This window comes from Apteryx mantelli, chromosome 29 (genome assembly GCF_036417845.1).
Source record: "Apteryx mantelli isolate bAptMan1 chromosome 29, bAptMan1.hap1, whole genome shotgun sequence".
Classification (NCBI taxonomy): domain Eukaryota; kingdom Metazoa; phylum Chordata; class Aves; order Apterygiformes; family Apterygidae; genus Apteryx; species Apteryx mantelli.
This window is the reverse complement of record NC_090006.1, coordinates 5,609,247-5,753,425: the sequence shown is the minus strand read 5'-3', so window position 1 is coordinate 5,753,425 and position 144,179 is coordinate 5,609,247. Positions and strand designations below refer to the sequence as shown.

Below are 144,179 nucleotides of genomic sequence, written 5' to 3'. Positions count from 1 at the left end.
TCCCTAGTAATAACCTTTGCCTGCCTCGTTACTTTTTTACATGCATAATAGCACCGTGTACTGTAGGATTAAAATAAGCATGGATAAAAATGGTGCACAGTTGTCTAGGATATTTTATAATGGTTCCTTCACCTGTTGAAAAAAAATGAACAGTAGTTTGTTCAGCATGCTACATATTCCTCAAGGAGTATTGGGAAAAAAAGCACTTTTTTCAAGACTACCATCCACTTTCTATACGTATCTATAATCTCTGTAAAATACTGTGTTGTGGGGTTTTAATGAGGCTGCTGTTGGCAAAGATCTTTTTCCAAGTGTGTTAGATGGCAGAGAGTACTCAAAGGAGAAAAATAATCTGTGAAAGAAGAAATGCCAGGAAAAATCACTGCGCCTTCTTGTAAGTTAAATTTTAATTGAATTTATACGCAGCAAAACTGTTTTGCACTCTTTCCCTCAGAATAAGGTTGGGAAAATGTACAGGGGCTTCATGACTCTGTGTGACAGCCCCATATATTAGTTTGATCATAGCACATTCTTTAAACATCAACTGTTGCTTTCTAGAAAAGTTTGTAAATCAAGACTAAACTTAATGTATTTTTTTTCCCTTGAATTTTAATATTATTGGTGTTTTCATAACACCAGGATCTCTGTTGCTTATTGCCTACTCTGTCCTAGTTCCCTGAATCTGGCCTCTGTAGATCGCCGTGATAGGCAGAAGGTTATGATAATGAGTAGCGAATAATTGCTAGAAGCGGACAAACTTCCAAGAAGCAAAACCAAATGTTTCCAGGTAATGAGAGGGGAAATACACGTATATATTTGAAATGGGGATAAAGAAACTGAGGGTCCCACTTTCAAAGGTGCTCATCATCCACAAATGGGATGACTCTTAAAAGACCTCAGCTTCTAATTAGCATCCTAAAAAAGTCAGATTTTTTAAAAAAGCTGTGTGCATCCCAACAACTCTCATTACTCACAAGAATGATAATAATTGTTCATATATTTTTTGGTGATGTGTCTCATGGGGAAGAGACTTGGATGCTGTGCTTTGGAAGGCATGTAATATGTACTTCATGGGTTGTTAGTGAAAGTTGTGTTATCATATGGGGGAAAAACAGGTGTGGCTTTAAGGTGTGTTTATACCTTCCTAGTTGTGAGTTGCTTCAGGAGCTGCAAATGTAGATTTGACAACACGATAGGTTAAAATAAAAGCAGTTACAGCAGCCTGGTTTTGATTGCTTGAAAGAGGAAAAAAAAGAAGACATCTGTTTGTGGGGATGGCAATGCGGGGGGAAAAGTGTAAAACATTTTTTGTTTTTATTTTGTTTTAATGGAGTGTGACCACTCTGGATGCATCAAAGAGTAAATAGAAAAGACTGAGCATTTGCCGTTCTTCTTGAAAGAAGTTTGCTTTGGGGGAAAGGGTAAAATCAAAGCACAGCTAGTCAGGAAAGATAATGCCTGACTGATCAAGGAAATAGAGAAAACAGGAGGAGGGAAGTAGTGGTATGATGGTGAGAATAAAAATGTCATATTTGCTTTTCTCTTTCTAGGATGTCTCTGTCTGCATTAGGAAAATATTATATACGTATATAAATCATATAAAATATAAACATATATAAAACATAAGGAAAGAATGTGTGAGGAAGCTGTGACTACTCTAAATGTCATAGGTTTGAGAATTGATTTGATCTTCAAATTTCTAGGTCAATAACTTCAGTACAAAATCCTCTTCCTCCTCCTCCTCCCTCTGTTGGAGCTGTATAGTTTATGTACTCTGTTTATCTTTATGTGCTGTTTTATAGAATCACAATTTATCATTTATATTTTATTTACAAGTGGTCAGTTGCTTTTTATATTTGTACTTGATTGCAACCAGTATGATATGAAATTAAATTCATGTTTTTACTTCTCCTTTCAATAATGGGTCTTCTCAGATCTCACTTTTCTAGCAATAGACCACAATTTTTATGCAAATATTCTTCAGAAATAATAAAAACAATAGTGAAGATAGAAGAGGAAACAACCCTGAAATAGGAACAATGGAGAAATGTTTCTAAATAGAATTCTATTTGATCAAAGATTGTCAGGGGTTACTTGGAACTCATTCAAACAGCAGAAAAGCTGAAAAGGTTTGTTTAGTTTTAAAGGTCTTCATTCTATCTTGTGAAAAGTCTTCATTCTATCTTGTGAACATGTGAACATACAACATGAGACTAAAGGGCTTAATTTCATCTCCACAAATTACTTTTTTTTAATCTCTCAGATTTTTTTAAAAGCTGCTATGAAAATCTGTCAGTCAATTTCACAAAAACTTGTTTTGTTTTTCTGATTTTTGGCTGTCCAGCTTTCTCCCTAGGAAAAGCATAGACAGTCCAGACTGTGTAACAAAAGACACCAGATAGCTGGGAGAGAATAAAGACTCCTTGTCTGCCTGATGAGACAATGATTTAGCCTGAGGTATTTTTAGGTCAAGATTTCCGTATGCTTTTCTGAATTTATCTTCAAACAATCCACCTTAGTTCATTCGACTTGAACAGAAATAAGCTATATGTTGCTTGTTCTTAATGTCTTTTGTGACATTTTCTCATGTCACTTGGATGACTAATTCATTAGTTCCTCATGTAGCTTGCTTAATTGTTTACACTGCAGAGTCACGTGTGTTCACTCTTACGCTAAAGATCAAGTTTGACAAATTAGGCAGGTCTGTCTTGGCTTAGAAATGGCAGAACTCTTTCCAGGCAGCAATGTTCTGCATGACTTTGGCTCCAGTATTAAACTCAGCTGGTAGCGTGAAAGCAGGTAATTTCAAAATCATTCTAAGAGGATAAATTTCCAGAGAGATTTTCTGTCTTGGGAAAGATAAAAGCAAGAATAAAGGGCTTTACAAGACACACTTGCAAAACAAGCAAGAAAATCAAAATATTTCCATTAGAATCTGAAAGATTATTTTAATTCTCACGTACTTTAGTAATTCCCATGCATTTTACATTCCTTATATCACTAGTTCTTACATTCACTATCCAAACAGGAATGAGATACTGCCACAGGTTAATGTAACACTGGATTAAACCCTATTTTTCAATAGGATGCTAGCATTTCAATTTCTTAATGACCCTTTGAGAATTTTACTGTGTGTACATTGTGTTAGGGAATCAAGAAAAGGAGAATGCTGTCTTGATTAAAAGTGTATTCATTCACATGTTAATCTTTTTTTTCAAATCAGCATTTTCATTTTTATGATACACTATGATTAAGAAACACTTATTTCTTCTGTTTTTTCCAAAACCTTAATATGTTTAATTCAGTGATCATTCTATTTAGCTACATGATAGACAACATACCAAAAGATGCAGGGCATTATTTCCTTAAATTGCTTGCTGCTTTGTTTTCTTTGCCAGCATTAGTTCAGCTGATGCGTTATTTAGGTTTTGAATTTTGTACTGAAAATATTTGCAGTGACGTTGTGTACTGTATCTCTCCATTTACTTGGCTCAAGCAATCTCAACATACTATCGGAAATGTTACCTAAAGCCTGCCAGGCACCCTGTATCACAGTTAAAGGCCTCCCTTCTGTAGATTGGTAAACTTAGAAAATGTCTGGTACTTGCCCAAAGTAATACAGAAAATCCCTAGTGTGAGTACAAGACTAGGAACTCTGGCAATGTGTGTGTCCACACTTTCCCTGACAGTTTACTGTTGCCAGCCTGTCTAATTGCATTTAATTCGTGAGTGATGCTAAAGCAGGCAGTTTGGATTACTTTCTTTTATTTGCTCGTGATGATCACCTGGTAAGATCTGAAAGACTGATGCCATTTGTTGCGTGTAGCACCAAGGCAGAGCTCTCTTCACCGTCTTCAAGCAATGACAAGAAGGACCTTTGAAGGAGCTTTACTAGAGCGGCAGATCTGTCTGAACTAGCTGCAGTGCAACTCCAGTTATAGAAGTTTTAAGCCAGATGTGCTTTTGCTCTGTGTTTAGAATAAACCTTGTTATCTTCTGTTCTCTCCAGCTGACTCCCAAGGCCAGACTTTCAGTAAGGGTAGCCCTCTAGAAGAGCCTACAGGAGGAAAAGACTTTGTTTATCTGTTAAACCTTTTGGGAATGAAGTGCCACATGTCTAAAAGAGATTTTAGTGCTGTATTTATGTGTGTGCTGTTTTCCACTGCTGCCCACTAGGGAACCTGATCTAGGAAGAAAATCAGTACTCAAGCTTGACAGGATATTGGGAAGAGGTTCATTCAGTTTTTAAAAAGAATCTCTGGGCTGAGCTAGGTTTCTAATTTTATCTTTATCTTTTCTTATGAAAAGGAACTGTAAAAAACCTCCAGCAATGTGAGCTAAAAGCAGATGAAAAAACAAACACAGCTTTTTGGGGGGGACTCTGGCTGCACTTTTCAAAAGGCTCGGACAATCTAGGTAGTCTGTGAACTTTCTTCTCACAGTGGCCTATGTGAGATGCTTCAAATAAAGGCAAAATACATGATACCAACATAGTTCACTTCTGCTAACTGTGCAGTTCTATATGGCAGGGAAAGATTTCCTCCATTTACCTCACTCTCAGCACCAGTTTGGGTAAGTCTCCTTACTGGAAAAAAACCTTGAAGGCCTTTTCAGTAGATTAAGTAGTGGGTAGGAGCATATTTTAATCTTTTAATGCCCATAAATATAAGGAGGAAAAATATTCCAAGTTCTGAATTAGTACTTTTGAAAGCATGTGAAAATATAGCTAATGTAGAATGACACAAGCTTTTCAAATGCAGCCCACAGTGTGTGTATATCATAAAGCTACAAAACTCAATGCCAGTGTTACCAACACTGAAAAACAGGAAAGAATGAGAAAAGGAAAGAAGAGCTAGAAATGAAGCCTTAGGACCAACTAAATCTCTATAATTTGTATTTTTACAAGAGTCTTCATAGTCTTTTTTAGAATGGAATAGAAGTTTTTCTACCCTGCCTTACAATTTATGCTTTACCGTCTCACATGAAAGTGTTTCAACTAATATGATTCATTCTTTTGAGCTGGACCTTGAATGTAAGTCTCTGGATTCTGTCCCTATCCATTTATAAATGTCTCGGGTTTCCTTGAACTTAGTTAGGTATGATGACTTCTTTTGTCCTTATTTTGTAAAAATTCATTTATCATTTGTTGCCTGGAATTGCTTTTACAATTTTGAACCGTAGCAGTTGCTCTGTCTCTCTCCAGTTAGCTATTGCCTTTTGTTATGCCTTTCTTAAAATGGTTACTTGATTCAGCAAAATTTGGGGAGGGGAGTATTTCAGCACTTTGTAACCAAAATGGTACTTTGCAGCTGCTTCTGTGTGTGGTGGTGTACTTTCAACTTGGTGTCTTTCACATGGCAATAGGAAATTTATGCTAGAGCCTAAGATAGCATCTTGGGATCTGTATGTGTGTGCGCTCTGGGCTGCTTCTGGTTTATTTTTTTGTCCAACCACAGAACTGTTTAGTGGAGCTACAGTGTTGGAATAGCATAGACTTAAACTTCTGACCAGGTCTGCAAGGCTATCCATACGTTGCTTTGAAACAGAGAAAACTCAGTTTCTGACTGGGTGCAGGAAGACTGTTAGCTGAAGAAATGTGTTCAGGAGTTGGGAAGTGATTCAGCAGAGCTGCCTAATGAATTCAAAAGTTAATTTGTAGCTGCCGGCTGCTGAAATAAAAGTTACAATGCACTAGATTCAGGGAAGAAGGGAGCTGAGTGACACCATGCAGCGCAAACACTCAGAGGACTTTGAATAAGCATGATCAGTGTGGCCAGCAGAGGAAGCTAGACAGCCTCTAGAAGAAGTGGTAATGGACAATAACAGATTTAGGTGATTCTGCTTGGGCGTTTTCTGTGTGTCTATCCCATGTGTTTCAGCCTCTTTTCTGCTTTGGCTAAGAATTTGTAACTCCAATCTTACAACCTCCAGCACTGGTAGGTGGGAGTCTTTAAGAGCTGGAAATGGATGAAAGGAGAAATCTGCTTAGTTCTCATTATTTTTCTTTTTTTCATTTTATCCTACTGTTGATTTAAGCACCTACACTGGAAACTTGCCCTGACCCCATAGTCTGTAGCCAATACTCAGTGCTTGAATGCCAGTGTACGTCATGGTTTATAGAAACTCTGTCTTCAGTGAGCATTTTCAATGAAAAGAAAGATTTTATGTGGTTTCAACAGTTGGGGAATCAGATGTGGTTGTACATAAGGTCTTCAGTGCTTTTTATCTACTCAGTAGTCAGTCACTCCTTCATTAGCTCCTTTTTGCTTTTACCTTAGGATATAGAAAGGGGTAGTGAGTAGCAGACAAATCATGCATCTTATTCAGCAAAAAAGGATTTAAGTTTGCCCAAGCCCAGGAGAAAAAATTATTATTCCCACCCTTAAAATCACATTGCAGTCCTCACTGACACTATAATTACACTTAGCACTTTTACAGCCTTCACAATCTCTTAATAATCATTGCATTGCACCAGTGAGGTAGCTAAGTTATTAACCACAAGCTCAAGGTCACTCATTCAGTCAATAATGAAACCAGAACAAGCAATCAGCAATCCTTACATCAGAGAAGGGTTTTAAGAGTCGTTTGATGGCCTTGGTACTAACCCTGGGTTTTTTCCTCAGCTCAGTCTTTGACCTGCTGGGTGACCTCAGGTGACCTATTTTGTGTGCAGCCACTGTTTCTCCTGTTTGCCTGGTCCATTTAAGAACAGTTACAGCGGGGACCATGCAACGTTTTTTCCACTGTGCCATCCCCAAATGGCTTTAATCTGGGCTGCATTACACAATGTTCTTGTTCTGGTTTTGTTTTGATTAGAGAAAAAAACCAACCAACCAAAAAAAAAAAAAAAAACCCAAAAACCCCACAGCCTTCAAACCCTTATAAGAAAGTAAGAAAATCAAGAGGCATTTGAGGCTGGGGGAAGTCAGGAAGCTTCCTGGCTTCTTGCTGTGCAAAGAGCTACATTGGTAGCTTTGGGCCCTGAGCTTAAATCACTGTCCCACTCCCCCCACACCATTTATTGCCTCATATTGTCCTCCACCAGTTGCGTTCTTCCTTAAGTGTACAGTAAGTAATTTGGATATATATTTCTGCATTTGCCTACATGCGGTCTCTTTGGTTTTAGGCTACAATGTAGGATTAAATGCCATTTTATGTTAGGGAAGTGGTGTGCTTCTGGGATTACTGAGGACTATGCCAGATGCTGACTCTTGTTTGTTTCCTTTTCCTCCCATTCCTTTCTTCCCCCCCTTCTAATAGCCCTCATGGCTGATGACCACTTTCTTTGTGGAACAGTTAAGTCACATTGTAGAGTGGTCGTGATAGCTGTTGGTGAACACTCCCTCTGTATATGGGTGCTAGCTCAAGTCTTGCAAATCAGTGAAGTCTTCTGACATAGAAGATTTTCTGGAGGGTGGGTTTTAATGAAATAGTGTTTTTATGTTATGTTTTAGGAGCTGTCTAGACATATTTGCATGAGGCTTTTATAAATCATCTTCTGATTAATAACAATTAGAGATAAGCTAGCCTATAACTGGTTTATTACAGCGTTTCTTCTGACTTCCTTTAAAGCAGCTTAGTACCAATTCTTGCAGAACCTTTGGTCTGTTTGAATGCAGGAGTTCATATATCTATAAAATAGAATTTAAATGGTATCATAGTCCCCGGTTTTGTCCTCTGCATAAGGTATTATTTTTTACATTCAAAACCCCAAACATTTTCTAATGTTTTACAGTACGATTCCTAGTACTTGAAGTCAACAAGGCAGCTTGGTGACATAGGGAACAATGGTTGTAACAACACCCAATATATTTGTTCATGCTGTACTGATGGTAGAGGCGCTCCTAGCCCTGCTGCTTTCCCTAGTCTTTTGGAAAATGTCGAATAATCAAATGGGCCATTTCTGTTCAATTGCTATAATTTATTGTCCCACTGAATCCAGATTTTCCGAATGCTGATGAAAAAAATACCTATCATACCAGCTCATGTCATTCTATTTTATGACCTTATTAAGCCTCATACTTTCTTAGCATGCAGTGACAATTACTGAGGTCTAGGACAGAACTTCTCTGCATCGACTGTGGCATGTGCACTTTCTCCTGTCATCTGTACAGGCTGAATGATTTAGGCCAAATGAGCAGTCCTGAGAGATATTTTTATACTCCTGACAGGATTATATAACAAGAGAAAGACCATTAACGAATACAAAGGAATAAGCAGAAGGGAGAAAGCAGGTGAAGAATGGGAAAGTAAATCTTTAGATCTGTCACTTCATAATAAAATACCTTCATGTTAAGATTTAATGAGCTGGTTATCCCACTAAAGGAGGAGGAAAATGCTGTCATCCTGCATTTCCCAGGGATTTTTGGCACAATACATATCTGCTTACCAAGGCCGGACTAGGAATACACACACACACAGAACAGTCTTTCTCATTAGTGTGGTGTTTCTGCCTCTAAAATCAACCTAGTACAGAAATGTTTGTGTCTGCAGGCAGAACAAAACTTGTGCTCTCTCTGCAGTGGTATAGTGAGAGTAAAAGACAAAGTTTTATTTTTATATACTCCCAGAAAGCTAATATTGCTTTCTCTATCATGAGAATTTCTTAGCTGTTGCATTCATTTCCGTACTAGAGCTACCCTTCTCATTAATTCTCTGGAAGAATTATCCTAGTAGCAGCATGCATAATTAAGAAGCAAGACTTGCCCTCATTCACAGGGAAGTTTGCTTTAATACTAGATTATTCAAAGTGCTTTAATATTTCTGCTATAAGGAGCTGAACTTTTTAAAGGACCTGCTTTAAAACTTATTTTGAACTCTGCATTCGTCAAGAAGCTTTTCTGTACTTACTAAATTTGGAATTTTTGAAGTGCTAATGTTTTATTCATATGTAAAAAAAGTTTATAGTGTGTTTGCCTATTATACATAAATGTAAGCCACACTGTTGAGGCAGCTGTCATGTGGTCATAGCCTATAAATACAGCCAGAACACACTGTTTTAGCCATATTATTTTTTTCAGCCTTTTCAGCTTCTTCTGTAAGTAAAATATGGCTTATTGCTTTATGATGTGCCTGGTAAAACTTTGTTGGTAAAGGTGTGTAGTGTAGATTGGGCAGAAAATGAACTTTTAAATGTAAAACCCAATTAAACTTCAGCAGTGAGTGGAAACTTGATAATTACAGTTACAGTTCCAAACCTTGTCCTACTAGTCACCATATGAGAAAGGTGGTCCTTGCTCTGAAGAGTTAAAGTACTAAGAGATACACACACACGCGCACGCACACACACGTACACTTACTTTTTGGAGGGTAGAGGAGATGGAAGTATTGCTGTATTCATCTTATTCAGCTGAGGCTCAAAAATATCAAATGACTCAATGTCACACAGAAAACATGGTGTAGCATTACGTCCGGCTGTCCTGAGTTCAATGTGCTAGCACTGTTCTTCTCTTACTCTCTCTTTTTCAGTAGGTTTTACTTCCTTGAGCACAGGTATTCTACTCTCTGGGCTAGCCCGATAATACCTTTACACCCAGGAATTATTGGTGGATGCAAAGTGTCAAATCCTGTAAAATACTGTATTCAGTAAAGACAAATTCTGTAAAGTGTTGTATTCCGTAAAGATATCTCTCAGAAATTCTCCACAAAAAACCAACAGAGAGTGCAGAGTTCAGCAGGCCCAGGGCATGTCATCTGAACTGCTGCTAGGTCCCTCCTCTCTGATCTTTAAGTTGCTGCATGGGATGCTTTAAAGGGAGGTGAGGAGATGGTAGAGAAAGTTTTGTTTTCTTTATATTATGCATCACATATTTTGAAGCTAAGGATAGGAATGAAACTGATTGCAGCTGGGGGTTCATGCCTGACCATTTCGTACTTTTTCCTTTGAGAGGACAGAGTAGCTTGATCAAGCGCTAATGAGCATGTTCAGTTTTTTTCGGTGTGGCTTTTGCTCTTAGAGTAAGATTTGTGGATGTGATAGTGGTGGGGCTTGCATCATTTTTAAAACCTATCTTATATCCTAACACTCATGAGAGATTCTCCCATAGTGGAGAAAAAAAAAAGCAGCCAAGCTACTTCAGGGCAGATGATTTCAATGACATTGTCATAGCCACCTTAAATATGAAGTTCATTGTAGCAATTCCTAGCCAGCAGGTTGCTTTTTTTATAAAAGAAGTCCCATAGAATCTTTTATTTTGGGGTGAAGCAAAGTGACAGGACTTCACAGCCCTCTGACAGCTTGCCTGGATTTCTGGAAGGCTGGAGCTTTCAAGTACATTAAGTTCCTGATGGTTTTAATTAAAACAGATAAAAGTCTGTAGTAACACTTTCCTTCCTTTCTGTAGAGGGGAAGAACCTAGCAATACAAATGCTTCAGCTATGGGAATTGCTAGGTTGTCAAATTGCTGGGTGTCAAACATAGTTAATCTCTGCAAAATCGAGCAGAACCTCATAAACTGGGCTTGGTTAGTTTCTTTGCTAACAAAGCTTTCCGTAGGAGTTAGGGTTGGCCACTGTTTGAGGTTTGAATCTGATAGTGGCTGCTGTTATTTGTTAAATAAAGCTGAAAGGATAAAAAATAAACCAAAATAAAGGCAAATAGCCTTGAAACTGAGGTAGATATTAGAGGGAATATTAACTATATAAAATCAAATCAGTATCTTACAGCTAAAACAGTGGGGAAAAAAAACAAAAAAAAGCACAAACCTTTTTAGCATAAGACAGATTGGGATTTATTGAGTTTAGTTTAAATTAGTCTGTGGTGTTTGTAACCAGGAGTAGTTCTCCCCAGTGCTGCCTCCTGTCACAACAGAAGGGTTTGAAGATTTGAGTAAGCAACCAAATGGCCGTAAAAGAAAACAGAAAACAAACACATGCAGAGAGAGAATCTATTTCTCTCCTTATCTTTTCTCTATCCACCAACCAAAGCCACCCCTCCTACCACAAATTCTGTATTTGCTCCATTAACAGCTATTGGGAACATACTGTAACAGAATCTTCTGGTCTGTACAACAGGACCATGGGGAAGTTTAATGTCACTGAACGAGTCAGTGGCCTGTGCAAGTGACCATCCATGACTGTAGCTGTGAAAGCAGCTCACTGCTTCATTGTTCCTTGTAGACTCTGAGATTCTTCCTTCTAAATTCTGTGAGGATAGAGAACAGGACTGGAAACAGGAAAATTGTATGCATTGAATATTCAGTTAAAACACTTCAGCTGCCCTGTAGATGAGTTATCCTTCCTTAGATGAGCATATGCTTATTTTACTAGATACTTGCTTTTCAGCCAGCCTTAAGTCTGTAGGAGGATAGGGGAAATTGTTATAAGCTATAGGAAATTATGCATTTTTACAATGATATTAAACTTCATAATGCTACAAAAATTCAATTTCTGTTGAACCTAGAAAATTATTTTTGAACCTAGAAAATTATTTTGGGGCGGAAGATTTATAACCATTAACAAAATATTTCACTCAGCAGGAATTAAAAAAAATACATTTTTCCATAGTTGTAGGTGAATTTTTGGGACTGAACAGCTACTTTCTTTGTTTGACTTTCAGGATCTCATTTAAATGCTGTCAGTTTTTCAATTATTGCTGGTATGTTCAGGATGAAGAAGAAAAGCCTTTTAAAGTGATACTTGGTTAAATGCAGTCTTTTGGAATCGTTTACAAAATTGTTTGAAAATTGAATCCATGTTGCCTAGTAATTTCTGATATGCTTGACAATAGGTGAGTTTTGGTCTTTCCCTTGTGTTGAAAATATTAACTTAGTTTTTTTCATTTTCAGAATGGCTTCCCTTCCCTTAACTTCTTTCAGTGTTTTGTCAGTAGCAGAAATGTGAGAACTAGGCTGGTAAAATTAGACTCTTCCGCTATGTGACTGTCTCTCTCTGCAGAAGGGAATAGCTTTTTTCTGTTCTGATTTTCTTAGTAAACAAATGGATGCAGTGAAAGAAGGAAAGCAGGGTTAAGAGATTGTTCTTAATAAACTGTGATAGCATGTGTGCTTGGAGAAACAGTTCTTATAAGACCAGGTTTTAGACCAATCCGATGGTTCTGGCTAGGTTCTGCAGTCTTCTTGAGATGAATATTCTGTCTAAATTCATCCGTTATGTAGCTTTAGAAAAAGGAACCTCTCTACTATCAATACTAGCTACACAAATTCCTCTCTTCCTTTTTGCCTCTGCCATCTGAACTTGAGAGCTCCGTGTTTCTGACTGAATGTTCTCGAAGCATGTCTCTCCACAGGGCATTATAAAATTCAGTCTAAGTCACACTCTTTGTTTTCAGAGACCAGAAGGGATGTACTAGTCAGAACAGAAGGCTGTTGGTTGTTTGCATTCCAGTCTAGACCCCCCCCCCCTTCAGTTTTAGGTTTTCATCTCCCAGCAGTGTCCGAGTGTGACCCTGCCTTCGCTATCTTCATAGACAGGTCAGTGCTTTATTATACTTGAGCTTGTGTGTTGACATTCTACCTATGTTCAAAAGGGGTATCTACTAGCAACGTATGTTTTAATCGGTCTTAATTCTCAAAAAATCCCTAAGTATGTACAAGATGAGGGGACAAGAGTAATTACAAATTTAATTGCATCAGCAAAGATTACCTCCTGACTCTGGTGGGGGGAAGATACTGATTCTAGTACTGGCTTAGATAGTGACTATTTAAAAGAAGAAAAAATAGCCTCCAAATGATAACAGATTTAAGCAGTAATATTAAGGTTCTTTCTTAATCTCAGGGTTCATCAAGAAGGTGTGGCAGGGGAGGAAGGAGCTTAGTGAAGGGTTGGGGGGGGGGTGAGATCCGCAGTTATGCGGTGAGCTAAGTAGTCATTTGCACTAATGTGAAGGTGTATTTTTATTTTGTATCCTAGTAAGGAATAAGGGCTCTGCCAAGCTCAATGCTCCCTTGTGCCATGTACTGTAGCTTTTGCCCTAAGGCACCTACAGACAAGACAGACAAAACGTAGGAGGAGAAAGTGGAGCAGAGACGCTTGTCTGAAGTTGTGCAGCTGAGTGCAGAGTTGGGAAGAGAAGCTGTATTGGAATACCAGTCTAGTCTCCCAGTCACTTTAGTAATAGCTGTTTTAGACTGCTTTGCAGTGTTATAAATAAAGGGTAGTAGGTAAATAAATAGGCTTTATTTTTACAGGAATAGGAAAGGGGGAAGGCATCTAAGCCACAACCTTTTCTCAATTCTCAAATGGTCATTCTTTGACAAGTTATAGTATGGGGGATGTATAGTTGGATGCAATGTGAATTTAAAATGATCAAACATGCATCCCAGCTGTTAGAGTGTTGACATCTGTGTATATCAGAAGAGATAGGGTGAGGAATTTAAAGAATTTTTCATTGAAGGGTTCCACTGATACCGGTTTGGATAGAAAGAGGGGAACCTTTCTTATACAGTAGTCTGTGTAGTACCAAAAATAGATTATAGAAGGGGAGCTGGGGCTTTTTAGAAAGTGATAATCTGCTTCCCAAACAGTCAAGCTTTGTGAGAGAAGGAAAGCAAATTTTATTTTTCCTAAAAAGAGTACTGAATTATCATCAAGAGAGCCATATCCTATTAGAGCAATTTTGCAGACTGAGAGTAAACAGGCAAATTCATTTTATTATTGCAAAACACCCTTGTGTTTTGGGGTTCTGCCTCTGCTTCCAATGTGATGACAGTCTTGCCTTATGAATAGCTAGCTAGACTAGGATTTAAGAAGCTAGAACTGAATGGTTGGCACTCGAGTTCCCTTTGTGAAACAATGGGGCTGTGATTGGGGAACATGTGGCTTTCAATCCTTTTCCTGTTTTTGTACCTCCTTCCTCCATCACCTTTCAGAAAAAGTACCTCTCAGGTCATCCTGATGTTCTGTTTATTAAATAGTACAGGGCCTTCTTTTCATGAATTTTTAAAAATTAATAACTATTTTCAGCTTCATTGAACCAAGCATGTCTGCTGTTGATCTTGTGGGTGCTAGTGCACGTTTCAAGCCCATCACAGAATGCAAATAGAACAAGCAGAGCTTATACTTGAAAAATCTGCGTATTTATTTAGCAACTGAAATGGGAAAAGGTGGTGGATGCTGTGAGCTCTCTCGAGTATCTGAGCGTGGTGCAGTAGACATGGGCTAATGAGCTAGACATGTGCAAGGGAATGTGGCATGTAAATAATGAGAATGTCACCCTAGTTCTTTGTTCAGCAGAGCCCATCATTCTGTTTTGAAATAATTTGACAGCAACCTCTACTTGCAGTATAATTTCTAAGTAGCTGTTCATTAAATCACAATACATTAAATTTCTTACAATATCATACATTATTTCTCTGCAAACATAACTAATCATGAGTAATTCTACAATGAATTCCAAGGGCAGTTATGACAGTCCTATTTATTATAAAGGGTGGCCATTACTTTATATGGCATATGATATCATTGTTGACAGTAACTTAAATGTATGTAATAAAACGTTGGAAGGATATCTTGATTTTTTTACAGCTTTTCATAGCATCTTCTGCTATGTATGTATTAATGATACATTTTATAACATCTCGCTTGGGATGAATGCCATATCCAGATACTCATTTTGTCAGGCTAACATCTTTGTGAATGATGCTTAATTGTATGTTAATGTGACAGTCATACCTGAAGCGTAGATCAAATCCATCTGGAAAAGGGCTGTCCATCTACTGGGTCTAGCAGATACCTGAAGTTTTTTTTGTCCTTTTACACTTTATATAAACATGTTGTCTGTCTAGGATGACTATGATTGGGATTTAAGGGGGTATGTATCACCATTCCTGACAAAGTGAGGTACGGCTGGGAGTAGCTAAATTCTAGAAGCAAAAGAAAGGCCATACTGGCTTAAACCAAGGGTCCATCATTCCCAGGTTCTTATCCCCAACACTGGTATGCATAAGAGGAGGATAAACATAGATGATGCTTGTATTCATTTCCCACCTTCCTTGTCAGATTACCATGTATAAGTAATAGTTGCTTTGTAAACAGTGGCTTTCTGATTACACCTCTGGGCACTATATTTGCTGACAGGGTATTTCTGTTCTTTGAAGTGGGATATACCTTTATGAGCTCATCTATATAGCAAGGATAATCAAGACAATGAATTCTTATCCAGTGGGTCTCAGTAAAAGTTCCTAAGGATTACATTTACCTGATAAATGGAACAGAACTCATAGCTTTGTTGCCAGTGATACAGGATTCAAGATATTGAATTTAGCAAAGAAACTCTGGATTTTGTAGAGAATTGTCTATATATAATACATATGTAGAGAAGTTTTGCATCTTCCATGTCACAGAAAGAAGATGAATATGTGTTTTTTTACAGTGATAAGGACAAAAGTGTCCTAGTCCAGAAGTAGGCATCGTAGACATGTTCACACAAATAAGGTATTTAAGTGGAACATCTTAATGTAAACTAAAGCTAACTTAAAATTTGAGATTTATTTTGTTGTAGTTCAGACCAATATGAAAGCAGGGTGGTGTTCTAGAATTGTTTTAATGTTGTCAGTAAGGGTAAACTTGAGTTCTGGTTCTATTCCTGTAGGCTTTGCAGTTTTTCTAGAAAAAGCTGCCCAGCACACAGTTTTCCAGTAGCAAAAATTCCTGTACAAGGCTCACTGCAAAACCAGTGAAGCATTACAAAGCACTTGGATCAGAACATCTTGTTTTATCACATAAATTTATGTGCCACTCATAATCTAAGATGTCAGTAAAAGACTCTTTATTCATAAATAACTGATATGCAGTAATTTATGTCTGTACATTTATCTTCAAAAGGCTATAGCCATACAATTTTTGCAAACTCTACATAAAACATCCAAACTGTCCATTATTATTTTTTTCAGTACAATATAACACAGCTGTTTGGCATTACCAAATATATATGTATATATATTTATATATGTACATGTGCTGAAAAAAGAAGCCAGTGCAGCCTTTTCCAAGGAGTCTTTCCCAAGTATTTTACTGTACAACATTCAGAATTTACATTGATAGAACAAGGCACAGAAAGTGTGGTATGAAGCCAAGGCCATGCTTTTTATTTAATGTTCTTCTGTCTCTCTTCCTTGCTTCTTCAGCTTCATACTAAAGAAAGCATTCAAACCTCTGCTCTTTTTTCAGTTCTAAACACACTGAAACCACGAGGAGAAGTGGGGGGAGGGAAGAATGCTTAGTCCACTGAGCAAGAACCAAAATTTCAGAACCTGTTCATTGCAAAAATAAAGGAGTAGAAAAGTCTTAGAAATAGGTCTCAGTAGAGGAATACTTTTATAGTAGTGCTGTGTATAGACTGTTTTTTGTTGTTTTTTTTTTTAATCAGCATTTCAATGGAAAAGTATTTGATTAGGTTAAAGTTTCCCCCTCCCCTTTTCAGCATAAAGGCTGGTTAAAAGCTTTGAAAGTTGAAAATGCAATGGAAAATTTTCAGGTAGGTCTACTCATGCATAACATTGATTTAGGACTCAACAGACTGACCAGCACCACATTTTACCTCATCCAAATTATCAAAGGTGTATACTTAACATTTTTGTACCCAGATATAAAATGAGATCAGCAAAGTTACAATGGGAATGAATTTGATTAAGAAATGGGAAGAGGCAGCTGCATCTCCCAAGTGTCAAATTATATGATGTCAAAGTTTGCCGTTCCCAAATGTATGCTAGAAGTATATTTATGCCACTTCCCCAATGAGGCATCTGTATACTGCTTACTGAGGCATCAGGGAACTTCATGAGTTTCAGTAATGGTATCTGTTTTTCAGTTGGAAAGTGGGGAGAATACAGAAGGCTATAGTTTAATGTGAATATTCCCTTCCCTCCACCCCAACTTCAGTGTACTAGGGGAAAATTGAAGGAATTTTGAAAAGATATCATCACCATAAAGTTAATATTCCAAATTTCAATATAGGAGATATCAGGTCTTAAATTTTTTGACTGCAAAAACAAAGCTTTAACCAGTTCTAAGTGAGGATTTGTTAGGCAACAATCTTGTTCTCTGTAGCAAATATACTTGCTGTTACATCCATGTCTTCCCCATCCCTCCATATCAGAAAAAACTTAAACCAGGCTTGGTGCACAGCACCCTTAACTTCATTTTGTGCTACACATTTCCTTTTGGGATTAGACAATAGGATATATATACAGAGACCAGATAACACATAGGGGCTGACATCATCTTAAATCTGTGGAAGGACATTCTTAACCAAGGTCATCACACCAGGGGGCAGACAAACTAAGCAGCTGCTGACGAAACCACAGTTCTACAGTAGGTGAGTGTCTACTCTCATTAGGTTACAGCACACTACATTACAGATCAGGTATGGGTCATCTAATCTCCCTATCCCTAAACTAAATCTTCACAAGTGACTTCAGCTCTAGTTACCCTGTAACAGCAAGGCAAGGAGGCTTCCCACTGAATCCGGGCTCACCTGGATTCCCTTGTAAAGCACAAACCAGTTATTCAACATGACTGAACAACTTATTTAAAAGCAGCTTCTGCAATAGCTTGAAAATTACAATACAACCCTACCCACCCCAGCCCCAGACAAGAAACACTATTAGAATCTGTACTATTCACCTCCAATACAAAAAATATAGTGGCAAATTCCTAGACATATATTTTATTTTTGGACAGAACAGTGAACATGGATACTGACAGCTTTTTTATTTTACTTGTGCCAATGAGCAGAACATCAGTCCTGTTTTCTGCATTACAGATACTGCTACTATTAAATGATTCTCTAAGGGATTCTTTAATCTTAGAGTGATTTATTTTTTGTTCATGTTGGAAAGGAGATTTTTGAGACCATTAATATTAGTATTGGTAATGTGAAGAGCTAGATTGTTCATTTTTAGGAAATGATTCATGATCTTTTGCCAATGTATGGAGTTTGATTTGTCACTGCACGTATTAAGTGTGTTATATACCTAGTGTTTTAGCTTACTGTATTTGTCCAGGAATCCCTTAAGTTTTAACTAATTTTAACTAGATAATCATTATCTATCAAAGAAAAGGGTACACGTGCCATTTGACATGCTGCTGCAGAAAAACAGATAACCTCTCCTATAGCAGGAATAATGTCAGGGGAGTAATTTTGTTAAAAGCATACACCAGGAATGGACAATCCACAGAAAACTCTCTTCAGCAGGTTTAACGTGAAAAAGGTTCTCAATGAATAATGTAACCACCTCTACTACTGTGTAAAAAGTGTATATAATTCAAATTAGTAAAACAAAAGCTAGAAAGACAAATTTTCAGATCATTCACAGTTGTTGAGGACTTTGAAATATCTTCCTTTTTTCATTCAGTTAATTACCATCCAAGACATAATGCAGTTCTTTGCTTAAAAGTAAGTCTGTGTTTTGTAGGCAGAAACAGACTGAAAACTCAAATCACTAACAGAAATCCACAACTGTTTCTTACTTGTTTTAGCTTCACTGTATACCTAAGCTATTATTTTCATAGTGGGAAATATTATCTGGAATTGAACAATTACTGAATGTTTAAAACTCCCATATAGCACTGTCTTTCAAGGGAAAAATTATGAATGGACCTCTTGTATGATGCCAATACCTTGTAGGCCTAAAAAGATCCTTTTTTTTCTCTCTCAACTTGCACAGCAAACTGTGCACAGGCCATAGAGGAGGAGACCAGCTGTTGCCAGAGATAAAAATAATAATAAAAACAATAATAATAATAGCTGTCTTTTAAGAAAATTGTGTCGGTACCTTTTCATCTATTACAAAAAGCCCAATAAAATATTTGTGAGGGTATATCTTGGCTTTATGGGACTTGCACTGGTAAATGAAGTTTGCATTTAAATCTACAGAGCAGGCATCCTTTCCGTGTGGCTTAAAGGATTTTAATGTAAACTACTAAGATTGCAAAAGCAATGTTGTAAAAACTGTAAATTAACTTTATGATGCTGCTGTCTGGTGAAGCTGTGAAGTGCACCATTTTGGTGACAAAATCGTAAGTCATTTTTAAAACATACCTATTAGTCTTAAATGACTCACAGCAGCAGAAATATCCAGAAAAAATGCTTTGGAAGATGAAAATATATTCAAGCAGATTCTTAGGTGATGTAAAATCAACCTGGCTATTTCACTGTCAGACTCAGGGCAGCTAGATGGAATCTTAAGTGTGCAACGTAGGATTTCTCTTCCTTTTACTTTTTTGTTTGCAAAGAGATTTTTCTTTATTTTTCAAAAGTCATAATTTATAAAATAGAGGAAGGGAATCAATTTTGAATTTTTGGCATCTACTCCTGGTTCAGAAGCTGACTAACATCTGTGTTTTGGATCAAATCATGTATGTCCAGATTTTCAAAAAAAAAATCTACATAACATAGATGCTGAAAATGTGCTTCTGGAATTTTAAGAGTGCTAATCATTTTCAACATATCTATTTATATAGTATTTGCATAAAATTCTGAATTATCATTCTGAGAGAATATTATATTGCAAAGCATCCTTACTGCAGACTTTGTGGAAAAAAAGCTGTCTAAAATCAGCTGCATCCTGCTGTGGAAAAGAGGAGGAACCATTTAACAACTTTACTTAAATTATATGGCTCTTTGTTAATGGTAGCACAAAATCCATTTGTGGCTGCCTCGTTTACATGAAACACTTCCAAAAAAATCCTTTTTAAATCCTCCATCTCTAAAACTGGGACAGTACATAAGAGGGGAGGAGAACTGACATTAGCCTCTATGAGTAAAAGTGTTAAGTATTATTACCATCCCATGATGCTAACATAAAACAGGGCATCAGAAAACAAGCATATCTGTACCAGATATATCAGGTAATCAACAGATGCAAATTTCCCATGAGTAGGGGAAAAGAGAATAGAAGAAATTTGTAGCCTATTTTTCCACTCAAAAATCTAACTTAAGTTCTTTTTGTCCCATTACTTCCTCCCTTCTGTCACGAAGAACGTATTTTTCCTTTTTGTGGTAACATTTTATGATTCTGAAATCTTCTTTGTCACTTTTCAGTCTTATCTTTAAGCTGCACAGTTTTTCCTCACAGGTTTTATTTTCTGGATGTTCAAGCAGCTAAATCCACTCTTGATGGTGCATTAGTTTGAGTAATTTAATTAGCAGAGTAAAGTCAGTTCCTGCATTCTCAGGGGTCCTACACTCTCACGGGCATTTTTCATGTCTATATGCTATATATGATATAGAAAGATCCTCATCCTTTGCGATGCTTGGTACTGAATTTGGAACTGTGACAAACTGAGAAACTGGAGGAATTGAGTGATTTAGCCTGCATATTTGTTGCTGCAAAGCAGACAGGTCACTGGTCACTCAATTTCCAAAAAGATAGATAACTAGAGAGGATACAGAGAATAACAAGGATGTTCAGAGAGACAGAACAGACTAGGGTTCTTCAGCCTAAAAAAACAGGGTGTGAGGGGAAATGACATGCAAGAGAAGTCTAAAATAATGAATGATGTGGAAAAGGTGACTTGGTAACAGTTAATTACTCAGTATTCCTTATTGCTATAGAGCTAGGGAAACCCAGTGAAATTGTGAGGCAGTAGATTTTAAACAAAAGGAAAGCTGGGGGGAAAGGGAGGGCTGGTTAAACAAAGGCAAAAGAAAATTGTAGGCTTGTTTCCCCTGGATATTGTATCAATGGGTTCAAAAGGGATTAGTCAAATTCTTGAAGGATAGTAGCATCAGTGGTTATTAAACACAACCGTACGGATGCAACCCCCTGCTGAGGAAGTCCTTTACTGCAGGGCTTATTTCATATACTGTTTCCCTAAGCTTTCAATACTGGTCACTATTAGAGATATACTATACAAGGCTAAAAGTTTCATCTGACCTCGTTTGACAGTTCTTACAAGACTCAGATGTACAGCTAGACAAGCTCTAAGGCTAGAAATCTGGTTAGCGTTTCAAGCCCCTTTCTAATGGTGGAAAGGTAAGTAAGTATTATGATGTGGCAGTTCCAGTCCACAAGGGCATCAAAACAGTAATAGGTTAGAAAAAGTCCTAAGTAAGTAAGTTCGTTCTTGATTCAGAGTCACAAAAAAGTATGGACAAAGAAGCTGCTTTGGCAAAACTGAACAAAAACAGGAAACAAAACCTGAAGGGAAAACTACAACACACTATTGAGCAATGTAACACAAAAATCTTACCTCAGGCCCAACACTGAACAATTTCCTTTTGGCAGAAAGAATCAGTCATTGTAAGAAACTAACTTTGACAGCTATGCCTTTTCAATACCTTAACTCAGAGACCAGACTTCAGTGGGTTTTGGATCTAACCTGGATTTTGGTATACATCCCATATCCCTTCAGTCTGAAGGCCCTTTCGGATGCACTTTTGAGGAGGTCGGTCTAGACAGCTTCTGGTTTCTCTCTAGGCTTTACAGAGCATTTGGTAGGCAGAGCTGGGTGTCACTGTACAAAGAGTTTTTTCAAAGCTACTAGACTCTTAGAAGTAAACACTGTGCCTTTCCTGAGAAAAAGCTTTAAGATGTGAACTCTACATAGCAGCAGTTTTCAACCCTATATGCTATGTTTAGCTCAAGTATATTTGGAAAACAAGAGGAGAAAACATGTATAGGTCTTCACAATGACATGAACATGTTACAGAACCTGTATGGTAGTATTTAGATATTTTTATTGTGGTAACTAACTTAAGCTAGTTTGAAAAAGCGACAACCAAATTAAAACTGCATCCGAGTAGAAGCTAAGAACAAATTAACTGCTGGATAGTCACTGTAGCAGGTTTCCCAGACAACGGCAGCTCACTAAAACTGCACAGTGCTCTGCTGTGGATGCCATTGCCTATTTTTCATTTTTTAATTCATGACATTTTGTCCAATGCAGAACAGGTTTTGGATGAGGAGGAGTGGAAGTCACTAGAAATAAAATGCAAACAAAAAGAACCACGTGCTGCTGATAAAAATGACCGCTTGCTGCTGAATAAGCTGGTATTTTTGTCTTGGTCCTAAATACACTTGCAGCCATTATGATTTCCCATTGCAAACAGGAAATCTCATATCAGGTGGCATGAAATACTAAATGCAAAAAATGTTTGGGGGAGTCTAAGTATTTATAAGTAAGCCTAAGAATCTATTCTAGACTGCTAAGCTGGAAAAGCAATGAACGTTGCAATTTCAGATCAGTGAGAACAAGCAAAGTCTGACATCAAGAGTTGTTAATTTTACTTTCAGAACTGGAATCTTGGGTGGAAAAAATAGTTTCAAATAATTACGGATGTGCACACTGAGTATAGGTACCCTATGGATTGTCATGCTCCTCTCAGCCAAATCTGGGGGTAAAAAAAAAATGAATTCTGGTTTTCAGTTTCTTGCATTTTCATAAAGCTCTTAAAATCCTATTCACGTTCCTGCTCTATACTGGTTTTGTTCACATCACCAAAGCTCTGATAGCCTAGGGCCAGAGCTAACAAGCACCTTGGCTAATTTAAAGAATATATTATACGAGTTAAAATACTGGTTAAATCTGGCTTAGTACCAATCTCACTAGGACACTCACAGTGACAGCTTTTTTTTGGTTCAGTTGAAGTAATAAATTATTCTAGTATGAGATGGATGAAAAATAAGAATTCTCTAGCTAAATTCTGGTTTTGGTGGTAAATACAAAAATTTTGTAACTAAACCAAGTGCAACACAGCTAGCTTTATTATATTCTATTGAAACTGTGAAAATTCTGCTAAACTGGCAAATTCTAGAACGAACCCTAGCCAATTTTTGGGAGTACTATGTGGGGTTTATTGTTTCAATCTGAAACCAAACCAAAATTAAGCTGTGCTGATTGAATTCACCTTCACTTTTTAATTTAGTCCCAAAATATGGAGTAATACAAAAAAGTGCAACTTGCTAAAATTGGGCTTGCAATTTCCTGTGTTTCATTTGGTTGTTTAAACCCCCTTACCCCCTGCCCTACCCTGGCCCAACCAATATTTTGACTAAGTCTGCAAACTGAGAACTTCAGAAAATTTCACATGTTGCACACATCCTCACGGGCACGCATGCACACGCGCGCACACACACGCACACACTTTCATAGAGGAAGATTTTGTTGTGTTACTTAGCAGAATAGCCAGGAAAACTGCAAAAAAGGTACATTCATTATGTGATTGAATTTTAAGGTGAATTGTTTGGATTATATAGTTAGGAGATCTTCTACTTCCTCAAATGTCTGAATAGGATAATGCCTGATTTTCAGTTGTCCTGCAGCTAGATTACAGCAAATACAAAGTGACTCCATGATGGTATCAAAGGGTGTTTTAAATCCACTCTTGAAGCGTGGTAAGTTAGAGAGATGCAGGACAAAAGGGACTCAAGGCCCCACCAAGACAAACCTTTAACTAGAAGTAACCTCTCATAGCTTTATATATTCAATATCATATTCACTGATTATCAGTAGGCATTTTTTCTTCTGATTGGCATTATTTCTTCCTAAATATATATTACATCATAGTGTTTACCTTTCATAGCTCTATTTATCTCATCCCTTCCTGCCCCTGGGAATGGTAGGTGTGTAGCTTTGCTTTTGACACTGAAACATATTTTAAAATTTAAAATGAGAGAGCGCTGTGGAACAGGGAGAAGCTTAAATTTTCCTTATTACTGAGATGATTTGTAATGGGACTTCTTCTGCTCCTCCAAATGAAAACTGCATTGTGGAAATTAATGTCTGTTTCCTTATACAAAATGTGCACAAACCCTTATTTCCTCCCTGCCAAAGAGATTCTCTAGTGTAAAAGTCAAAGCTGGCCATCGGTTCTTGAATGGAGAAGAGATGACTAAAGTCCATTTTGTCTACTGTAGTTGAAGTCAGGCTCCTCAATCTCAGTTTCTGTTACGTCTGAGATTTTGGAGTGCGTCCTTCCTATTTCTTCCAGAGCACACGCTAGGGAGTCAAGGTCACTATCATGCTGATGTCGGGCTTCCCAGAGGTCCAAAATGACAGCAGATGGACTGCTCTGTGTAGCAAAATAAGAGAGATTCCTAAAAGGAGGAGAGAAAAGATGACATAAAAGGATTAGAAAAATGTACACTGTGACTACCATGAATGTGAACCTGACACTACAGATGTGTTTAAAAAGGAAAAAAAGCCCTACAGCAAGACCTAAATTAGGTAAGTGGAGGCAGCCATCTAAAGGAGACACACTGCTGAATCTGTTCTTCAAATGTCACATGCTCAATTTAGCAGAGGTAGGATGAACAAGGATTCGTATGTTCTGAGGTACATAAATGCTGGCCAGCACCACCATTCTATACAATTCAGATGATCAGTCAGTTCTAGAAAGCATTATCAGTAAACTTATCGTGTATTTGTCAGGAAGAGAAATTATATAATTTTAATTGATGTTTGTGATTATATTGAAGATATGATGCATCTTTTCATTTGTAAATTTAGGTTTTATTAAAATGTAGATGCCTGTGGCTTTTAGAATCTTGGAGGAATAATATTTGCAAAGAATTTGGTGAATCAGAATGTTTTTCTTAAACACACATTACCTTAAATCACCTTCTGTAGTTGGACATAATAATCCAAATAAATCTATTGCCTTCATGTACATAAGCATAAATATTATATACAGCATTTACTTAGTTAATCCTGAGATGCCAAATCCTGATTTGATACTCCCAAAATCATGACCCCATTACCATTCATAGACAGAGGAACAAGTTGTCAAGCACATCATGTGTTTAAATGAGTAAAACAGATAAATGTCAGCTATGTATTTTTTTGACTGCTCTGAATAGGCTTAGCTCATAATTGTCATGCTGTCTCCTCAGAGGAGGTACATAAAAATGACAGCGTGGTCACTAATGCATTGCCCCTTACTTGTTCTCTAGTGAATTCCAGACAGTAAAGTATCGTGCCCTGTCTTAACTCAAGTCTTCCCTCATCTAAACAGAAACACTACCTAAATGCTGGTAGTTAACTTACCATGAAAAATCAAGGGAGATTTGTAACAGGCTTAAAAATCTCAAACCTAAAAACCTAACCATACTGTAAGTAAAATCCCAGTGCAAAAGTTTGAAAACAGAGGCATTTTCAAAGAAGGGGCAGTTCACGCAGAACTGAGCCTTACTGTGTCATGGGAAGATGAAAGCATGTCTAGAAAACGTAAGTGTAAGCTAGATGTGGTAGGTGGGAAGCAAGGGTGGGGAAAATACTATCATGATGACACTAATGGATTATGCTCTACATGAGCTACATGGAAATCTGTAAAGTCTTCTACTGTGTGGTTTTACAGCTACGTTTAGGGTCATTTAAACTGTTCAACAACTTTCTGTTTATACCTATGAATTCTGGTTTTATAATTAATAGATACTGCAAAGACCCTACCAGGTCTTTGCACAGAAACAAAAGTTAAAGGGATGTCACAAAAACTTGGTCTTAGTCAAAGTAATCTTCTTAGTACACTGCCTCTCAGTTTCCTCTGAGAGTAGAAATTTTTCTCAGGCTTACTTTACACACGAGGAATGGAAGCAAAGAGAGATTTAAGTGCCTAACAACAGGCAGTAAAAGCCTGTCACTGAACCAAAATTTTATGACTTTCTCTCTGCTGCCAGACTATAAATTACTCTCTTTTTTGGTTCAGATTTGGCTTATCGAGATTCCCATGAAAAGCAGTAGGTCAAGCATGTTTGCTTGATTTAAGTATCCCTCTACCCCACTGGAAACATGCTGGTGGAGTTCATGAGAATCAGAAAGTATTTCTGTGAGTAAACTGCCTTTGCCAAATTAATTTAGCATAGTGGAAAAAGCAAAATGAGCAAATTAGTTTTTACAGTGTCTTTCATTTTTAATAATGGTAATATTACTGTTGATAGTAGAGCAAGACTTTAAATATGCCTTTTCCTTTAAAAAAAAAATTAAGAAATGTGTAATTCTTTTTGAAATAGAAAACATGAGGATAAAAGCCATGAAAACAAGCCATATGATTTTTCTGAGAGAACATGCAACCTTAGAAGTCCTTTAATTCACTGTTTTCCTAATACAGTTTAGTACCAAAATCTTTCTATAGCCACATACTTTACCAAGACCCCACTCTTGTGGATGTACAAGGAAAAGGTCCAGGCTATAATAAAGAAACTGAATTTAGACGTTAACGTCAGGTAGGATTGGACACACAGGTTTATTCAGAGGAGAAAGCCATTCCTATTTTCTGTAGTTAGTCATGTATAAAAGAGTGTATGAACTGTAGTTTACCCTTGAGAGTAAGTACGGTAATTACTATTCACACATCTTTAATACCAGCAAACAAAAAAATACTGTAATAGCAGCAAATTATTCCCATTGCATATGTAAATGTTCACCTTTCAAAATTGCCTTCCATTACCTGTTGATGCTGTTTTTTTGTGCTAACATCTGCCAGTCTTTGCCTTTGGCACTAGGTGTGTCAAATGTTGCACATATTCTTTGTCTGATAGAGTAGGGGATTTTGAAGGCTTTTGGGCCCATCTGTGCAGGGAAGTTGCTGTCATCATGTGCAAAGAAAGTGATGGTTTCCCTTTCATTCTATGCAGGGAAAAAAAAAAGGCAGTTAGTAGGGCATCAGGCTTTCTGTCCATCTTGGGTATGTAGGTGTCTCTCTTCAGCATGGTAACAGTGACATCAGAATCTTGTGACACACTCCTGTGAGGTAAGGAACAGATACCAATCCATTTTAGAGGAGGGGAACTGAGACAAGGAGATTTTTGTACAGCCTCTTGAGAATGAAAACAGCTGTGAACGCACAGGGTTCTGTATTCTTTCTGCCTTCTTGTATGCAGTTGCCTTGCAAAGAGTCCACACAACAACCTACCTACCTGCAGCAAGGCTGTCTACATATGTCTATTGGTGTATCGAGTCTACTTTTGGAGGATGAAAGAATCAAACCTGAGTCTGAGATTCTAGCTATAGTTTGTAGAACTGGTAACAGAAAAGAAAGAGCTAAGAAGTTTTTTAGATTTTGAACTCTTAGAAGATCAGGAGCATCTATGTATAAAAACACTTTAAAATAGTGTCCTTTTCCTTCCACAAGTTTCCTATTTTCATTTTTTGGGAGGTTACAGATGAAGTCCAATAGAGCAGTGATTGGTAGGTTAAAGCCATGAAAGGACATGGGTGCATAAATCTTTAATTGCTTTAGCCTAAAATATAGACACTTAAACCTCCCATTCATTTCTTTAAAAAGCACCTAAATTCTGTAAACACCTCTGTTCTGCCACACTAAAAATCCCTTTGGAATCCAACTCTATTTTGTAGCTCTGGTCCATTCTTTTTCTATGAAATTGTACTAGTCTTGTGTTAGAGAGTCCCATTCCCATGTATTATTCGTTTCAGTGCAAAGCAGCATAAATATTAAATAACAATGATGCTATAGTCTTTTCATAGAACATTTATGACACATCCCAAAAGTCATCCATGCAAAGTAATAGCAATGTTGTAGATAGATCACACTGTCTGACTGTTTAAATTAAATATGCAGAACAATAGTAGATTTTCATACCCTGCACATGAGAGATAAGCTACTGCTATCTGGTTAGTTCAGGGAATTGTAAAGTAATGAATAGTTCAAGTTATATATTTATTTATTTTACAGTCAAATTATCCTCACCCTTCCATCACTTTTTGAGATAGGGATGAGAAAGTCTTCCATATTAGGGAATGTTTGAAGACAGAATCATAACATGCTCTGGGGGCTTGTGGACAGATAGGTCCCTTAATAAAAATAAACAAATAGCAGCAATATTGTATTCAGATACAGAGAATGACAGAAGCTTTTAAAGAAATTACAGTGAAGAACTGAAAAAAAACTTGGCCATATTCTGAGCATGCTTTTATACTGAATGACTGTGGTTTTCTTATTTAGTTCCCCTGTTCTCTGCACAGTGCATTTAGTTATGGATCTTTGCAAATGGGTATATATCTTTAATCCAGAAGTATCTGGATACTTTTGAAACCTTAATAAAGGAAGATGCCCAATAATCTAAAAAAGGTAGCTGAAGTTTTCATTGCTGTGGCACACATCACCAGCTTGCTTGACTACAACAGTTATTTATTTCTGTGTGAGTAAAGCTACAGTCTTGGAAGCCATTCTGTATATTCAGAAATACTCTAATAAGTGAATAGCTGGTGCCCAAATAGCGTACAGGCACTCAATCTATTCTCAACCCTCAGCTCTCCGCAAACTATTCAAAAGCTTTTTGCAAGAAAACTATTACCACTGACTCAACTATAAGTTGTTTTTTTATGTTGTGGAATCTCTGTAAATACATACTTTGATTTCTGCTGGAAATTGAATCTGTAAGGCCTTGTATACTTGCTACAGATTTGAACAAGGCATAAGAAACTAACAGAGGCAGAGGACAAAAATGGGGAGGGGGGTCATGTCTCTTGTACTACAGCTTGACAATACAAAACAGAGAGCAAACCCTACCTCCAGAATGGATGTCTGGATCTGTAGAATTTGCTCATGACCTTTGACTTGTCGGACGCAGATCTTGCAGGACAGCTGCGTAGTTGCCGGAGTATAGCGCTCCAGTGAAAAGGCACAGTGCAGTGGCTGCTGGTTACTGCACCACACACGAGAGAACGGGACTTCCTGTGAACGAAATGTATCCCACAAGAATGGGGAAGCAGGAGAGAGAAAGAGAAAAAGAAGCTGTGTCAAAGAAAGGGAAGCTGTTGCAAAAAAATCCATGATTTTTGTCTGCAATTGCTTTTGTACTAACATCCCTGCAAATACAAAGTAGCACAAAACTAATTAATGGCAGTTCAATTGATAACACCAGGCTGTTAAAATTACTGCAAGCTTAAATTTCATAAAGTGACAAATGATGCAGGAGGCTCATCTAAAATGAAACTTCAGAAAAATGTACTTCACTTATTCCTTTGCCTAAGCAGAGATCAGAATTCTTATTCTTATCTGTGTCTCTTTGCCATCACCTTGTATTACAGAACCAAAGAAAAGAACAACCGTCCATCAAATAGAACGTGATAGCATATTTTCTAATGTTTTGCTCCATCCAGTTTTAAAAACAGCCACCTCCCTGGTTAGAGTTCTGTGCAGCCCACGACACTTCACTGGTCAGGTTTTACTTCTTAGTTTCATCCTACTGTATTCTGTGACTGCTTTCAGCGAGTTCTCTACTTCAGCCATGGACAGTTCATGGGCTGAATACCCTCATCAAATGCTGTATAGAGAACTGCAGCAAGCAGTTAATCATCAGAGATTTCTGGCATCTCTGGTCGCTCGGAGTTCCTAAAAATGTATGGAAATAGCCAAGAGAATTACACAGGGGGCAGCTAACTTCTGTTTTAGGATTATTTTCTAAATACCAAAGTTTTATTACTGGTCTCTTCTCTTTACGCTTTCAAACAGTGTATTTATTACATTTCCAAGCTAACAAAAGATATAACCCCACTATGATGTTCTGCATTGTAGCCTTGAAGGCATGTAAATACTGAAAGTAATTAAACCAAAGACACTCTCCATTAATTTCAAAATATTGGAAAATATGGTAAAATTGGCAACCTGGAGAATAAAGCAAAGGGGAAAAAGGGCTGATACTAATATTTCATTCTTTTGTATCTCAGCATTCGTCCATGTGACTGTAGGACAGCATTAAACAGCATCAATGAGCAATTATCCTAAAATGAGAGGACTAGTTTAAAATGAAGATTTTTACATTAGTTTTTTTGGAAGCAATTGTATAAATTTTCAGATTACTCTGTTCCTTTTTCCCCACACAATTTGTAAATTTTAGCTGAGTGTATTTAAGAGAAGTGATTTGAATGGCATGTGAAGCTGATCCTTCAAAGAAAACACAGAAATCACTATAATCAAATTTAATCTGGGCATATATTTTACTTGCATTTTTCATAGCCTTATAAAAGATTAATAAATGACACATACACATGCATATAATACTGTGTTGTGTATAGGCAGTTATAACTAAGTGACCTACCAACTAATCGCTTGTCCTAATTAGCTGTTTAAATATCAGTAAATCATGCATTTAACTCTTATAAGCAATTTACATATGGAAGTCTAGTGAGACCTTCAGTCTTTACCCCACAGAAAACATGCTCTTCTTCATTCTTGCCTTCCTCTAAGCAATTTCTGGGTCTTTTTCTTGTGTGGGTTTTTTTTGGGTGTGTGTGTGGGGTTGTTTATTTTGTTTTGTTTTGTGGGGTTTTTTTGCAATGTAGGAGGTAGCAAATTTGCCACAAGATCACAACCTATGTTCCTGAAGAAATTAGGTACACAGTGGCAATCTGAGAATATAGGCTTAGAAATCTTCAGAGCAGCCTCACTCTAGTCTATGCTGTAAAAGGCAATAAAGACTAAAATAAGGAGAATTGTTTTACTCATGGCTGAAATCTAGCTAACTTTGCATCTTCTCAAGAGTGTCTCATACAATCCATAATGATGCAGTAAGTAATAATTATAAGCTCTGTGTTTAAATCCTCAGTTGGTAGCAGTACAAGCTACCAACAGTGATAAAACATGGGAAAGTATTAGAAGTAGAGCAACTATAATTAGATTTTTCCAGAGTAATCATCTTTGCTTTCATTCAAGGTGGAAGAATCATTCAGCTGAAAAGAATTACATGAAATGTAATATAGGGGGGGACAAAGTATGGTGGACAATGAGTGTTTAAAGTATTCCAGAAATGCTTTCAGTTTGATTCTCCCATTATAATTAAGTTCCTAACAGAGAGAACGTAAATCATTTTGTAGGTGCAGACAGACCGAGGGGGAAATACAAAGCCAGCAGAAGTTGTGCTGCAGTTCCTATTAAAATAATTATTATAGTTTTCAGTTAAGTCATTCAAATTATAATCAATTATAAAAGGCAAATACATATTTGTTTTCAGTATTAGCATCCTGTCAGACCATTCTGTCAGCAGAGAGAGAAATTTTGCATGTGCTTCATTTTAGCCCTGAGCAGCTGCAGAGAGCATGGGTAATCTGCCCGCTATGAGCAGTATCTTCAGCAGGTTCCATTCTGTGCTTTTCTTAAGGCAGACACAGCGCTCCCCATTACTTAAGCATTCTTCTGTGGGTTATGGCTCCCTCATCAGACTTTTTATTTTCTGTTTTTATCTTGTGGCAATAAATTTAATAGCTACTTTGGACTGTGCCACTTGCATTAGCTTCAGCAAAGCGAGGTCCTTACAACACGTAAAGATTAATACAGAGAAATTTGCATGGCTATCAGGACTTGTTTTAACAGCACCCTGCAGTTCAATTTTGACTGGAAACTCTAGACTATTACTTGCCAACAGAGAACAAAAATACCTGAGTTTAATATGCCATAAACAATATATTTATTCATAGATGCGTACATAGCATCAGGAAAAGTGCTGAACCAGGCACAAAATATTTTGGGGCCTCTGAGTCACTCTCAGCACTTTGCATGCACCAGGGACTCGCATCCAGCAAAGGAGATAATGCCCCAGAGAAATAACAACTTTGCAGAAATAAGCAGGCAGAAATAATCCTCCCCAAATTCTTACCTACAAAGAAACAAGGAGGCTAGAATAGCAGAAACTCTTACTTAGGTTATCAGTAAGATGATTTGCAGGCAGCACAGTAAGTATTGTTTTCTGCAGGCTGTTTTTCTAATTTAACACAGTGTTATTTAGGTTCTTAGGTTCTATTCCTTCTTATATAATTGCAACCCTTTTTTTGCAAGTCTTTTCAAACAACATGAACTACAGGCATTTCTACTGTGGATCCAATATAAAGGAGTGAAAGCGTTTACTTCTCTGAACAGCTGCATATTCTATTACTCTAGTTATTTAAAAGAGTTTCTTTGCTGCTGGAAAAGTCTAGAGAATTTTTCAGCAATGTAATGTGTTGCTTCTGAAGCAGTCATCATGGTGAGGGAAATTCAATTAAACTTTTGAGATTATTTTTCTCCTGAATATTGGCTATTTAACCAATAAACATTGTTTACGATGGGCCAGTGGAAGGTGTTCTGTCTGCCTTTTAAAGCAGTCAGAAGAGATCTACACAAGATACTGCTAAAGGCATTTACTTCACATCTATTGAATGTTTATTAGAAAACAGTTACCGGAAAACAAAATCTTTCTAATGGTGCTTTGAGGTTGAATTTGAGTTTATCATACAGTTTTATTCTCTAGGATTAGACAATCAAGAGAGAATTAATTAACCAAAGCACAGAGCTTTTTTTTATAACTTGGGGTAAGGCAACACCTAATTTATTGTATTAAGAGAAAACCTGCATGATTTTTATTACTGCTCAGGAATCTGCCAGCTTTAACTGTGTTTAACATAGTAGTGGGGCATCCTAATACTGATTGGTTTATCTTTTAAGCTATAAAATAAGTGAACAGAAGAAAACAAAACACTTAAAAGCAAGTTGTTCTTTATATAAGGTTGAGAGCGATGCTGTTTCTTTCTTTCATTCCTTAAATTGTGGCATAAATTACCTCATATTCTCATATTTAGATTACCGTTTATAACTTTCAAGACCCATTATACTAATATTTTGGAAAATACAGCTATACATTTAAAACAGGTTTTTTGCCATATTCCATGACACACAACTGTCTTCACTATCAACATGCTTCTGCAAAAAGGGAGATTATAGCCTAATTAAGTCTATATTTTAAAAGACCAGCCCTCTTTATCTGCCAGTACACTGCTTATAATTTCCAGTAACCAATACACTTAGAAAGTCTTCCTTTTTTTTGATTTATACTTTCCTATGCTCAAAAGCCTCTTTAATTAATGCACTACAGGAAAAATAATTTCTTCTTAATCAGTTCTAATTCTAAGTATATACAGGCCATAGTTTGAACTCATGACATGTACATGCTTACATACATCCTTGCATTTTCAACTATATATTCATAGTATATCAAAATCAGAATGACAAGGATATCAAAAACATCTTAATGAGAGTAAATGAGATAAATTTTAACAAGAATATAGGCCCTCTGTTAGAGGTAATTACAATGAGGAAAAATACATGCTTGCTTTTTTGTAAGATGAAAAAATTAAAGCATTCTGCTATATAATGAAATGTTTCATTCTGTATTTGCCAAAATTATAAGACAACGCATTTTTGTTGCATACTTAGAGATTAAAACCACACCTTTCAAAAATAAAAAGGACTTATTTGTCTGTCCTTTCACTAGGATAAGCTTAAATAAGCTTATGAGTTAATAAGTGAATAAGTGAAAATTCTCACTGCTTCTGAATTAAAATGTAAACGAAACTACCAAGTACCTGACATGCAGTAAATGGTTTAATTCTCCAGAGGAAAGGAGGGATATCAAGGACAGATATCTGAAGACTGAAGGTATTCCCTTTGAAATGCAGAAGTTTTGGTTCCTCCAGTAATTGTCCTCCTTGGAGCTTTTCATCTGAAACCACTTCCTGCAATGGCAGATGAGAAAAACATTTTTTAATTGATAGAAAAAACCACCAAATTTAATGAAAGTTACCAGGTTATTCTGCAGCAGACCAGGAGGCAACGGTGGGGTACTTCTCATATGGGACAGGTGATGGGCACTGGCATTTATAGTTTAGCACTGGAGTTAAAAGCATGGTATAGGCTTTGTCAGCTCTCTTTGTCTCCCTGCTCTGATGATGGTACTTAGGACACATTTGTTTTTGCCTACCTCAGTATCAATAAGAATTTCAGAGCAGGCATGTAATGCTTCAGAAGGAAACTTTCGTAAGGGTTTTGCAATACAATAGTGGCTGTCTTCACATTGGATTTTCAAGTCAAAGCCAGCCAGTTTTCTTTTAACTGAAAATTACTCATGTGTGATTGTTACTATTTTATTGCATCTCACAGGATCACTATTAGAAAGGTGAAGTTTACCAGCAGTTCACTATGCAGACCTATCACTAACACCAGCATGGAGAGGGAAGCAAGACTGTGTCAGCCCATTTCCAGGTAAAGCTATTTCCTTTCAAAGAGGAAAATAAAAACTGTGGTTAAGCTGTGACATCACTTCAGGTTAGTCCCTTATCTTTCCAAGAATACTACTACTGTTCTTGGTATGTTAATTAGGCTTTTGAGTAACTCCTACAGGCTGTTTCTACTAGTCATAATACACTTGACGTACAAAGTACTGTAAGATATTTAGTTAACAGACTAAAAGGAATATAAACAACATAAGACATAATTGGTGAATAGTCCACTTAGTTCTTCAGATTAAACAGACAACAGTTTGGTGAGAAGGTATGCTCAGAACTTTAAAGAGCACTGAAACAAACACACTAAGTGTACACATCACACAAAAAGCTTTCATTTCTCCACTCTTGGAGATTTTCAGAATTACTGGACAAGATGCTGAGCAATCTTGCAAGGGCTAGCTTGGAAGTCAGCCCTGCTTTGAGCAGGAGTTTGGACTACAGATCAGGTATCAGTTCCAACATAAATTTTTCTAAGAGTGTGTGAGTTTAAGATGTCGTAGTAAAAAAAAAAAAAAAAAACACACAACCTGCCTGTACTTAAGCAATGTTTCTCATGGTTACATTATAAAGATGAGCAAAGAAGAAAAGCTTGCAGAAGCATTTTAAAATTAGCTAGCAGAAGTCTTTGAAGTCTTTCAAAATTACCTTTTTTGTCCACATAAATTATATAAAATCTGTGTTTATCAAAGGGGTTCAGTGCTCATCAGTAGCCCAAAATTATTCCTAGAAGAGCTACCAGAACTGTTGTGATTTTCTGAAAAAATAATAAATGCTCAAGCTTCCTGAAACTATAATCATGGATGTTTACTATAAAGCTATTTATAGGTGTTCAGTTTGTTTCAAGTCCTGATGGTTGGGTTTATATGAAAGAACAGGGAAGCTTTGTCTTAAAAAAGAATAAGAATCGACACTTCAGCTTTTGAATTTCAACTGCAAAGGAAGTATCTGGATTTTGTAATTATTTTTAAAATTCCCTGAAGGCATTGGATATTTTTATAAATGTACTGTAGATGTATAAAATACTGCTCCACCTTTAATCATGCATATAGTCTTTAGTTCCACAAGCATCAAAAGGATTATGGCAAAATATAAAATATAAAAGGCTTGGTTGTTGCATAGTTTTCCTATCTTTTGAGAGCCATGAGTTTCGTGTACACTTGGAATTGCCTAAAGGGCAAAAGCAGCTGTTAGGAAAGTAATATCTGTTTTCACATATGGACAAAGTGAGGCATTGAGGAGCTTCACATCTCATACAGGACTGCACTGTAAAGGAATGATGGCGTCAAAACAAAACCTGGTAGGCCCAACTCTTGATACTGTTTCCAAAGGTCTGTATTTTCCATGGTCACTACTCAATATAAATATTTACACTAGCATTGAACTGATGCAACATATTTATGAAGAAAGGAGAATTTCATCAATATACAGTTGTCTCATTATGTACAAAGATTCCATTCTAATTTCTGCAAGTGGGGAGCACTGGTAATTATTCTTTTAACAATTTTCTACAGAAAAAAAAACAAGTAACTTGGAAATCTTACTTATTTTAATTCTCATTAAGAAAAAATAATCCAGCCTCCTTCATTGTTTTGCTGAATGTCACAATAATTTGCAAAACAAGACTCTACAATTAAATCAGGCTGCACTGGGTGAGGGTTTTTATGTTGTTGGGTTTTTTTTTTTTTTTTAATATACTGAAGGTAAAATTCAGTATGAATGAATCATTGAAAGAGATTGCACCATGCTGTATGAAGTAGTATGAAAAAAATAAATGGTTGCTCTGAATAAGATGAATCTCATTTCCCTGTTGTGAACCTCTTTCATAGCTGCATTGCAGAATAGAGTTTTCGGGAGGTTTTTTCCCTCTATATTTAAATGTTCCTAGGACTTCTGTACAACTTGTATAAACCTGCTGCGCAATACTGCATGAATACACAGAGGATGTATTCATAACCAATGCAGAGTCACACAATTTCACTAAAGGCAACAGGCAATAAAGGTTTATATTAACTGAATGTATGACTCAAAGCTACTTGTATGTGTTTGTGGCATATACATACACAAATATCTGAAGATGGAATTTGGGGCCCAGAAAAGTACTAATAGCCACAAATTGTGCAAGTGTTACAAAGGGTAATTGCAAAGCTATTTTAAGTCTTTAACAACCCTTTCAGTGGCTTTGCTTTTATTAGAAGCACATGGATATTAGTGTGTGCTTCATTAAGATTCATGTTTCTATTCTGCAAGATAGGAAAAGGAAGCAAAAATTCATCTGTCACAACTGTCTTCATCTCAGTTCCCAAAAGAAAAGTATTTCATTAAAGCTTCTGGTTTACCAAGGCTGCAAAAGCCAGTGAATTTTGTTGTTTTGTCTTGATATATCATGTAGAAAAGTCATGCTAATTTTGATTAATTGCCACTTGAGGGTTGTTTTGTTTTGTTAAAGGGGAAAGAAATGCGCAATTATAATTTAATTCTTGTAGAAAGAGATTGAGAGAGAATCTTTCTTCTTTCTCAGATTATACAAAGGAGAGGAAATCCTGAACTGACTAATGACAGTGTATGGGTAATGACCGTGATAAATATATACATCAAATGATAATGACTTACATTTTCTGCTTCTGTTGGAGTAGCACTCAGCTGCAGATGCAGGCAAGCTCTGCCTGCGCTCATGCAGCCAAGGCACTGAGCCCAACCTAACATTTTTTTGCATCTCTTCTGTAGTTGTATGCTGTATTAACCACGGCTATGTGATTTCTGGTCAATCTAGAATGTGGGCAGAGTGGGTTTGCATCTGGCTGGCAAAAAATGAGTAGACAGTTTGGCTGTTCTAAACCTCTTGCATTGTAAATCCACAGGAGAAAAAACAGTGCAGAGAAATTAAAGGATTTGCATAAAGTCATGCAGCAGTGACAGAATGAATTACAGTATTCTCATTCTTTTGAGTTCCGGACTCTTGCCTTAACCCAGGGACTATCCCCAGGAAAAAGGAACCTCAGTATTCTGTGGAAAAATAACTAAAAACAAATAAAGTGAAACCATTTACCTGAAATGCACAAGGTGTGTTATCCATACAATATACTCTCAGATTGTAATCCAGAGAATTGCAAGACATGCATCCAAAAACCGCTACTTTCAGCTGTCGAACGGCACAGTCAGAGATGGGCTCTCCAATAAGAGCATAAGTTCCAAAGCTGTTTAAGAGAATGTGACAGGCATAAGGATCCAACAGGCAGTAGCAAGAAGTAGTTTCCTCTTCCACAGACATCACTTCCTGCAAAATGAAACTCAGGTTAAAAAAATATCAGTAGGCTTTGAGAATAGGAGTCACAACACTATTTTTATTTATTTTTTATTCAAGTGGAGTATAAACTACATCTGAGTGCCAGTCTGCACATTCTTTACTTGTGCTGACCTCAGGGAAGGGAGACTACCTATATGAGTAAATAGTCACTATTTAGCCCCGAGACATAAATAGGGCTTATGACAATATATTGTGCAGAATTCAATGTGTACAGCATATAATAATGAGGCATAAAAAAAATTTAGCATTTTTTCAAGTGTTCTTGGCTTTCTAGCTGATTTTTTCCCAATGTCAAGTTAAGAAATTACCTTGAAGATTAAAGTCAATAAACAAACCTTGAGCAATAGTAGGTATTTGACATGCTTTCACAACAACCATTACAATTATGTTTACCCTCATCAAAAAAACACCTACCCCACTGTTTTGTCTTTCATGCCCAGTTCTGCATTATAACATCATTAGATGAAGTATTTGAGCAGTCTGCAGTCTGATGTTACACTCCTCCTCATTAGTCCCAGGGTGTCTGTAACCAACACTGATGGAGCTGACTATTGAGTGCATCTAAGGTAGGAGAACTAAACTGAATTTGAAATGGATTAAAGGAGGGCAACGAACAACATAGCGGCTTAGAGGAGGAAAAGGACAGAGTGAGTTATGATAACCAGGAATGTTTTAACTACTGTTTGTTTCCTCACAATGCAAGGAACCAAATAGTTCCATCAGCAGCAGTGGAATAAAGCTTGACTGGCTGTGGATTTGGGTGTGGACTCTATGGTTTTAAAAATGTGTACAATGAACACATTTTTTAATGTTGGGAAATTCAAAACCTCTCTGTTGAATAAAGGCTCTGTTTAGGTGCTAGCCTTCTCTTCAGGAGTGTTATTAGTAGGATCTCTCCCCAAAAGAGGCAAGAAGTTTAACATGTTTGAGGCTGCTGCCTGCATGCCGATTTTGGTTGAAAATAGCCAGTGGGCTTAAAAAACATGGAAGAGGGCAAGATGGACAGACACAAATACTCAAATGTACGTCATGAATGCACAAAGCTTCATTTCCCCAGTAAATCAGGATAAGAAAATGTATTTTGAACTAAGGGAAATATTTTAGGTAATATACACTAACTTCAAAGGTGACTAGCACAGGACAATCACTGAATGCTCATTGAAATGATGGGTGAAGAGACAAGATTTTTAAATCAGCAGGACCTTTCTAGGTTAAAAAAAAAAGTTAAATTTGAAGCGTATATTTTTACCAATTCCATAAATTAATTTATATTGTGATAAAATCTTGCTTAGATATAATACTCTGTCCTGAGTTTCTTCAGGAGCTAAGACCTATAAAAACTTGATGTTTTCAAAAATAAATGGATCCTGGCTGCATTATTAAGTGCTATCTGATAAAATGAGTACCTTCTCATGTAACAGGGGCCAGATCATAAAAAGTCCCTTTTTTGCACATTTTAGTATAGCACTTGAAGATAGTTTAATTGCTTCTTGACAAAATGCACAGTCCTTTTTTTTTTTAAGGAAAAAGAGCACTTTAAAAATCCTGGTTCTAGCCCTTATGTCATCTTTGACCAGCTCCTGACTGAATAAGGGTGATCATGCTTCCATCGGTTAGTACAGCATTCTGAACGGGAGCAGAAGTCTAAACTTACCTCCCATTTTCCTTGTTGTGTCCTTTTTTTCAAGTGAATATTCCAGTGCTCTGAATTTAATTCTGCGCAGTGTGGTATAGTCAAGGCAAATGGAGTGCTGACAGACACATCCAAGGGACCACAACTTACTTCTGGACCTAGAAGAACATCTGTGCCATCTGGCTGTAGGCTTTGTGTGAAAAGAAGAAGATGATAAAAATCTTTCAGGATTTTTCTTTAATAGGGAGTGAAAATGTACTTACAATACCTGCATTACACAAACATTTAAAGTATTTTTGTCAAAAAAAAGCTCTGTTTCATTCATCTGTTAAAGAAAAAATAAGCAACCCAACTTCTGTGCTAATTTCCATATGGAATCAGTGGCTGGAGGTGAAGCAGACCTATTAGGCTACATCTACTCAAATCCTTGGCTGGTCAGTTTAGGCTTTTGATCTTCAAAATACATTTCAATTTGTTTAAACCAAATGCAACACTAGAATTACTCTATGAAAGTAAGTGTTACTTTAAGGACCAGCTGGTTATACTACCACCTACTTCTGCCTGCAAAGAATTTCATCAACAATATTTTTATGGTAGTAAAGCATAGTTTAAAAACAGTCTCTCATAAATTTCCTCAGATTGAGTGTGATCTTCCTGGTTTGAAACCACATTCACATTCTGCCAGATGAACAAGACGATAGGTAATTTACAGCAGATGTTAGGGATAGAATCTTTTTGCCTAAATACGTGAGCTCCATTATAGTCAATGGAGATCCAGTCAACACAACTGAGGAATTCTAAGGATTCATCTAATCTGAATGTAATCATCTGTGTTTGGTTAGATTAACTGCTTTTTAAATTATAAATATGAAGTCTCTGACATGAATTCTTTCTGCCTCCTTCCTCATTCAAACCTGAATTTAACTCTGTCCCCCATAAACTGTTTTTCCTTACCTTTTGTAACATAAACAAACACCCATGCAGAGTAAGTGACAAAGTGTATCGGACTAGTTTGTTTGTTAGACATAAATGCTGGAATTTGAACCATCTTGCCCTAGCTTTTTGCACTGTAGTCTTTCCTTAGAGTTCTAAGACCCAATTTTTGTGGCTTGTTAATTACTGGATGCATAGTTCACTCTTAAAATTGTAGAGAATGGTGTTTCAAGATACAAATGAGGGGAAAACCTTGTCCTTGTCCCTGCTTAAAAATCAGGATACATTTTTCATTGCCATGTCACAAGCTAATGGAAACATTGCCCTTAAGAGTTTTGTAACAGCAGCACAGCAACAACCAAACCCTCCCATACTGCCTATGCTGAGTCCAGCTGTACTGCTAATTTACAAGCTACCCAAGCTATCCAAGCCAACTTGTATACTACAATTAAGTGAATGTAGTGCTCATGTAGGCAACACTTGACTGCACTTAGTTATATTCCAGTCCTGCAAATACCTTTGCATCTACCTAACATTACTTAGGAGTAGTACTCTCAGTATAACTGTAGTATTAGGTGCTCTAAAAATGCAGTAAAAAAGACCATTTCTCCTAAAGACTTGACAACTTCAGTGACATAACTCATGTGAATAACAATAAGTACATGTACAAGTATCTGTGAGATGAAGATCAGAGCAAACAAAACAAAACAGACTCAACATAACATATTAACAAAAAAGGCCAATTCTGCTTTTTTCTTTTTCATAACAATAACTCTTCTCTAAGTCTCACTGTTCATAAGTGTTTGTAGGACTTTCAGGTTAAAAAAAAAAAATCAAAGCACAAATGCAGAATTTACTATAGCTGCCATTCTTCTCCTTGAACAGTGAGTATGCATGCCCAAGAGGGGGAGGGAAGAGAAAGGAGCACCAAGCAGTGTTTATGATCATACAGTGCTTGCAGCCCTTCCTGCAGGAAAGCATTTACACCCAAGCTCTGCAGTAAGTAAGCAATGCCAATAAGCCTATCGCATTTAGAGACACCTGAGATGATTGTTATTCATACGCATAAGCAAGTAGTTTTGTTTGAATTGTTTGCCTGAAATACTCATTCTGACATCAGTTCAATGAAACGCACAGTTTTCCACAAATCATTCACTGCTAGGAAACACTGTTTTTGCACAAAATAACATCACTTAACATCAACCATTGCTACCTTTTGCAAATGACATTTGATTTCCTTAAAAATAAAATCTTCCAGCAGTTTTCCCAAATCACATCTCTTTCCAGCTAATTAAAGAAATCATCCCAAGTTTCTTACCAATACAAAGAAAAATGTCAGAATGATTAGAAACCCTCAAGCCAACTTTTTACATACTTATTTCAGTAGTTATTCCATTCGTATGATTTCTCTCTCCGCAGTACCTCAGCAAAAGCTGGTGCATTCTATTTCCTTATCTCTATTTTGATGCAGCTGCAGGAAGGGGCAACAAAAGCATATTTCCAGAAAACGAGTCAAACGTTAGTTATTTAACTTGGTAGATGCATCTCAATCCTATCTCTCTCTCACAACAGACACGTCTTTCACCAAGTGACTGCTGCTGACAAATGCATAAATGCAAGAGGGTGGGGGCAGGAATTTTCCAAAGTTACCTCTAGTACAGAATTTGACAATTCATCTTCACTAGCAGGAGCAATATATAGGTTATTTTGAAAACAACGCTGTATTTATCCTAAGGGCTGTGCAGCCAGAGTTTTAGTCATGCTATTGCTGATGATTCCCATCAGAAAGAGCTCAAATTTTTCAGGTCTCAAGAATGAAACAAAACACTGCAGATAGATACAAAAAGAAATTTTATATATATATATATATGTACACACACATATATACATATACATATATATACACAGAAATAAAATAGTGGTGGGAGAGTTCTGGTAGCAGCCTAGCAAAAGACTGCTATGGAAGATGGGGGCAATAAAATTGTAGCATACTAACTCCCCTTGCCCCAAGCTACAGTCACTGAAAAGGTGTACGCTCTGTCACGGCCCTTGGCAGCTTTCCACAGTCGCTCTCTATAATTGCTGATGGAGAAGAATAATAGCAGGGATGTGTGTGAATGCCCAGTGACAAGCTATTCTGAAAGGAGCCGTTTAGTGGCTTTTAGAGAATCATTCCCCCTGTAGAACACAGTGGACAGACATGGGAATTCTGGGAATTATTTAATGGCAAATGAACTGAAATCAGCTAATTAGATGAACTCTCACACGTTGCAAGTAGCAAGAGTATTTTGCATAATAACTGACATGGTATTAAGAATCTGATGCAGTTCAGAGCCATTTATTGGGCAAGGCAGGAAAGGGAAGCATTACAGGATGCAAGTATTTAATATTCCCATAGTCGCAAGGTAAATAGATCAGTAACCAGATCTAATCCCCTCAAATCCATCAAAATCAAGCGCCTGTAAGACTTTCAGTAAATGAAAAACAAAGAATCACTACAGCTGAGCAAAAATTAAAATGTTTTTTTTCTAAAAATAATATACTAGAAAGAAGCAGTAAGCATTTCATCTCACAATATTCTTCTGCCTTCAACAGAGTAGAAAGTAATAAACAGATTTCTTGCATTTAGAATTTTAAAAAATTAATAAAATTAATAAAACTTAGAATGTTGTTTCAAGGTTTGATCATCAATATTTTTGAAAATATTCTTTCAACAGGATTTGTATGGTGATGCTCTTTTTATGCAAAAATCTGCTTTCTGTCTCTCCTCCCTGCAAGAATGCATTACATGACCAAATTCCGTGAAACAAATTACAAATTACTGCCTTGACAGCATATACTCTTTTTTTCTACATGAAGGCTACATAGCATGAATGAGAGATGTCTTATAAAATCAAAAGCTTTACAAGCATTCAGGAGTGAAGCTTAACAAAATCTTCAGAAGGTGAATGCTCCTTCCCATTTTCACAGACATACAGATATGTTAAGGCTTAAAAAAATTGGGGTACTTTTTTTTTATTTGCAAAATAAGCCATTAGAGACCTGATTTTTCACAGGATCTTTCATACCCACACTCCCAAAGTCAGTCAGCCAGCCTCGACAGTTGTGAAAAATCAAACAGATTTTGCAAAGCAATATCCTTATATATAAGGGATTCTGTGTTTTCATCCAGTTATATTAGCATAAATGTTAACTAATTGTTCAAGGCAATAATCAGCATAGCTCTAAAATACTACTGGTGTATTACTGGTGTAAAATACTACTGTCTTACCTGGTGACTTCTACCACTCATTTCATACTGCTGTAAAGAACTACTGAATGATGCAGGAAAGCAGGGAATTATGGCACAAATGCCTTACCTAAGATCAAAGAGCAGTCTGTATTTGTACAGAAAACAAAATTTTTAGAATCCTCAATCACAATTCCAGCCTGAACATTACACTGTACAATACTTTCTGAGCTTCATAATAGCCCATAATACCTGATATTTCTTCTTATACTAATAAAGTACAACTTCAAGATAATCTTACTTTTTTCTGTGTCTTTCTATGCTGCAGTAGATAACTGTAGGCACAATTTTCATCTTATTCTAACATTTTTGAATGACAGGAATGCAGGAGTGATTACCTGTAAAGTCTTGATTTTTGAAAGATGTCTGCCCATACGCAAAATAAAGCAAAGTAGTTCTAATACTTGAATATTGGCTTGATAGCAATACAATAGTCTACAAAAGTAGGTAGATCAGAAGCATGGCGGAGTGGGGCCCTGAGTACTACAACTGAAAGAAAAGCTAACTCCACAGAGAGTGAAATCTGGAAGTCTACCTAGAGAAGGAGCAGGTATAAAAATTAGCTGGATGATGTCCCTGCTGCTTTTCTTTGACCCTGCAACAATTTCACATAAGTAAGTCAGTGGCTTGTGGTCACATTTAACCTTGAACAATATAAAGAAAACCCAAACCACAAAGCTTTAGGCTGAAGTTTCTGAACCTAATGGCCAGAAGCAAAACAGCTCTGAACTCATTTGAGATAGTCTGCATTGCAGCAGCTCAGGATCAAGCATTTAATTTGTCTGACCGGTACCCATCTCAGTCACTCTACTGTACCTACTGTCAAGTTACTTTCAGTGTTTCTGCTGACTTGAATCCCACTCATGCTTTGGCCTGCTCACCCTCATGTTCGTGCTGACTTTGCTGTTACAGTGTTCTGAATGTGCACCATTAAAAGGCAGTGGGTTAAGGTACAGCCCAGTCTAAGTTTCCGTTTCCTAGCTGTATGTCTGTCATACTGTTAGAGGGAGATTGGTATCCACAAACTTACCTGTACCTGAAGCCAGAGAGCCGAGAAAACTTCATGGGGAGGATCTAGTCCCTCAAGAGGAGGCCTCTTGCCACTCAAAGCCCTTTTCATGTCAGCTGTCAAAACAACTGTGCGTCTGTTAGCCTAACCTAAAGGAGAAGCAGCAAAAGAAGCTGCAAATGCCATTCTTTTCACTTTTTGCAGTGCAAAGGCCCTGAGACACAGGTGTGGTGATACAAAAGTGTGTATTCCACCCCCAAATCACCTCTCCATTAAAATTACATATTGGAATACTGGCAGGGTTAACTGGGGAAGCCAAGAAGTGGATAGGAAAAAATGCTGACATAATGAGTTTCTCAGCAGAAATTCACATTTACCTTTCAACATGAACTCCCTCAGTGGCTCATCGTAAGCATCTGCAACAGAGAACCTGACAGTGTCACAGGCTCCTAGACATACCATGATACCTGGGAAGTGAAGTCTGTCTAGTAATGAGCACATCTGTGCCTTCAGTCTAGATTTCTAACTGTAGTTCACTCCTTGGATGGCACAAATATTTGGTCTTGGATTGCTACAGACACCCAGATGCTGTTTTTACCTCCCCTTTGCACCCATACACATACAAATAAACTTGGAAAAAAGCAAAATAAATTCATAGTTAAAAAAAAATCAATTTAAAAAAGAAACAACATCAAATTTAAACACTACTCATCAACCCTGCAGTTTACAGCACAAATGGATTCTATTACTGTGGGCTGCTTTTGCAAGATGAGAAAATTTTCCCTTTGGAAGGTAAAGGTACATTATTTGTCACATTTTTATATTTAGTTATAACTTTGCTTATAAATGCTTTGTTATGTGCATACAGTTATGAAGGTCTGATTTTTCAAATTATACAGTTACAAAATATGTTTAAATCTGAGCAGCACTGGCTAGTTTCATTCTGTATATGTAAATTACAATATGTGAATACTATGTGTAGGTGTTGGACACAAAGTTAAGTGCACACCAGAAATGCGTTCCAGTTTGCATATTGTTCAAATTTGTTATCATTGAACATTCATGTTTCTACTAGAATCATAAAAACGAAAAGACAAAACAAGGGGAGTAAAAGCGTGAGTTCTTGCCTTCTCTGTCCTCTTAGTTTCCTTTACTTCTTTTGTTTTTCCCCACTTTAATCCTCCCACTCTTATATTCACCATACGTGTGTAGTATTTTCAGAATTATTGCAGCTTCAGAATTAATTAAGCTTTTTCTAATATTTAGAATGTAGAGGTATATTCACAATTTAAGAAGTTTATTCAATCTAAACTCGGTTTTGTATGATACTAGCTAAAAACACTCATATACTTATACAACTCCCATTATGTTTTACGTTATGGAAGAATACATGTGAGGGTTTCAATAAACTTATTCAGGGACTCAAATCTTTAGAGTTAGTACTGGCACAAGTCAAGAAAAACAATTTGTTTACGCTGTAGGCTAATAAATGTTTATATAGTCCTGGCTTTTAAAATCCTGCTACCCCTTGCCAAAGAGTTGCAAGGTTTTCTAGAAGAAGTCTGTTAACCCTTAACACAAGTAGGAAGGGTATGCCTAGGGACTGTATAGTGAGTTATATACTGTTACCACCTTAGATTTGTGATCTCACCATCTAATCTCAGCACACAGCAAGGAATTCATTTATATGCTTTGTTTTCATTGTGGAACCAGCCATGTAACATGTGGTTTTGTGAAAATTTAAACAAACCCCAATAACACACAATACTCCAAAGACGGCAGACAGTGCATTCATTATCAGATCCCCTAGGCTACTCTATGTTCTCCTGAAGCAGGCTCAACTTGTGATGATTCTTATGGGTAGTATCCTCACTACACGGTAATTAACTAGATTGGAAATGATGTTTATGATAAATCCTTCTAATAGGGCTTGATAGTTCTTCCAGAACAACTGGCAATAAAAGAAATGACACACATAAATAAAGTGTCATCATACAATGTGGGACATCTTTTCAGCGTGCAATCAGATGTACAGACAAGTGACTTTCTTCCTTGCTGAAGGAAAGTTTGTTATTCAGACTTTTTAAACAAGCACAGGCTACTGTTATCTTTTCAACTTCATCTTAATTAAGACTCACTTTGGCTATTCTCATCTTTTCTCAAACTGCAACCAGTGTGGTATTAAAACATAATATTAAAATGACAGCAGTGTATGGTGAAGTGTAGGAAGGTTAAGGTTTGCAAGAAAGGAGAAAGAAAAACAGTGATCAGGAAAAACAAATATTTCAGGGCAGATTCTGCCCTCTGTTATGGCTTATTTAATGTTATTTACGTGTGGAATACAGATCACATTCAACAAGGATACTCTGTTGGCTGAATAACTGTAGACTGATAATATGTTTCTCTTTGATAGAGTTTTTTCAAAGTGAATCAATCACAGAATTGGGAACAGAACCCAACAGCCCAAATGCTTGCTCCTGCCCCGTAGCCCTCCACTGTGACAGTAGGTTCTATCAACAGATGATTGGAATATCAGCCCTTTCTGACTGCAATTTTAAACCTTTCACTGTGTTCAATAGCACTTACTTTTTCATTAGCAAATACCTACAGCATGCAAAAGCCACACATAAAAAAACCCCCAACACACTAAGTACACGACAAGGTTGCCTCTCTACTTAAAAAGTGTCAGGTAGTGGCAATTTCTAGAGGTAAGACATCATCCTCATCATAATTTGCAGCTTCTCCTGCCCACATCTTTTTCTTACAATTTTTTTTTTCCAAATCAGAGCATTATGCTTTCCCTATACAAAAGGAAAGCTTGAAAGCCAAAGCATCAAGCTATGTAAAAGGCATCAGTGCTTCTCACGATTTTGCTACAGCTGTTCTATTATTTCTAGACCCCAGTAAGACAGGGTACTCTGGAGGACCCACAGCTGGCCAATATTTCTCTCCTCCATAACAATCTAATTGAATTGCAGCATGTAATTTTTATTTTTGCCTTTTAAAAACCTCTTCAAGCATGTGTGCTGGCAGCAGGTGGTTGTGGAGCATTAGCATTTTAGAGACAATAGCCACACACTAGACCCCATGCTAGCTCTTCTGTGATGAGTCTGGGGGGTTCATCGGCTACTGTGAGTGGTCAAGCGACCTCTAGTTACAATCTTGCAGCTGGATCAGGGGATCCTAAATTATTTCTGTGCTATCATCTACAGAGCGCTGCTCTCATACCTACTGAAATATTGTTTTGCTTTTTTTGAAGAAACAGTCTGCCCTCTTCTTGGGAAGGGTTTTTTGAGGGGAGAGGTTGGTCTTTTTTAGTTTTGTTTTAAATGATGTCCTAGAGGTGACTGGGTTTGTCAATCTTGATGAATGGTGAACAGATCATGCTAAATTCAAGTTATATAGTTGCATTTAAGCACTCATGGAACAATATTTGCAACAAAGGGTTGTTGACTATTCTCTTTCCAAAATAATACTGCATTTTCATGCAGCCTGGACTGTCCCACTGTGTCTAGATTCCAATCCTTCAGCAGTATACTGCCCATCTCACATTATTGTTAGTATGCACTGGCACATCATTTGCCATTGCAAAAGCAGGGATAAAGGAAGCTTAGCTTTCTCATGAAGTATCTACTCCTTCACACAAGTAAGCTTTTAGAAACTATATAGAAAAAGAAATTATCTGTTAACTGAACAGCTTTCACTTTGTGAGTGCAACTTCATTGCAATGGTGCTTAGACACTGGAAGTGATAGTTGAATCGTCTTCTGCTAGACTGTGTATCAAATCATTGCTGAAGAAAATCACTGTCCCTAAAAATTAACATGTAAATGGACAGGCATCATTTTCTTCCTATTGTAAACCAGGTATAGAAACGTAAGAAGGGTAAGCCATTTGCCTAAGGTCACAAGAGAATTGGGAACAAAGCCAGCAGTGGAATGAGCCAAGATTTTCTGATTCTCCATACAACACCTAAACCACAAGCTCATCTTTCTTAAGCTCTTTCATATAAGTTACCTACAGATTCTGGCTGATTCTTGGTTGAATACAGCTAGCAAGATGATCATCTGGCCAACAGTACTGAGACTTACGCATCCCAGTACTGTTAACCAAGTGACACTGTTCCGAGCTGCACTGAACCACTCACTAGCTCTAATTCCCTGTAGCCTGTAAGTAACTTCAGTGACACAGCTTGAGGCGTTCTGGTTCAAGGAACAAACTAGCAGATGGCTGTCTCCATTCCAGTGTGGCTCTGCTCAGCCTTTCTGGCTTAAGCGTGAAGACAAAATTAAGCGAGGAGACAAGAGAATATTTCACTCTAATTCTCACTTGGGCCAGAATCAATAGCTTTGTTGTTTCTTTCACAGACATCAATAACCTGTGCTTTCTGCCAGCATCAAAGCATGTATGGTGTTTGGAGGTTTAGCTTGACTATTTTTCTCTGTTAGGAGTCCCTCAATGCTTTTTAGGAAGTCCCAACTGCCAGAAGCATCACTGAGGATCTAGGCAGCAAAGCCCATATGTGTGTCCAAAAGACTTTTTGTTCTGTTGCCTTTCCAGAGAGACCACCAGTTCCATCACTGATTTGTTCAGTTATGTGAAACACTGAAGAATTTTCAAACCTGAATTTGTTCTCTATTTAAGACACAATGAAATTCCCATTCCACAGAGGATTGTATCAATTTACAGCAGAAACAGCTGGTATCTCATGATCGTACCTGTAGTGCACAGATGATAGGGATTTTTTTTTTTAATTACAAAATGATAGTGCAATCTGATAGAGCTATTCTGAATTCACTATCTGCTCTGTTTCTATCACTGTGTTGTTTAACATACATCTCATACCAACCTACCTCACCAGCTAAATGAAGATTACAATAGAAGTGACAGCTAACCCTGCTAGTCCTTAAAAATCTAAATCTGAACAATATGAACCTTGTTCTCCCAGACACATTTAAGATGGAGGTTTGGTGTTGACAGTAGAGAGCATGACTAGTCATTAGATAACACTAACAAGTGTTGTAATTCAAGAGGGACCTTAAATATTATTTAGTGTCTAGACAGTAACTTAAGATCAGGTTCCTGTTTTTCTCCCCTGTTCTTCTGCTACTGTAATTTCAGGCAAGATAGTTAACACTTAATTTAAAATGCATTTTAGTTCTTCATGTGCAACTTGTGGCATCCTGACCCAGTACTGGCATTGTGGGCCACTCCAGTATCTCAATCTGGCAACTAATAAAACTGGACACATTGGAAAAGTGGAAGCTTATATTCTTGCCATCATTTGCCTGCCTGCAAAGTAGATATAAACTCATCTGACCTCCTGTGAAGTTCTAATTAATGAATGTTTGCACTTTTCATCCCAAGCTCTTCTAACACTTTTCACCTCAGTTCTTAAGACAGTGCAAACCCAAGTATCTGTCAAGTTCCTTCAATTCACAGACAAGAGTTAACCTGCCAAGAACCAAATGTAATAATCATCAAATGTTTTCATTTTAGAATAAACTTACTCTGGAAACTAAGTAATATAAACTTTTACCTCATGGGAAACACACACACACACACACACACTTGTCAGGAGTAAGTCAGGAAAAAATAACCTTAATTCTAAAAATGAAGAGTCTGTCCTCACAATCTTGACAGTTGACCAATATGGCTAGTATCTCTTCCAGGTTTTAACCTTCCCTCCGAATCCAGGTATTAGTCTAGTAAGAATGCTACTGTCAGATTTAAACAAGCTAGGTTCGTTTGCTGAATTGCAGTTAATTATATTTTGTTTTGATAATTTTACCCTCCTGTAGGGTTTCTTCAAAATTTCAAGCTGAAGCCTAGTGAATCAAGGAAAAAAAAGGTGACTCAGACTTGGGTTCTGCTCATGTGTGGTGCTGTCAGGCTCAAAGAAATGAGAGAGTAGCAGAGCACTTTGATTCTTTATAACCCGTGTTGTGTGAAAATTAAAGCCAAGAAATGTTTTTATGGGAACAGCTATCAAAATCTGTTAAAACCATCTGTTTCTCTGGCTGTTTTTCTTCATAAAAATAAAGGGGAAAAAATCCATTCTAAAGCAAGTGACTTTGGGCCAAATTCCAGTCCCTCCAATGCAGAACATAAACAACTCCAGTGAAAACATCCACATGTGGAACTCGCAAGAGTATTTAACACCCTGTATCTAACAGAGCAACTAGGTTTTAAAAGCACCTAGAAATGAGCTAGGTGCCTTTTGTATAACAGACATTTGCAACATGCATTGACACCAACATTAAAAAAAAAAAAAGAAAGAAAGAAAAGACCTGCATTTACCAAAAACCTGTTTCTTCTTCCTTCTCTTTTTCTTGTCTTTGCAGTGAATATGATAGTGTTGAACTGGAAATTCTGGAGAATTCACTCATTCATTTGTGAAATAAGAGCAGTATTTCAAAGACCACCTTCCTGTCCCACCAGACAGAATGTAGAAAAAACTACTTAGAGAACAAAGTGCAGTTTAATTGGCACTGTTCATCAGCTGTTGCTGGCAAATCCAACTAGGGAACACATTCCAATGGTGACTTATAAAACAAACAAAATTTAAAAAATGGTCTTGTGCACTCATTTATTCACATCATCTTGGTTACCAAATGTCTGTCATGAAGTAAAACACTTCTGTACCTACCTGCCATAGGGTCATTCAAACTGATGACCTAGATGGTAAATTTTAACCTGTGGTCTGCAGTTTATGAGAGTCTCTGGATCTAAAGTTTCCATTAAAGGTAATTAATAAAGTAGCTGTATTGTAAGTAGGCTTGTGTGATATAAGAAGTCTGCAAATCAGAAATGATACATCACCAAAACCAATTTCAACAATCTGTCATACACTGGTTTCCTTGAGGTATCCCTTCCTTAACAGCATTTGCAATAATTACATGTGATTTCACAGGAGCATTACATAAAAAGCCTGCTTTTTGTGTCATTTATATGGATATGGCTTATGCCACAACAGCATGGTCACACCAGCAACAGTGAAGATGGAACGACTCTTGCATATTCCATTCCTTGAGACAGCATGGACAAGAAATCAATGAAATGAGACAGTTCCACAGATTTTGGATGGTATTACTGTGTGTTTTTTATGTACTTTTTACCTGGACTCCCTTTGACTGATGGCAAGATAGATTTCCCATGAACTCTCTTCAGGAATAGCTCCATGTGGTATCAACAAACTGACTCCTACAAAAGAGCAAAGGCAGAGCTTATCTTTTGGAAAAGTACTGGAAATGAAGAAAAACCTCAAAATTGGCCTCTGATTTACAGCACCTAGAAAGGCTATCTACCAGAACAGAAGAATGCTCCTCTAAAACAGTGGTTCCAAAAGTACATGTTATTAATATGATTCACATAGTTATTAATATTTCATTGTCTTCCAAAGATATAGATCAAAATAAGGTCCTTCTAGAGCCAGAAACTGTAAACTCAAATGACTAAAAACTTCTTGCCCCAACAAAGCTTTTAAAGAATGGACTTCCTATAGTTTTGTGCCACTGAATGACACTGGATTCATAGTCTTCATGTGACTGAAGGTCTCTCTTCTTCCCTGGGTATAGGCAAACTCTTTGTCTACTTCACCACTTAAACAAAAGGAAATAATTTATGGAAACAAAAGGGACCTTCAGTCTTAGCTCTTTCAGAGAGGCTGCGAGCAAGAACAGTATATAAACACAGTTGTTTTGATTGTCTCAACCCATATAATAAAGTACTTGCTTCCCTAAAACAACCATCTCATTTCATTCACTATTGAGCTAAATCTGCACGCAGCCCCGGTCTCACAGGATTGAAAAAGTCTTTGTTCTGTAAACAGTATTCAGAGTCATCTTGTCCCTGTAGGGAATATTCTGTGTCACTGATGCTTGGACCTACAAGCAATTTTTTGGCAGCCAGAGAATACAGCAATTAAATTTCAAGGATAAACATACTATTGCAAAACTCTCAGTAGCCTTTTTCAAGGCATGCATGGTACACAGCAAAGCCATAGAAGCCCATCCCTGCCGTTCACACAGAGCTCTTGCTCCTCTGTAGCAAGTACTTTGAAGTAAATCTTTTACATTAGCTAACGGATAAGAGACCACAGAGTACAGTTCTCCTCTTTAATATATCTTCTTGTTTATGATAAAAAAATGAACTGGGTATATTGGGAATGGGGAAAACCTCCTTACCCCCCTTTCATCAGAAGCAGCAATGCTGGAATACAAAAACATTCAATTAGCTTATTATAATTTCAGTGGAAAAAAGGCTTCCTTTCATTCCATTACTGATGCAGCCTGGGCAGTACATTTTTCAGCTCTAGATATGCTGTACAGTTGTACAGGCCAAAACTCCTTACAAATCAAGATTATTTGTGTTTCAAATGTATGAACGCTTTCAGTAGCAATACTGATAACTGTCAGTCTTTTTCATTTGTGCTAAGAATGAGGCTCATGTTCTCTGTCTCCTCACAATGAAATGTCTTATCAACTATGATCTTACTATGAATATTAGAGAGACTCAGCCATTGTTACACTTGTTTGGAGCCTTGTTTGTAAAAATCCCTTACATACTATTCTTCCATTACTATTATAGACAAACATTTTCATATTGAAAGCTGGAATCAGTGCAACCATTTCCCATCCTATGAACAGGAAAAAGGTCAATTCTCCTATGCTTTTGGTAAAACCCACAAATGCTTACATTTTATCTGGATTTTTTTCAGATCTTCAAGCATAAAATCCAGGTAGACACTATTATTGCTTTCAAATAACCCCCTGAATATAGAAAAATACAGCAAGGTTGGTACCTAGTAGTGAGGTCTTCACCCAGTCATGGAACCTGGCTACTTAAAACCTCTGCTCCTTATGGAGTCAACTTTCAACCTGATCAGTGAATGCGGAAGCCTGGACTTTTTCCTCTCCTTCCCCCATACCTTCTCCTCCCCAAAAGCAAAAACAAGCATCTTTACCTTCTTGCAGGGTAGTCAGGAATGTTAAAGTATCAGGGACTGTGCAGCTACACAAGTTACTGTAACCCTAGCTTGTGCATAAACAAACTTTAATGAGCTTTCAACAATAAGTTCTACTTAATCAAACCGAATCTAAAATGCAGCCTCAGCCTGTAGACCTCAGAGACAGACTGAAATTATCTCAGCCGCACCTCAATGACCTATAGTCTTCCAGACCAAAAGCAGGCACATACTCCGACTGAATGTATCTCAACATCTGCATCATCAGAAGGGGAGCTTCACTTTATGGAGTAAAACTTAAATGTCTACTAGCTTCATGCACAAGGACCCAGAAGATCCTCTTCCTGACAAGTCACTACAGCAGAGAGCCTTGATTAAGGAAGAGGGGGGAAAAAAACCTGTTACCTTGACAGGCTTTTATCTGATGCAGCAACAGAACAAACTGTTGAGTTCTCTATTTGATTTTTCTGTTCCTTTTTTGCCCATAATAAATACATTAAAAAGCATGTGCACCCTCGGTAAATTTTAGGTTAGGTGTTTGCTAATTTCTAGAAGGCAGCAAGGGCAAGCCAGTTCTAAAAGATTTCATAATCAGTTGTTGACTCTCTTTCACTCTTGGCCTATTTGTTGAAATGCCTATTAGTGGCACAAATGTTGTCATCTGCATAGCTCCTTGCTTTACATGACATGATCATGGTTTAAACTTTTCTTGAACTGCTTTGTCTATTTCTGACCTTGAAGTAAAATCTGGTAATTCTAGGATCACAAGGAATCTATCTCATAATAGAGAGGTCACCTAACCAAATGAAACTAAATTGGTATGGAAATCACTGTACCTTTTAGTTCACATAACTAGTGAATCTAAGTTATACAATTTTCCTTTTACTCAACTAGTATAAATTAGAAATGAACAAGGATGCTCTCAGCTGGATACCACTGAAATCACACTGTTGTATAGCATACTCAGGGTGGAAAAAGTAGGTATCAAATATTTTGAATACGTCACACTTGTAGAACCTCAGCTAAGTAGTAACACGATGGAATGTAACTATAATTTACAATGGACTGGCAAATTTGATCTTACATAAACGGAGAGAGAGAAATACATAAACTGCATGCCGACCAAATAAGCATTTAAATCATCTGATAGATGGGGCTAACATTATTTAAAGTAGCTAAATATATAGTATGAGGGACTTCTTCATTTCTGACTGTTATACTGACTTAGTGCATCTGCCTTTGTAATATTCATTCCTGAACAAAAAAAGCTTGTGAAGAAATGAATACATTCTATATGTTATGCATGATTGTGCATTAAATATTATATCCCTTAGTTATATACTGATATCAATCTTCTTTAAATACAGACCATGTTTTTTTATGCTTTTAAAATCCTGGTTTTATGGAACATGAAGGATAAGGCTGTGCTTTAAAGCATTCAGTTCAACCAGATAGTATGAGACAAGCTTGGAAACACTAACCAACTATCAAAGTTGAGTTTAAAGGAGACTTTGAACGATAGAGCACAGGAGTCCAAAAGATACCCTGTTAGTTGGCAGTAGTGGCATCAAGCTAATTCTATTTGCCATTTTGAACAAGAAAGCATTCAACATAAGGAATTTTATTCAGCATGACACAAACATGCTACAGTGCAACATGTTGCAGAGTATGACCTATTAACATCACTTATTTGATTCTAATTTGGTTGTCATATATTTTCTGCAAATTTTACAAACTCAATTACCTAAGTCCAGAATCTCATGCTGCTTCACAAAGCTCTGAAGTCACACAACAAACTTTTCATTTTAAGCAATGCAAATTCAGTATCTCTACTGCAATGTTTCAGTGCACAGCCCAATCTTGAAATGCCAGTTAACTTTGAAGTGCCCTACTATGGGAATCTGTCAAGCAAGATTTAAGCTGAAGAAAAAGAAAATGAGAAAGTCAAAAGTAAAAGCTAACAAAAGCCACACTAGAGTTTTCATTATGAGTGGAAGCTGTTCTCCAGAGGCATCCACTTGTGGTACGCCATAGATTTTCTTTAATAACATAATGAACTCTGACAATGTTAATGCAGTCAGACACTAATGTCTTTAGATTCCCCTTTGAATATGACCTCATAATCTTAGATGCTGTTCCAATGACAGCCTCCTTCCTGAGGAGCCCTTCTTTTGGATCAGGAACTGAGTAAGCAACAGGGAGCTCTGATTAATATGACTTTCATGCTGAAGACATCAAGAGAGGCAATGATTTACAGCAGTTCAAATAGGCATAATGCAGATTTACTGCTCACCCCAAACTTTGTCCTGACCATAATCATCGATGTAGGCAACTTGCACTACTTTACAACTTTGTATTAAGGAAGTCTCTCCTTTTTTCTTTTTCTTTTTTTTCATAAAATACTACACCAGGCAAAACCAGTTGCATCTAAACTTATTTTATAGGCTTTTAATAAATAAATAAAAAAAAAAGGAATCTACTCACCTGTGTTTGGAATCACTAAACGGCCACCCAGGTGTCCAAAAATGGCAGTTGTCTTCAGCTCACTTTTTGTTGAAATAGAAGAAAGGTTCTGAATGTATGCAGCCTTGTTTCTAGCATGTATTGTGCCAAAACCCCTGTTATTCCCATGAGGAAAAGTTCCAGAATGTGCCTTTCCATGATATTCAGCCCTCTCTGTCACCCCTAGGGAAACCATGAATGAACTCTGAACTTTGACTTTGATGTCTGACAGTGGGTTAAACAGTGAAGACTCTGTCATTAGCTCCTTATCCATGGGATCCTGCAGGCAGATTGGTCCACTGTATGTTCTGCTCACTGTCAAGTCAGGCTGCATGGATGAGTTCAAAAGCAGGGAGTTACCTGATGGAATGAAGTGGATCAGAGAGTTAGTTACTGTTTTATACACTGTATTTTATAATGGTTTGCAGTGGTGCTGAATAAAGCATCTGGATAGCAGGCAAATGGAGAAATGGTATGGATAGGGGATGTTTCATCCATTTTATGGAGATCTCCACAGAGCAGAAGAGTAGGAATTAGGAATCCTGGATTGTCTTTCTGGTCATGCAGTGATTTGGTTTACAATCTTGAAATGCATAAAACCCTTTGATTCTACGTTCTGAAGTCTCATGAGCTACGTCTACACTGAGAAATGAAAAACATCATGCATATGGGCTTAAGCATGCTAAGATCCATGACTCATGTCCTATACATGAGTCACAATTGCTAATATTTTATAAAAATGCCAAATTTTGGGTAACTGTTAGTAGACCCTATGATAGATAGCATGTCTGCCTTTCTCTGTGTCTCATCTGTCCAGACTCAGTTTCAGCCTGTACTGTGGTACTAAGCATGCTACAGCTAGTTCCTCCTTAGCGAGATCTGGAGCTTGAATCACTCTATGCCCAAAGGTTGCCCGCAAATAAAAAAATCTAAGTGGGAAAAAAGAGATTAGACCCGTATTTAATTGCCAGTTTCAGTAAAACATTACATGCACTTGTAAATCCTATGCAGCACCCAGCTGCACTTTGATTTTCCCATGTATAAATTGGAGCTAGACAGGCTAGACTTAAAAGATCTGGTTCATGTGCATCTAATACTAATTTGCTCAATGTACTCAGGACATATTGCAGTCATAAAAAAAAAAAAAAGCATTTAGAGGATAAAAGCTCTCCCTATTCTCTTCTTGGAATGAATTTTAGAAAATTCAATCTATGCAGTATAAAAGAAAAATATCATGGTAGACATTGGAAATTTACATCACTGAAGTTTAAGATGTTAAATCAGAAACTCTCTTTTTTAAATATAAAAATCTGGTGAGTTAGATCTCAGTATTTTCCACATAAACAGGCCAGTCTGACTCTTCTTCTCAGCTCATGAGGAAGGAAGTCCATGTGGTATACATGAATATTGCACAATAGGATTCGGTATTGGCCTACTCCACTGAAAGATAACAGCTTTCTCAGTAAATCTAATTCATTTATGTAAGTCAACTGCACAGCTCCTCCTCCACTTCTGTTCTGCTCTTCCTCTACTTCTATTCTGTTCAATCTCTACAAAAGTTTAGATTTAAACAAAGGCATCCACAGAGACTGTGACATCACTACAGTACTACTTTTTGAAAACGCATTCTGATTCTGTGATGGAAAGTGCCATCCTTGTTATTTGGATAATTCCTAGTGAAATCAGCATGAATTCTTCACCCTAGTATTCCCATTCTGACCTCTCCACCATTTCAGTTTTGGCTTGCTCTTCCTTCCTGATACTCTCAGAACTCAAAATCACATAGGGTCATGTTCAAAAAACAGATGAAACGATGCAATAGATCTAAAGGGTACTTGATCACTATGTTTTCTACGCTTCAGGCAGTTCCACAGAACATGAATCCAAGAAGGAACTTCAGTTTTGTTTTTGGATTTTTTTTTCTGTATATGCCTTTTTTTTCCTTTTCCTTTTTTTTAATTAAAACCCACTGGGTGAAAACACATCCTCCTGCAGACCTTTTCAGTGAGCTTACACGAAAGGATAGTTTCATGCCTGAGGGAAACTGGGTTGAATAGGAAGTGGGACAATAGTAATGCAGGAAAGAATGTAAAGAATGTAATAAATGTAAAATGTCTCAAGTAACTAACTTTATGGAAATAAGAGGTGGGTAGCTAACATTATAAATACATTTCTCCAAAGAATAAAATTTGGATCATTCTAAAGCTCCTTAGCACAAACAAGCCTCTTTCATTTTCAACCTGTGTAGCTGCATGTAATTTAGCACAGAATCTCAGATTACAGACAAATGACCTGAAATAGTTTCAGCATCCACTAAATATTTTATTAATAACTTTGATAAGCAAGGCTTTTGATATCTAAGCATCTTATTGACTGTGGATTACAACTGTTTTAATGCATTTCCACTTTTTTAGCAAGAAGCTACAATCTGTATTTCTCCTCAGATGAAAATAAGTATAATTCTGATAAGCACAACTGTGAAGCAAGCTTTTTTTTTTTTAAGTGTCATTTCAAAGACCCACTTTAAAAATACTTTTGGTAGTTTTGCTCTCAATGTAAAACAGAAGGGGAGATTTTCCAGTTCAGACAGTTTCAGAAAAAACAGACTATATCTGGATGTTTGTACACTGTTGATACATCAGCATATTTACAAATAAGAGTAAGCTACTGATGGGAAGCTGCGGGTGAGGGAAGGATCAGCTACCTTTCAGCAGATTGGTCTCCAGGAGGAGAAAGCCATTCATTAATTGTTTCACTCCTCACATAAATTTAAAAATAATGATCATATTTTTATCTTTTTAGTCAATAGGATTCTCTAGGAAAAATAAACTATTTAGATCCTATTTGCTGATAAAATTCCATCTGCCAGAGAAGTATTCCCTGACTTGGAAAGAATCTTCATCTTTTTCTCTAAGTGAAATTGCCAAAAATGCAAATTATTGAAGAGATGCTTCTAAACAGACACATTTGGGCCTATCACATGAAGCAGCCTGCAGAGTACTGAAGCAAGCAATACTTAGGTCAGAACGATTCTCCAGGCTGCCTACCCTAACTTATGCTGGTGCAACAGTAGATCGAACAATTTATCTAGTGGCCCTAAAGATCCAGCTAAAAAGTGCCCTAGTAGAATTATCCAGAGGCTTCAGTATCTACTGTCCTTTACACCTTGTGTGGGAAATGAAACTGTTGTCCTTAGGTCAGTATTGTGCTCTCTTAGCAAACTGGATGCTGGAGAAGAACTGGCCTCTTTTCTTCATGGCAGCTGAATTGTTTAGTTTACAAATACTCATATTTAAAAACCCATGGACAGAGCACCCAAAGTAGCTGAAACTGAACTAATGGCATCCTGGCATAAGAGGAATTGCCTGTTTCAGCATTAAATCAATGAAGAAGTTTCCCAGCCCCAAAACAAGATTTTCCTGGCAAACGGAACAACAAAGGAAAGGGTTACTATTTGAGCTGGTCACTGAGAATTATGAGACTCTAATTTAAGGCTTGAATATTTAAATGAATGAGTAAACATCCTTCAAACCTCCTAGTCTACCAAGCCTCTTCCAATTTCTTGCCATTTATGCTTCATGAGGAATGTCTCTCAGCAAATAATCATAAAAACAAAAAAACAACTCTGCAACACATTTCATTTTCATAAAGACAGAGGAAACATGGGGATACTTTCACACCCCACCAACACACCCACCCACCCACAATAAGGCAGGCATCTACGTTAGAATGTCAGTACCGAAATAAATAAATATACTCTTTTAAAGTAATCAACATTTTGATTCAAAAATCACTTTTTGTCCAAAGGAAATATTATTCCAGAAAACATCTGAGTGCTGCTTTTAGTAAAAGGTTTTATTTCTTCCATATTTTATTGTATTGGTGACTTTTTGAAGTCTTAATTAAAAAAAAAGGAGAATATATACATGTTTACACACATTTATCTTGTTCTGTTCCAGAGACCTCAGAATATGGATGTTTGCATGCAAAGAACAGTTTATAAAATACTGAAAGGTGGATTGATCAAATTAACAATAAAAATCCAATCACTTTTAATGAAGAAAATAGATATATAACTGAGTAGGAAGGCACTACAGACGGATACTTTCTGTATTTTTTTTTTTGTTTTCTAAGTCACAAATGCCATGTTAGAATCTAGTGACAGTATTTCTGCAGTGCTAAAGGGAGAAGGTGCAGTCAACAGAGGTTATTTATTTGTTCAAGTTCCCGTGACAAATCAGTAGCAGAGACAGGAAAAGACAGCACAGTTCTAACAGCCCTGATCTCCTGTTCCTTGGGTTTAAGCTACCCTCACCTGGCTCTGGTCCAGTCTGCTTAGCATTAAGCTAGGATACCCCCCCAACAGCCAGTCATTGCATATGAACTTAGTATCTCTTTGCAGTAGGGGCTCTGGAGAAAAGAAAATGAAATCACAACACTAACCTTGTCTGACTGTTTTAAAATTAAATGTCTGGAAGCCTCCTGTCAGTGCAGACGAATCAATCACATCCACGCCGTACTCACTCTGACTCCGTCTGTAAAGGGTAACACCAACCACCAGCACAGCTACAGCAATGACTGCTGCTCCCAGGCCAGAGTATAAGGCAATGTCACTGGCATTCTCAATATCTGAAAGGAGAGGAAGCGGGTACCAAGTCAGCAACACTCATGAAAGTGCCCTGACTGAAGACCATGAGCAAAGGGATTATATGAGGCCACAGACATGTGGCCAAGGAGGTACGGCTTGGGGCATAAATGTGGAGCAGATCACAGCAGGACAGCGGTGCACAAATGAACACAGAAAAGCAAGCATTTGAAAGCATGAGAAAATTTTCCTGATACCTCACTCCATAGAGGTAGGGTTACATTGTTTTAGGGATTGCATCATGGTATTTGCCGTTTTTTAAAAATGGGAGAATTTGACTTGTAGCAATCAATGCATAGTCAAAAGCAGAGAGCTGACTACTCAACAGCCTTCTTTCTCATCAGCACACACTGCTAGCCTGGGCTCCTTGCTGGGGTATGCCTTCATCTCCCATTCTAGCCCAGTGGAGATCATTAAGATATGGTAATGCAACCCTGAAATGAGAGAATGTGGAACAACTGCAGCTACAGAGGGCTGTTACAAGTATCAGCATGATTCTCATCTACTGCTAGCTTCCAGGGGAAGTTTTAGGTTTGAGTTCTGGAGCTAATGCAGGAGGTCATGAATCCTCTGAAAAAAAGTTCTTCATCAGTCTTAGGGAAGATTTCTCCTACTCCCCCAAGCCCTTCTCCACTCTTCATTCTCTGTGTGAGTTTTATTACAAGAAGGAGCAGTCCATCCTCTCAAAGTCAGAGAGGGGCTGAAGAAATCCCGCATATCATCTTGGATTCCTGCAAGCATCCTCAGTCTTTAAAATCAAGTTAGAAACTGAACCTTCCTGTGATCACACCTGTGTGCTAAACTTACAACCAAGTTTTCTAAGATTTCAGTCTTGTAAAGCAAAGAAGAGGAATTTGTTTCTTTAAAAGAATGAATTCAAATGAAACATGCTATATTATGTAATTTAATTATACAATGGCACTTTTCTAGATCTTTTGGGATTTGGGACCACGTACCATGAAATTAAATTACTTAGCAAGTACACTTAGTGGGTCCTTAGATAGTTCCCTTAATGCCAAACTCCAGTTTAGAGGAAGAGATAATCATGTATTCACAGTGTATATCATCTGCTATCCCACTATGTGGTACTTCTGCTATCAAGTGGGAAGCACTAAGTATATAAAGAAGGTGCATTTATTTATAATAAAGAACAGTGACATAAAATGACTGGGAAATCCAGACTACACAATATCAGTAAATAAACTGCAATGTACAGAAACAGGACAGGAAGTCAAAATTAGCATTGAATAAATAGCCAATTACTGACATTCCTTAGCTTGTTTTGGGGAGGGGGCTTCTGTAGTGCATAGGTATTCTGCAGAAGGTCAGATAACTTTATTTTAGCTGAATTTTTACAATTAACATGAAACTTCAGAGTACTGAGATGAAGGAAATGACTACCTGTGAGCAGGATCAGAAAAGTTCATTTTCTTGGCTTGCTAAATGTCTGACAACTAACAGTACAAGCGGCGGAAGCTCCTGGGAAGGCACAGCAGCTGCCAAGTGCAATAGCTGAGTACTGACCGTTCTCTAACATAAGTGAAGCTGCCATATGAGTTGCAGCAGCAAAAAAACTGAGTAGGGAAACACTGCTTTAAGTAGGTTGAAGCACATGGGATAGCTGCTATGAATAGGGCAATGTGAGTAACTGATTTTTTTAGCTAGGCAGTTGAACCAAAAGTAAAATAAACAGTTTGGATCAAACTTCATTAACAGAAAACACTTCTTACTTCCCTATTCTCAACCATTTATTACGAGAAGTAATACGAGTATTACGAGTATTAAAATAATACCATAAATATCCCATTCAACCCAAAATAAACATTTTGAAATCAGTTTTACTAGCACCATCTATGTAGCCCTGAAAATACTTTTGCAGCTGTTGAATTTTCAAATAATCTCACATTGAAAAAAACTTCAGTTTTTTAAAAAAATAACAACTTCCTGAAAAACAAAACCAAAAAATTCACCAGGCTCTAGGTTCTGTGCAAATACCAGCTTTCAGAACAAAATCCTCTTCTATGGCATGCCACATGACAAGTACTCATGACTGAATAAACAGAATTTCTTGTAAGTAAATAGATCTTATCCAAATTCTTAGAAAACTACAATTCCCGCTCATTTCTACTAGAACAGAATTTTCAATAACATTTACTAAAGATTTTTTTTTCTGAATCCTTTTTTCCATTTTTTCCATGAGATGCAAAATGTTGTGAACATAATTTTGAATGGTTCAGGTTTAAAGTTTGGAATTCTAGAAAATAAGCTGCTAAACTGGCTTAAAAACGCATTAGACTAACAAAGGGAGATGTCCATATTCTCAGCCCCGAGGTGGAAAATGCAAACACAATGATAAATGATTTCAAAAGGTCACAAAGGATGACTCAGGAAATACCTCAAACCAGACTGAAACTACCTGAATCCCAGTGCAATGCCTTAATCACAGAGCTACTGTTTTACCTCCATTTCAATTCCCTAGTATCAGGTACAGAAAAGGAAGTATAGAAACCAATCACATTTCTGTTTCTTCTAATTTCTATACTCCAAAGCTATTTTGTTGTTACAGGGAATTATGAAGCTCTATTGTGACTTAATTTTTGTGGGTAATTAGTACAATGAATAAGCCAAGAGAGGAGTGCTATATATTTCCAGCGGCAGAAGAAATCTGATAGCAAGTGGGTTCTTTTCCTTTCTAGAGAACTGGAGTGAGCTGGTAGTTATTTCACCATAAAACTTCCATAAGTTTTCAATTTTGATCATAACTTTAAAACAGAAAAATGCTGAAAATTTGAATTATGTTTCACCTACTTGGTGTAATACATTATGAAGTCTGAAACATGCATAAATAATTACAAATAATTACAAACATTAAAAAATGTTTGTCACCATAACGACAATGGGTAGAAGATAGATGATTAGAGATCCTATCTTCCACCATCAAAAACTGAGAATATACAACACACCTCAAGTTCTCACACTTGATCAACAGTGATTTATTATTCTAAATCTACATAGTTTAGCTTATTATTTTCAGTTGATTCAGATGTTAGATAACGTACATTTTAGACTCTTATAAACTGCACAAGACTATTGTACATGAGTTAAAGATGAAAGCAAGAATATACAATTAAAAAAAAACACAGAAGTTTTACCCAAGCAAAATTCTTCTGATGATGCAAGAATTTTATTTTCAGGGAATTCTTTTAACTATCCCTAGGAGCTGAATTTGATTGTTTTCTATAAATGGTATGATTAAAAACTCATATATTCTTCTCTGAATTTCCTTAACTTTAATAAGATGTTCACTGCTCTATTTCATAGGAATCCTGAAAGAGTTATTCATGTGTTAACATACCTATTCCTTAGGCAGGGGAAGAAAAACCCACAACCCCAAAGTAACTAATACTTAGAGTTCAGGAAAATTTTTGAAATCCATCAGAATTTAGTAGACTTTTAAAATAGCCTTATCTTAAATGAGTAAACCAACTGTGACATGGTATTCCTTCTTATTGATCCCAAGGAATAGAGCTGCTTAAGAAAGGTGACTTTCATTTCTATTTAGGACATTGTTATTACTTCTTTGGAAACATATACTGTATTTTTAAAGCAACTTCAATCTCTTCTCCTTTCTATCTTTGTATAGAGAATTCCCTTTCCTTTGGAGACTAGAAGTTAAAAAAAAAAACAAAACAAAAAACAAAAAACATGGCAACTTTGGCATAGGGCGTAATTTTTGTTTTTACTTTTTCTCAGAAGGGAGCAAAGGGGCAAACAAACAGAAAAAGAAAACATTGACAGTCAACCAATTACTATTTAATGAGCTGCGTCCTCCCAACCCAGAGGAGGTAGTGACTCTCATAAAGCACTAAGGTTTCCACATTTCAGTTACAAGGGTACATGTTTGTCCTAATTTTAGCCTATATTTCACTCCACCTCTTGACACTGTTACACAACATTTATTGAAAGCACATTTGATGGTAATGAAGTTTCTATTAACTATGATTAAGTTTCATAAAGCACCTGAAGATAATTTAAGATGTGCAGGAGCAGAAAATGAAACATTTGGTTTAGTACATTAGGAAACGTAATTGATTAAATTATCTCATTTACAATAAGTGCTTTCCAGGAGCTATGCAGGGCATACATTTCCCCCAGTCTCCCATCGGTGTGCTACGAGATAGAAAAGATTTTTCTAGCTTCCCCTCTTCCTCCAATTTCCATCTCTTTGACGGTACCCCTCAGCAAAACTTGAAGCCCATTTCTTCATATAGCCATTCTTAGAGAACACATCCTTACACAAGGAACACAAATCCTAATAGATATGATATGCGACCAAAAGCCAGAGAATCGTGAATAAGGCTATTTAGTAGAACAGGTTGTTTCTCAATTATCTTCATAATTGACTTTGATTTTGCATCAATGATGATTCATGTAGTCTTAAACTAAGCTCCTGTTTCACTGAATAGCAACAAGCTGTATTATATATTTCTAACTTCACAGCTTAAAGAAACCCTTTAATTCTCCTAGGAACCTTACATGTTAAAATCAATTCCATTATAGTTTCTAAGAAATCAGAAATTAAAGCAATTTGACTGATGCTCCTTCAAACCCTGTAATTAAACAGGAACTGCACAGATAAACAAAAAGGCATCAATTGCCTGAGCTATGACACAGCCCAACAGTACGTGACCAGTCAGGAGACGATTCCAGTGCAACAAAGGTGAGACAAAATTAAAAAGGCTGAAGCAACCAAGCCAACCACAGCCCATTTCTGAGCTACCTAAATTTAATTTTGAGCATCCATGGAAATGCTTCAGAATTGGAAAAGGTGAAGGTGAAATACTGTCATGGGAGCTCCCTGCACATTCAGAACTACGTAATGGACCAAACTGGGTGGGTATGATAGACTCTACTTAACTCCAGCATAGTAAGAGCTGAGCTAGCAGCCAAACACCTTTCACCCACCACGAGTTGCAGCAGTCTCGGCCAATAACTGTGCTCCTCTATAATTACTACTGTTATCACATCACATTTTTGCTGCAATTTAGTTATGTTCCTGACCAGTGAAGTCATCTGTGGATGTCTCAGCTTTAAAACAGATAGGTCTCATGGAAACTGTGGTTTTGAGGAAAAGTGAAGTGTGCCAGGTCTTTTTTCTTTTTTCTTTTTTTTAAGCAAAGTGTTTCAATTAGTCAATTTACTCCAAATGTTTATATAAAACTAAAATTCCACTGAAATCAATGGAAGACTGAGAAATAAAAAGATTGCATGATAGAAGCCCCCTAAAGCAGTATATAAATGTTATACAGGGTAAAGCATATAAACACTCTTTACCAGGCAATAAATTAAGGCTGAAGCAAGCTGACCAAGATCAGACATAAAGCCAGCAGCAGAACCAGATTTAAACCAAGGCAGCCAAACTCCTATTTTTTTTTTAATTTATTTTTTAATCACAGGATGAGAGGACCTTAGCGGTATTCAAGAGATCACTTTCCAGATAAGCATTCCTGTAGAATGAGCTCCCAGTCAGATGCACAATTACTGAAGAATGATCACATTTTTTATTTCTAGTCTAAAACCTACGATCACAAAGTCACTAAGAAGATGCTTTCAGTAGATTCAAAAGCCTTTCATATAACTTTCAGTTTTATTTAGCTTCTAAACAAATAAAACAGAATTACAGAGAAGATGAGAAGAATCATATTTACAAGAGAAAAAAATAACTTACTTTGGGATTTTATTTCATGAAGAGGTTTTTTTTTTTATCTAAAAAAGAGGAGTAGGGGGAAAGAGGGAGAGAGACAAAATTGCACTTAATAAATTTACATGGAGCATATCTATTTCCTATATTGCTCCTGTCTAGCTCTATAAATGAAACATTTTCTCCTTGTTTGCTGACAGTATGAATATTTTATGCTGTCCATATTTTTCCCTTCCTTTCTTTTTTGTTAATCTCTTTCCGGATGTTTCTTTACAGTCATTTCTCACTTGGTTAGTTCAAGGATTTGCTAGCTTTCTTTGTTGCTTTTATTTATAATATATATCTCAGCAATAAGGAAGTTCAATACTTTGAAGTGTATCTCTTTACAAACAAAGTTAAGAATGAATTAATTCTCTATATGTTTGAAGCAAGGAAAGTTTAGTGACAGATATTTACAGAAAAAATATTTATAAACTATCCATATGTATAATATGGATACATTTATGTATCTAAATATACACAAATGACATCTATGTGTATATAAAGAACATAATGAATATACTATTCATACATATGCAAATATATTAATTACAATACAGGTTTTATACATTAGTGCATCTCTTAAGAATGAGGCTTTTCTCTCTCTCCTCCCGATAAGCATTTGAGTTACCTTTTATAAGCTCTACCTGATAAAGTAATCTTTGGACAACTTGAGACCAGGCTTGTTCACTGCCCGCACGAGTACAGACTCTACAGGTGCCCGTGGCATCACCCCAACCTATGGGGCACACCAGTCCCAACGTGGTGGTCCGGGGGGGGGGGGGGGGGGGGCATGCTCTCGGTGCTTCCAAGGTCACTGCTTATAAATCTGCACTCTGCATGGGGTAATTGCCAGCACTGTCTCAAGGCTCTGCACGCTCTATAAAATATAGCCTTAGCATCGGTTCTACCATCCCTTAATTTCTGGGGCAGTCTAACTTAAGCAACTATTCAAATAACTTTTGTTGATAGGCTGCTTGAAGAAAATACAAACAAAAAATCCCCACTTACAACTAATCTGTACAGATTACAGTTATAAAATCTCACTGAGGCCAGGATTTTATTAGAATTAAAGTTTTAAAATAATTAAATAGAATAAAGGATATAAATCCTTATACAGATAAGGCTATATTCATTTTATAGGTGCTTTGCCTTGCAAGAAATTCCCTCTGTGACTGAGCTTTTTCATAATTTACCTTTTGGATTTGTTTTCTTCCTATGAAGGATCTGGCACTGATCACTACTAGAGGTAGGTTATTGGCATAATCACTCAAAGAATATAATTGCAATCCTGACCTACAGTGGGAATTAGGAGGCTTACTGGAAGCCACAGTAACATATACCATGTTCAGCTCAGTGTTTTGGTACATGATAATATAAGCAAATGGATTATGAGATGTCTTCTGTTATTTTTACTATTTATGAAAATGAACAGTTTATAATAGTCAACCAAAAAGCTTCTTGGGTATTGGCCTTGCCAAAAAGCTAGGTATGTTTTTTTTTTTCTCCCTCTGAACTTTGCAATGGAAATAAACATTTGCATGCTGTTGACATAGACTGTTGTCTCCAGAAAACTACAATAGAAATGAAATGTTTGCTGTATAAACTGGTGAGATTGCTAGATACAGAAGCCTCTTGGCAATATTCAGTATGGGGGCTGGTTGAAAAACGGAAAAAAAAAAGAATTCTGATTTATGATGCATTAGTAAAAGCATGCTTGTAGTTCATCTGCTTATAGCCTACACGGTTCTTTACTTTTTGGGGGCACAAGGAAAAGAAATCAATAGTTTTTTTCAAATTAATTATAACTTTAAAGCAAATAAAAAAACTAAAATAAAAAACCTAAAAACCCCTCTTTTATTAAGCAAAGAAAACACTTTCACCCCCTCTAGATAGAAAGAGAGAAAGATAGGAAGCAATCCACCATGGAAAACCATACAACTGAGAATACTGGTATGGAATAAACAATGAACTAACATATATGCAAGAAATTAATAAAATATTAGGACTGTCTTTAATCAAAGTGACCTTTGCTTTCAGACTGAGTCATTCTCTGTTTTTTTCCCAGTTTAGCAGGCCTGGCAATCTTTGACATTTATCTAAAATAAAAATAATATTGCCCTTATCCTACATATAATTTAGATCTATTCAATTGTTGCAGGCCAAAAGAACAGCTTCTCAATTTTTAATGGCAATCAAAGAATGCTCGTAATGTTGTGTGCACAGTAAAATAAAGTAAAATCCTTATGGGCAAGAAGCTTAGGAAAAAGCTGGGAACCAATATGTATTTAGCTGGTTTAAAACTTCACTTGCTCCTGGTGAACTGAAGTCTCATTTTAAAGGTCATTTCGTGAATGCAGGACCTCTGACTTAGACATGTTTGTAATCTAAAATAACACTGGTCTGGTCTATTTTTCTGAGTCCTAATTTAATTTGCATATATTTGCCATAAATATGTTTTTTACAGCACATTCTACAATAGAAAACTTTTTATTTTTGGAATTTGACTGTGTGACTGACAAGTCTGTGAATACAGTAGTAGTATCACCCCACATAGTGTACTGCTGTCTAGCTCTATGTTCTGTAAGGCAACTTGCTAACAGCATTTGCTGAGATATCTAGCAGTGGAGATTAGTCCAAACATCTGTGGGTTTACTTGAAGAAACACAGCATGTATATCATCCTTTCCTGATACAGCTTCCCAGCTTCTGCTAATCAGAGACTTTAGCCAGAGGCTGAATCTGGACCACTGTGTTTAATAGCCACAATGGATCTAGCTTCTGTGAATTCATCTAAATCCTTTTTCAATAATTTTGGCTTCTAAACATCCTTTGACAGGAAGTTCCACAGACTTAATTATTGTGTTGTGTGATAACATTTTCTTTTGCTTTGATGCCTAAAAAACTTCACTATGTTCTGTAATGAAAATCAGGGAGAAAGGAATTAATGGAGCTTATCCATCTCACTTGTCCCTCCTTCCAAGTTGAGGAGTTATAGTCTACTTAGGAACTCCTGTGGGGAAGCTGTTCAATGCTTCTTCCTTCTCTCTTTTTTCAATCTGTTATATTCTTTTTGAAATTATGTGACTACAACTGCATAAAGAATTCAAAACTTGAGCATGCCATGGATTTATAAGCATAAGATGCTTTCTGTTTTGTTCTCATTTCATTTTCTAGTAAGTTTTGCCAACTGGCTTTCCTTTTTTGACTACCCTGAACTGGATTAATATCTTCAAGGAATTATGTTAAGATCTCTTTCTAATGATCTTTGAACATCATTTAAAGACTATCATTGGCCATTTTTCCTTTTCCCCCATGTGTATCACTTTGTACATTTAACTATATGACTGTTTTCTTCAATTTTATCACCCAGTCATTCTGTATCATGAGATCCGTTGCAACTCTTTTGCAAGTCACCCTCTGTTTAGACTACTTTGAATAATTCTGAGTGATCAGTAAGCTTTATCAGCTCACAGTACATCTGTCTTTTTCCAGATTATGATCATGTTGAACAGTGCAAGTCCTAGTATAATTCTTGCTCCCCCTCAAAGAAAAGCTGCTCTTCAGTTAAGGGCTGTATTATCCAGAGCCAGTCAAAAACCAAATCAAAGCTGAGGAAAAAGGATGCTCCTGGGAAAGAATGGATGACTCGTGTCATTCCTAACCTGTCCTGTCAGGGACTGAATCAAGGACTTGAGAGTAGACCCTGTTTGATCACCATTTCATTCAGTGACTCCAAGTTTGAAAATTCATGCTAAGGACTACAACTTTTTCTACCAGGTCAGAATCAGACCATGTATTTCTGGCATCTTATGTTCTCAGACTTGCTTTCCTAAGATTTTTTATTTGTTAACCAAAGAAATGTTTCATTTCTATTTTTGCCTCATGAAAGGAACAAAGTTAACATGTTCTACCTCGGATAAATAACCTCCAAGAGATTAGTTTTCTGTAGCACAGTACTGCATTTCCTTCACAATTCCCCATGGGATGAAAAGCAGAGCTGGAAAGACACATATTGCAACATGAACACCAGAAAAAGAGAAAACCAAAGAGAAAAGGATAATTGCATCAATTCCTATCACCTGAGAAAGCAATTATGATCCTAAAAATAATTTGGCATAACTACATACATACATATACCGCAACCCAAAAACAAGTAATAGCATCCCACTCCAATATGAAAGAAACAGAGAGACACTTAATACTTCAGTCTAATTGAATGCATATCAAAATTCAGCTTTCAGAACCAACACATCCTCCCCTAGCAATACTCATCACAGCAAAAGAAAGAAAAAAAGCTTATTTAAAACAAAGAACACATGGGCCAGAGCTGATCTCACTTCCATGTGTTATCTAGAGCCATAGCTTTTATATCTGTGGGCTTTAGCTTCCTTTCTCACAAATTAGCTTACTCGGACTCTGTGAAGTACTGTTATATGTAAAAGATAATACTGAGAACATAGTCAACTCCAGATTATACTGAAGTAGTCTTTTTCCCGCAAAATACCAGTTTTTGATCCCAGCGTTAGATGACAAATTGCTGGTGTGTACAGCAAAAAGAGATCTTCAGTTATATTTGCCTTTGAATGAATTTTAGAGAACTGTTAGTTCACAGTTTCCCTAGCTCCCTTCTTGTCTTATAAAAGGAGTGGAAATATCTGACACAGGGAGATTTCTGAATGGAAAATCCATCAGCAGCACATTTTTTTTCTAGGCTTGGTATTCAGCTCAGATTTGGGGGGGGGGGCTGTTTTTGTTTTCTCCCCAGACTAGGTATTCAGCACAGGCTTAGAATTTAATTTTATTTTAAATATTATTGCTTTGATGTCAACAAGTGCATCCCGGGTAGCCTTAGATTTTAAATGGCTTTTCATTTCCATCATAAAATTTGCTTTTTACTATTTGTGCCTTTGTAAAGTCATTTTAATAGTTCATTTTCAACATTCAAGTTATATTTCACAGACTTTGTTTACATTAGATTTCACTTCCTTGTGCTCCTTCAAATAAATGAAGTAGAAATGGATGCTGTTGTTTTTCACTGCTGGCAGCTGATTAAATCTCTACAAAAAGAGATTTAAAAATCCTTTTTGTTTCCATCGTCATCCAGTTATTCATTTTAAATCAGGCAAGTACTTTGTGCATTGTATATTAAGGACATTTTAAGTCCCATGTGTGGAAAAGGGAATTGCTTCTGAGAGAGAAAGCTTCTGCTATGCTGCAAACATTTGTTCTAGGACGTACCCTGTTTACTTCATGTCTGGTTGCACCTTCTGCACTTTTGTGACACCTGAGAGACTCATACCAATCTTAGTGATAATTCACTACAAAACAGAAAGTGACAGGGGCATTCTAAAATCTGCCTATTAATAGCATCTAGATGAACTCCTCAGAAACAGAGTGCCTAAGAAAGGAGAAATTCAGAGCCAGCAGACAGCTGGAAAACCACCAACAGAAGCCTATGAGATGCAACACCTTGTTCTTGATAGAGCAATGCTCAGAGGTCCAATCTGTACTTGATACTGGCTGTGCTACAAGCACTCGGGGAGTTTTGGAGATTGCCCCCATGGAACGAAGCTATTGCCAGCAAGTGAAATCAGTTTCTCCAAAATGTGTATCATCCATCTCAGTGCTTAATAAAAATAGCTTTTCCCCAGGCCACAAGCTTCTTTCAGACTACCAAGATACACCTAGGAATCTTTGTTCTTCTACCTCTAAACCGTAAGCACAGCTGGAAGATGACACACAGGACTGACATTAACTATATGGTATAAGAAGATGTTATCCCCAAAGTAGGACAGGTAGTCTTTACCACCTTGCAGTGTCATTAGGTCTCTTCTTGGAAGTAGTGACCTGAACAGGGCCACCTTTTATTAACTCTGATGAAACTCAGGACTGTCACAATGATGAGCATACAGATCTCAGCTGCATCTTTTCATGCCCCTTCAGTGCATCTTTCTGACAGTTTTCCAATGGATATGCTAATCTGCACATATGAAAGGACTCTGGATTTAACAAGCCATCTGCAGAGAAGGGTATTCATTTAATGTATAGGAAGGAGAAAGACCTCAGAAAGCATCTTACTATCACTGTGTTGGTCCTCAAAGGCTGCAATGCTCACAAGTTTTCACTAGTTATTCTTTTTTAAAACACAAGGAAGGAAAAAATTTTAAATTTCATTCATGTCCTCTTAACAATAAAGCTTGACTGTGTAATGCCTTGGAGCTGGAGAGCTGTTTAAGGAGTTAGAGACATACAGCAAAACTGAAGATAATCCCTACCTCAAAGAACAAATAAAATCTTATTTAAAGTCTCAGCTGAGATATACATTTATGAAGCTTATATAATTATACAGGATGCTAGCTGCCATTAAGAAAATTATTAAAATCTTTGGACAAAAAAAGGAGTTTATTTTGTTTAGAAAATTATTTTCCTCTTTTCACCATACGTACTTCACTGAAGAACTGGCTGGGCATAATTGTTTCTTTTTCTCTAAAACTGCCAACTAGTATTAGGAAGGGACACGTGGAGGAAAGTTATAGGCACTTATACCAGTGTGAGCACACACGTGATGGTTAGGAGCACAAGGCAAGCTTAGGACTTACAGCCACACTCTTTCCATTGCGTGCGTCATAGTGGGTGAAGAAAATGGCTGCTAGCAATAATATAAACCCACACATATGCAAAAAAAAGCTTGCAACTCTTTAATGTCATGGAGAACCAGAAAAACTACTGCCAGTTCTCTAGGAAGCATGAGAATATGTAAGTCATGGAAATGCTCAATATTCCTTATTTTGGACCTGGGTGTAACTTTAGGACTCATTAAGTATAGGAGCCCTTTCATAATAATAGCAATAGATGTATACATCTCAAAGCACTTATCTAAAAACACTCATGTAATCAAGGAGGCCATTTGTAGACCCAGAACTAGAACCCAGGTCTCTCGATTCCCACTAGAGCATCTTCACTAGAGTTTGCTTCTGGGCCACACAGGATAGACTGGACTCCGACCTTAGTTTGTTAAGATCAAGAAGTAAGGGCAATACAGTGTAATGGAAACAAAGAAAGGGGACCATTTAAAAATAAAATAATTTTTAAAAAGGCTTTTTTCAGTTTGCTTGTTTCAGCCCTACCATTCCTCATTGTTCCCATGGCTGCCATTTCATTCCTAGAAAGCAATGAGATGACAGTATTACTTCATGGATATAGAGCAGCTTTCCGTGTAGGAATACGCTTGTTAGTTTCTCATTTGTTTCCAGAATATGCAGCTGTCCCTGGTGTTCTGCAACTCTACACTGATATTTCAGCTGCAGGGCTGATTTTCTTGGCTCCTTAGTTGTTTATTGATAGTAGCAACAACTACACCAGATTCTTTCCAGACATTTAAGGACAAATCCTTTCACAAGGAACTCACAGTGAAGTAAATTTGCCTTTAACTTCTGTGTTAAAGGCAACAAATTGAAGTAAACTTTGACCTTAAATAGCTCTTGCACCAACTGTATTTATGTTGGTGCTTTGCCCATTTACTTGCAAGAAAAAGTAGAAGGCTAAGCAGTACTGTGAAATATGTTGTAGCAGGTGGTCATAATTATACATTGCAAAAACCTTTATTTCAATTTTTAGAATCACCTGGTAATGAATAGGTAAAGTATGTGCTACACAATTCCAGTGACATAGAAACCACTGTGGATTTCAAACTGCACATATGCAACTCCTTAAAAACATAATCTATTTTTTCATAGTAATATTTCAGCCACAGGAGTTCTACTGACATGGATGTGAGGCATGCATGCTACACTACCAAGATTATATCACCAATTCTAGGCAATACCTCCCACATCCCCTTCAGTGCAAACTGTTACCCACCTTGAATGCAAAGCCCTTCAGTGCAGTTCTCTGATTCTTGACTCAAGCCCTCGCAGTATTTTCCTCCATTTCTTGGAGGTGGAGCAACACATTCCCGAACTCTCAAGTGCTCACATTCTGGGCTGCAAACAGACCATTCACTCCACACCTCCCAGTTTCCATCCACTGAATGGGGAGGAAAAAAACAAACAAACAAACAAACATCATCACTGCATCTCAAACTGGTGTAGTTCAGAGATCCTACCAAGAAAACTTGCTCTCTATCTCTCCTCAGGTCACAGCTAGTAAAACATACAGTGCAAGTCACAAGAGACACAGATAGAGCCTCATGAGATGCAAAATTAAAATTCAGCATTAGAATGCTACCACCTCAAGTGTGGAATACAGAAGCTTTTTAAATAGCACCAGTATACAACACTGCAAATATAGTCAATTAAAATATAGTCAATTAAAATTGCAGGAGGAGACATTTTCTTTGCCACATAGCTATCAGCTTATAATATTTCAGGAAAAAAAATCTACCTTAAAACAGGTTGATATGTAGAGGCCACACATTACCCTACCAAAAAAGCGATGCTGACATTTACAAAAAGAGCATAGCTGGCCTTGCAGGCCTCTAGCTAATGCCCTGAGCAAGACAATGGATCAGTATGTTTCTTTGCTGACTGATTTATAGCTGCCTCTGACACTGTCCCAAATGAAAAGGGAGTCCACAATCACCATCATCTCATGCATAAATCAAATTGAAGAAAAGTCAAATGAACATAGAAACTAATATAAATAATATTAAATTCTTTAAATACAAGTTCAGGATGTTTTCCATCTAAAAAGTCATAAAGGCTAGAAAAGAGATTCCAAGAGAATCCAAGTAGGTTAGGTTTTGACCCCAGGCAAACAGAGTCACAAAACTTTCACATATTCAATCCCACTAACTTTCTCTAGCTGTACATGTGAAACACCAACTCCAAAATCAAATAAAGGAGGTTTCAGGTGAACAAATGAGGAAATGCACAGTGTCCAGGGATGTAACTGTGCTCCATGTATAACATAAGCTCAATTTAAAAAGGTTAATATATTTAAAAGCAAACATTTGCAAACCAAATAATCCTTTTAAGTGAAGTTCTGAGCTCAGGTCTGCAAACCAAATAATCCTTGTAAGTGAAGTCCTGAGCTCAGGTTTCTGCATGTCTCTTTCTAGCATTACCAACGTGACCACAACCTAAAGAATGGTTAGAATTCCCAGTATGAAGTCTAGTCCTTGAAACTGAAGTGTCTTCCCTCCTTTCCCTATTCACCCACCCCCTTACATTATTCTTTATATTGAACCAGTTGCTATTTTGTGATTGAACATTTAGTTGGCTTCAGTGTAAGTTTAAGCACTGAGAAAACTGGCAGATCAGGCCATAGATGCTTGTGACTACTGCTCTTGTAAGAAAAGTAAAAAAGGCACAAGTCTCTGAATTGTACTCTAAACAAGCATGCAACTATCTCCAATTTCCTTTTTAGCTGTAACGGACTCTGCAAAGTATCATTGTTTACTGAGCATTTCAGGTGGGAAGAGCTCTCTTTAGTGTGACATTTAAAGTTAGTCCTGAAGAAACCATGTATATCTCACCAGGGCAAAGTGAAGTGCAGGTAATTTTCTGCACTGACATCCCTTCACAAAAAGCACCTCCGTTGAGTGGAGCAGGGTTGGTACAGGTTCGCGATCGCTTCTGCCAGCCTCGACCACACCGTGCATTACAGTTTGACCACTCAGTCCATGATGACCAGCCTCCATTTACTGCAAAACACACACATGCTTCAGATTGCTGTAGATGCATTAAGAGACATTAAACAAAAAATCTGTTCAGATCTCTTCACTCTAAGGCAGGATTTTGTTTTTTACATTCCGCAGGTAAATTCCAAGCTGAAGTAGGAGCATTGCCACCTACGAAGCATCAGAACAAAATGACATAAAGGTCAGGGTGTCAAAAAACACAAGCATTTGTTTTGGAAGAGTAATATGATAAAAGGTGCAATCACTGATGGAAAGACTGAGGAGGAGATAAAAGCAGGCACCTCAGTTTTTTAAAACATGCTTCGCTTAAATGGTAAAGAAGATTTTTTTTTCTTAGCAAGGTGGTTTAGGAATGCTCTGCCTCCATCAATAAAATGTTACTCTCTAATGAACATGGAGATCAACAGGGAGTGGTGATAAGGGAAAGGTTCTGCTCCTTCCTCTATTGCTATGTAACATCTAATGCATTAGTGCTTGTACACTGCAGCACCCCAGATCCAGTTATGACAACCCTTTAAGCACCTCCCTAGGCATGTGCTTAAGTGTTTCTGATAACAGGCAAGGCTTATTTGCGTGGTTTAGCTTACAATGGGATCTTATTAATAAAACTGCAGCAAGGCTTGTTATTATTGACATAACTTAATGAAAACCTCATAATACTAATCACTGTAAAAAAGGCATCATCTCAGCCTTGAGCAACAGAACTAAAATTCATCATAACAGCAATGAAGTTAGCCACTTGATTTATAAATAGTTGGATGTTGAAAATACGGGGCACTCAAGCAGTCAGCACACGCATTAAGTTTTTCCATAATTATTGAATATTTTTCACTGACCATATACCACAACTGTTGCGGACATGCTCCGTCTCTTGGCAACAATGTTAGCAGCCATGCAGGTATAGTTCCCAGAATCAGACAGACGTGCCTGACGAATGATGAGGTTGTGGTCTGCTCTGGTGTCAATGTTCTCATCCAGGTTGGAATCAATGGGCTCCTCATTCTTTAGCCATTCCACCTGCAGAGAGATGGAGAAGAGAAAATCATGAAATAAGAAAAGATGGAAGCAGGAAGTCTGCACAATTATTCCCGTATTTCAAGGAATTCATTAATAAATTTCATTTTGACCTTTATTACAATTATTAACAAAAACAAAGCTAGAATATGGTTCCCAACAAGGCAGATATTCACAAGCTCAGAGAAGAAACCATTCCTATCCTGAATGCCCTGGACCTTATTACAAAGGCACAACAAATGCAATGCTAGTTCGTATTGTAAAAGAGAAAAAAAAAAAATTTTTAAAGGGCAAAAAGTTCATCCAGAGTTGCAAGTAATGTGAATTACAAAGGAGGGGTTATTTTTGTTCTACTGGGGGGAAGGGAAGGTAAGATAAGGAAGAAGGGGATAGGAAAAAGAAAGGAGGAGAAGAATTAATCACTGTTCTCCTTGTGCTGTTAGGTAGTTAGGAAGCTTTAATATTTAATCCTAGGAATCAGGAAGCTAAGATAAAAAACATGGGGACATTCTAGTTGAGTATGTCATTTAACCCTGGTTCTCTTCACGTCTTCATAAGTAGTAAAGCTTGAACATGAAATCATTTTCTTAAATATTTGCATCTTATTATTTCCCCTATATTTCTTCTTGAATCTATATCCTGCATTTTGTTTTCTTTGCAACTATTCATTTAATCAAGTATTGTCATGTTTAGGAGAGTCCTTTTGGTTTCCTTAAGAGAATGAAAAATGGGAAAAATATCTGTAAACCTGTTAAGCCAAACCAAGGCACTTGATGCATTAGTCTAATGTCATTATTATTTCGATAGGAAAGTACTTGTTGGGACTCAAGGAGCAGAGAGAGAGACATGACCAAATGAGATTAGCAGTCTAAGTGAAAGTCAACTAATGACCATCACATTTTTTTTTTAAACCTCGGAGGTAGTAGGTATGGGCCAGTAACTTAGCAAGACTGATTTTTATTCAAAGAAAATGGAAGAAAATCTTAACCTCTTAATTCCAAGAGAGAAAAATAAACGTTTAAGACGACTGACCTTGCTGTATGCTGCTTTATATGTTCGAACCATTGTACAATGAACAATTAAGCCTCATACTACCCAGGGATGATACATGGATAATTATTATTAACTCCATTTTTTTGAGGGAGAAACAAAGAAAGGATGAAATCACTTGCGCCACATCACACCCAGTGAGAGAGCAAAGTCTTCATAACAGACTCCCAATCTGAATAAACATTCTTAAACCAGGAAGCCATTAGTATTTGTTGCCAAGGAACATTAAAGTTGTATATAATATATTCCTATATATCTCCTCTAGTTTACCAACCAGTGTTTCTCTGAGTAGACCCAGGAATTATCTGCAAGGCATTTCTCTACTTGAAACATTTAAACAAAATACTTAAGGCAAGGTAAGTTGCTGTTATAGAACTGAAAAATTAAAAATAGAAGCAGAAAAAACAGATCCTATTAAAAGACTGAACAAATGTGACTCATTTTAATAGCTTTTCCAGACCTGAAGGAGGTATGGTTGTACCCTGAAGTCAAATACCTTTCTCATCTCAGTACAGACGAATAACCTCATTTGGGAACTTGTGGAAGGACTTGTAACTTTGAGGTAATGAGCTTATGGATTTGCTAGCTACAGGCATTCATTAGCACACTGTTCTGCGCAGATGGTCTGCAATTTGTAGATTTTCCAGTGTATAAACAAATCTGCAAAAGCTGACCATCAAAGCCAATTAGATTTCATGCCAGACAGCAGGTTGCTCTTCCAGTGGCATCAGTCGTTTTGCTTAGCTGGGGACAGAAGGTGTGCGACTGACATATCCACAGCTTCCCACACCTCTGTGTCACAGCACGGTCAGCTGGGAACTTATCTTGAAAAGAATCTGGGTTTATGGCACTATTTTCTTACATGGTGACTCTGGGAGTAAATAAACAGATTGTTTTACAGGTCTGCTAAAAGAGGCATTAGCTGAGTATGAAATATATTATACATTTAATACAAAAAGTAGTCAAAAGATTTTAGTTCGATATATTCTTCTCCCCTGACTTTGTTAGCCAGCAATGATGATAACAAAGATAAAATGTCATCATTAAGGTTACTATTAAGCGTTCAAAACTTAATCTGTTTTTATTTCTACATCCTCATAAGGCTCTGTCATAACGCTGAGTTTTGTTGTGTTGTTATTTTGCTGCTCAAATTTTAACTTTTTTTTTTTTAAAACAATCTCCCTTGCGAAATTTTAATGAGTTTTCTGGGGACTTGACCTTGTATGCTACAGTGCACATCAGAATGAGCATTTAGAGTGAAGTATCAAGACAGTGAATTACTAAGATAAGCTTCAGCACATCAAAGAAGCCAGTACATGTCACGTACTCTGTTGTTCAGCCTCAGAGATGAACCATGGAATTGTTTAAGTAAACCTGGAGGAGACTTTGAGCCAAAAGTCCCACCCCCTGACTTTATTTTCCTTAGTATTGTCAGGAGATATCGATCAGTCAGTCATGGCCTGCATAAGCTTAACACCCCCAGTAGCTTAGGCACCCCAATTTCCACTGCTAAAAGCATCCCAGGAAATCACATGGCTATAGCATTCATACTCCTTTCCTTTCATTCCCCAGTCTAGATGACCTGGCAGACACTTTGATCTGTACTGACTGAAGATGGCCAGCTATAGCTCTGGAGTAGTAGCAAAACAATCTTATCAAATCCAGTAATCCTGAACTCTTCCTTAATAATATCTATTTGAATGTATTAACCCAGTTATATTACCTTTCCCTTTGGTCTGGGTAAAACAAGGAACAATCAAGTAATCCATCTACTATTCAGTTTCCCTTGTGCAGTTAACTTTAATACTAGTTATCGGAGTAGGTTTCAATAAAGAAACTAGGAATGCAATTTAAATCATGGAACAACAGCACCGGTGTAAATCAAGTGACAGAAATTCAATGGCTGCAGTCAGAATTGAACTCACTTTGTGTGCAGTGTAATGACAAATACAGCAATATTCAATGAAATGACAAACCTGACTAGTATTATTGGAGACTGCAGTTCATAATTTCACAAGTATATACATAAATTTTGCATTTTGGCTCTATCTTCATATCAGTTTTGGGGGGAGGGGGGTTGTTTTGTTTTGTTTTTTGATTGTTAGGCTGTTTTTGATGGTTCTGATTTCTGTTATACCAGCACTTTGGGACCTCAGGCTATTTTTCCTCTAGACAGCTCAGTATTTTCCAGGAAAGAGCACACTGATCCACTGTTTACTGAGCACAGGACTGCAAGGCGTGGTGAATGAAAAATGTTTACATTAAGGCAAAGCATTTAAAAGAATGATGATCAGTGTGAAGGGAGAACATTAAACAGGCCCCACATAAACGTGAGTGTTGAGATGTGTAATCAAAAGAAGATTTGTAAATGAAAGCCTGCATTGCCTTTTTGCTTCTTATCTGGAGGCTTGATGACACTGCGAATACTCATCTCTAATTCCAGCCTCCCCCTTCCTTGAAGAAAAAAAAAGATTGCTTCAGACTCACTCACTGTCTTTACCTGAGCAGAGTAATGCTGTCAAAGAAGAACGAAGGGCTGAACTTAAAGGATAAACTGATAAATTTAAGGGAGTCCTGATGACAAAAGATTGTTGTTACCTGCAGTGATGCAAGCTTTCTTTTGAGAATTTCAGCACATACACCCACATCAACCAAACAAAACAAAGGCAACAAAGAAACCAACCATGTCTTCATACTGAAATGAGGCTTGCATTTTGAATTTCCAACCTGGCATCTCTGAGGAGTGGACTCAAAACTCATGAGCATTTAACTTCCCTTGCTTTATCATCAGCGGAGGTGATACAATTGCTTGTAACACATTGAAAATACATTTCCTTCTTTAAGTCTGTCTGAAGATCTTAAATGTTTCATGAACTAAACCTAAAAATGACTGTCTGTAATATTCTGTAAGTTTATACATGGAAATCCAAGAGTTTTTCCCCAGAAATTAAACCTGCTCAGAATTAAAATACTCCCATCAGCTTCTAACAAAGGCTAATCACGTAATGATCTAGAAAAGTAATGCAGGGGCAGATATGGATTAACTCAGCTGCTACATATTGGGTGGCAGTAGGTGAATTAGCATAATCATAAATTTGTTCCAATTACAAAAAGCAATTATCAAAGACCAGCTTACAGCATTATCAGAATGAAATCAGTTAAGTATACCATATCCCAGGTAGATTATGATAGGGGTTAGAGAACTCTTTTCTTTAAAAATAAAGCTTATCCAAACTCAACCGTATTTCTGCCTACTGTATACAACATAAGAAAATCTGTCAGCTTCACACCACAGGAACACAACTACCATTTGAGTTGCTGCAGGTGATGAAGTCTCATATTGTGCAAAATAAATAATTTAAGCATATGAACCTTATTTAAGGTTTAACCTTATTTAAATATGTATCCATACAGATACTATGAACACACATCTTCCAATTGCCATATAACAAATTCACAAACTTTGGAGGCTTGCAAATTTTGTGAGAATATCGATGGAGACAGGAACTAAGCTGAATTAGAGATTGCAGGAAGGTGCTGGCAAAGGTTGCTATGGTTCCTTTAAAACTCTCCTTGTTCTATGGGTTGCAGTCACAGTGTCTATGGGGACAGAATGTTATGCCCCCAAACCTCCGCTCTTTCTGAGCCTGATGGCACTGTCACCGGGGGCACGTCATTTCACTTTGAAGGGCACAGCATTAGGCCTTTACACAGACATGTCTGTGTAATTCAGTGAGAAAAGCTGACTGACTGCAGGCGAGGAAATAATATTCTTCTCGCTAAGCGTTATTTCTCCATTGCCAAATTTCATGGGAAGGCTCTACAGCTGTTAAAATTCATGTAAAAAGGCAACTTAAGAATATTCTTATTTACAGTAATAGAAATTTCTTTTTTTTTAATGCCAAAACTTATTACTTAAACCCTGAAGACAAGACAGTACATCAGTTATCAGTCACGGGCCTTAAATGATTTGGTGTACTAAGAGTTCTTCATCAATTGCTAGATCTTATTTAAACATCCTGAGAGCTGAATACCCATTACTAAATTTTCTATTCTTTCTAGTGTATTTTGTTTGAGAATATAAAGAGATAATACCCAACAGGAACAATACAACCCAGAAATCCTTTGGGCACACACAATAATTTTATAGGTCAGAAGACAAAAGACCTTGGTACTCCTGCTTTTAGATTATACTATCCTGCCCTTTAAATACAACATCCGACTTTCTCATGTGGCCAATAACCAGAGTACACATATATCAGAGATAATATAGCTAGAATGTCAGCTCTTCTTGAAGAGAGAATCAATTGCTTTCTGGATGCAAGATAAACGCTTCATGATTTTTAGACGGGAAAGGTCAACACCTGACTTAGGGCAGCACAAATATTTCTTACAGCATAGTCAATTTACAGATTTTAAATATTCTCCCTCTTAAATGGAGAAAGTAGTAAATACATCCCTACCCTTCTTTTAAGCCACTACCTCTGTTCATTAAGTTCTGAGAGAACAAGCCAATTATTTGTATCTTTTGGATAATACTGCTTTAAGTGTCCTTGATCCACTTCATATTCTAAATGTAAGTACAGAAGACCAGCATTTAGAAAGTACAGTAGAGAACGCAATGAATAAACAGGTATACTGCTGCTCATGAGATTGTAGATAATTGTACTAAACACAAATTGCTCTTCTCTGATATCTTAGGCTTCCCTTGCACTGAGGCAGAGAGTGTCTTTTTATGAACCAGACGAAACCAAAGGTAGCACAGCGAGGAGTTTGACCAAACAGCAAATTTACAAAAGACAATGACAGTAAAAACTTTTCAGATATTTGGCCACACCTGACTAGACATTAATTTAAAAACAATGACCTGTGGTGAAGAGCTTTGTAACCTGATGTTACGTCAGTGGCTCAAAAGAAAGTTCAGGACTTTTTTGTTCTCATTTCTTTATTCTCAAGCTTCTCCCTCTTGTCCATATATCCGCCTACTGTTGGGAAGACGCACATTGTCATGTCATTATTAACACTAGCCATAAATCTGCAAGGATCAGAACTCTGTATCTGGTATAAATATTATCAAAAAGCATGTTTAGTGAGGAATTGTTAAAATATCTACATATGGTAAAATTACATGTAACTATTCCTATGACACAGAGCACAAGAGTGTGTTGGGGGGGCAGAAAGGGGAAAAAAAAGAGACAAATGTGAAACAGACCATTTGAAGAGCAATGCAACAAGAAATAATCTGAAATGCAGGTGCACATATGTCTGTGTCCCTTGTCAATAACGTTTGACATATCCATCATCTGTTTTTGAAATGAATAATCCTTCCCCACAACTTTCAACAGAGAGGAATAAAGTTTGCACATAAAATTTTGAACTAACAAAACCAAGCTATCCAAATTGACAAAACCTCATTAACAAAAGACTCTTGGAGGCACCTCTTTTTTGGCTCTTAATTCTTCTCACACCCCTATAGCGACAACTACAGAACAGAGAACATCTTAAAGCTGATTCCAATGCCATTTTCCCTGTTATATAACAATATACTTAATTAATTCAATATCAATAATACAAAAGGCATCTCCACTTTAGCTCTTAGCTCCCTAACAACAAATATTACGCTGCTAAATGTATGTACAAAGAACTAGGCAATATTATTTTCTTCTCTAAAATCTGACTTTTCATTAAAAAAGAAGGGAGAAAATGTCTGAGAACTTCCAAAACTTGAAATATCTCATCCTTAGCTGAAAGCTTTTCTTTTTTAACCAGAGAACAAAACATATTTGAAGGAAAGACTCCCCCCTCCCCCCCCCAAAAAAAACGATTTTAACAGAAAATGCTGTTTGCAAGAAATGGGTTCTCCTTCACATCATGATTAAGAACAGGTATATTTGGCATCTGCTTCTAATCAGGCTGTGGAGAAGCCACTTTCCCCACTGACCACAGAGCAGGCCCAGGAAGACTGCATCACTAGGCTAATGTTACCTTTTGTGAATATTCTTCCCCATACTAATCAGCTCAGGCCCTTGCCTAAAAAAAGCTTTTTCTCCCTCATCATTGATTTAGGTCCCACATTCCCAAACCTTTAAAAAAGCCTTATTAAAAATGGCTTTTTGCAATGTCCTGTAATGTTTAGAGGAAGGGAGCAAGATACCTTCCCTTCAAGGCTGCACTCTACTACAAAACTCTTATCTCTAAGAATTCACGCGTGTGTAGCTTGAGAAACCCTTCTCATGGTAAGCTAGAATGGATGAGTAAAGGCTAAAGACAGGGCAGGTGCTCCAGTTACAGAGATGCATGAAGATGGCAACATATCTTTGTTACAGTTCTATTTTGCTTTCTACCTTAAAACCTGAACAAATATGTAGGAGAAGCTTCCCAACAGCATAAATCATCATGGGAGATTAACCAAAAACAACAACCAGTTTGCCAGATACAAACCATTTATATCTACCTTTATTATTACATAGTTATTTTATCAACACAATCAAAAACATTAATCTTCCTTGCAAGGAGCCTTTCACTAGCAACACACAGGACACAGGTCAACTGCACCTGCTGCATTTTTTAAATTAATCCACTGAGGGAATACTGTTACAGAATCGTTTAATCATAGTGCTGTCATACTGTTCTGGTAAGCATATTTTTCCTTCATTAGATTGAATATATAATCTCATTATATAAATCTGACACACTGACTAACTCATAAATCAGCCTGGGCTTTTGTTGGCTGTACCGTGAAAAGCAGCACAGGAATCTTCTCTTTGAAAAGATGCACTCAGTCATTGCAAGAGGGATCATCTGAAAACTCAAGAGCTGTATGCTGTTAATGCACATTTTCTTTCTTATTGCTTTACTTTATGTGCCACACAGCTAATGTATTTATTACCTAAACCTCAAAAGCAAGGGAAGTCAAGAGAGGTCATATTCTCTTAAGCACAGTATATACCAATGCTGTATTTTCTTCTGTAACTCAGAGTCTGAGCTATGTCCGGTTTGTAATGAAACAAGCATTCTTCTGTGTGGGCTTTGAAATCACTACTAAAAATTGATTTTGCTGAATAATCCAGAGGAGGGGAAGAAGGCTAACATGGGAGGGATGAGTCACAAGGAAATTCATATATGCTCTTCAATAAGTACAACGACAAATGTGACAGGCTGTATGTTCATCTCCATTTGCAGTGGTAAAGATGAGGGTGCACACTGGGTTGACTCAGCCATGCTATTTTCAGACTGTTATAAAGATGCATTGCTAAATGTACCACTGCTAATCGTACACTGTCTGATTGTTAAAGATATAATCAGATCCCCAAATAAGTTTATCCTTCTTTCTCTTTTGGGAGGAATAAGATTCTAACATTAATTGAAATGCTATTCTTTATCTTCATGCAAAAATTTGTGAATGAATCAGCATTAATAAACCCAAAGGTTATTGTGTGGGCTTATATGGTACTTGTCCAGTGGGGTGGTGCTCAGAGATGACTTGACTTCAGCTCTTATCTGGTAAGCAAGAAATAAATGATCTGGTTGAAACTGAAATCCCAGTCCCTTTACTATAAAACTTCACAAGATAGGTGAGCAGATTAGCTGAGATTCATCTAGTGCTTTTCTTTTTCTAGATAACCCAGAATAATATGTGTATGATATGTAATACAGTATAGGATGTAATGTATAGGATATGTAATGACACACACATCTTGGTTTAACAGTATGCAATACACACTGTAAGTATATTTCTCAATACTCTGAATCAAGATGGTTAGAAAGAAACAAACAGCTAAAGGCTCTGGGGATGGTGTTCGTGGTGCCACTAGTCAGGTTTATTTGTTTTTCAGTGCACAAACGTTTGGCTAGTAATTATAAGTGCAGTTGACACTGAAAAAACATTTTCAGATAAGATTATTGGAAATGTTGTTTACAGTGTTTTGCTAACATGGCATCCTGATATGCAGTATCACATTTATAGCAAGTTTTTAGAGATTAGAAAATCATCACAGAAAGCTTACAGTAATTGAAAACAGAGGATACAAATAGAGAGATCTCTGCTCCTGCACTTTTATCTGCTTCTGATCAAACATCACTGCATGGTATTAAAAAAAAAAAAAAAAAAAAAAAGCAAAGCAGTATCCCTACCCATGCTTCAGATTATTGCTCTCAAGAAAATTTAAAATAAAGGCCCAAGTCTTTGAAAACGCAGTGGTCAGCAGTCTTGCTTAGACCGCACACTAAGTAGGGAATATGATCCAGACTAGAACTATAGTCTCTATTATTTGCTTTCTATAATCATACCTGAGATTAGTTGCATCTCTGAACACACCTGGTCTCAGTCTTGATGCCTTCCCCTCATCCCAAGTGAATTCCGCAGTTCTCTTCCAGACCTGAGCAGGAGGCACCAGTCATGCTTGGCCAGCAAGGCTGACTACATCTAGCACTTCTGGTTCCTGTAGGAGGTTTGGGTGACTAGAATGACCAGGCTGCTTTCTTATGCCGATACACAGGGAGAAGGGGTGTTTTAAAACAATTACCTTCATATGAAAGTCTCTGTCACCTGAAGATTTATCAAATTTAAATAATAACTTAGGTAGGCCATATTTGAAGTGTCAGACTGGCCCCATCTGTAATCATCTTTCCCTCAAAAGTGCGCGTTTATTTTAAAGAGTGTTCTTCTGAACTTACAAGCGTTGGTCTTGCACATAACCTGGGTGCAGCCAGGCGCTATAAGGTCTTCAAAGATAATCATTCAGGTATTTTTCTCTTTAAAAGCTGCAAGCTTTCTCACTTGGGAAGGTTAATTTTGAGGCACTGTTTCCCTTCCTCCTCTGTTTCCTGATAACTAACAACTTCTCTCATTAAACTAATATATTACAGTAAACACCTTAATAACCAGGTCAGCATACAGTATTCATAAACTATTGCAGAGCTGTTCCAATTCTGTCAGAGTAACTACTGTGCTTAACTGTCCTTGCAAGATCAGGTATTGTAGCACTCTGGTCATTATAATAATATATATGGATCTAAATTTAATTGAAAAATATCACTAATCAGACTGTAGTTATGATGTCAAACACATTAGTAATAGGAACTACTAACCATATTAAACTTGCAAGGAAAAAAGAGCAAAAAACATTAGTAGAAAATGGGAGTATCATCAAAAGAGAAATGATCAGAAGTGACAGTTTGATTTTATAGATCATGATACTTGGATGATTAAGGGAAAAAGTTTCCAGAATCAACAGAGGAAATAAATATATTCATAATGTCACTTTGCCAGTGAATAGTGATTTTAGTAGTAATCCTTTACAAAATTATTCTTTCCAGCAACCTAATTTTTCTTCATATTGCTAAGCATACATAGCATAAACAATTTAAAAAAAGAATATACGAGGAATTGTTGTTTTAACTATTCATCATTATTATTTGGCATTTTTCCAAAGTGGTTAAGTATTAAAATCTGCATTTGGCTCGAGATTTCCCTGCTTTGTAGTTTGTGCCTTCATCAAGCTTTTACAGAGTGCAAGACATTCTGATTAATTAGCATTTCGCACCCAGCTTTTCACACACTTACAAAAATGGAAATGGAGTAAGGCAGTGAAGATCCATGCCTCTTAACCAGATCACATCATTATTGATTTAAAAACTGCATGGATCGGGAGACAAAACCATGTTTTTATCAATTACCAGTAGACTCAACTTAACAGTGAAACTTTAGCACTGCAAATAAAGCAGTGACTGTCTTTACCCTGACTGCACTTCATAGATGCAGGATCACAAGGAGTATTCTATTGGAGTTGCTTCACCCTCCAGGTCAGTGTCAATGTTAACAGCGTTCACTTTCATATGTATCTTTGATTCAGACATTTTCAGAGCAGTGGATATTATTAATCCGAGTTTGCAGGTGGGAAATACTTTCCAGCTATGAACTCTCAGAACTTCAGTTACTTATGTCTGAACCAAATAGTATCTACACCAGACCACAGTTTCTCACTTAGCTATTTATCTCAAAGGAAATGAACTTCAGCTGAGTATTCACTATTAGTCATTTACCGAATTCAGTTCCCCCTCCCATATTCTTTATTTGAGGTAACTACAGGTTATTTCATTTCAATTTATTTTACTGTGCTGTGTTAAAAAATGGCAGTATTTTTGGTAACTTTTCTACCAATATGTCAAGCTCATTAACAAGTAGTATATGTTCCAGGAATTGACCTACCAGAATCCACAATTCAGAAACAAGAGTATTGGCTCTTGCATTCTGTAGCATCAGGATAAATATTCTAAGACTATAAGCAATAAATTACTTCCCTTTGGTTGTTTGTGTGGTCTCCTAGTCTTGATTACCGCAGCAACTTCTGCACTCCTGTACTGCGCATTACAGAACCCAAGGCTATACTGTTCTCAAGAGTTACGGTGAATCATTAATACATAACATTGCTCTCCTTTGTAAATAGTAGTCTTCAGATATGAGAATTTCAAGATAGTAACTGTGAGATCTTACTGAAGTGAAACATCCTTAAGATCTATTAATGAATCATCCTTCTCTAACTCACGTACTTCTCACTGGAGGAAGTACTTAAACTCAAACGCTATGTCTACATTTGAAGAAATACAGTTATTAGTTAACAGATGTGTTACATTAGGCTGTGTTACTGGATGCATACTAAATGCAGCTGAGCACCAGATTCGCAACTTTAATAACTTACTGCTTTCTCTTATAATATTCTGTTTGCAATTTAAATAGGTACAGATTTATGTTTGGAGAGGTAAAACATTCCCTAAACCTTTAATGTTACAGCATTTCAGTCTCACAGTAATTTAAATATATTTATTCCAGATTATAAAATGACCAGCAGAAGTATATTACTTCACCAGAATCAGAATAGAGAGAACCCTTTCTATATTAGACACGAAAGGCATGTAGTAAACAGCAATGCAAATAGAAAGTGCAATAACAAATGTGCCTACTAGTTAGAAGTTGTAAAGTGTCCTGAAATAGGTATCTACCAATGTGTTCCGGCTTTGCTTCCTCATACCAGCACGGTCGGATTGGTTGAAATGTTTCCCTAATCACCGTGCTATCACTACTAACAACAATCTTTTCACCTCTGAAAAAGAATAAAGTGTGCTTTAAAAAAAACAAAACAAACAAAAAAACCACCAACAACAAATGCAAGTTTTCCCCTTCCCATGAAGTTAAGAAACCCATGTATAAGGGGGTAGATTTTTATCTTAAATTTTGTATCTTTAAGCGGAGCTCCCAATGACTACAGGAGGAGAAGACACCACAAATCGTCAGACTGCACTGCTCTCCCTTGGTCCCACTGTGACGTACATCAAGGTTAGTCCCACTGCATTGTAACTACATACATACATGTCTCTGCAGAGAGAAAGGAAAAATCTATTTATATTGAGTCCATTCAGTGTGGGTTGGTGACAAAAGATTCATGAGATGGACATGTTTGGAAATATGCAATTAGACAAAGATTTGGACAGGAACAGGGAATTCATCTATAAGGATCTTTGCTAAAAGAATTGAACATATGGTCATGTAAACATCTCCTTTGTTTGTGCAGAAGACAGCCCACGGGAAAAGATGGACATATTTGGGTATTCCTGATATCAAGAGGGAGACAGAGTTGGTAGAGGAGCTTAGATGTAAAAGGAAACTTCAGCTGCACAGAAGTCACAAAAATAATAAGGAAGAGTAAGAACAGCATCAAAGGCAGTTAACAGGCTAAGAAAACAAAATTACTGTGAGGACATGGGTTGCCATTCATCACAAGATAGTCACTTTCTAGTAACAACATTTGAATCTGCAGTGAAATGCAATAGATATGGAAATGCTCTACTCCAAGGACATCTTGGCTTTTTCCCCTCACTTTTCCTCTTCTAGATTAGAGCTAGACACAACTGACAGTAAAACAGCTGCTCCTGTTATGATTGTGAGAGTGCAATTTAGAGAAATGGGCACTAATGTGAGAGGATCAAAAATTGATAGTCTGTTTTACTTCATTTACTTCACTTCAAGTCAGGATATGTCACTTTGTTAACACTGATGTTGAAAAAAGATAAAGTGTTTTCAAGACCTTTTTCTATGGGAAGGCTCAGTAGCCATGTGTGACTCATGCAGCATACCTGGCTGACCTTGTTTGCCCATTCAGGTATGTTTTAAAAGGGATCTTTGTTTGCTGGTCAACTGTCTGCAGCGGAAACAAGGATAAACATTAGAGGACAACGAGATGACAAACATGAGAAAAAAAAGCATTGAGTTGACAACGTGGGCTCTCCATAACATTTCAGAGTTGCCAATGTCAAAAAAGAGCATCCAAAATACATCGCAGAGCAACATTAAATAGTTTAGCAAACAAATCTTGAAAAATGCAATTGTAACAAAGCAAACAGGAAAAAAAAACAACTGACCATTAGCTTAAGCTGCACAAGCGGGTATCTCAATTTACGTAATTGGTTGTGTTGCTCTGAAATATATACAGCTATGCAGCTAACAAAATATGCTAAAATATTTGCAACATTTTAAAAAGACTACCAGTTCTATGCAAAGGCATATCCTTTTTATAGACAATCCCCAATTATATAGAATCACAGTGAAATCTAAGGCTTTTTACTTTATCATATTGAGCAACAGCATTAAAATGGTTTTTACAAGCACTGATAATCACAAGCCTTTTACTCTGAAACCTGTTCTTTGTTTGAACCTCTACAGAATATTACTCCAGGCTCTGTGCTCTGTGCATTACAGCTGCTGTTGTAATATCTAATCCATGATCTAGGCCAAGTAAAAAAGGTACTCAGGGTATTAAAGATGAAGTACTTCAGGAAAGACGGACAGAAAGATAACACTGAAGCACCCATTTCTTTCAACAGAGAGAGGTGATGAAGGGCAAGGGTTTTGCCCTACAGTCACAGGCATAAACAAAAGGCTTTAACTGCAGATGTTTTACAGAACAAAGGCCTACATAGTATTAAATGATTGTGGTGCCCTGAACCCAAGCAGTCCAGACCAGCCCATAATGCATTATCCAAAATAACTGTACATTTCACAATCTCTGTTAGATGTAAAGACAAGTATGAAAAATGAAAATGATGAAGTTGCTCTTAAAAGCAGCTAAAAGTCCAAACTGAACAGGGTCCATTTGTGTTTGTCTGTGTCTGTGTGTGTGCAAGAGAAAGAAATGGCAGCATTTTAAAATGCAGAACAAAGAAAATTGGAGTAGAAATTACCAGAATAATTAAACTGAGCAATTACAAGTAAGCTGCTGTATGGTTTCAGTAAAATAGAATCGACATTTAGAGGTTGCTCAGTTTCATTCAGTAGGGTGTGTTGAGAGCTGATAAAAAGAGATTAAAGGAAAGGTAATTTGATACTTCCAAAAATATGTAAAGACTCTTCAGTAGAATTTTATGTTCTAAATGGTTTCAAAACTGCCTTGTCCACATAAGAAGCCATTTAGTTTTATTAGGCTAGTAACTGCTGCTTTAATCTGTGGCCTTTTTCACTATAGGTACAGTGCTGGATAGGGTCTAATAAAAAAATTTGAATTTCTTTGAATTCTTTGAAGAAGAAGAAAAAAAAAGTCATATACTCCTTGGAGAAATACCTCTTTTCCCCAACTAAATGAATAATTGCTGCTCACTCTGCAAGTGGTGCTGTAGTTAACAGAACCTGATCTCCCAAAAGACAGACTGAATTATGAAATATCAAATTATAAAAAAGAAGAAACCACAAGGCTTTCACAATTGAGTCCATGAAAAATCATGAGCTGCTCAAGAATTCAAATGACGTAACTTTAGATACAAATATGCGTAGTGACTTCCAAAGTGATATATGTACTTTACAACTCTTTACTACTTTATGCCAAAAGCGATCTTATATACAATACCGCATGGAGAATATTCATAAATTAGGTATTTGTGTGATTCTTATTATCTCCAGAAGATGTTGTGGAATGTGTATGAACTGTCATTAAAACATTGCTTTCTAGAATAGTGATTTTTTTCTAAAACGTAAGTATTTTTAAAGTATAACTCATGAGTAGTAATTCCATAGAGTACACATACCAGAACAAAAGGGAAGACCTTCGACCATAATTTTAAGATCTCGTATTTGTCAGCTGGCTTTGCACCCAAATGAGCTGAAGGCTATCTATGCCCTACTGTAAGTGTAGCACCTCAGAAGACCGAATTCATCATTTTAATACCTTTTTTATACCTTAGAAGTCTGACCTGCTAACCATCATAATACAGCATGGACTACTTCAAGGTGAGCGTGTCTCTTTAGTGAAATTAGCAACTACAATTAAACCTGAATTTGCAATGTGACCAAATTTCTTTTCAGAAACAATACTCTTTGTTAACAGTTGGGAGCAATACTTCAGTAGCAAGCTGAAGATCTAAAATGCAAGACGGCCCTCTTGTGCAGAGGGGCTGATATATGTATGGACTGATGCATCTACTAAACCCTCAGAGCGTTCAAGGCATATACGACACCAGCCAACTACAGAGGAAAGTTAGAGGCTCTGAAATGCTAAAACCTACTTCTCATTAGTAACAATAAGAATTTCCTTAATTCCTTCACATGGAAAGAGGAATCGACTTTCATTGTTCCTAATGCAATGTGATCCAATTTTGTCATGTGCAAGTTGATTATTAAATTTCTTACAACTTCCATTGATTTTATAAGTTTAAAAAAAGTCACTGTTGGCTGCAGTAGTTGCTTAAGTAAAACCAGTCTTTAGGAAGAGCCTACATTTAGACAAATAATCATTTAGACATATTGCACATACTGAGCTCAGACTTGGAAGTGAAATGTCTTTGGTGAAAAATGAAACACACTTATTGTATTTGTAACTAATGTACCTTAGAAGTAAAGCAAATATTGATATTCCAGACACAAGACACAAGATCTATAACTAACTGCATAAAATGCATGCTGTTTGCATTTAGTAATCATACTGTTTTCTATAACTAGAAACAAGATTCATTGAAGACTATAATTCACCAGCCTTTTTTGCTAGTGGTTTATTACAATACAGTTATCCTGCTATATTACATTTTACAGTATGTGTACAAGTCCCATAAATATACAAGCCTATGTAAAATACCAGCAATGACTCTCACTACTTTTGGAATACTTGCAGCTTTTGAATTTTATGTGGGTTTCACACTTTGTTGATGTATTTGGAATGGAATATGTACTGCCCAGAAGAGAAATTATTTTACATTTCCATTAAAACCCATAGCGGTAAATAAACCATCAGAACTCATGCAGATATTCACTGGAACATCCACAGCAGTCCATTAAAATGTCAAAATCTATGTTAAACATTTGAAAAAGTAGCACCAGATACAGCACATTTAAATCTTTAAAAAATACATTAAATGATAAAGATATTTTAGAGTATTCTACAAACCTCAGCAGGTCAACACAAGCTTACACTCGTCACTAATACAGTTTAGCACAACAGCTGCCCTTTTATTATAAAAAAACTCAGTAGTTGTAGAAAAATCTGCAAGTTGCTGCTAATGCTCATAAATATCGCAAGCTTTTCAGAAGTTTAGTCTCAAAGAGTATTTATTTATAATAAAAGGGGTTTAGAATAAATTTTAAGGTCAACTTCTGCTCAGATTTGCACTTCATGCATTGCAATGGGCTTCAACAGAGTTTCCCATCCGGCATTTCAAGTCGGGATTTGGCTCCCCTGAACTAATACCACATTCGACCACAAAACCGCAGGCCTCACGTTTAGTAGCATAATCACTGCAGCACTGTTCTTGCAAAGGCAAGCACAGTCTAGTAAGTTAAAGATTTTTAGTTTTTGTTTATTTATTTATTGAAAATTAGAGGTTTATAAATGCTAATCTCAAATACCATGGCTTAAATGCAGCTTCAATAGGAAGAGCTTGATTTTTCTAAGGAACAGTATATATCAATAGTAACTACTGAAGGTGATAGAATTTACTAAATTCACCACAAGCTAACCGCATTTATTTCAATGACAGTTATAGGAATTGCTCCATTTTTACAGGAGTACCAGTTCCACATCACTCTTTAAATTTACGACACACTAAATTTACTTTTAATCCAGGTCTCAAGAAGGTCACAGAAACTCCTTTTGATGGTTAATTTGAATATGGAAGCTGGCTGTCCAATTAAAACAGCATTTAAAAACCTGATTATCAAGCCCATTGAATTAAACAGGAACAACCTATGACACCCTGAGAATTTCAAAGCCCTTGTGTCAGTGATGGAAAACACATTTCTAATATGCCCCCAACATATCACAACACCTGCCCCAAACAGTGAAAGGAACTAAAGTTGTTTAAGGAGATGACTAGCTACAAAAGTAAGCACTTATTTTTGCTCCCATACCCAAAAGAAGTAATATTTTACTCTCTGAAGCAGTAATAAAGTGAAACATACAGAACACGTTATCCCAAACTTAACTAAATGGGTATTGACTGAGTACTTTCCAGGCAATGGTTCAAGATTGGTTTGACAACAGTCACGGAGTACAACATCATGGCTATCAAGAATCAGACAGCAAGAAGGAATTACCATCAATGAACCAGAAAGGATGTTATAATTTATCCTGTTTGCTGACTCTATCCCAGAGCACCAGGATCTATTAATCATATTGATTCCAGATGCTACATTTAAGCTGGTACAGAGCTGCACAAATGACAGAATCAAGCTGTCCACATTCTTCATTGTTTTACTTTGAAGGTAATTGAGTTTGTCACTGAGAGATAGCAACTCCAGCACTCAGTATGTTCTTAAAATTAATAGAAAAGAAAATATCCTCTGGCAAGAGTACAGGAAAACACTAAGGTATGATTAGGGTGACCAACCTGCCAGCATTATGGATATGAAATCTTTCCAAAGTTGCTTTATATAGTAAAGATAATAGGTATGAACAGCACTATATCATGTTAATGGCAGAACTGTAATACACAGAAAAAAAGCAGTACATGTATTTTTCAAGGATGAGCCTGATACATGTTCAGAAACTCACAGGTTGCATCTCCACCTCTTTCGACTTTGTGTATCAATTTAAAGCTGAGATTTCCAAAAAAGAGAGTAACAGTGCTTAGGGACCCAGATGTGTTTAACTGCTTTAGACACCTCTGTGAATCTACATGTAAAAGGTTATGGAACCTTTCTTTTAGAATGCAGCAGCATCTAGAAGTTATTTTACTGGACTGTACCTGACATCAAGTGCAATATCACACCTTAGCTCCCCGGTCCTGCAATCTGAGCCACACAGATGCTGTGTTACACCAAGAGAGGCCCTAGGGGAAACCAGCTGTGTGCTGGAGGGGAACAAGAAGGAAAAGGACCTCAAAGAGTACGCGTTTTAAAGAAGAATTATTTCAAGTGGGAAGGGGGAAGGAGAAGAAAGTAGTAAACAATGGAGAAGAGACAGAAAATGCTAATATTCAAACTACACACAGAGAGCAGCAGGATTGTCAAATGCAGCAAAAGGGAGGATCTATTTTTTATACCCCTCCCTGCCAAATACGAAGCTTGTCAGCTTCAAAAAACCGAACAGAACAGACTAGAGAGCAACCATTTAGAGAAAAAATTCAAAGTAAAGGGTAGCTGAGAAGGAAAGAATGCATCAGGAAATTCACTTGAGTAGATGTATAGGAGAAGAAACAAAAGGTCTCATTATATATTTTACTCTGAAAAATGGAGCACTTCTTAAAGAACATCTGAACTACTTGAATGGAAAGCAAAATCAGTTTGTACCACTTCTTGACAGAACTACACTGTAGCTCTGACTTTAGCAGATTACTGCTTGAGCAATCTCAAGATGGCCTGCACAACTGTTTCTTGATAAACCTTTTTCCAGGTTTAGGATGAACCGAGAGAAGATGCCCAAGAATTTGGAAAGCAGGAGGGGGGAAATCAGGAGAGACTAACAAAATCCATTAGGCACCATACAACCACCTTCTCTCTTTTTTGTTTTTAAATACGGTTTTCCTTTCAAACAGGTTTTCCTCTATAATACTTCATTTCTTGCTCTTTCTTTGGTAACAACATGCTAGCTAAGTTATTTACAAACTGTTGGCTGACAGATATTAAATGAGCCCTTCTTTTCTAAAAGACAGTGCGTTGAGTCCATCAATCTTCCTAGCTGTTACATACAACTTCTCTGGAGTACTTGAGATCTTCTGTCATTGTGTCTTATGTATAATTTCTCAATTTCTTCCATTCATTTCAATTGACTCAGAAGGTGAGGAGGCATCTGCATGCGAGTTCTGTCAATGTTCACTCTTGGAGCATCTGTTTTGCCAACACCACCTTGCAGCTATTGTTTTCAAGAGCACCCTTCTAATTCACTGCTTTCTCGTGCATTCAAAATTATCAGAAAGACAAGCAGAGCAGGCACAATTGTGAAAATGCCTGAAGCATGCACTTTATCAGCACTGCATGCCGAATCTGATGACTTAGAAGTTAGCTGGGTTCAGAGTGGGGAAGCAGTGTAATCAGATTCAGAGCTTTTCTGCTAAAAAATACTGTCAAAACCATGAATTCGGAAACAACTAGTCAACAGACAAACTGAAAAATGCCCAGAGTTGTTTTGAAACAGACAAACATGATCTCCCATACATGGACAGGGCAGCCCTCCATATTTGCTTTTTTTGTTTTTGCAACCATATTTTAGGACTGTTCTAACTTCTGCTTTCCACTTCAACATTTCCCTTACATTTTTGACCTAAGCTATACCTCATCTGCTCCAGGCAGCCTTGGTTTCACATTTTCAAGGCTGAACTGTAGCCATTTGTAAGCCACACACAGGACTTAAGAGCTTGGCTAAAGTTGAATGCAGGGTGTATTTTATGCAAGACAACAGATAATGAACATACTCTAAAAGTCATCTTTTAGATGACCATTGTAATGCTTTCTTGGTGAGAGACAAAGTGCAGCATGAATAACTCCTGGATCTTCCTGGGAATAAAGCAAAGTAATAAAATAAATTTACAGAATAATAAGTGCCGCACACACAAACATAGAAAATGTAGCACTATGCACTGGATAAAAAAAATACAGCCCAAGTACGAGAAGCACATTACCTCAACAACACGATGCATTTCTAATAGCCGCCGAGGCTAGTCACACATAGCATTGACTGCCCACTAACAGAAGAATCTGTGGGTATATCTGATATATTTTTACAGATGAACTGACGGGCTATCTGAGGTCATGGAGCCTGGCATGTAGCTGTAAGCCAACCCAAGGTGCCGCAATGACTGAGCAGGCAAGAAATATCTCAGATAAGACACCCCTTCAGAGCTCAGTGAAGATTCTTTGAATATATCCAGGGCCAATATCATTTAGGTTTTCCAGAGCCAAAAGTGATACCAGCTTAAAAATCAATCTACCAATTTACTGGTTAGACCAGGTTTTCTTTCTTTCTTTATCTGTGAACAGAAAAGCTATCAGACCTTGCCTATCGAGTGATTCAAACTGTTCTCCTATGCGTTCTGCTGAGGCTTTTTTTCAATATTAACTTCATAGCAGGCTCTGTTTCAGAAATAGTAAGAAACTACATGTGAGTTTTTGGAATTAGTTTCATATGTAAGGCTTTCAGTTTTGGCAAAGAGGCTACCTGAAGCCTCTTCTAGGTTCATCTCCAGCTACAAGCCATGTCCCATCCTAGCAATGATAAGAGCTACAGGGTTTGCACAAGAAAACTGGATTGAAATTCTACTTTAACAAAGTACTTTGTATTGTTTATGGTGATCTCCTGTAACTGACTGACACTTATTCTGCCTTAGCAGCCCAGGATGTTTCCTTTCTCTTCCATCAGAGGTTGTTCATGGTTTGGGCATTAATGCTGGCTGTGACAATGAGTGCACAAGCTTCCTCGACTGCACCAGACCCAGTATTCATTCAGGAAGCTGAGGTAAAGCTTGCTTTCTAATAACAGAATAGTGTATGTGGGACAGGAGGAGGAAGCAGTTGTAAGTTCCAGATTAGTCAGACGAGCGAGTATCACAGCTCCAAGGAACGCATCATGTACTACAACATTGCAAACAGCACTTTTTAATGGAGCGAAGCTCTTCCTCCCCGGGTTGCTGATGCCTTCCTCACAAAAGTTCCCAAAACAAGCTTTACAGAATCAGCAAGGTTGGCCTTGTAAAGAGATGCAGATAACCAACAATGGCAAGGATAAAGATGTTGCTCTGGCAAACTCAATACTCAACTCTGCTTTTTTAGAGAGAGGAGAACTTAGCCCCACTTCCCTCATTTTCATCCCGCCAATATAAATCAGAAATAGCTCCACTGATGTCCATGGAGACAAACAGTCTCAGCAAGAAGAGAATCAGGCCCAGAGATCTGAGCCCAAGGTACCCACCTGGCAGTCTAACAAAACATGTTGACATGGATTCAACAGAGAATTTAGCTGACTCCTATGCTATATCACAACTGCCTTTTTGCATACACTCCAAGCTAAATGAGACCCCTATTGCACACAATTAATAAACATATCTATGGGGAAAATCTGTTGTGGGGATTGAAAGCCAGAACTGTCTCTTCCCTAGGCCAACTCTGCATCAACAGTGAAAGAAATGGCTCTGGTCCCACCAAGCCTTTGCCAGCAGAGACTCTGTTATATTTAAATCAACACTTGCCACAGCAGGGGATTATCAGATGCTCAGCTTAAATGCTGGATTTTCTTTTTTGTTGTGATGTTTAGCTCATAAAAACTGAATTTATTTGGGTTGGTGCTGATGCCTATAAGCACAGCTGCTCACTAGCTCTGTTTTGCTTCCCATGTCAATGCATGAGAATTTAAAACCTCTTCCGAATCTGCCTAGTGTCAGGATTTGGGTTTTCTTACTCTTACTACAGTGGCAATGCACCCAAAATGCTCCAAATCCCCAGCAACTTCCCAAAGTGGAGATGTGCAGAATTTCCTTATGTTCCTTTCTTCATAGAGGCAAACTACAGAGATTGGAAACCTGCTAATGAAGGCAGCAGAGACAGAAAGAGTGTGGACTAGAGGGTTGGAGACAGCTAATTGCTGGACCTGCATTAAACCTGAAAGGCAGCACGTCCTAGGAGCAGAGGTAAGGTGTTCCAAAACAAATGGTACGTGGTATCTCTTGTCAGACTTAGAGGTAAGGGCCTATCCTGCCTCTGCTTACTGCTACAGAATTCAAAATGTTTTCATAATTCACTAGGGTAAAACAATAGGTAACACATCACTTACTCAGTTTTTGTGACTGCTGTTGCCACATGAGGATTTATCAGTAGTAAAATCAGACACGTTTAATAGTATTTCATGCACAAGAAATGGACTTTGGTTCCATGAAGACTGTAATCAAATTCTTGGAAAGGGATTGCAGATTTAGAGAGATACTGCTTACATGTATCTGTTACTTAAGACCTAGCTGACACGAGCAATTGAAATTTGCTGCTAAATGAATCAAGACAGTAGAGTGCATTTCAAAGCAACATTAAAATCAGTGCTTGCCTCCGCAGGATTTGGCGCTCTTGATTCATGCCTATATAACATTAAAGCTGAATTAGAATACTGCAGTTCTTTATTTGTAGTCCTCCTTGATTGTTTGCTTTTACTAATGTATTATTCAGATTAAAAACTATTTACTAAAACTGAACTGTGTGAGCATGTAGAGCATTGACAATGTTACATTAGCTTCCATTATTCGTAAATTAATTTATACAAGCAAAGCTTTAAACCATATAAAGTTTGGATACATTTAAACCAACAATCCAAACCTTTAATCCATATTCTCCTAACTTCTTTTAATATATATATTGTGTGTAGAAATTAATACATAAAGCAAACTTAATCCAGATACTTTCATCACCACTGATATCATGGGATACTCATCCTAGAACAGGTGGTAGAAAAAGATCTGGAGGAATTCTCTCTAGAGAATATCTCTCGGTGAGGTTTGCTTGGTCTTGATCACTACATGACTCTGGCCCCCCAAAAGATTAGTACCAAGAGGACCTTCGGCAGAGATGCTGACTACGATGACATCTCAGGAATTCTCAAGTGTGGACCCCTAATGTTGCTGCTCAGTCAAACACTTTCTCCTGCAGAAAGCACAGTAAGAGGTTGCCATAGCTGGCACATAGTGGCATATATATGCCTGGGAACCCTTGATTTATTTAGTAACAAGTACTTCTGCTCACTAAGAACTAAGCTGAAATCCACTGATTTTTAAAGAAGGAAAAGTTCGCAGGGGTTAAAATCATTTAGGTGAGAATATTTGAAAAGTGACTAGAAATGTGGAAAGGAATATTGGGAAATAAAGCCTTTCACTCCTGATATTTCAAAGAAACCCTGCTTTCCACTTCTTTTAAGACCAATGACTTTAGATTTTTAGGATTAAGTGCTGATTTAGGTCATTTATATAAAGAACATTTATTTTTAATGTTTCTATCCTTAGATTTAACAAACCTTCAGCACCTTTAAGGTGCAGAAAAACAATTCCAGAGATGAAGATTTATATTGTTGTTAATGGGGGCAGGCTCACATAAATAATTGAGCTGAACTTAAATTTCCTTTCAGTTGTAAAGTGTCTGCCTCTTATTAAACTGTACTGCATTATTAGAGGTTTGACTATATCAGTCATTCATAGCCATTGTCAGAAATAAATCACTAGATTAGCTTGTGACTATGGCAAGCACAGGAAATGTGAGCTCTTTGGGAAAATAATGTCTCTGAACTTGATGGAATAAAATGATCAGAATCTTTTCCAAGGCATCCAGACAGATATTGGCATGATGACATGAAAGGCGCATGCATCTCCTCTCTAGCCTGCAAATAGAAAAGTTTGCATTTCTAGGTCCATGCAGAGTATGGATAAAACAAACAAAACAAAGCAACCAAAAAACCCCAACAATGCCACATTGAACATCTATTTAGCATCTAATGAAACAGAAGATAAGCTTCCATAGTTACTTTAAGCCTTATGTTTTCATCTAGGGTTTCATCCAAACTCTAATGATATCAGTTCTCAGATCAGAGCCATAGACAGGTTGCCAGCACTGGGTTTTCAAACCTTCTTCACTTCTCAGTACCCCCATGCGCTCCACATAACAATTATTGATACAGAACAAGACTCACTGGCTGTCTCAGTTATTTCCCATTCAAGTGTTGAACAGGGCTGGTCTTCCTTAACTTGAAAAATGAAAAGAACTTATAACCTCAAACTTACTGCCACAGACCAGACCCACTATTCTGATACCCAGTTTCTAAAGACATTGAATTATTCTGAGTAGACTGTTTACCTTGACAAGCATAGAACTGGCCTTGCATACTGAGCCTTTATGTGAAATTTCATTGTCCAAAGCAGTATGACCTGTTAAGATTTACAGGCTTTATTAGCAGCAATAACAATTTTATAATCAACATCAGTAAATCAGGGTTTATTGAGAACTCTACAACTCTAATCTGTAGAAAACAATTAAAATGTCAGCTTTTCATCAGATATAATTCCTAACCTTCATAAAAGAAAAATATTCTGTTTAATTGTTGAGTGTAAAGCAGTGCAGTTCAGAATGATAAATTTTTCTGAAAACACATTGGCTTTTTGCTAAACAATGAGTACCAAGCAATGCAATCATCTTCAATTAGGACCATGCTCATAAATAATAGGGTAAGCAAAAATGAACATACATAATATAGAAGTATAAATTCTGTTTTGTGCATTGGTTCCACAGGACCTCTGAACTGTAAGATTGCTAACTCTAAAAACTTTGACTCAAGTCTCATGATCCTTGATGTTTTCTTTAAGTCCTAGCCTCTGGAACCAAGTAATAACTTGAAAGTCTCAGATTTGATTAAAAACATGGATAAATTTTCAGTTTACAATCGTAGAAAAAATCTGAAAATGTGAATAATTCAAATACTACTGTTTTTAATCTTTTGTCTATTAAGCAACTCTTACAGGTTTTGGAGCTTTACAAGAGAGCTACAAACATGTAGTTAGGCTGCCAGTTCTGCTTCAGGCACCTGTGACTTGTAGAGCTGCTCTGTCCTTCACACCAAGTCCCACCTCCCCCCATCACCCTTCTCTGATATTTTAGTAATTGGTTTTATGAAATGAACACATTCTTCACCAATATCTCAGGGCCCTAACACCAGTTTTTATAACAGTGATACACACCAACAGCACTGAATCTTTACACTTGGAATAAATGTTGTGTAACCTGCAGTGACATCAGTTACTCCATTTGCTAAGCTTCACTTAAGCACTTGCAGCTGCCCACAAAACAGACTCCCTTCCTTCCACACGCAGCGAAAAGGAGCACAGTTGCTGTCTCCCAACAAAACGAAACCTTGCGTCACATTAAAGCTAACTGCTTCATACAGCTATACAAGATGTCTGTCTTTCTTCAGATGTGCTAATTCAAATTCAATAAAAGCTTAATACAGAACCTTCCGTAATCTGAAACAAATTTCCAGTCTTCTTAGAAAGAGCTATATTCAACAACAGTAACAAAAGGGTTATCACTTAGAGTTTTACTTACAACACAGCACACAGGCATGCACAATAGTCCTACTACAAGCTTTCACAACATATACAGAGGAATATACTGATCTATTTGGATGAATTTGGTCCTGGTTATTTTAAAAGGCAGTAAAAAAAATAAATAAATAAAAATAAAACCAAAGCAAACAAACAAAAACCAGTTACTGAATTACTGACCATTATTGTTCAGTTCGGAATTAGGTATCAACTTCTAATTGTAAAAATCACCCTCTTTCCCAGATCACAGAATCACTAAGGTTGGAAGGGACCTCTGGAGATCATCTAGTCCAACCCCCCTGCTCAGCAGGGTCACCTAGAGCACATTGCACAGGATTGCACCCAGGCGCGTTTTGAATATCTCCAGAGAAGGAGACTCCACCACCTCTCGGGGCAACCTGTTCCAGTGCTCTGTCACCCTCACAGTGAAAAAGTTTTCCCTCATGTTAAGATGGAACTGTCTGTGTTTCAGTTTGTGCCCATTGCCTCGCGTCCTGTCGCTCGGCACCACTGAAAAGAGTCTGGTCCCATCCTCTCGACACCCTCCCTTCAGATACTTGTACACATTGATAAGATCTCCTCTCAGCCTTCTCTTCTCCAAGCTAAACAGGCCAAGCTCTCTCAGCCTTTCCTCATAAGAGAGATGCTCCAGTCCCCTAATCATCTTTGTGGCCCTTCGCTGGACTTGCTCCAGTAGTGCCACATCCCTCTTGTACTGGGGAGCCCAGAACTGGACGCAGTACTCCAGATGGGGCCTCACCAGGGCTGAGTAGAGGGGGAGAATCACCTCCCTCAACCTGCTGGCAACACTCTTCCTGATGCAGCCCAGGATACCATTGGCCTTCTTGGCCACAAGGGCACATTGCTGCCTCATGCTTAACTTGGTGTCCACCAGCACTCCCAGGTCCTTCTCCGCAGAGCTGCTTTCCAGCAGGTCAACCCCCAACCTGTACTGGTGACTGGGGTTATTCCTCCCCAGGTGCAGGACCTTGCACTTCCCTTTGTTGAACTTCATGAGGTTCCTCTCTGCCCACCTCTCCAGCCTGTCCAAGTCTCTTTGAATGGCAGCACAGCCCTCTGGTGTATCGGCCACTCCTCCCAGTTTTGTATCATCAGCAAACTTGCTGAGTGTGCACTCTGTCCCTTCATCCAGGTCATTGATGAAGAAGTTGAACAAGACTGGACCCAGTACTGACCCCTGGGGGACACCGCTAGCTACAGGCCTCCAACTAGACTCTGTGCCACTGATCACAACTCTCTGAGCTCTGCCATTCAGCCAGTTCTCAATCCACCTCACTGTCCACTCATCTAACCCACACTTCCTGAGCTTGTCTATGAGGATGCTATGGGAGACAGTGTCAAAAGCCTTGCTGAAGTCTAGGTAGACAACATCCACTGCTCTCCCCTCATCTACCCAGCCAGTCATTCCATCATAGAAGGCTATCAGATTGGTTAGGCATGATTTCCCCTTGGTGAAGCCATGCTGACTACTCCTGATCACCTTCTTTTCCTCCACATGCTTGGAGATGGCTTCCAGGATGAGCTGCTCCATCACCTTTCCAGGGATGGAGGTGAGGCTGACTGGCCTGTAGTTCCCTGGGTCCTCCTTCTTGCCCTTTTTGAAGACTGGGGTGACATTGGCTTTCTTCCAGTCCTCGGGCACCTCTCCTGTCCTCCATGACCTTTCAAAGATGATTGAGAGTGGCTTAGCAATAATGTCCGCCAGCTCCCTCAGCACTCGTGGGTGCATCCCATCAGGGCCCATGGATTTGTGGGTGTCAAGTTTGCTTAAATGATCTCTAACCCACTCCTCCTCCACCAAGGGAAAGTCTTCCTCTCTCCAGACTTTCTCTCTTGCCTCCAGGGTCTGGGGTTCCTGAGGGCTGGCCTGAGCAGTAAAGACTGTAAAGACCTTTTGACAGTAAAGACCTCCAGGACTGTTTGTGCCTAGCTGTGTTGTCTTTCCAGCAGATATCGGGGTGGTTGAAGTCCCCCATGAGAACCAGGGCCTGGGATCGTGAGGCTACTTCCAGCTGTCTGTAGAAGGCCTCATCGACTTCCTCATCCTGATCAGGTGGCCTGTAGTAAACACCCACAACAGTGTCACCTCTGTTAGCCTGCCCTTTGATCCTTACCCACAAGCTCTCGACTCGCTCTTCATCCACCCCTAGGCACAGCTCCATACATTCCAGTTGCTCTCTCACATAAAGAGCAACTCCACCACCTCGCTTTCCTGGCCTGTCTTTCCTAAAAAGCACGTAGCCATCCATGACAGCACTCCAGTCATGCGAGCTATCCCACCATGTCTCTGTAATGGCAATGAGATCATGGCCCTGCGACCGCACACATATCTCTAGTTCTTCCTGTTTGTTCCCCAAGCTGCGTGCATTGGTGACTGAATTACAGCATGGAAAGTATTATTTGACTATTTAACTATACAGAAATTGGAAAAGAGCCAAATGTGTGTAATCACTCAGTTCAACAAACCATGCCTGCTAGGTTGAAGTGTATCTATTTACCCAGCAGGTCATAATTTGCTTATTTGGGTTTCAAAGAAAATGCATGAGATTTGTAAAATTTTTCAATTGAAAACTTTTGCTAACCCTTTAAACACTAATTTTGAGAATTAGTAGCAAAAACAGAGGCACATGCATGGCAGCATACTATTCACTTTGTAACTGCTTGTTTCCAGCCATTTTCTTGTAAATCAGAACTTTATTTTAGGCATCTTATTAATAAATACTCACTTTATTTTACTATAAAGTCTGTCTAGTTTTAAGGCATGAGGTGAACAGGGGTGAAAAGTGCAAACTAAAGCAGAAATTCTTACCACACAGACAGTGAATCTATCTAAGACAGGATACACTGGCAATTTGGAGGGATACGTACTCAGAAAACCTGCTTAAGCAGTGCACATTTTTCTGCAAGAAAAAAATCATTGAGGTTGCCAACTGGTGGTCCAGGGGAAACTTTGCAGGCACTGATTAGCATCCCTTCCACGGAGAGCAGGGGCAACAAATCTCTCACAGGCCAGGGATGTTTAGGCAATTACATCTTTGTCCATTTTGTTTACCAAATAGATATCCTTACCAGAACAGATATTTCAACAATTTGGGCAATTCTCTGCAATACAGTAACAGTTGTTTTAGTAACACTAAACATGAGTAAAAATAATGTACAGCTGATGTGAATGTAACAGCAGAAAGTTGTTTGACAGATTAATGAACATTAGATATCTAGATACAAGTTGATCTACTACCCATCCTTATCTTTAACCTATTTTGCTTTTGGTCATTAACACTTCTATCTGATCTTCAGTCTTTTGCATCCCAAATTGCTGCACTTCTCCCCTCTTTCTGAATTTTCAATTGCATCTGCTCAGTATGCCTCTTGTTAACTAACAGGACACGTTTCTTTGCCTGGAGTGTATTTTTCCTTGCTTCTTTTGTACCTTGAATTAGAACCTAACATAGTGATAATGGAGATAAGAGGCAAAAATAACTTCTGACTGGTAATTTTTCCCCCGTTTATCAAAAGATGCTGAAGACCACACTGCAGAGTTTGGGAGTGTAAATACAGCACAGTATTGCTGCGGCTGCACCACAGCTCCAGCCCTACAGGCGTGCCTACAGTGCAGCCTGAAAGTGGTGACTTGCTCATGCAGACAGACATACGGGAGAGATTTAAACTACTGATCTCTGTCTTGCCATGGCAGCATTGGCTTCACAAATCTTCCCTGTAAGTACTTGTTGGCTGAAGCATATACTGTTATAGCAATACTACCACTGATATCCAATTAGTTTAACATCAACCTAAATCAGGCATACGTGCACAAACGCAACTCCTCAATTAGGGCAGTAACAGTCTGTTGCCTAGAGAGACCACCTAGCTGCATAGCTGTTACTTCTGCAGCCGCACATCATCATCATTGGTAAATGATGGTGTGACAGTGCTGGTTTTGTTTCTTTAATTGCTATACTAGCTTGGCCTGTTCTCCATCTCTCCAAATCCTGCATATCCTTCTGTTTAGGCAGGCAACCTGCTTCACTGGTAAATACAACACCACAGGAGAGACCTCAAAGTTAGCCAAAAAAAAAAAAAAAAAAAAAAAGGGGGGGGGGGAGACAGAAAGTACATGTAGTATGCTTATCTTGTAACAGTCACTTCCTCTTACCCAACATGGAAAGGATTTGTGACCGAGAAACAACTTTACTCAAGAACAATGCTGGATATAGCTGATTAGCTGCAAAACACTTTCAACATGGAGAGCCCTGGAAGTATTGAGTATCACTGTTACTATTAGGCTAATAGTTCTTTACATTCACCTTTCATAATTTCAGAGCAGAAAGATACCACCTACCAGTCTGCTTTTTGATAGGTAAGAGTAGTTTGATGCCATGCTATCCCTCCACAACTGTATTTTTTTTAGTGTGTCAAGCGTATTTTTAAACACAACACATTTAGAGCATCTTCCCCCATAGAACAGTCTGGCTCCTACCATTTTGAAGCCTCTCCACTGGTTCTTGTTTAGATTCAGCTTTGTTGACAAAAAGCATATTTAAAGCTAAACGGAAAAATACAATTATTTGCAGTAGATTTTCTCTCTCCAGCAATCATCTATCAGAACTTTTTGTTTTATTTTTCAATGAAAAAAGTCATTTATGACAAGATAAAACTAACAACCTGTTGTCATTTTTTTAAGCATAACACTTGAAAACCTGTATCAAAAATAGGAGTTCTTCAGCAAACATTCATGACTTCTGATAAAAACCCATATTTTTGTTAAACGTATTCAATCAAAAATACATATTTAAGCAGCCCAGGAAAGAAGAACAGTGTAACCAGCACTTGACCTTGAAAACCACATGCTACCTACACCATCTTTGGTTCTCTTTCCATTTCTAAATAGCCCAGGAGGTTATCGGTGAGCAGCAGTGACACAGTACAAAACCTCACCTCAGCTGCAGGAACTCCCTCAGGTGGCCGACAGTGGAGAACAATCATCCCTTCGATAGGAACCTCCTTCCCTTGTGGGTCTTGCTCAAAGTTTTTCCGTAAATCTGTGGAGAGTTTAATGCAATCATTCATTATATCTCCAGCGCAGCTTATCTGGATAAATACAGAGTTCAAATGCTGGGATATAGGTATTCTAAAAGCCATTCCTCCTTACACAATACTAGGCAGACCATAGAAGTCAGCAACAATATGGTTCTGTCACATTTTTCTCTTAAGAATGTATGTAAAGCACTGGACAACTGAAAGTTACTTCATCTTCCACAGAGGAAGAAAGCAGGGGAGATCCTATCATCTTTGGCTTTGTTTCTACATCTCAACCTTTAAGAAATCATCTGTTTGTGGCTCCACAGACAATCAATATTACAACCTACTAACCCCATGTTTTCAGTCCTACATGTAATCTCTCAAGCCATTGCTTTCCAAAATGAGAGAATTAAATGCTAGAAAAATCACACGGTGTTGTTACGGTTGTGCTGTTTGACTAGGGAGCATCGTTGCTTTGTACTTTAAACAGAGGGAGTAGCTATGGTATTGGAGGCTCTTGTAGGCTGGCAAAGTTAAATAAACTCTAGCAGAACGAATCCAAGACTGGGTGAATAATTTTCAGAGTGCAAGCTACTTCAGGCAAGTGGCATGCTACTTTAGGGGAGCAGCAGGGTATTTTATACAATGTTCTGTGTTGCATGTTCTGTTTAGATCGTCTACATACTGCAAGCAGTAGAGAATGACAGTAAAGGATTGAAAACAATCTATCCACTTCCAAATATCAAAAGAAAAAATCTGATTGCTGGAAGGAGGCTATGCAATCTAGCATGAACGAAAGAGAGAAAAAATCAGTTTAAGGTTTGCCTAGAAGGATTCCAATAGATGTGCAAATTAGGACACCTACCATAAGCGGTATTCTACCATGGAGTTATCCATAAATATCCATTTACCTGCCATTTTGATGATGACATGATGCTGGACCCCTGCCCACGTCTCGATTTCACTCAATTTTTCTATCCCATGTTGGGGATACAGAATTAGATATTTCAGTAGGTACTGACCTTAGACCAAATTGCATGTGAACAACTCTTGATCTTACCTCCGTGAGCAGAGCAGGGACTGCAGAGATGAGGACCTACTGAGCAAAGTGGAAGTTTACATGCCTAAAGGACTCCCATCTCTGGCCTAAAATCCAGGCATAAGAGCAAGATCACAGGGTTTTGCTTTACAGGTGGTTGGGACACAAGAGAGAAAGCCAGTGAGGTGAGCTATTACCTTCAACACTTTAAAACAGTCTTGAAAATACATTTTTTCCAAACTGTCTCCTCATGCAGCACATGAGGTGGTGCCTAAAAGACCCAGATCCTCATTTTCTTTTTTCCTATTAAGGAAAAACACTAGCACAGCAGAAACTACATATTTAGATTAGAACAAGCAGCCCTGTGGCTCCATCATAGCTAGGCACTAGAGAAATATGCAAACAGTGCATATATTTTCCTTTTTATGATTCTTTGTTGATTTTTTCATGTAGATAACCAATCCGTTTTTCAGTACTCTATTTAAAAATCATTCATTAAAACTTAGGGTACAGTTGTGCCTAGAAATGTCTTTATTAGGACGAAAAATTGAGTAAGCTCCATCTTCTCCTTTTCTCTGCATTCTACACTCCCCTAAAGAAAGTTACTTCTTTTTTCAGAGAGATATAAAGTGTAGACTCACAATTCAGAATCTCTAGGCTCTAAGTGCAATAAATAAATAAATAAATAAATAAAGCCATACTATGCAACACGGTAACAGGTGCTACAAAAAAGCTCTGAAATGAAATAGTTAAGGGTTCTGTATGCTATCACAAGTTAGATCTGCACATTCTCCTCTCCTCTCTAGGCCTCTGTGGGGTATTCCTTAAGTCAGAAATCCATTCCCCAAATTAAGTAGCTAGGTTGTTCACCAGAGACAGGATGACACGGGTCCATTAGAGGGTGAGCCTGGAAAATTCATGGTGGGGGATTTACAGACATCCATTGGCAGCTATTTATTTCTTTCTATCTGGACTACCAACAAATCCCATCATCTCTGCACTCAAGAAGTGCTGTTCTCTTTTCATAAAAACCATAGCTTTAAGTAAAAGTAGCATAGCAAATGGCCAGTACAGGAACTCCATTCTCGGGTGCAACATTCAGCCACAGTCAGTACATTACATAAAGTAAAAAACGAAGAGCATTCTCTGGAGTGCCTGCTAGGTTAATAAGCTATCTGCAGTTATTGTTGGCAGCTGGGGATGTGGTTGCAAAAGATCTGGTACCACAGTGATGGGTTTAAAAGTCCCAACACACAGCTCCACCTGTTTCTGCTCATTCTGTTTCTTACTCATATCGCCATGTTATGGGGTTGGGAAATCACAGTGCAGAGAAAAGTCAATAAAAATTCAATTCAGAATAATAGTCCTTTGCAGCTCAGCAATATGGGGGAATTATCAGCTCATTCAATGTTATGACAGTTAATGCAGTGAAATAAAAACTTGAATTTATACATATTTACACATTCAAATTAAATCAGCCAACAAAAAATCCGTCATTTATAAAATCAAGGGGTTGTTACATGGTCCTATTACTTAACCCAAGTGTTTTATTTTCAGTTATCCTGTTAAAAGAGCATAATTGTAGAAAAAAGATCTATCAATAATTGCTCGAACGGTATCCAGATTGCCATTCAGAGTTCCTTGCTTGATCACCCCCACTCCACCCCCAAAAAGTTCCTCTCCCATCTCTTTACAGTTTGTTCCCATCACTTCCTGGGACTAGGCCTTTAAAGACCCGAACTGTGATTTCAAGGAAAAGGGTTCATGAGAGTTTGGGGGAAAGTAATTTCCTGAATTCATGGCTAGCAGCACTGCTGCAAAAAGATGGTTCAGGCTCTGATTCTGTTAGAACAATGTGGCAGATCTAATTGCAAGATAAAAACTGGATGAGGCTTTGAGTATCTCCACAGTCTCACAAAACTGTATTATAACAATTCTATTTGGGTTCTGTCCTTTTGATGTCCCTCTTGCTAAGATGGCATTCTTGCATTTTCCATTTTTTCTTCTTTCAAACAATGATCTGTTGATTGTGAGTGATAACACTACAGCATCCTATTTCAGATATGAAGACCAGAGATGGACCGAGTCTGAACACTTTTTATCTGGGGACAAATGTCCTCTGCTCCCCACTATATTAAAAATTCTGGAATGATTCTTCTGTGCTAAAAGAGATGATCTTAAAAAACAACAACAACAAAAAAAACCAAAACCCACAACCACACACAAACGCAATCCTCAAGTAATCTATAGTGTTATTTATTATTTAACATTTGTCACCCTACGAGAGCCTGCAATACCATAGCTACTCCTTCTGTTTAAAATACAAAGCAATGATGCTCCCTAGTCAAACAGTGATGGCAACTACCATAACCACATGGCCTTCATCAAAATTACCATTGATAATGAATCTGTCCCTGTCTGGTATGACTTGGAAAGAGAGACATTTTAACCAAGTAATTCACTACTCTGCGTAGTGGGATTCCTTTCTAATCCCATTAGGACAAGCAGCAGAGATATAGCATGGTTTGTAAGTAGTTTAAAAGCTCAGCACAACTATGTAGGTCCAACTTTTAAATACCGGGTATCACACCAGGTGTTTGACACAACTCCATAGGCCATGTCACAGGCTCCAAGGACAAAGCATAAGGCCTTGCAGAAGGAATGAGAAAAAGCAGTTGTCAGCATCTGTGTAGCACACAAGCCTCACATCCATTCCCATCTGCCTCTAGTGACATTAGGTCACAGCCAGGATGGCAGTGAGACAGAATTATCCTAATAGCCAGAAGTCTGACAAAGAGGATTTTTATTAGCTTGCTTTCCCCACAAGGAGAGCCGATCCTCTGATGTAAATGGGAAGCATGTGCTGCACTTGTAACTTCTTCATTAAAACACATGCAGTACATGGCCTGACTTTGAGAAGCTTTTGTCCGAACTTCCAGTCCATCGATGAAATGCAGGAACAATAGTTTCCCCTTGTTACATAAAATAAATTATTTCTAATCCTCTTTATAACTTGTTTGGATGACAGATTCAACCACCTGATCTATGTTTCACAGCAACTGTACAGTAAAAAAGTGTGAGACCACCCACCTAGATTATGAATAATTTTATGAGATTGACCTGACCTTTCAGTAATGGCTCTTATAAATGTCTTTATGAACAGCATTAAATCCACATTAAAATAAAAGGGAGCTCTGAAAAAAAATATGGTATGCTTTCTGTGACGTTCCTACAGTATCTCATAGTGAGAACTCGCTATGACAGCAGTGCCTCAGCTCTATCCATTTTTTATATATATAAATTAAATAAAACTCTAAAGAACAATATTTTCCATACCTTACAAAACCTAGAACAGCAGAACATTTGCTTTACTCACAAGCTATACGGACAGATGCCTTCCTACTCTTTGAGGTCCCTAGATGGCTCCATGCAACACACTGACACCAGTAATCTTCTGGCCCATGAAAATCTTCCACCTGCTGTCTTGTCACGTTGATGAACACCTCTCGAACTTTTAAGCCTGAAGTGGAAAGATACATAAAATTAGCTGATATAGGATGTTTTCTTTGGGCATAGAGCTAAGGTTAGCCAAATCTTTTCTTTTAATTAAACAATTCCATTTTTAATCAAGGAAAAGCTTTAATTACTTTGACAATACTATATTATCACTAATTAAATTCTAAAAGCCAACTAGGTCATAATGCATTGAGTTAAATGAATTATCCACCCACTGTGGTCTTTGGAAGAATATAACACCTCCTTCAGAAACCTTTTCTTTTGTGCCTTTTTCTCCCAGAATGTTTATCTGGAGTTTTATAATATACAATAAAACTGTATTCCCAGCAAATGCTCTCAGTGCCCTTGAAAACCTATTTGAAGTACCCTGATAGGCCTGTCAATTACCCCCAATCAAATCAAAACAGCCAGAACTATACAAGTATGACAGGAACTAATCAAATGACCCAGTGAATTCCAGCCTCAGTTCCAGCCATCACTGATGCAGTTCTACCCAAAAGCCATTTCCTCACATAGGAGACAAATGCTACGCCTCTGTATCACAGTATGGAGAAAGCTAAACTCAATCCATTACAGTTTGGAAGGAGGAGGAAATAAAGAGGAGGAATAAATTTCAAAGTCCACCAGTGGAGATCGTCATTTTTGCCACTCTATCCTTCTAGGAAAAAAGTGAATCAACTGCAAAACTGAAGTCTTGCCTTTCTTTGCAGCTGTCACAAATGGAAAAGTTAAAAACATCGCAGAGACACCTTACTTATTTTATACGGTTTCTTTCCCAAAGTATAACCTCATTAAATTCATCTGCAGTGCAATGTTGTTGGTTGTCTACCGTAAATTTGCTTGTTGTTTCTAAAAACAAACGCATGTCTTCCCCTACATCTATGCCCACGTTTCTGCCCTTAGCTCCTCAGAGCTAGAACCATTCCTCTGGAAAGCCCCTATCTCACGGCAGTAATTCTAACCCATTCCAAATGGACCTGGAGCTCACCTTTTAGAGTATGCTAATGGAGAAGTAAATAGCATTGATAATTTTATGGTCCATAAAGATTTTCTATGTGCTTGCATTGCAGGAAGAACAATCCATGACCAACATTCTTTCCCCAGATGAAAAGTCTATCTAGTATTGGCTCTAGGTTTTTATGGACAAAGAAATTCTCCAGTTTAGGCAGCTAGACAATTAGATACTTTATGCCAATAATTCACAAAAGAAGTGTTTGGTTCAGACAAAGCTTGAAGACAAATACAAGACAACACTTTAGGCAGAAGGGTGATACTGCTAAATTTCACCTGTGCCCAGGAAGTTATGTAAATGAGAGCAGTCTAAGGAAATGCACAGGGCTTTTCCCATCTTTACTCCTGGCTAGCCTTGATTGAGAGGAGAGTCGTCACGTCTGAGACTTTGCTAATTCTGGGTTAAAAGGCATTAGGAATCATTTGAAAGAGATAGTCATAAAAACATTAATTTGAAAATGGAAAACATTCATGCCTACCACTTTCTTCCTTCTCTCCTGTGCAATCCCAAGATACTTATTTCCCCTTCACTGGAAATGAAAGAAAACTCAATCTGAAAATATTCCATGCCTGTGAAGTTTATAAAGCAGCAAGAAATTTCTAAACCTGAACTCCATAAATTGGTTTTCACTTAATCTCAGGCATCATTAACAGCTCAGTATTTCACTTCTGAAAGGCACTAGGAATTCAACCTGTTCCTTCAGTAAACAGAAGAGATAAGGCCCACTGGGGATGCTGACTGAGGAGGGGTGGGGAAGGTCAGATGAGCCCTAAGTACTATAAAGCAACACAAAATTTGTGCTACTTTTTCAGCAGTACGCAAAGGGCATTTTTATTTCTTTTCATTTACTCTGTTTGGCTTGTCACATTTCACAATGATACCTGAAGATATGGCCAAACCTGTGAAAGCTACCCAAGTTGTCTCAATAATCATTTCAGTCACTCAAATATTTATTCATTCTGTAATAAACAGATTTCCTGGTTGTTTCTATGTGTTGTTTTGTGTTTTAAATATGTCGATGTATTTCTCAACAAAACTGTTTATGAAAAATCCCTTTATTTTCTGCCACAGTGAAAACAAGCCATTATGAACTAAATAGAGCGCATGGAACTCAGCAGTTCCGTCAGAAACTCCTCTCCTCAGTGACACACTGACTGTAAATTGGATGATGAAAATGCACCATCTCAATTTAAACACCCAAGCTGCTCTGACAGAGGTGAATCCTTGAATTCTCAGTCATACAACCACTTTGTGCAGTGATCGTTATAGACTAAAGATAAGGGCACCTACAGTAAGTTCCATTAGAGTACATCTGAGTCCTGGTGCCTTGACACAGCAGGTCTTACCTGGGTAAAGTTTAAGCATCTCATCATGATGTATTATGACATTGAGAAACATACACTTTCCTGATGCTGTGCCTATGGCAAAGTTAGCTGTATGAGGTCCTTGAATGATCTCAACCAAAGCTACAGAACATCAAAACTACAGAGCTAATTTACAGCTATGTCCAACAAGGCTGCAACTCATCTAGTTAACGCCTTCTTGGACAAGGACCCAAAAAAGTACTTGACAAATACTGACAATTTCTTAGAAGCGGGCCTGCCTGCAGCGCGGAACCACTCATCCAGCATTCAGTTAGTTGACAGGCACTTCTGTGCAACCATATGCATCATACCAGCCCTTACATCTATGCTGTCTGCAAACACAATGCTGCTCTGTACATTGCTGTAAAGGTGCTGCTGTCTGAACAGTTGCAAAGGTCAAAAGTTTACTTGGCCATTTTGGCTGCACCTGAGTATCTCTAGCTATTCTCCCATCCCAAGATCAGCTTAGTCCCACCATGACCACTAAGTGGCAACTTCCTGGGGAAGAGAATACTCCCTGTCATCAGCCAGTAACCACAGCATTGCTGGAAGTGCTAGCATCCACCTAGCTGGCTATGACACACTGTGTTCTGAACTCTCTCCATTTTTAAGAAATGCATAATATAGTGGATCATTCCCTTACCAAACTAGGTGTGTGGCTCAGCAAACCTTCCTGGTGCGTCCATGCTAGTAACAACAGCACCTTTACTGATACCAAGCAAAAAAGTTGTCACGCATACAAGAGGAGCAGGAATCATTCCTACACACATTATTTACGTCAAATTCTGAGCAGTCATCATTCTGAATACAGACATCTACAGCTCCATGTTTGTTAAGGTAGAAAATCTCCAGTCTAGCTCTACCTTTCATTGATACATTATTTAATTAAAATATAGCAGCCTGTATTTTCTGAATCAACTAGCATTTCATGTGTCTTGAATCAGGCAACCAAAAAGTGCATGGTTTTCAGAGGCTGGGAGGTTCAGCACTTTGAGAATGCGAGGGGCAGGGATTCAGGTCCTTTTAAAGGTCTCTCAATTTGTCAATACACCAAATGGATGCATCTAAAATAACAAAAACACAGAATTGTTGAGGTTGGAATGGACCTCTGGAGTGTGTCTAGTCACTGGGGAAAGTTATGCTCTGTACACAAAAAGTACATCTATTTTCATTTCTTTTAGAAGCAACTACACAGAGCAAAACTATCGGGGACAGAGGTATATGTCCTCTGTTTATCATCACTATAGTTCACCAAACAGATATATTCACTTACCCTCTGCATCTCAAGAAATGCCAGAAAAATTATTCGTAAAAATGACACAGAACAAAAAATCCATGCAAATAAAAACAGGCATGTCATGAACAAGAGCAACACTGTACCTGTAACTTGTGTAACTCTAATAAGCACTGCAAGTCCAACCCTTTAAATTATTGTGCAAATTATAACCATCATCTTTTGTTATACAGTACAGCCTTACAGAATATAAAATTATGACTATGGTACTGATATGCTAATAAGCTTTCTGCACTGTTGGATGGTTTAGTTGCAGATAGACTAATGCTGGCAGCAGATGAATAATTGCTTTCTATGTACTAAACATAACAGAGCTGCACAGAACTTCAGCATTTGTCAGCTTTATTTGTTTAAATGAGAAAAACGCTGACAGCAGTTATTGCTGTAATCCTTTTATTTATCAGACAAGAAAATTCTAGTTACTCTTAGCAGGTCTGATCCTGTGGGAAAAGCAAAAGTTGAAATATTTTAAAACTAATTCTGAGGTGCAGGCTGCAATGTTCAGGCAAGAAAAATAAAGCAGAAGGAAATGAGTCAGACCATAACTATTTTATTTTTACCACAGTAGCATCCAGTAGCTGAGGCTCTCACTTTATGAGGCAGAGTGCATACAGAAAAGTTCCTGTCCCGTCACGTTTAGGGCATAAACAGAAAAGGCAGACTACAGATTATTATCTCCCTTCTGCAGCTCAGAAACTAAGGCGGGACAACATGAAATGATACGGTCACTAACAGACCAGTTGACTGCAGCAGCACAGGGGTGGGAACCTGTATCCGCGCTAGCTGCAGCATGTGCTGGCTTGCCTGCACTGACTTTCTGCACAGAAAGCCCCAAAGCCACAAGAGCAAAGGCGTCAGCTCAACCTCTGCGAGCCCACCAGGACCTATGGTACATCCTCAGGCAGCCAGCATCAGTATTTAACTGCAAAGCCATCCTTCCTCTCATGCTGCTCCTGCTCTTCAAATTAATATATTGACTCCTATCTTACTCTAAGACTATTTCTGTTCTATAAAAACAAAATCTTGTAAAATGGCATTTCATATTCAGCACAATGACAAAATATACCCATTGCCTACTAACAGCTGTCCTTCCTGTCCTTTTATAGGTGCACAATACTGAGCTGTAGGTAAAATCCACCAGCGACACTGTGCCTTCATGTACCACTGCCAAATACTTCTTGCATACACCTGGCTAAGAGCTTGCTGGAAAAAATTTGTAGAGATGCTAAGATACATTTTTTGCATTGAGCCTTAAATTTTCTCTTGTTTTGGAGCTTTGTTGTTATTTTTAACCACTCATCTGTATATTCTCTCAGAATTTTCATTTCTTAACAAATAGTGGAAGTGTGGAAGAGGACAGACCCATTCTCATTTAGTGTGACTCCCTTTCAATTAATGCACGATTATCACACTCTTGAACCAGGGGCACTATTCCTGGCATAAAATCTAATGCAGTTTTTCACAGATGGAGGCTACACAGTATCCAGAATACTGTGTATGCTTGGTAAGACATGTTTATGCTCCAGATTTGGCTCCAAAAAATTAGGACATTGTCATTATGCACATTAAAAAAACCAAAAACAAAAAACAATAGTCTGCTGTCCACAGAAGGCTGGGGAAGAGTTCCAAAATAATTTATGGATAAATCATGAGAGAGAATATGTCCATGCGTGTCCTTCAACATTTTATTGCATATGGACTTTACTTGCACTCTTATGTTCTCAGGACCATTACAGTAGTTTTCAGGACACACTAAGTGGTCTGGACCACACTTATTTTCAGGGAACAATACTTTTAGGACTATCTCTGACCATGGGCTAAAATCAAATCTGCAACCTTTACATTCCATACCCCGTTTTCTATGTGTGTCCCTCTATGTCTCAAGCCTCAATGTTACTGGTGCTACTAAAAAAGTCTAATGTTGCTTTATCTTTCTTTATTCTGCTATTAATCCAAGCCTTAGAAAATGTAATTGCAGTGTTCACAAGACAGATTTTCATTAACCATATGGAAGAAAAACATTTATGGACGACATTTCTTATATATTGATTCAGCAATGCCTTTGGAAGTAAAGGTTATGCTTATTAAATTCTTTTCAAAAAGGTAACAGTAAAAATTAAAATTCATCCAGATTAGCATTTACAAAAAGCCTTTAGTATGAAATTTCTTCAGAATGTGTCACTTACAAAAGAATGCCAAATACCACTGCCACTTTAGGAAATGTAACTTCTTTTTAAATGGCATTTTTCCCCTAAAAAGGAATTTCTTGTAATGATAGAGAGGATGTTATGCCTACACCGCTATTTCCAAGACATGGAGTTGCCTAGCAATCTTTGAATTTAAAAGGAGGAACAAAGCAATAACAAAACAAAATTGTGAAATTACAAGACGGCACAGCATTAAATTGGTTTGCAATACTTATCAAGATGCTTCTAAATGAGAAAGGATATAGGGTGCGCTGGGAGCACAATAGAATCTGTTGATCATTTTTCAGCTTTCTCTCTTCTCATTCTCTCCTTTTAGATATGCATTTACACAATGGATTTCTCCCATTTAGCTTCACTACCTATCTAATACCTATCACTGCTGGGGTGAAGGGGAATTTCAAGTCATGCAGCATAGCAAAACCGCCATTGCTTTTCAAGCTTTGTCCTGGCTGAGGAGTTTCATAAAAGCATAGGTTTTCCATCTTTGTAGTTCCCACCACATATTATGCAATCAAAATATGCAAAACTACTGTTGCCCCCAAAACTATACATTTTTTTCAGAGAGCTCACTGTCTTTGGTTAATGTTGAATCAGGCCTCAAATCTCCACTCTGAAAAGTTGGTGGTGCATATGCAGTTTGTTACCCTCTCTGCATATTGCCTCCTGCATCTAGGTTCATTTTTCTTCCCACTCTTCCCTCCCCATTTGTACTATGCCTTTTCTGCCAGGATGCGTATTTGCCTTCTTTGCCTTTCAGCACTGCCCTTTTCTTACTTCCTCCAAACCTCTGCTTCCCCTTTTGCATTTTGGAAAACAGCATCTCCCAACTCTGTACAGCTGTGTCCATATGGTACATCACAAGCTGACGTGAGCTGGCTTTACCCGCCCATCAGGCCAACTAAAACATGTTGTTGCAGCACTGCAGCAACAAGCTTAGGCTGATACACCCTGCCCTCCTAGCAAGGCTTATTTGCTGTGCTCTGGGCAGAGCTGACATCACCATACGACTTAGGAATTAGAGCTGGCTCCCACTCCTCCACTAAGTCCAACTAAGTCACATCCACAGTTTTCCTGTTCGTTTATCTCTGAATGTGCTCTCCTCTTCCTTGTTCTGTTTTATATACTGCTGATAGACACTGCATTCAAATATATCTTCAAAAGGATACATCAGCCCTACCTGTAGTCTCATCCATGCTTTCCTCAGACACATGCTCGTTTTGATGGACCCATTCACCATTACACTTGAAGAAAATCTGCATAGCTGGCATAGCTTTGCAACGTAAGACGATGGGGTTGCTTTTTATAATGTAGGCATCGTCTGGTTCCTCCATAAAATGAGGCAGTGTTCCAGGAGCAGACGGGATAGACTCTGGAAGGGCTTCACTGTTATCATTTCCTGAAAGGGAAGGAAAGGAAAATATACATTTTTCATGTTATTCCACCCTATGTATCATCTCATTTATTTGACTAAATGCCATTTGGGATTTTATTATAAGCTAATAACACCTGAAGAAAGCAACAGTTGTCACGAATTTGTTTTACATGACATTAAACAGAGAGAGAGAGAGAAAGAGAGAGACAGAGACATATACACACACAATCACATTAATTTAAATGTAAGAGCTACCAAGAAAATTGAAGCATCAGAAAAATGCATCATCACTATACCCAATTTTATAGATGGGAACTGAGGCACAGAGAGATTAAATGGGTCACATAAGGTCAGACAGAAAGTCTGTGGAAGCAGCAGAAATTAAACCTTATTCTCTTGAGTGACAGTCCAGTGCCTTAACTACCAGACCTGCCTTTCTCTCAAACACTGAATTTAATTTCCTTTAGACAGTTGCTGTAGATTTAACAGGGATCAGAGCGTTAACCACAGAGAAATACATTGGTACGAACAGCATTACTGTAGCACTCCAGCAGTGGAATAAGCAAACTGCGATTTCATACCCACTTACAGGAAATTTTCAATATGCTTTTACGCTGATTCCATTTACTTCAGCCCCTTTAAGGTGATATAAAGGTGGAAAAATGGTTTCTGTAGGGCTAGAGCCTGCAAGACAGTGAGTTTTCTCAGCTTACATCGCAGACAGTAGGATCCATGGGCATTCATTCAGCACCATATAAGCCTAGGTGTCTTATTTTCTGAATTCCTATACTCAAACATGAATATAGAAGCACTGAAATACAAGCTTCTCATTTACTACAACTCTTTTTATTGAGTCAAATTCTAGTCCCTGCAGTTAAACTCAGAAAATTCCCATTGATTTTTAGCAAGAATGGGTTTGGTCCCAGTACATTTATTTCACTATATGGTCAGTTTTGTGAGAAAATTTGGAGAGCAACAACAAAAATAAGCCAGGAAGGATCAAATTATGAAGGAAGATTTAAAAGGACTGAACACATACAGTGTAGCCAAATTATAAGAGAGGAGATCGCAGTCTCTATGCAGATGAAGGAAATACACTATAACAGAGGAATAGCTGAGGGCAATATATATGTGATTTCACCGAAAATAACGAGATGAAGTTAGATGAAAGGTAAGTTATGATGAAATAAAATAAGTCTAAAAAAATCCACAGATCTAGCAGATTATGGAAAAAGAGAATATATTTTGTCATCATCTCTGTTAATAATACATATCTCTCACTTAGAACTCTGTTTATCTGTGCATGAACATATATATTGTATATGTGCTGTGAGATTATGATGATTTTCAAATGTGCTCAAAAGGGGCCTATTTTGCATATGGCCACAATATTTTAAATGACATTCACAACATACTTCATAAAATATTATCATAATTCTTAGTTTTTTACTGCTAGTCGTTTATGCCAATTTCCATCTTGTCAATCTTTAGTAACACTGTGTCCCCTGCAGGCTTTATTAAACCAAAGCTTTATAGGAAATAACAAAAAATGGCATTATAAGAATTTGGAGATGCACAGAAATCAATGCTTTGAATGCCTCACGAGGCAGCAACACCCTTGTATGGAGGAAGAACAGTGGACAGTTCAATAAGGAGCATTCAGCCAGAGAACTTCGAATCTCCCATTGTTATTCCACTAAATTTGCTATTTAGGGCCTGACACAAAGGATGAAATCCTGGCCCCACTGAATTTAAGAGAATAATTCTCCTTGCACATGGGATCAGGCCATGCTGTGGCTTCAGATCCTCGTTAACATGTTACCAATGAGCACCTAAAAGCAACAAATTCTACACTTCTTGCGGGACTCCTATCCAGCTCACCTCACCAACAGATAAACTGAGTGAAGTACAAAATATTTTATGCTATCACCAGCAGAGTGACCTTGAGTTGTAGAAGTGGCTCATCCCTAAATAAAACATTTAACATAAAGAGATAAGTCAAGGTGCATCTTTTCACTTAAACGTAACTGGCACAATGTTAAGTGCCCTTAAAATCAGTTTGAAACAAAGATCACAGTACACCAAAAGAGCAATGATTCTCTATATCCTACCCCAGCTGACTCATAGATAGATATTATACTTTGGCAAGATGTACTACTAGAATTGCTTGAATTCGTTGTTGTACCACCTGTTACAATTCAGATGAAACTGGCATCTGGCAAGAACTTAACTTACGTCACTGAGTAGAAGTCCACACAATTCCTAGCAGAGGTAAGCAAGGCAACTCATCATCCTACACCGTGTGAGGTTAGGCTGCAAGGCAGTTCTGTGCCTCTGAGGTTACACAGTCTGAGAAAATTCACTATGGATTTGCATTCCTTGCTTTTTTTTAATGGAGATGTTACTGTTCTCCATATGGCTACCTAATTAGACAGGGACTGCAATCACACCCATTTAATGTGTTGCAGTAACTAGAGTTTTTGCATCTTAAATATTTAGTGTGATTTATGATACACAAGACTTTCTTTACTGGTCCCTTTATCATACTTAAACAGAAGAATCAAACAGCAGTATTTCAGATACATTAAAATAAATGTCCTTCTGCATTTCAGTGTCTCACTCTAACCCCAATTAAAATGACATTTCCTGCCACACACACTAAAAGATCTCCCACAAACAGATGAGTAAAAACAGCAACAAGCAACCTCTTCATTTCAAACTACATTGCCTAGCTGAGTTCTCACCTTGATGCTATGTAAATCAGAGATCACAGAAGAGACTTATACAAGCTTCAGGAGAGGGTAAAAATTTTGGAACAAAAAGACTAAAGAAAGGAATATTTGGCCCAAATTTTTACTTCATGTTGAAGTCCTAAACAGTTTGGCTACTGCAATCAATAGCAAAGCAAGATTAGACAGACTATTATGAGACATTTCAACCCCCTTTTAAAACAATTTAGAAGTACTTAGCTGAAATAGGAAGTTGTATTTTACCAGCCAAATCTATATCGCACAACTCACCTCCCATACTGATCACCTGAACTAATGCAATTCACTGTTTCAGAAGCGGGCTTCTTGGAGGTATACTGCAGAACCCCAGCATTTCAGAATTTAAAATGATGACACAATATTTATGTCTCTATGAGACAAGATATATACATATACATATATATACACTCACAAGCAGTATTAAATATTCAACTAGCAGTAGCTGTCACAGACCTTTTTCTAATTAGTACTAAAGTGATTATCTTACAGGAAGATAATGCCTACACTGAAGTTCGGGCATTCTAAGAATCAGATGCTGCCCACTCTTAACCAGGCAGAACAACTTCCAGGGTCAAGCCCTAAGAAATCATATTTAGAAGGCCATTACCAATGTTATATAAATATACATCCATTTCAAGATAAACACTACTGTAGCTGAGATTACTAGAATAGCTGCTGACCAAAGCAAAACCTCTTCTAAAGGGTACTTAGTACATATATTTTTTGATTTAATGTATCTTTCTGTTGTGCACCATCTTTTTCAAGCCTTAACTTGTTTTCAAATCATCTGAAGCCTACTGGAATTTTGGAAGGGTTTTGATTTCAAATTATTATGGCTTTTCATTTATAACTGTCAGTTTTCAAGATTCAGGCCATTCATAGTTACAGAAAAATGGTTGTTTTAATGCAACAGTGAATGACAGAAGATCGAACAATCAAACACAATTCTTATATTTTTCATTTCTGGAAAATTACCTTTCAGGAAGTGCTTTGTGTTTTATGTTCTGCACGCTAGTACAATAGGGATTTTAAATCTTTTTATGACAATAATAGAAACAAAAAAGAAAGGGGAAAAAAGAGTTAGGAGCAAACACTAAATTCTTCTATGGAATAAATATACTGCTGCTAGTGGTCAGCTCACATTTTAAAATCTTGATAGCACCAGAGATAAATCCTTCAATATTTCAAATCTGAATAAGATATAATTTAGATGTTAGAAAAACTTTAAAGTGAGATTTTAAAACAGAATGCAAAATGAGTTCTAAATTTTTTTTTATTGAAAAGATTGTAATTTTTAAAGAAGTAAGTAATATTATTTTCTAGATTAAAAAAAAAAGTGTCCCAAACAAACCAAATAACTTGCTGGGGATAAATATGGATATTCATTTTGTAACAATAATCACGATAAAACAACTACATCCTCTGATGCTACCTACCACAGAAGACTCCGTTACTTTCAGGTTATAAAACCAAGCATTTTCTGCTTTTCCTAACTGAATATTTTCATGTTATTGTATTTGAGTGCAAATACATCAGATCTAGGTGCTATTAAGCTTTCTATTCCAGAACGAGTCGAAGTACTCTCTATTCTCTTTATCTCTTTGACATCTTTCCAAGGCTAAGACTCTCTCTTAATAACTTCACAGTCTAAATAGGCACCAAAACAAAGAGATGCCTAACACCTGGAAGCAAAGACACAAAGACTTTTCATGAGTAAACACAGTCGTTTTTAAATTTTGATAGTATAAAACAAAGTTCTAGAAAAAGTAACAAATATGATCATTTCCCTACCTCAATTTCCTCCCACTCATAATTCAGTTTTCCTAAGATCCGAGTCTTCTCAGGATCCCCAATTTCCCTACCCTGCTCTTCGGCGGGGGGGGGGGGGGGGGGGGGGGGGGGGGGTGTTCTTTGTTTTCTTATTCAGGGAATCTCCTTCAAACTAGTTCCTTCCTATCTCACCCGTGCCAAGAGGGAGACATGAGTCACTCTGATACAAAGACATTCCCTCTTTAGATTCCTCCTCTTGCTCAAAAGTTCCTTCCCTTTTGTTTCCTTTTTCCAGGTCCTCTGAATTTATAAACCTTGGCATTAGCACTTGATTTCTTTATTAGGCTCTTGGAAATCTTCTGCACTCTAAGTTTTAGACCCCTGCAGGCAATTCAGAAAAATCTGCCTTTCCCTGATTAAACCATCCCACTGCTCCTTTTGGGCACATCTATTCGCTGTTTGAAAGAGACAATGAGCGATGATCAGAGTTGAACTTCTGTATGCCCACTTCCTACCGCCTTTTTCATACATCTGATACTAGTAATTCCTGTGGATCTTTGAACCACCTACAGTCCATTATTTGCTGAAAACTAAATAATGTCAACTGTCTTCTTCATGCAAATTCATTTTTACAGGAAAGTCAGAGGACAAAAAAATTCATGTTACAGAATACATAAATTCCTTATGTGCTTCACTAAAGAAAACACTTAATGAACCAAACACAAAAATAATTAAGCCAGTCATTCTGTACTTGAGATGCACATGAACTAACAAAGTATTTTGGACTATGTTTGTATCAATTACTGTGACTCCAGGGCAGAGAGAACCTGAGAACTGTTAAACAGATGAACTTGCTTTTGAATAATAAATGCCTTTTGAAGTAACAAATATCAAAGAAATGTATATTTGCAATGGTTCTCTCTGTTTTTGAGTATTCTAAATGTAGTTTTCAAAGCTGTGAAACATAAATAAGATACCCTAAATCAAACAATTTCAAACCCAGAATCATCTTCAGGGATCATCTTTGCTTTATCGGGGGAAAAAAAAGGCTAATATCACAGTGAAGATTCTAGGCTGGTGAAATTATATTATACTCAAATTATTGCTATTCAATTTTCAAAATGGACTGAACCTCATAGCAAAACCCATGGCTTAAGTGTTAAGTACCTATCAAATAGGCTTGTGAGGAAAAATTCTCTTGTTAACAATGTTTGCATACCCAGGAGTAAGGAAGTCTAAGAACATCAATGTTATCAGTTTCAGAGCATTCTATAAAGAAACGAGTAGTTTAAGTGACTTCGATTATGCAACCAAAGAGTACATTTTTTTTTACTGTATTTCATCTAACCTGCAAGGATGGAATATTTCTCCTGCTTTTAAGTTGTACATCTGAGGTAATTGCCATCTATGTTTTTAAGATACTCTCTTAAAACTGACATCTCATAGGATGCCACCTCGTGGGGAAGTAGAAATAAATCTTCCAACTCCTCTGGCTGCGCCGATAAAATCTGCTACACAGGATCTGAGACTAACTAGCGTTTGGAAACCCCGATTGTGAAAGTGAAAACCCAGAAGCTTCAGTAATTAATTCAGGCACTTGACAAAGGACAGGTGGTCTTTGAACAAAATGGAGCACTGGTGGGAAATCAAGGATTGCTTAAAAAAAATCCTCCACAACCACAATCACTTCTATATTTCACACCTTTGCAGCCAGGGTCTTCTAAATTTTCAGCACATGTTGAAAATCACAAGTGCAGCATACGCATCTCAGCAAGCCAACATTCGATATCAGTATGTTAGCTTCATCAGACCCTCTTGCTTCCTATGGACATAAAGTATAAACTTTCAGCAGCTGTACCATAATCCTTCTCATCAAATATTTGGGTGACAGGTGGAAAATTGTTCTGCCAGCTGAGGAAGACAAAATCCATTCCTCCTGGCAATTTTCTGCAATGAAAACTCCAAAAAATGAATGTGCAATAAGTTGTGGAAATAAATCTAAAATATTATCACACAAAAGCAGTGTGTTCAAAATCTTTAGCTGTAAAATAATCCCTCTTATCTGAATTTTAAAAAATTTGGTTTCTGTTTCTATGTGCATAGGACCAGATATTAGATATTAGGCTGGATGTTTCTACTTGAAACTATTAGCTATACACCTGTAGTTTTTTTTTCCCTCCCGTTTTTCTTTGCTTTGAAATGCACTATGGTTTCTCTAATCACCGCTTTTAAAGCATCTTGCATGTATCAAGCAAGTCTGACAACAAATCTGGGTAGTAAATATTATCAATTTCATGTTACAGAAGGCTAAGTAGTCAGTCTGAAACGGAATGGTGTGACTTAGTGCAAGTCATGACACTAGGAACCAAATGTGAGGGGTACTAAGTTCTAGTGCTTAGCAAAACCATGCTTAGTTGCATACACTATTCTTTGTTATTTAGAAGAGTTTGGATGACATAGTGTCCAGCTTATTAGCATGAAAGGAGAGTGAAATTTAGGATATAATCACGGAAACAAGCTGTCTTAATACGATTAAAAATCAAGACAACTGTGAAGTATAACATACAAATTTTTAAATGCCTGTTTCTCTATCCACTTTAAAAATCCTTTCCTACATAACCTACTTTATGTCCACCAAGCTTTAACGGGCTCAATGCTTCTTCAACAGAGATAAAACAGACATGTAAGAGAAAGTCCTGGTGTACCCAAAAGACTACCCACAGGCTCACAAGCAGGTGAGTGGAACTGTCTGGAGAATGACAGAATGACCTGCCATGATTGTAAGCAACTGAGTGAGTCTGCTTCAATAATTCACTGCTCCTTGGCTAAAACACGAAAACTCACCGTGTGCGCACTATTAGGCCACTGAAAGGCAAATCAATGAGTCTGCTCGAACCACCTATTCTCCTCACTGACAAGCAGCACACACGAGTACCCTTAACCATGATTCAGATGAGCAATATTTTCCTAAAACATTCTGATCTGATCTCCTTCATTTCAACACTTGCTTTCATTTTTGACCAAACAGCAATAAAACCATCCAAATCTCTTCTCACACAGAATGCAACTGAGAAAGACACTATGATGTCCACATCTCAACAAAACTGATGGGACAGTATGCTTTAAGAATATAAGTATTACTGTTTGTGTGAGCAGCGCTTCTTCCATTGAAAAGATTTTTTATGCTAATATGGGTGAGGCTATTTTCTCAATCTTCCTTTATTCCAGCTTTCTTTCCCTTAATACGTTATGAGATTTAGTTAGGGACTGTATACTTTCCTTAAAACTCATGGTGCTGGTTTAAATTCCATGCACATGACAGAAAGCACAAGTTAGACATATATATTTATATTTATTTATATAAAACACAATCATGTTTAAAAGCATCACACCCCTTATCCACAAATTCAGCCTCAATTTTTCTCTGATTCTTTACCAAACAATTTGAGTAAAAAGAAGTCCTAGTAGGGATTCCTGAAGACCAACAAATTCAGGCTACTGTGGATTTAGGAGTAAAGATTAAAGCTTGCAGCCAAAAGGAATTTCACAAGGAAGCACCCTGCTGGCAGGCACTTCTGTTTATAAAAAAGATGTTTCTGCTCAAGTACTTCTGCGGCTCTACAGAATGAGGCAGCGTGCCACTTTTCAGATGTTTAGGAGTCTGTAAGCCAAAACTGATACCAGCTCTACAATATCAAGTCACTGATCACATCACCTACACAGATGAAGAACGAAAGCAGTCACCTTTCACCATCTCCACCTTTTCTTACACTCGGCCAGAAACTATCAACTCACTTCACACTACCAAGTCTTGGTGAGACTGCACAGCAGTCTCAGCAAAGAGACCAAGGGATGAATGCTACATGGAGAGCAGCTGCTATTTATACAGCTAGAGCAGGTCTCTTTAAAGAAGAAAAAAAAAGCCGAGGAAAGAAAAAAAAAAAAAGAATTTTTTTAGCTGAGGAACGTTTTTAGGGAGCAGAAAAAGGACAAGCTCCTTTTCTGTGTCTATATCATTTCAGCCCTTTACACTAGCACCACTTTTCCTCTCAAATTTAATATTCCACTGACTTTATTGTGTCCTCTCTTCAGCCATTTCATGAGAAATTTATAGTTTGCTGAAACTCCTTAGAATAACTTTGTATAAGCCACATTTTTAATGGGCTGCAGGAGGGTAGGGAATTTTTTTCCACCAGTGAGGCTTAGTATGTTCACAAAACATTAGTGGTCTTTCCTATGCCAACAGAGATGAATGTGTTATCCTACTGTAATCCCTCATGTATTCTAAATCTATCTGTATCTTAGTTATACATATTTATAAAAATGATATATAGCATTTATTAAATATTAAGTGGATTACAAACTTGAAGAATATTTCATACTTTTCATACATTTATTTAACATCTAGATTTGTTTTCCTTTAAGCAGCATGCAAGGAATATAAATCCTTAAAGAAAAAAAGGATTCTCTAGCATTCTAAATAGACAAATCTGTAAAAAAGGCTTCCAAGCATGCAGTGTGTGAAGAGTATCAAACCAGAAGAAAAAAATTCAACTCCAAAGATGGTGAGAAAATATGCGATAATACTAGACTTGTACATTTAGACAGAACCATATAGATGAGGAAAATGGTTGTATATTTAGCTCACAAAACAGGATTCAGAAGATCAAGGCCTCACTAGCTTGTTAAATGACCTCAATATAACCCTAAAATTTTCCCTATATATCAAATACCTACTGTCACATGACTACCATACAGGGTTTGTCTTAAACGGCAATAGCATTAGTTAAAGAAATCTTAACAACATTTTCCTTGAAATAGGTCTTGTTAATGGTGGAGGGGCATGGAAGAGTGATGGGAGCAAGCCTTAGTATCTCACTGTGCAACCACAAATTTCCAGATGGTGCAGTAAGACCGCCAGATGTGTTACCGTTGGTGTTTAAGGACCAACCTACCTAGAATAAGTTGCAACAAATGCTTTGCTGTTGTCTAGGATACTTGGCCTGATTAAGGTGACAAGAAATGAACCCTAACTAAATTAACAACCAGTATCATTTGGATAACTGATGTTCCGTGCATCTCAAAGGGCTGACAACTGTAACAGTTGCCATCGACAAGACCTTAGTTACCTACGGTTTCCATACTATGGAGCAGGTCTTGCAGGCACCTAGCAAAATCACTTCTACAATTTAACACAGAAGCACAAGATAAAATAGGAAATATAAAAGTGAAGGAAGGCTTCTCTGGAGTGCTCTGCTTGGATTTTTTTTATATTTAGATGATAGCTCACATTTGCATTGAAAGCTATACATATTTCTTTATTAGATTGGTCTTTTGCTCCTGATATTAAGCTATGCCATAGCTGCACAGCAATAAAACTCAGACTTTCTGGATATGGTATGAAACATGCATGTTTTTCATGCTTCTGCCAAGGGCACACCAGGTGCAAAAAGCTTCAGAGATTTGTTGAGCAACTAGTAAAGGAGTTCCCTTTTGAATTTATAGCAAAGTGGCAGCCTGAGGTTGTCTATTTGCACCATCAAATGCTTGCCCAGCGTGGCTTATTTACTGTAGTCAAGCATGCCCAGAGGCTGAAGAAACAGGGATTTCCTCTTCTGTATTAATGGAAATAAGCCCCTACACCTATACATATCTCCTACACCTGGCAACACAAGTTACACTGGCAGTAACAAGTTCCAAGAACTAAGCCCAGAGTTACACTGACTTAACACTTAGCAGTCTTCACAGAATTTGAGAACAGACAGAATATTTTAATTTTTAGCACACTATTCAATCACAAAGCAATGGTATTTCTGCTCAGACCTTACCTCCTTTACTCATAACAGATTCACCAGACTTGACAGACATATCTTTATTAGATCAAAAGTTCAGGATCCATCTTGCCTAACTTTAATGGTTTAAAGCACATTTAGTCAAACCTCATCATTCAGCCAAAGCCGAGTGTCACCAACTGAATGGTGACGTCATTTAGAGCATTCAGCCTGAGCGTCTACAGGAACTTCTTGTGCTTGCCATCAGTAAGATAACTGGCACAAACTTATTCCTCCTTGATGGCGTATTTTAAGTGGTCAAAATGGTAAGAATACTACCCCCAGCACTTCTCAGAACACTGAACATCGCCACTTTGATATGGAGTACGTTGCTGGATTAAGACTTCATTACGGATTTCTGTATTTTCATTTCAGTCCTTGGATATGCCCCAGCATGTAAATCTGCATCAGTCAGTTTTGTATGGATGCTCAAGGCTGCAGGGTAACATCTGCTCTGAACTATTCAAACTTACAGCCACCTCATTCAAGATACCATAAAAGATTCCAATACTGATAATGAAGCTAAAAGAACAAAAAGTAAAATTAAAAAAACTGAAATAACATCGAGATAAATAAAATGCTGTAAGAAAGTAGTTTACAGGATTGCACTATTAGTTATCACCAGGCATTTTTTCTTCAATTTTGACTGAGATCTATATTTATGTTTAACTTGACAGTCTTCAGTCAAACACATGCACATTTGTATGAAGGCAAACTGGCAAGCACACTCTATTAAGGATGCAAAATAATGCTAACTTGTTTCCAATTTGATATATTTCTCTGGAAAAAAAAGAAAAAAAAATCAAATTAGAACATCAGATGCCTTTTTATTCTTCTTGTTGCCATTTTCTGGCTTACACTAGGCAGAGAAAAAATGAAAACAAATTAGAAATTTAGATGTTTGACTCACTGAGGTTTACTTTTGTTTCAGTACATGAATGAGATCCCATCTAACAAGAACTGTGAAATGTTTGTATTGTTTCATACTATTAGCATGCTGCTTGAAAATCAAGCCATATTCCTCTTGTAAGAGTTTAGCTGAAGTCATGAGATATGAGAGGACAACTAGTAAAATACTTTGGATCTGCTTCCACAGAATAGGTTTAGAAGTGCTGATCCAATTTACCAGCTGGCATAAGTGTGACCTATATATCTGAGAGAAATAAGCAGAAAGCAATGATACAGGGTCAAAAACTGAGCAAATCTATTTTATCAGGGTGCTTCTGTTCTTATACTTTTGTCACCCAAATGCTACACACTGCTTCAGCTTCCCAGAAGTTCCCGCTCTATGAAGTAATGAGTTCATTTCCTAGTGATTGCAGTAGAGTTATGTTGCTCAGAGCTAAAAATACCAGACTGAATCTTCCAAACTGAGTAAGCCACTCCCAAAGAAACAATCCCCTCATCTTTTTATGAACACAAAGGCAAGTAAACTGTGTAAACTCTACATTTAAGGTTTTTAAACCAAAGTATATTTTAGAACTCCTTTATTCGATTTTCAATTTACACATAAAAGGTAACTGGGAACTCCAAGCGTCTATGACACAGCAAGTGCATGAATGAGAACCAAACAGGAACAAGAGAGGCCAAAATGCTCATTTCCATTGTCAATAATGAACAAAAAATAGGGTATTTTTAATCCGTAAGACTACTAGAAAAGAAAATCAAAGATTAGCTTAGTGATGGTACAAATAGTGCTGCACATAGAACAGGTAACTGCCTGGATTTCTTTCAAGGATAACAAATAATTCACCAGCATAAACAGAATGATGTTAGGATAAAGTTCATGTGCTTATTAAAGTCAAGGAGAAATAATGATGATGATATAGGCAGCTAGTTTTGAAATATCACCAACTCATTTTATTAGGACTCAGCAAACCCTGAAAACCAGTAGCCTGCTTATATATTAGAGCTCGAATCTAATCAGATTTACACTATTAGTTTAAATCTGCCCTCCTTTCCCTGTCCCTAAAAAGATTAAAATCATTTTTGAAATTGGGAGAATGAGATTCTTCAGGTGCTAGTACTGCTTGAAAGATACTCCAGTTCCTACTGCTCTCACTTCATTGGCAAGAATGTAATTATCATTTGGATCAGCTGCACTGTGATATATCAAAGACATTAACTTGCATGGGGAAAAACTAACCAGCAGTAAACTAAAAACTCCGATTTGCCCACAAATGATGAGTGTAAACTAGGATTTCTACCAAGTACAATTATTGGCTTATCATAGCTGCTTATCAAACCTTGGGCCAAAACGCACTACCTGATGATGCAAGTACTTCAAGCTCAGCAACAGGGCAATAATAAACATGATGAATTCATACCCAATTCATAACGGCACAGGTGGTAGAATGCTTATTCTTAGCTACAGCAGCATTTTATTTACTGAATGAGCCACAGAGCTTTCCCCAAACTCAATTCACAAATCAATGTTCATTATTAAGGCTAAAGGCTTTGATGTGGCCAACTGCCGATTCAACTGCTGGAGGAAATTCTTACTGCCAAGCTATTCACATTCTGCTTCATACTGGACTAGAGACAAGTTTGTATTTTGTTTGCAAGCAAGTAATAAGGCCGCTGTACAACTGCTGACAATGTATTAGAAAAGGAGGGGGCAAAGAAAATCCACATATACTCCAAACAGCTCTTCTCCTAAAACTACTGCAGCATTAAAGGTGTTCTGCAGATAAATGTCAGTTTAATTTCTTTTGTAAATGTTGGGGACAGGGGGAGAACATTTTTTTCTCCCACCACAGAATGATAACGCACATGATTCTCAACGACAGATGTTGCATTACACAGCAGGGCGACGTTCTCCTTCAGCTGCCAGCACAGGCAAGATAAGCAGTATCTGTTTAATGCTATGCTCATAACTTGAGCAAAAACTCCCTCCAGCCCCTGCCCATCTAGACTTCTCAAATCCCTACATTCCAGTAAGAGAGGTATCAATGACCTGATCATACCAAACATCGAGGGCACGTGATTGCATTGGAGCCAACAACAGAAAATAGTAAACACCACCTTTGAAATAGAAAAAGAGAAAGATCCGGGAATCCTCGTCTGTCCAAAGACTGACATTTGCCTGATTAAAGTAGGACTTGTCTTCAGCTACAGCAATACCTCAAGATACAAATCAGCTTATAGGCTCTACATATGCAAACTATAACAGCAGATCTTATAATTTTTTAAATCAAGTAAAAATAATGTTAACAACATTTTTATGGAGCTCCTACCTGAGATTTTCAAAGTATTCTAGAATTAGATGCTTTCCTGTTAGAAGTATCTAAATTAACAAATACTATCATTTATCTCCTACTCCTCTGAGACAGAGAATCGGGGATTCCTCTTAAATATTGACTTAACTTGGACCTCAAGCATTCTGCTAAATTAGAGTTTAAAAACAAATTTCTTTCCTTGTACATAATATTTAGACAAAACCTGTACTACTGCACTGGGAAAAGCTGCCAAAAAAAGGGAGAATGGATTCAATGCAAGTTGTTACAAACTCAATTCAAACCTACTTAATCAAAAGGCTCATTTCTAGGATTTGTTTGCCTGAATATTAGTTCAGCTGCACCACTTTGGGGGCAATGCCCGGTTTGGCATTAAAATCTCACAGGATTTTAGTTAGATCAAGCAACAAGCTGTCCAAACCCCACATGGACTTTGATGTAAAAAGGAGCTGTGATAACTAGGGATAAGATGACAAAGATCCCGAGGGGTATGCAGAGAGAGATGCAATCATATTGACCTTATTGTGTTCAGAAATAGCTCTTATACCTACATGCACCAATTATAATATTGCCTAAAATACTGCTCCCATTTCAAAAGTTGGTGTTTTTCATTTATTTTCCTCTTTTCGCTTACACAGTAACCTTGCTGTGAATCAAACTCAAGTATCTGTCACTGTCAAAAGTAAATTATAGTACAGAAAAAAAGCGTGCACAGCATTTAAGTCATTAGTATCTGAACAGTCAATGACAAAACTCTAAATACAAAGGGAACTTTGCCTCCCACCCGTTTCCTTTTTGAACCAAATACACAAGTAATGCAGAATAAAACCTGAATCATAGCACTTTTTTTGATTTTTTTAAAGATATTGTTTTGTAAGGTTTCACCTGACCTGAGGTGAAACAGATGTAGTGAGTTTTCCACTAAGTAAAATATATAACAAGGAAAAGAAATGAGAGGAGGTCACATTTCTTTCCTAGCATGCGCAAACAGCTCTCCCTAGCTCCTCCTCAGCTAGCATGGCCTCTTTTAGTCAACTTTATCCAAAATTATACTATTTACATCCAATACGCCTATCTTTTGCTAAATTCCCATCCCCCAAGGTGCTGACTATAAAAGCCTGTTGCACTTAACTCATCCCAAGAAAGTGACAGAGCATTCAGAAATCACAGAACATTCCCCAAACACATCAGTGAAATACGCACAGACACTGCAGTGCACAGATCATTCACTAGCAAACACTCCCCTTTCTTTTTCAGTCATATTGTCACTTAATAGCAAATGTTTCTCATACTGTCAAATACAACATCTGGAAAATTTGATTAAAAAGAGAGGAAGAGAACTCCCTAAATTAAACGATTTACTACTGAAAACTTTTCACCTAATAAAAAAGTCGAACTAAATTCATTCCTGATACATTCACAGAAGCCAAAATTATGCTGATGATCAGATCTTGGTTCAGCTAATCTGCATTACTGAGACAGTGAAACAGAAATACTCATTTGAAAGAAGAGGAAAGATATTACAGAGCTGTCAGAGTTAAAATGACACTACAAATCACAGTACTGCATACATATACACACACAGGTTTAGCACAGGCAGAACCTGTAGAGTCATGGTAAGAATTTTAAGTGCTACCAAAACATAGAAAGGTCAGTGGTACTGCAAATATTTATACAAATAATTAAAGGTTTTAAATTCAGACGTCTTCCCTGAGTGCCTCTAAACATTTCATCATTAGACTGACTTACTACCAACTATAAATACCTGCAAGATTTTCCATAAAAACTACCAGCCCAGTTTTCAAAGGTGGCAACCACCTATTCCAACTTTGGAATTTTGAAAGAAATTTGAAAAATTTTGAAAGAAAGTGCTTCTCACTCTATTTTATTTGATTTCCTAAAAATATATGTCAAGAGGCACAAGCTGCACAAGAAACAACATAGCAGAGGTGAAATTACAACTTTGAAATTTCTTACACGGAATACAGCAACTTTCGTGATACATGCAAGGTGCATGTGTCCATTTAATATTAATGCTATACATATTTCTCTTCTACTTAAATCCCTTCTTTTAGCCTAAGGTGAGAAAGAAACTCTCCCAAGATATGGCCTTTATTTTCATGCTGATAGTTTTTGCAACCACTGGCCTAATACATATCTTGAATTGTAATTTAAATAAACTCAATAGACAAGAATAAGACACCACAGTGTAATTCTCAGCAGCACAGTCTTAAATCCCTAATGATCTAATTAAATCTGGACTAAAAAATGCTGTAGTTGGTTTTTGCTTCCTCAGGTAACTGAAACCTAATAATATAAGAAAATATATAAGATTAGGCATTAACATACATCTTTACAATAAATTCTAACTATAACATATGGCACACAATTTAGAATGATGAGTTAAGAAGAATACAAGATTTCCAAATTTCTATAATATACAGAATAGCAAATCATATATTAGCTTGTATTTGCAAGCATCTCCACTCCTTGTCAGACTTTACACAAATTAAATAGAGCTAGATAGAGAGATGGATTAAATTTAATGAAGGATCTAGATATTGTGAAGTTTGGTTTTATTCTCATTTGGAACAAACCACTCACACAAAACTTCCAAATTCTCTGCAGCTGAGTGATACAATTTCGGAAGCAAAAACTCAGAATACTTTTTCTTACCAACAGTATTGGTTATCTCAAATACTACCCAGTATATGAAGTATCCACTATCCTGCGTTATGGGAAAGATCCAATTAGTAGATATTTTATACATAAGTAGAGAGACTTAAGTCATAGGGGGCTTTTGTAGATCATTCTGTAAATATTCGAAGAGACCAGTGACATTTACATTTTCAAATATTTTCATATGAGTTTTTGCAGCAACTAAATGTAACCTAACAAAGGCAAAAAACAAAACAAAAAAGCCAGTGTGACAGGCACTATAGGGATTTTGCTTTTTCCTTGTTAAGGGAAAGTCTGAGTTGGCTATCAATTTTATAACTATACACTTTTTAAAGGCACCTCCTGCCTTAAATATTTATGAAATAGACACATGATCAGGTGCAACAGCTACATGAAATAGCCACAGGTAGAAAAGGAGGATAAGGAAGTAGTAAAACAAACATCTTCTACAGGACACTGGTATAATGGCATTGCAGACTGGGCAGCTCTTCATTATCCCACATGCCATGGTGGGTCATTATTTATCTGCAGCAGCGTTACTCTTGGCTGCTATGCCTGCACCCTGATTCATCTGCATAAATAGTATGATTCAAATTCTGAAACAGCAGTTGAGATGAAAACCCCAAAGGACAATCCAGAAACAAGAAGATACTCACGTATTCCTGTATTCCCTCTCCAATTAAGGAAATGAATTTACCAAGTCAGACATAACGGGGAGGAAAGATTGGGCAACACAGGGAAAAGGAAATAAGAGGAAAAATACCCTAGAAAGAACATAGGACACATTTATCATCAATGTTTTAAATTAGCACATCAAGTTATCTGCATCCAATTGCAGTCATGAAGCATACTGCATGCGAAAAATATACAACATACTGGCAAAAACAGATTAGATTGCCATACCCACATCTGATATAACAATCCATTTTCAACATCTGGCAGTTTCTTCTTAATGTCCCAAAGCAAACGCAACCTAATTACCCTGTGGTCTTTACTCTCATTATTTCCTATTGACTGTTCCAACTTAATCTAGAGCTAAAAGCTTTGGATCCATTGCACATCGTCTTCTGGCTCTTAAGCATTTTGGAACCTCTTCTCTCAAGACAGCCTCTAAATTTACATGCTTGCTAACAAGAGGTGACTGGTTAATAGTTTGAAAACTGGAGGCATTAAATGCTAGGAGAATACCTATGTTTGCTCACCTTAATATCAATATTTTCAAAGGATAATCTTAAATCAAGCTGTTTCGATTATTCTGCTGAAAATATCCTGTAGTTTTATTGGTTGGTTTGATTAACCCAATACATCTGCAATTTCATTACCTGTAGTAAGCAGGTGTACTCTGAAGATTCATGATTTACTGCAAAGACTATATTCAATTTTAATATCTTACTGAAATTGAAGGGATGACTGGGACTATTTTCCTACCCTATAAAGCTTAAAATTTGCAATAGGCATTAGTTCCAACCTCCATACAGTGTGTACTATCAATACATATATATATACTATCAATACATATATATATAACTAAATAAGAAAAAGCTTATGAAACATCACTTTCGTACAGGCTGTTTTATATATAACAACAGGGGACACACAAAACCAACACCCAGAAAAGACATCGAAGGAAAAGCAGAAAAAGGAAAAACGCATTTGTGGGTATACAACGTGCTAGCATTGCCCTCTCTTTTAGAATTAATTGCTATCCTAACTTCTGTGCAACTAGGATTGAAATAGTAAAATATTCTAGCACATTACAATATTATATACATAGACCTATGAGGCATTTAAATTCATTTATTTTACTGTAGTTCTTATGTTTCCTGCACTAGAACATGATAAGATTTCTGTAGTGCCCTCCAGTTGAGTAAATAAAATACATCTTTTACAATTCTTTCTTTCTCCTTCTTAAACTCAAAGATCTTTTACTACAACATCAAGCAAAGAAATCCTACCCAAACTGAGAGAGTAACATTTATTTCCATTTTGTTCAATGTGCCAATATACCTTAAAGATCCTTTAAACAGAAGACCTAAAAAGTCATGCATCAACAACCATCATGACCATTCAACACAGGTTAGAAAGACCCAGCAGAACCCCCGCCCAAGAAAGCCTGGAGTTACCAAAGGCTTAGTAATGCAACTCTAGCGCAAACCCAGCCCCTCCACAGCACACACAACATCACCGCTGAGCGGGGGGTTACTGAACACAAAGCAACAGTCTCTTGGAAATCTACCTAGATTGGTGGGTACGCAACAGCAAACTTTCCATGCAAAGAGCTGCTCCTGCTGCTCAACAGGATACACTGGGAAAGAATGTTCCTTCCTACAGGCCTTAACAGAAACTGGAATCATTTCTTCTCTTGTACTGGCTAAAGCTAGAGCAAAATCTAATGTAAACTTTTATAGAAATTATCCATTATCAGCAGAAAAACACAATGGAAAAGATTACAGATCACAACTTTTCTAGACAGCTAGTTCAGTATCTCCTCCCAAAATCAGATTTCTGTAATATCTTGGCACAGAATGATTTCTCATTCAGCCGCCTACCAATTTCTTAAATAATTATTATTTCTTCTCTCAGATTGGCCTCTACAGTGAACCAGAATACAGAGACAGGAACATTCAAGTGTAATTCTGACTGAGCCGTAACTCACTCACCTCAGTTTTCTGTAACTTTTGCTAGCTGGCAACTACTGTCCTAATTAGCAACTAAAACTGCCTGTTTATTCAGCTGCTGGGGGGGGGGGGGGGGGGGACACAAAAAAGGAAAAAAAGTAAAATGAAAAAGAGATCAGTTTAAAAATACTGTCTCTCAAGAGCCTCCTACACCAACCCCCCCTACAGCTGATGGTTTTGTGCAGCTCAAAGATTATTAATAATCCAAACCTGACACTTTCCATCTGAATCACATTCTACTTTGTGAAAAATCTTTTCTATACCCTGCTCCCTGCTGTTATTCAAGAAGTAGGGCATTTTTGGCTTTGACAGCTTTTGTCATGTTATGTGAAGAGTTACAGCTATTGGCTCTGCAGCAAGTTGTTTGTTCTTCAAATCTGGAATTTCAGGCGAGACTGGCGATCGTCCTGTATTTGAACAAATTATCCATTTACATGCATCAACTATTCTCTTGTATCAAAATCTTTATACAGACAGATATATACCTTGTTATAATAAAGCACATCCACCCTCCCCCCAAATCATTTGAAGTATTCACCAGTGTCACGGCTTACCCTTGCATGAATTGCAGTGTTTTCAACCTCGTCTACCCACGGGGTTTCAAGTAATTGTAATAAATGATGTAATTTCTGGTCTTCTACAGTGCAGAATGTTTTAACAAAGAAGCCTACAGCAGACTGCTCTTTATTGCAAGCACTGAAATCTAGAACATTTATTGATGGTAAAAATGCCTACATTTTGGGTAAAGAAGCATGAGCCCCTCAGCTGCAGCATTTCAGAAAGTGCCAGGTCAGCCTCCTAAAAGGATACCTCATTTATCCTCCAAGAAAGACTCAAGAGAGTTTGGACTGTTTTTTGGGGGGTTGATTTTTAAAAGGAACATTTTTGCTTTATTTGTGCTAGACTCAGTGAAATCAGAACTTCATCTGTTACTGCCCAATTAACAACTTCTGGTCTTTTTTTGCACAGACAAAAGTTCATCCAAAATATTATGGCAGTTGTACTTGAGTAACAGAAAAAAAAAATCTTAGTTTCCCAGAGCCCAGGTAGAATCTTTGAGTCACAAGGATATAAGTTTCTAAAATGGTATCCTCTCACACCATACTTTCCAATACTTCAGCAGGAGGAAGAGGAGAAGCTCTTGTTGTTAATGTCATGAGTACACCATGAAAATAAGAACTATTTAGTGGACAGCTTCCATGCAAATCTTTGTTCATTAGAGGCCAATTGTCCACTGAAATCAACATCGAACTACAAATGTTCATAACATCAAATATCAAAATAAGGTCCCCTCAACCCAAGAGGAAGGCTTATATTTGTAACAAGATGTTCCCACCTTGAGACAAGACATTAAAAACATCTAGCACGAAAATAAATAAATAAATAAATAAGAATTATCACCTGTCATCTGATGAATAATAGCAAGATGACTGTGATAGGTTTAGCCAGAAATCTGTTTCCAGTGCAGAGGAGCTTCATATCTCCTTTATATTTTCCTTCTTCAACACATTCCTTGACCTTCAGATTTGTGATTTGAACATCTGGCCTCAAATGACAAAAGTCCTGGGCAGTCAAGCCCAACAAACTTGATGGTAGAGGTTGGATTTGCTACAAATTTCAGAATTAATGCAAGTTCATAAGAAGTTCTTATTTCAATAATGTTTCAGCATCAACAGTGCTGAGAGAATTAAATAACTAAAACATTCTTAAAGAGAGCTGAGAGAACACTGCTAACACAAGAAAGCTACCAGATAATTCAGGAATTCTACTGAATTTTCTTAAGCTTCTGTATTTTGTCTGGATACCTAAATAAAACAGCATTGAGCTTTTTTTTTTTTTAATCTTTCAAGATACAGGACACTAGATTAATATTAGTTTTATTTTTTTACTTCTTACGCTATAACTTCACATAAAATTGCACTCTCCCCAGACCCAACTTGCTTTTTAATAATTAGCAGTTCCCTACTAGCTCATTTTCTTAACAGTGGTGGTTAAACACTCCAAGAGCGTTGATCTGCATCTGCTTTCCTTGCACCACCCCTAAGTCTTTCACACTGCAGTGGGCAAGGAACAATTTCCAGAGCTGCAGGGTCAATTCTAATAAACAGCAGGACTATTTTAAAAAACAGTAATACATTCCTATATTTCAAACTCCATTCAAGTCCCTGGAGGGAAGAAAATTAAAGAGCTCAGTATACAACTATCAGTAAATCTTCTGTGTTGTTTCTGGCTTCAGGTTATTCACAGATTACAGAAACTACCATATTTTCCCCCTTAGAGGTTACCAAATACATACCACCAGAAACATGCCAGCAAATGTCATGAATTTGCTCTGCTACTTTACTGAAGAACAAAGATGAATCTGCTGCTTGCAGATGATGGAAAATCCTAACCGTACCTCAGTTTGCAGATCCATTGTTGTCGCTATAGTAGAAAATTCCCAAGGACTACAGGAACCTCAAGATCTGACCCTGAAATCTCGAAAATGTGTTAATTTTTTGTTGCCTTTCTGATTTTTTTTTTTTTTTAGTTTGTGTGTGCACACAATTTTTAAGATAATAGTTCTTCTAAACTCTACTTCTTGTCCAACAACACAAGACATCACACATTCTTCTTCATTACTTACCTAAAATGGCTGGTAATTTTTATCTTGAACAAGCCAAATGAGTAAATCAACAAAGCACCCCTTGTACACGGCTTTTCATGCCATTATGAACTGGACTATTTCAACTGGGAAGTGGAAGCTACTTTATGGCAAGAGAGGCAGTGTCATTATGTTTAATACAGTCTGCAAACTGAAGGACTAGACTAAATCAAGAATAGGTCAGAAATACAGACTCTGTACTGAATGCTGTATATTTTTATAATGTCTGTGATAGGCATAGGTTATATAACCTATGGGTAGAAACAGCATCTGATAGAAAAGTATATAATTTTTTCCTAATTTGGGAGAGGGAGGGGGCATGGCCAGTCTTCTGCACTCAGAAATTTAGTCACACAACTCATGAGCCACTCCCATAACAAAAAGCAGCAATAAAAATACAGCACACTTCAATTTTTTTTTCCCAGCATGTCAAAAAATTATGGAGCATGACATTAAAATCCATCTCCTTCAAACTCCACAAACATGATATTTAAATTCAATTTCTCACTGTTAAGAGACATGGTGCTTTATTAGCTATAACAAATGCCAACTCTCACTTGGCACTCTGATGGATAAGATAACAATTGTATTGACAGCTGTTCCCACTGATGTCCAGTATAGCTGGGTTTTTGTCTTGCCTCACCTGCCAAGCCTTTCATTAGCAGGTAAAGCGATGTCCTGGTGAGTGACACAATGAAAATCCCAAAGTTGATACAAAAACATTCCCCTAATTCATTCATCTATCATTTAAAACAGCAGCACATATTACTACCCTACATACACTAAGTTCGTATTTCTATTCAAGTACCATCTGACGACCTCTCAGTCTGCAAAAGCAGTAAACATGGTACACTTCTCCCACGAGAAACATCAGCACAACAATCTTAAAGTGAATCTGGGTTAGTTTATTCATCATAATGAAAATACTAAGTGTCTAGAACCCTCTTTTCCTGATGCTGAGCGAACAGCTAAAAATAAATTCAAATTGATAGCAGCAAAACAGCATTAAGTTTTCAATTCAGCACAGAACAGCGCCCATACCCCATTAAAAATTCAATGAGATTTAAGCACATGCTTGACTTACAACTTACGCTTAACTCATTTGCTGAGTCTGGTTAGTCTGAAGAATTACGTTCTGTCAAGGACTGATGCATCTGACCTGCCCAAAGCAGATAACAATTTATGACAGAACATTCAACTCTTAAATAGGATTTTATTTAGATACATGAATGAGAGACTGAATCAATATCATCCCTCAATAAGCCTCCCCTTAAAAAAAAAAAAAAAAAAACCACTGATGAAACAGACTACCTGCAACTTGTCTATGCTGTAATACCTACACTTACTGCTCCCCAGCTTGAATCCATTGATCTATGTCACAGGAAACAAAGTCAGCAACAAAACTTAGACATTAAGAAAGTTTTGTTTTGTTTTTTTTTAAGACATACAGAATAGTTCTTCACCATACAAGAGAAATGCTGTTCTTGCATGACATTATATTTACCTGATGAGCAGGATCTGGGGTGGTGTTCCCTGAACACAGCCTCTGCACATTCCCCTTGCCCTTGCAGGCAAGGGAATTTGAACCCCATTTAAGTTGCCTGCAAAAACAGGTAGAACATAGGGAGAATTTCTAGCCAGGAACATAGTGACACGTCATCTACACAGATAAGGACACTTACAAACACATTTTACTACGCATGGCTTACTAGCTGGGTTAGCTCTAGCGCAGCCAGAAACAAACAGTAATTCTTAGACCCAGTACTGACAATCTAAATGAACTCAGATGAAAATCTCTTCACATCTCTTGACTATGAAAGTCCTGTAAAAGAACCTTATCTGAGAGAAACTTCTAGTTTGCATTTACTTGTGGCAGAACATCCAATTCCTATTGTATCTTCAGAAATCCAAGCTAAAAGGTACCCAGGTTAAATCCAGGTCATAAAAAAAGGCATTTAAAAGTCACTCCTTTCCTCAAAATTCTCATGCCAGCAGGAAGGGATGGAACTCTAATACTCCTTTCATATTTGCAAGATGATAAAAATCACTTGTTACTTCAGCACTGAATCATCTTTTCCTGCCTCTCCTAAGAAAAGCAGTATTATTAATCTAGTATGTTTATCACCAGCTCTGTGACTGAAAGCCATTTTGTTCCAAGACTTGAAGATTTATTTGTCAAATCTGACAGCTCTGATGTAGCCTTGCAGTTAAAATCAGTGTCTGGAAAGGAATTTATAAAGTCATGAGCTCTAGGAAATAGCCAAAAACATGGTAAAATGAGATCTTTGAAATGAGAAGGAGAAAAATTAAATATATCTATCTATATATAATATATATATATAATATATATAAATATATAATAAATTATATATAAATATATATATAAATCCACATTTTCATTAAAAAAAGACTCACTGGAAAGACATAAAAATCTTTTGTAACACTGAAATGCTAAATTTTGCATGTGTTTTAATTTAAAATATATTTCTATTTTATAGAAGATATATTTAAAATTCATCTAGACATTTTTTATTCTTGGTCTTTTCAGGAAAACAGATTCAAAAGACCCATAAACATCTAGTGTAAAAGATGAGATACAGTCTTGGCTCTTGCCTGCGTAGTAAAATTAGTGGCATATCCTTAGCCTGAATTTAACTACATGCATTTGGAAAGTAAGCCCTTTATATGACTAACCTTATCACACTTCCAGAGTGCTTTATAACGACATATTTTAAATAATTTTCTTAATCAGGTAGCTCCATGATATATTGTGAGAAATCTAACCTATGGACTCAGCTGAATCCGTAAGTGTTTAAATAAATCAGGATCAAATCAAACATAAATAAAAGAATTCCAGTAGATTCAAAACACAGAAAATTCAATGCATATTTCCAACGGAGTGTTACATACTGTGCAGTCTTAACAAATAAGAGCTGGGTTAGAGGTTACATATTTGTGTGCATAACCATATATCACATATGCACAGAAATTATGGACCAGATCCCCCTCTCGTATAAACTGGCATAGCCTCATTTAAGTCAAGATCTGAATACATAAATCTTTTTATTATCCACAGACATGCTTATAGGTGTATATATTTCTGTAATGGCTTTAACACTGGACTTGGCATAAAATCTCAAATTTGTCAGAATCTGCATTATGAGACTTATCCAAGTTTGAGTGTAATACAGCAGTAAGAGAAGCTGCCAGGATTCTACACATCTAGCCAGACTTGGATATTCTCCAATTACACCAAAAGCTGTTTTGTCAATGCAAGAGAAATAAATCAGAGAAGATGCATTTCACCTTTAGGAAAGCCAAGCAATCAGTTCATCCATCATCTTCCATCAGTGAGAACTTTAGTAAATAGAAGCAGAATAGGAGTCAATAAAATATGCTTAAATACCACCCAGGCCTTTACTTGCTGTGCTTTTAATTTGGTAAATAAATGCCTTCCGTTGGGCACGCACCCTAGAGTCTGCAGTGACGCAGATTAAGTGCTCTGTTAGCATTACATTG

The 144,179-nt window shown here is 37.4% G+C and overlaps 1 protein-coding gene across 1 annotated transcript; it reads right to left on the bottom strand.

The window, feature by feature from the left end:
• Positions 1-23,794: 23,794 nt before the first annotated feature.
• On the bottom strand, positions 23,795-126,537 carry UNC5D (unc-5 netrin receptor D). Its single transcript, XM_067312273.1, has 17 exons — positions 126,437-126,537; positions 121,723-121,761; positions 118,860-119,092; positions 111,666-111,809; positions 107,167-107,270; positions 76,452-76,632; positions 75,451-75,618; positions 73,836-74,000; positions 60,032-60,217; positions 55,571-55,948; positions 51,240-51,324; positions 38,913-39,081; positions 37,001-37,228; positions 33,256-33,405; positions 28,430-28,594; positions 26,348-26,526; positions 23,795-23,999 (listed from the first exon to the last, which is right to left on the bottom strand). Exons 1-17 carry the CDS (start codon positions 126,535-126,537, stop codon positions 23,795-23,797), a joined length of 2,880 nt encoding a protein of 959 aa, XP_067168374.1.
• Positions 126,538-144,179: the final 17,642 nt, after the last annotated feature.

Bases quoted from the DNA above. Each gene is read 5' to 3' on its own strand.
- UNC5D (XM_067312273.1), bottom strand. From the start codon at position 126,537: ATGGTTAAGGGTACTCGTGTGTGCTGCTTGTCAGTGAGGAGAATAGGT. The intron at 28,595-33,255 runs GTACTTGGTAGT...TTTCGTTCACAG, and splicing joins AACCATTTACTGCATGTCAG to GAAGTCCCGTTCTCTCGTGT. The intron at 24,000-26,347 runs GTAATGGAAGGC...TCCTCCTTTTAG, and splicing joins CAAAAAAACAGCATCAACAG to GAATCTCTCTTATTTTGCTA.